The sequence below is a fragment of the Cupressus sempervirens genome, chromosome 7 (genome assembly GCF_028749045.1).
Source record: "Cupressus sempervirens isolate cs-2001-9-10 chromosome 7, ASM2874904v1, whole genome shotgun sequence".
Lineage (NCBI taxonomy): Eukaryota > Viridiplantae > Streptophyta > Pinopsida > Cupressales > Cupressaceae > Cupressus > Cupressus sempervirens.
The window spans coordinates 94,875,350-95,019,528 of NC_143124.1; the positions used below are offsets into that span (position 1 = coordinate 94,875,350).

At 35.4% G+C, this 144,179-nt stretch overlaps 1 protein-coding gene, 1 long non-coding RNA gene and 1 pseudogene across 4 annotated transcripts; 1 reads left to right on the plus strand and 2 right to left on the minus strand.

Moving 5' to 3' along the window:
• Positions 1 to 45,477: 45,477 nt before the first annotated feature.
• On the plus strand, positions 45,478 to 116,863 carry LOC149545654 (uncharacterized). 2 transcript variants are annotated; one of them, XR_016353612.1, is made up of 4 exons: positions 45,478 to 45,690; positions 85,002 to 85,106; positions 85,327 to 85,428; positions 85,540 to 88,564. It is a non-coding gene; the product is annotated as an uncharacterized LOC149545654 (long non-coding RNA). The 2 variants fall into 2 exon arrangements; XR_016353611.1 differs by lacking the exons at positions 85,002 to 85,106; positions 85,327 to 85,428; positions 85,540 to 88,564 and adding an exon at positions 112,912 to 116,863.
• On the minus strand, positions 91,706 to 96,302 carry LOC149545655 (disease resistance protein Roq1-like; annotated as a pseudogene). Its single transcript, XR_016353610.1, has 5 exons — positions 95,471 to 96,302; positions 94,716 to 95,321; positions 93,489 to 94,558; positions 92,990 to 93,355; positions 91,706 to 92,900 (listed from the first exon to the last, which is right to left on the minus strand). The product of XR_016353610.1 is annotated as a disease resistance protein Roq1-like (transcript).
• On the minus strand, positions 112,793 to 116,301 carry LOC149545656 (disease resistance protein Roq1-like). The gene is made up of 3 exons (XM_089790762.1): positions 115,739 to 116,301; positions 114,176 to 115,616; positions 112,793 to 114,089 (listed from the first exon to the last, which is right to left on the minus strand). Exons 1-3 carry the CDS (start codon positions 116,299 to 116,301, stop codon positions 112,989 to 112,991), a joined length of 3,105 nt encoding a protein of 1,034 aa, XP_089646888.1. The 3' UTR covers positions 112,793 to 112,988.
• Positions 116,864 to 144,179: the final 27,316 nt, after the last annotated feature.

Sequence of the window (144,179 nt, forward strand, 5' to 3'; positions counted from 1 at the left end):
TGCTTCCCTTGAGATTCATGACAAGGGCTTAACCACCTCTCATGTTAGGGCTATCAGATTTCCACAATCCATCAATGTTGTAATTTGTTTTTTGGATTTGATTATGTGAACAATTTTTTACATCAACATTTTAGATCACACTATGTGATCCATCATCAGAATGCATGCAAAAGAAGAGAAGGAGAAAAAATGATGGATTGTGCATGTACTTTTTTCTCCTCTTCTTTTGCATGCATCCTGATGATGGATCACGGAGTGTGATCCAAAACGTTGATGTAAAAAATCGTTCACACAATCAAATCCAGAAAACAAATTATTGTTGGAAATGCTTTAGAATAACTAGGAGGGGGGGTGAATCAGTTATTCAAGGTCCATATGTCCAAATAAAACTTTTTCACTAAGTATGATAAGCCCATCAAACATCCAAGCTAAACATTCACCATAGCAAATTACTGTAAAATCAACATGCAGGAATAAAACATAACAGATCAACACATGACATAGTGATTTACACGAAAATCCAATATGGGAAAAACCACCAGTAACATGCTACTCCTTTTTCACTCTTCTGAAGTGATGCCCTATTAAAGGCTACAAAACACACTATTAAATGTGACCCAGTTAAAGGATTTCAATCACTCTGTTAGAAGTGAGCTTGGTTAAAGGACTTTAGAACATTCACTTGGAATGTCACCATGTTAAAGGATTTACAACATGGTTGTTAAACCAACCTAAGTCCATAGGATTTATCCCTAACTGATACAATTGCTAGAGAGTAACAATAAGGGCTTTTGATCTGATACAACTCACAACATAAATTGTAGATTTCATATCACTTTTCAGTTCTTCAATATTGTCTGGCATATAATCACTGCAGCTCTTACAGCTTGTCCTCTTTCAAGCTTTGCCCCCCTGAGTCTTCATGCTCGTTATGCCAATGCAATCACTTCATTGGTCATCAATCGAAGCATGGTCTTTGTACTCTCTTCCTCCTCCACAATGTCTTCACCTTGACACCTTATACTCTGACTGACCAACCTTCTACTTCATGACCTATGACTCCTTAAATAGAAGTCTAGAATACTTTCCTGCTCTTGAATTTTAGGGTTCAAAAATGGATTAGGTAGGATACAATGTATCTACCCCTTATCTTGTCTTCATCTAGAAACTTCATGAACAATCCTCCTAAAATTTCCCAAAAATGGTTCACCTAGAATTTTGTGCCACCAACTCACCATCCTTATCTTCTACCTAGTTCACAAAATTTGAGGTAACAAACTTGTCAGCTCATATTTAGTGATCTTTTGACTTTTCAAATAATTTAGCAACTTGGCACTATTGGTTTTTGATGCTCGACACATACTGTGTTACTCGACATTAACTAATTTTTTGATGCTCGGCACATACTGGGTTACTTGGCATTAACTGATTTTTACTGGTGCTCAGCACTTGTTGCTTCTCGGCATCTACTTCTTACTTAGCACATTAACTTTACTCAACTCCTTCTATTTTACTCAGCACACACTAGATTTTTCATTTGCTCAACTCCAATCAAAAAATTTCTTAGCTTGAACTAACTTGCTCAGCACCCACTAATGAATTTAGTCAAGCTTTGCAGACAACATTGTTACAACTTTTCTTTCTAGAGTTTCCTAGTGTAGCCAACCTCTGTATGTATAAGTATAATGTCAATACAACATTTCACCATTGTCTTAACTGATCCTTGCACTTCATTACAAAACCATAACTCAACCTTTCCCTTAGGTTCTTTTGTTACATCTTGTTGATCAAATCCTCTTCATCAATTAACTAAGTGATAGTGCTTGGATCTTATAAGCAATTGTCATTCTAGCAAATAGCAGGTTTGACATCAATGAAAAAATAATAATTGAAAACATACTTTATCAATAAATTCCTTTCATCAATGATCTCTTTTCAATCAGATTTCAACAATCTCCCTCTTTGGCATTGATGGAAAACCAAACTAATCAACCAAGTTACCAAAATGCTAACTAGGTTAAAATAGTAAGTCAAATGCCAAAAAGAAAACTTGTTGACTTTCATATCTTCCTCTATGCTATTTTCTCTAATTTATTCTAATTTTCTCCCTCTTAGATCTATCATCTTGATTTTTTTTATTTCTCCCTCTCTGTTGTAGCTTTCCCTTTGATCAGTTTTACATCATTTCTCCCTCTTTGACAACAATGCCAAAGAGACATTGTTTCAACATCTAATTATGCAAGTGTAGCAATTAAAGGAACTTCAATTTCTCCCTCTATCACCTTGATTGTGATGTGCTTGTGATTACTTCAGGTAGAAACCTAAAGTAACCTCTACATCAATTTGTATCATATTAACAAGCAACTCATTTGATGCAGGGAAGTCTTCCTATTTCTCAAGTAGCCTTAGTTAGTGGTATCACCCCCAACTTACCTCTAAGATATTCAAATGCATCTTTAGGTAATGGTTTTGTGAAGATGTCAGCAATTTGTTCCTTTGAGCTAACATATTTGTCTTCCACTAGTTCTCTCACATAATGATACTTAATTGTAATATGCTTTGTTTTGGCATGCATCATAGGATTCTTTGATATGTTGATGGCACTTGCATTATCACAATAGAGTATCACAGGTTCATTTATCTCTTCCTTCATACGTTTCAACAAATGCTTGATCCATAAAATATTTGTACAGTTGATGGCAACTGCAACATACTCAACTTCAGTTGTGGATTGTGATGTACAACTTTGCTTTTTGCTTGTCCAAGTGACTAATCTTTTTCCTAAAAAGAGTGCACTGCTACTGGTTCTTTTTTTGTCATCTATATTACCTCCCCAATCTACATCAATATAGGCTTTCAAATCAAAATTTTCAAACCTCTTGTAGTATAAGCCTAAATCCTCTATACCTTTGAGATACCTCATTATTCTTTTAACTGCCATAAGATAATTTTCTCTTGGGTTTGCAGAAAATCTTGCCACTATCCCAATAGATAATGCAATATTTGGTCTATTGTGCACCACATATTGCAACTTTCTAATCATGGATTTGTACAATGTTTGATTTACTTTAGCTAAATCATTATTCTTGGATAACTTATGTCATCTGACCATTGGTGTACTGATAGGTTTTGAATCCTCTAAGCCAAATGTCTTTATTATCTCCTTGATATATTTTGATTGGGTCACAAATATGCCATGTTTTAGTTGATATACTTGCAATCCAACAAAGAATTTGATTTCCTCAAACATTGACATCTCAAACTCATGTTTCATCTTATCAACAAAATCTTTGCATAGGGCATCTTTTCCTCCAAATATTATATCATCAACAAATATTTTAGATATCAAAATGTCTTTACCTTTCTCTTTCTTGATATATAGGTTGTTGTTGTCATCTGTTATCTCAAATCCTATCTACACAAGATATTTGTGAAGTCTTTCATACCATGCTCTAAGTGCTTGCTTCAAACCATAGAGTGCTTTATGCAGTTTGCACACCATATCCTTGTTGTTGTCATCAACAAATCCCTTTGCTTGTTCAATGTAGACTTCCTCTTCTAGTATACAATTCAAAAAAGTAGACTTACATCTTAAATCCTTTGTAGGCAACATATGCAAGTAAAGTTCTTACTCCTTCCATTCTTGCAATAGGGGAAAATGTTTCCCCATAGTCCAGTCCTTCTTCTTGTGCATAACCCTTACAAACTAATCTAGCCTTATTTCTTATGATCTTGCCATTCTCATCTAGCTTGTTCCTAAATACCCATTTGGTACCAATCACATTCTTATCAGCTGGTCTTGGAACTAAAGTCCAAGTTTTGTTCTTCTTTATCTGATCAATCTCTTCTCCCATGGCTTTATACTAGTCATCATCTAGTAGTGCATCGTTCACTATTTTGGGTTCAATCTTGCTCAGTAGACATGATTCATTTCTCAGTCTATTTCTTGTGATTAGTCTTGCTTCTTGGTCACCAATTATTTGTCTAGTAGGGTGATGTCTTCTCACATACTTGTATAACCTTGGTTCTTTCCTAGTTTCCATGTTTGATCCTTCAACTTCAGAATCACTATGCACTTCTTTTTTAGGTAGTTCAACATCTCTTTCATGTGTACTAATTTTAGAATCAAAATGAGCATTGTCTTCATTCTATTGCTTGGCTTTTGAATGTAGCTCGACATTCACTAGTTGCGACTCAGCTGATACTAAAATTTGTTGTTGATTTCCATCTTGATTCATAGCTTCTTCAATAGGCATTCCTTCATGGTAGTACACAAAGATTCTATACTCTTCTAGTTTTTTGGATTCATCAGTTTGAACTTTTGTATGCTCATCAAAATTTATATTTGCACTTTCCACAATTTTGTTAGTATTAGTGTTCAAACATATGTATGTTTTGCTTCTAGTGGAGTATCCAAGGAATATGCCTTCATCACTCTTTGCAACAAACTTGTCATTTCTAAAGTCTTTAAGAATAAAACACTTACAACCAAACACTTTGAAATATGTAACATTAGGTGAGTGACCATACCAAAATTCAAAAGGTGTAGCATTAGTACCTTTTTTTGACTTGTACTCAGTTCAAGGTGTAGACAGTTGTACTTACAACTTCTCTCCAGTATTTTAGAGCAACATTCTTTTCCATTGTCAATGTTCTGGCACAGTCAATCATTGATCTGTTCCTTCTTTTTGCAATTCCATTCTATGGGGGAGTTCTAGGTGCTAATGTTTGTCTCTTGATTCCTTTATCATTGCAAAATATCTCAAATTCTTTTGATGTAAATTCTCCTCCTCTGTTTGATTTTAGGCACTTTAGACTCTTCCATGTTTCCTTTTCAACCCTAGCCAAATACCACTTAAAGATTTGAAAAGGATCATACTTTTACTTTAAGAACATAGCAGTCATCATTCTAGAGTAGTCATCAACAAATAGAATTATGTATTTGTCTCCTTTGTAGCTTTGCACTTCTATTGGAGCACATAAATCAGTATGGACTAGTTCAAGAACTTCCTTGGAGGTATAAGTTTTGCTCTTGAAACTTGATTTCCTCATCTTTCCTAATTGACATTGTTTGCACATTGTGTTGTCAGGCTTTTACAATTTAGGTAGACCTCTAACTTTCTTCTTTTTGCTGATGTTTATCAAATTATCAAAGTTAACATGACACAGACTTTTATGCCATAGCCACACATCACCCAATCTTACAACAAGATAGGTAGCATCCTGCATATCTAGGTAAAACAAATTACTCCTAGTTTGGTCTCCTTTTCCTATCAGATTTCCATCAGTATCATAGATTTTGGCAATTTTATTTCCAAACTCTACTTTACATCCCACATTGCCTAACTGTGACACACTCAATAGATTATAATTCAATCCTTCGACATAATATGCATTGTCACATGAAATTTTTTCTATAAGCTTAATGGAACCTTTTCCTTTGATTAGACAAGGGGCAACATTTCCAAATCTAACACTATTTCCATCATAGTGAGTAAAAGTGACAAACTTACTTTTGTCTCCTGTCATGTGATGTGAGCATCCACTATCTATGATCCATCTATCATTCTTGTTCACACAGGTTACCAATGTCGTTGCCTCATCTTTTTCTAACTCATCCTTCATGGCTACATAGACTACCTCATCATCATTCTCATCAGAATTCTCTTCTTCAGCAATGTAGCACTTTTTGCCTTTGTCTTTGTAATCTATATTATCATCTTCTCTTATGCTCTTGTACTTGTTGCCTTCTCTATAGTCCTTTTTCTATGGGCATCTTTCAACAATATGTCCTACTTCATTCCAATTGAAACATATGATAGGGAGCTTACCTTTGAATTTTCCTTTGCCTCGATGAAATCTTCTTGCCAGCAATGCTTCCAATTGTTCTACATTTTCTTCATTTGTGCTGCTGTCACTGGATGCATATTTTTTCTTTCTTCCCTTCCTTCTTGGTTTCACTTCCTCCGTATTTTTCAGCAGTAGCTTGGCCTTGAAAGTAGATTCAATGTTCTTAGGTTTGTAGTTATCAAAATTGGGTAGGTCAAATGCAGTAAGTCTTCCCACTATACCTTCAAAGGTTAGATTGTTTCCTAATACACATCTTAACTCTTGGATGGCTAATACTCTAATAGCATAAATAGGGAGAAAGGTTCTTAAGAATTTTCTATTAATAGTATCATCATCTAGATTACCACCCAAACTTCTTATTGCACTTACCAATTCCTTTATTCTAGAGGCATACTTAGCAGCATTCTCACCTTCTTCCATTCTCATGTCATCAAACTTTCCTCTAAGGCTTTCTCTTTTGGCTCTTTGGACATTTTGATCTCCTCCATAAATATCTAACAAGGCTCTCCACATCTTGAATGCAATGTTACATCCCTTAATGTCATCAAATTTAGCATAGTTCAGAGAAAAGGCAATATCCAGCATTGCCTAATTGTGTACTTGATTTTTCTTCAAATCATCTACAGTAGGAACATCGGTTGGGTCAACATGCTCTATTGTAATTGAGCTTTGTGCATGATCTCCTATGGATCTGAGATACAACTTCATTATACCTTGCCATGCAATGAAGTTCTCTTTTTTGAGCTTGGGAACCTCTCTCTTGGACATCTTGATCTTTCTGCTTTTGGTACCCTTTAAACCAAATCAGCAACTGTGCTCTAATACCAATTGTTGGAAATGCTTTAGAATAACTAAGAGGGTGGTTTGGGGTGAATCAGTTATTCAAGGTCCATATGTCCAAATAGAACTTTCACTGAGTATGATAAGCCCATCAAACTAACCATGCATCCAAGCTAAACATTCATCATAGCAGATTACTATAAAATCAACATGCAGGAATAAAACATAACAAATCAACATATGACATAATGATTTACTTGGAAATCCAATATGGGAAAAACCACCAGTAACATGCTACTCCTCTTTCACTCTTCTGAAGTGATGCCCTATGAAAGGCCTGCCCTGTCTAAGGCTACAAAACACACTATTAAATGTGACCTGGTTAAAGGATTTCAATCACTCTATTAGAAGTGAACCTAGTTAAAGGACTTTAGAACATTCACTTGGAATGTCACCTTGTTAAAGGATTTACAACATGGCTATTAAACCAACCTAAGTCCATAGGATTTATCCCTAACTGATACAATTGCTAGAGAGTAACAATAAGGACTTTTGATCTAATACAACTCACAACATAACTTGTAGATTTCATATCACTTTTCAGTTCTTCAATATTGCTTGGCATACAATCACTGCAACTCTTACATCTTGTCCTCCTTTCAAGCTTTTCCCCGTTGAGTCTTCATGCTCGTTATGCCAATGCAATCACTTCAGTGGTCATCAATTGAAGTAGAGTCTCTATACTCTCTTCCTCCTTCACAATGTCTTGACCTTGACACCTTATACTCTAACTGACCAACCTTCTACTTCATGACCTGTGACTCCTTAAATAGAAGTCTGGAATACTTTCCCACTCTTGAACTTTAGGGTTCAAAAATGGATTAGGTAGGATATAATGTATCTACCCCTTATCTTTTCTTCATCGAGAAACTTCATGAACAATCCTCCTAAAATCACCCAAAAATGGTTCACCTAGAATTCTATGCCACCAACTCACCATCCTTATCTTTTACCTGGTTCACAAAATTCAAGGTAACAAACTTGTCAGCTCAGATCTGGCAATCTTTTGACTTTTCAAATAATTCAGCAACTCAGCACTATTAGTTTCTGATGCTCGGCACATACTGTGTTACTCGACATTAACTAATTTTTTGATGCTCGACACATACTGGGTTACTCGACATTAACTGATTTTTACTGGTGCTCGGCACTTGTTGCTTACTTGGCATCTACTTCTTACTCAACACATTAACTTTACTCGGCTCCTTCTATTTCACTCAGCACACACTAGATTTTTCATTTGCTCAGCTCCAACTAAAAATTTGCTCGACTTGAACTAACTTGCTTGGCACCCACTAATGAATTTAGTCAAGCTTTGCAGACAACATTGTTACAACTTTTCTTTCTAGAGTTTCCTAGTGTAGCCAACCTCTATATGTATAAGTATAATGTCAATACAACATTTCACCATTGTCTTAACTGATCCTTGCACTTCATTACAAAACCATAACTCAACCTTTCCCTTAGGTGCTTTCGTTACATCTTGTTGATCAAATCCTCTTCATCAATCAACTAAGTGATAGTGCTTGGATCTTATAAGCAATTGTCATTCCAGCAAATAGCAGGTTTGACATGAATGACAAAATAATGATTGAAAACATACTTTATCAATAAGTTCCTTTCATCAATGATCTCTTTCCAATCAGATTTCAACAATTACAACACCTCTCATAAACTATTAATTGAGTGGTTGTATTGGGTACTAACAGATCGGTCTTTTGATGCAATGAAAACCCCACTCTAACAAGTGGTACTAGAGCTTGGCCACATGTTCAAATCCTAAAACCCTTGGGTAACACTAAGAGGGATATTGTTGACACAATGTTCAATGCTCCCTTGAGATTCGTGACAAGAGCTTAATTGTGTATTGTGTACTATAAGTTGATTAGTTGTAATGGTTACTGACAAATCGGTCTTTAAGTGCAACATCAACCCCACTCTAACACATCTCTCTCTACCCCTATATCTATTCATCCCTATACTTCTATATATCACTTATCATTCCTATATTTATATTTATATCTCTTCCTCTCGCATTTCATCCTTAAATATTCATTCCAACTCTATCTACCCAACCCCTCTCCTCTCTCACATTCATTAATTAATGGAGCTTAATTATGTTTCTAATTTAGAGGTTTTATTTTAGTCATGTTTTAATCATTATAATTTGACCCATAGTTTTTTTGCAATTATTTACTTCTCCATTGAGACCTTTAATTGTATATAAATCATTATTGGATAATGGTTCGTAAACTATAGTGCCTACCCTTAGTTTTCTTTTATTTTATATTGCTAAATTCTTTTATACTAGTTCTCATGGTAATGTGATTTGATTTAGTGGTACTTGGTTACCTAATTTGGTTGATACTATTTACATGTTTGGATTATATATTTGACGAGCTACTTCATATTCGGATATTTTAGGTGTTCATGGTTATTCATTTGATGACGATGCTTTGTACACTTCATATAGTAATTTCATCTATTTTCATGACGATAGTTATATGTATGATTTATATGTGGTTTTATGGTTACTTAGCCCATGCTTGCATGTGTATGGTGTACATGTATGTTTGTCTTTATGTTTGATGTATATGATGTGGTTGAGGGAGGGACTTGTAGTCACCTGCTAGTTGAGATCTACATGATGTACCATTCTATGTCATTACTTATTTAGTTTAGATATATACATATGTACATATTCAACCTTTATGCATATTGTAGGTACTGGGAATTGACTTCCCTGAATTGTCAAGATGAGTGTGCCTTATCGCAATATCTTAATGGTAAAAGAGGGGAGATAGTTCTCAAGTCAAAATCTTGAACTCAGGTCTAATTGTCCTAAGATAAAGGGAAAGTATATGCTTTCCTTACCTTTCTGAATTCATTAAAGTGATGTAAATTTAGAATCCTGACCTTTGAGTTTGATTTCTTACTTTACCTTTTAGTCAAGTTTATATTTTAGTATGTGGGTCTTTTGTGATTTTTTTTTATGGTAACATTATTGATTTTGTATTGATAATAAAAAGAAATATTACATTGGATAAATCCATTTGCATAAGTTGGCCATAAGAATTACAAACTTTTATCTTCCCTACCCCACAGACTTCTATAGATATAAAACACAAAATGGACATTAACACCCAAACCAAAAAACTACAGCACCCCAACCCACAAAAAAGAGCCATAGTGGATTCCAAAAGCAAAGACATCATCAAACACCACCAACCACCTGTGCTTAATCCTTAAACCATTGTGTCACCTCCTCCCTCATGAAGTTTGGAATGGCCCGATTGTCCTAAACTAACCTTGGCATGCAGAGAGGACTGGTTCCTTGGCAATGTATACTACCCATACCACTTATGCCTGCCTCTTTGGTTAATGAGATGTCCAGCCACATTCCTTACACCATGGAATCTCCATCATCCTTCTAAACTTTCCTCTCAAGTTGGTGTTGTAGTGGAAATCCTAGAGTAGTCCTACTCCTACCTGGCATCGCCTTCATAAATCCCCAACTCTACTCGCTCGACACCTAGATATTCCCCTATAAGAATTCCCTAATCTTCTTCCACCCTTACTTTACCTATAATAATGCGCCCCTTGTGGATTTTCCCATGACCAAACGATCAGGGTTGAACCAACGAATCCCCTCCCCTAATCAACCTCCATGGCTCCTGTCCCATCTCCAAAGCCACACCCATAATAGCTTTGCCCATAATATCCTCCAGCCCCTACAACCATTGTGGGTCAATGCATGCTACCACATCCCTATAGAATTCCTCCTTGATCTCTCCAACTAGTAGCACCAATCCCACGAAGACTGAAGCTACATCCAAATTGGAGCATCTCGTCTAGTAGGATTCTAGATATTCCATTCCAAAAAATTGATGGATGCTATCCATTAACTCCTGGTCATCAAACAATAAAATATTCTTTAGACACCTAACTATGATCTTCCCTTCATACGAGTGCATCTAGTTGTCTGATTCAAGGGTAAAGTTAGCCTCCATTTCTGTCACTCTGCTGAAAACCTTGCAAAATGCCCTTCCTTTCCTCCTTAAAATCACACACTTTGAACAATTTGGAAGCTTTCTCTATGTAGGGTGCCATTTAATAATTACAATCTTTGTCACACACATGGAATTGATATTTCATGAATGTCATTGGGAGTATTGATACATGATTTGAGTTGTACTCCCTTCATAATGTTGAGTTGTCATTTTGCACGATGCTTAACGACAAGAATCCTTTCGAACTCCTCTCTTGAAAAGATAATCCAAGGATCAACTTTAAGGTTTTAGGCAATCTTGCAACCTATTGGAATCTGCTCAGTTGAAGATAAATGTGAATGTTCATGAGGAGGCCTTTGTTCGTTTGAAAACTTCAGATAAGATGTAGGATCTACTTACTATCAAAAGAATAAAATACACACAAAAAGAACTATATTTTTCTATTTTTAAATGAATGCAATCTAATGATGAAACTATATGAATTCCTAAATTAACCAAGTGTTTGTAAAAGCAAATAATGAAGGTAGGGTAACAAGAAGTTTAAGCAAATAACATGAAAAGTAAATCCTATTGGACATAAACTACAGAAACAATGCGTCTGTGAGTTAAGCTTTCAAAAATATTGGTAGGTAACTAATGAAAGTAGGAGCAACGCTTCCTTAGTTCCACTAATGCAATCGTCAATGGGGAATTCAGTAACCGTAAAATGTTTCACTTTTTATTAGATCGCAAGGCCACGAAAAGTGTGCTCATGCAAGATGAAAAGCTATGCAAGAACAATATGATGATCTCTTCTCAAACTAAGTACATTAGCAGAATTTGTGAACCCGTAGCAAACACCAAAATTAAAATATCGCATAACCAAAAATAATGTAATGAACTTTTGGTTCAATTACATCCCATGAACATACATTCACAAAATATAACACACTTAGGTAAGAATCACTACACTCCAAATACAAGCACCAAAAGCATTTATTATTGCAAAATAATGGCAACCCTAATTACATATTACAAGAAATCTTCTCCTCAATTTTTGCTGAGAGTGAGAGATATCTTTATGCAATCATATGCTTCTAAACTAATAAAACAAATCTGTTTATGTACAAACTATCTATCTAATTGGTGCTAAGTAGGAATCCATGCATTTTATATCATTAATTAGATGCATGAGCCTTTATATGTTATAAAACAAAGAAAGCATGAAATAATAAGAAAGAGAAATCCTTCAATTGGTGTAGGAGTGACTGGAAGTGGCAAAAATAGAAGCTCCATCTTCACTAGGTGTCTATAGGAGTTAAACTATCGTCAGAATACATTTTTGATGCATGGAAAGCTATAATTTTGGAATTGGTAGTTAACTATCGGTGCACCTCTAAGTTCTTCAAAATCTTCTAGAACACTACTAAAAAAGCACACCAACGCACCTGGCACAACAGAGCACCTCAGAAGTAGGCTCCAAAAATTGCAAAATTTCACTAAGTGTCAAAATTGAAATTCAGGCATCTAGGTTTTGTTCCCCTTTATATCAGAGCTATGTCTGGATATTTGCCTTTGAATTTCTCAATTATCTCAGTGATTTGAGTGACATCTAGAAAATGTAAGGCATTATATTTATCTTTACTTTCTGCTTGTAGTTACCCACTTCTATATGAGTTTCTGCAAAATCTTTGTGTTTTACATCAAGCTCTAATAAAGCTTCTTCTATTCTAAATGTCTGTCTGATATCTTTGTCATTAGAGGCTTCTTCAAAAGTCTTTCAAAATTCCTCAACTACTACCTCTATAGGTTCTAGCTTCTCTCATGTATCATCCTCAAAAATGTCCAGACGTGCATCACTATAATGTTTCTAAGCTTCCAAAATTTTCTCTTGGGCTTGGTCCTTGAGCCTATGAATCTCCGCATGTAAGGTCTCCATTACTTTATTTCCATCCACAATCTTCTCTATCTAATCATCTATTTTATCTAATTCCTCAGCTATATATACATCCATCAGCATCTAATACCTTTGTCCGTTAATAGATTGCAATGCTTGCAAGTCTTTTCCCTAGGTATGTACCTCATCCATCAGACCAAAATCTTGATTCAAAATGGCTCCTAGCCTATCTGTATTATCTTTCATGATGTGTAACAACTTCAAATTTGCTTGTATAATCATTACACCTTTCTCCTCAAAACTTTCCCTCCACTGTTGACAAGCTCTCAAAAATGGATCCAATTGGACTATACCCATATCTATTCTCTCAATTATTGTATTCAAAGTCTCCTCTGGATGCTCAAGGTCCAAACGACCAACAACTTCACTCAGATATCCCTTTAGGATTTCATTTTGCCTTTGAAGTGTTATTAGTTCTGCCCCATCCTACTCCAAGCTCCTAAATGTAAGGAAACTCAAGTGCGGAAACAGCTTCCTACACTAATCTCATAAGGAAAGTATGATGCAAATCCTATTAAAATCTTCTACACTTACAGATTCAATATCATGTAAACAACAATATTATAGCCAACCATGCATATAGAAAATAGATAGAAAAAGGAACACATAACACAAGGATTTGCTGGTGGGGAAAAACCTTTTGGTAAAACAACCCACCCCTTCAGAACCTACACAATGTATTATCTTCAACACAAGGTTACAATACACTTGCAATGCAAGTTCAACATCAACAACAGAAGACTCCAGTAGCTACTCGTAGTACCAACAATACACCCTTTTCGCATCACATCTCTTCGCAACTCTAAAAATACTTATAACATGTGCTTCACTTTAGGGCTACTCCCAAAAGGTAAACCGTATTAGGGTTTTACCATTCTCTGAGAAAACCCAAACCCCGCTATTGGGGTAGAGTGTACATTACTCAAATATCTTAGTTGCCACATGTCTTCACCTATCATTGAATCTTCCTAACATAGCTCTTACGTGTCATAGGAATCCATCATAACCGTTTTAGTCATGATCTCCTTACACACAATTCAAGATGTCGACATATCAACATTATTTGCAAGAAATACATTTTACAAAACAAATAATAAGAATAGGAATTATACAAGGTTGAGACACCTTATTCCTAACACTAAATACCTCCTTCATTCCTTTTGTAACCATTAGTTTTGTAGTATCCAAGGTAGGCTTTCCAAGCATGACCTCCCTAATCTGATAATCTCGGAGAGTCAATTCTTCAACATTTGAATACGGAGGAGGGATAACCACATTAGCAAACAAGTCCTCATTCTTATCACTCATAATAAAGGCTAATGTTTGTGCATCTTTTGGAGGTGAATCAGGATTCCTCAGGACTTCAATCAATTCCATTCTATCTTCCTCCTCTATGGTGAATTTTTGTTTCTTTATCCTTATCACTTCTTTTCTCAGCCACCTTGGAATGCGTTCTAATGGAGATTTTCTTTTTGAGGACAAAGGAGTCTATTCTGCATTGCCCTTTCCCTTATCTCCCCTTTTTGAAGTCCTCTCCTTTTGCAAGAGATCTGCACCGAGAGTCTATGTATCTGTGGAGCCCATAGTTGTGTCTTGGGAAGTTTGCTGAGGTTGTTCACTTATCTTCCCTTCTTCTGACACTTCTTTGGTGGATACTTGTTGTGTCTCTTCCTCCTATTCTACTCGAACTTTTTCTTCTTCATTGTCTGTAGGAAGGGCAGTAGTCGATCCCTTATCAACATGAAATGTGACTTGCACTTGGGATGATGGTGCTACCTCGGGCCCTTGTGATTCAGGTGGCATCTGACTCCAATCCTCCTATTGAGGCTGATTGGTTGGACTATCCTTGATCTTATCTCCCACCAACTCGGTACCCACCGACATGAAATTAAAATCTAATATCTTGAAGACATCAGTGCCTTCCACATCCTACTCATCTATCCATTGTTGTATCTCATCTTCTGATGTGGTAGTTTGAATGGGTTGCTTAGGAATAGATGGAGGTGTTATGGTAGAGCTTCTTCTCCTTTCCGACTCTGTAGCTCTTGCTAGACAAGTCCTCCAGTTCAAAGGCATGTTATCCTCTTTATCCTCATCATCCTCTTCTTTTGTTTCTTTAGGGATTGGTTCGGGTACTAATGGGAAAGGAATCACTTTCTTGATCACCTTTTGCCTTCTCTTTATCAAAGTCTTGATCTTTCTTCTTTTGGGCATGGAGGGGGAGGCTTGCTCTACTTGTTGAGGTACAGAAACCTCTTATACTTCAGTTTCTACTTCCCCTTGGCCTTGTTCGGGTGGTGGCACTTGGGGATCTCCTTGAGCTTGTGAAGCTTCTACATTTTCTAATCCTTGCACATTTTCTTCTCTAGTCTATATGGGTGCCTAAATTTCTTCCTCTTCTGGTTCAGCTTGTTGAGGAGAATTCCTCTTCCTTTTTCCCTTACCTTTACCCTTTTGAGCCTAATAATATCTAACTAGTCTATCAAGCTGGTACATTGTTTCTGATCTTACTGGTGACTGGGCTGTGAATGTAGGCACTATGACCTTTGCTCCTCTACCTTTAGCTAGGCAATCTTGAGCATGGAAGATCATTCTCTTAGGAATTGGATCAAGTTTTAAAGGTCTCTTGAGCCAATCATTTATCAACGTGATGATGTGCCTTGCCCTATGATTAATGTATGAGTTCTCTTCTTTGTCAATCTCGACATTCATGATAGGTCATTCACCAATCTTATCCCTGTTGAACAATGGATCAAGCAACTCCTCAGTTTCTTGTTGCACTATCTTTAATGGAACATTTATCTTCAAGGCCTTCTCTACCAGATATAAAGTCATCCTACAATAATCCCTTATGCAAACATCGTAGTCATTTGTCACATTCATCCAGTGATCTTCAATGGCATCTTCATGCTGAAATGTTTTACCGGCTAAATGTTGTACTCTCCCAATGTTGTCAAAATATGGTCGAGGAGAATTATACTCATCCAAGAGATACTGATCCCATTCACATTCAAAAGAAGGAATATCTTGCCTTTGATTCACCTAAAAAGGTCCTATAGTCATAGGCCACATCCAACATGTTTTGTGTTGCTTTCTAACTCTGTCATATGCAGACAAGAGTTGTCGGGAGATCTCCAGGAGAATAAGTCTGTCACTGGGATACCTCGGGAGCTTCTTTGGGTTAATAGTTGCACCCGCTACCCTCAAATATGTAAATGTTCAAAACTGGATATAATAAGCTCCGACTAGTGATATTTGTGCAGCTGCCTCCTCTGATATTCTCTTTGCACAATCCCCTTCTATGAACTGGATTATTGCAAATATGAAACCAACATTTTCAATCCTATATTCTTTGCTTTTATCTTAAAGCATTTTCTTTACTAGCTGAGGATATACAATATATGGCCATGTGTTTGCATCCTGCATGCTACCCCTCTTATAAAGCACTGGATAATCCGTCGCCCTCATGGTTAACAAGTACACCAAGTATGATGTCATGTAAAATTTCTTGTTGTTCTTCACTGCCACCAGCTACTCACCCAAATTCTTACTGAGAGTAGATGCCCAATCCAATGGCATCTCTGCTTTCTTTATTGTCTCAATAAAATGCACCATAAAGATATTCAAGTGTTTGGCTACCAGCAAACCCATAACTCTACTCAAGAGTATGATTGAATATCTAATGCCTTCCTTCATGTATCCTCTTGTCATGTTTGCTTTGCCCATTTTCTTTCCTAAAGGAGTCTTCTCTATAAGGTATGAAGACTAGATGATCTCAGAAGCCTCATCAATATGTTCCCTATACCATCTCTCTACTTGCTCATAGGTTAGTCTAATAAATTGATCCACCCTTGGGAGATGGAACACTTTTTCAATGTTCTTGGGTCAAATATCGAGAATGATCTCTCTCATAATGCTCTTGACTACCCTTTCTTCAAGAAAAAAATGCTCTATGAGTGTCATGATTAGTTCTAAGGACTGTACTGACACCGGGTGTGATGCTGCACTAACAAGCCCTAATCGAATCAATGTGAAGATCATCTAAGACCTCTCAGTCAATTTGTTGCATAGTTTTAAGAACTCACCCAAATCTGTGTCTCGAATCTTTGAATACTCATCTTGAAACTGTGATTTTGTAGGAACGCCCTAAAACTTGAATACTACGAGCTTTGTTGCCATCTTTTCAACAAGGGAGGATGATGAAGACACCATTGTATTTGTACAAAAGCACATCCATTAGCGATATTGATTAATTAAGACCCTATACTGACTTGCACAAAAACCCTAAAGACTAAACTGCTCGAAAAACATCTAAAACCTAGTTTATGCCCTGAAATGCAAAAATTGGCACACCTGGTGCACCTAATAGGTGCACCTGGTGTGCCCATTTTCAAAGCAAATATCAAATTATGGGGTGCGCATCAGCGCATCTCATTTTTTTTTACTTAAGCATTCTTTTTTTTTCTTTTCTAAGGTGAGCAGTAGTGCACCTCATGAAGTGTACTACTACACACCTTAAAAAGGTTTTGTAACTCAGTTTTATTAAAGGTTTTTATATTTTGAGAAGCAAAAGAGGTGCACATTAGTGCACCCAGCTAGGTGCGCTGATGCACACCTCTTTCTTGGTGTTAAAAATGTTTGTTTTTTCAAGTTTTAAGAGGCTTTTGAAGTTTTTTAGTTTTTTCAAAGAGAATAAGGTGTGCACCAGTGCACCTTATATTGTGCATTTTAACTTTGTTTGTGTTTATGCTTTTCAGGAGGGAGGGTGGAGACAAGGCACCTAGATAGGTGTGGTGCTATGGCTAGGAGCTGGAGAGATGAGCAAATGAAGAGGTGTGAAAGTAGTGTGGAAGAGAAGGGGGTGGAAGGGGTTATATAGACCTAGGCCTCTTGGGTGTTGCACAGTTGCGCAACTACATAGCTATACTACTATGCATCTGTGCATCACAAATGTTTTTTTCTCATTGACTTTTGGCACACTAGCACACTAGTTCAGGTGCGCTAGTGTGCCTTTTGATTTTGTAAAAGACTTGTCTCTTCTTAGAATTCTAATTTTTGACAACTAATTTTTCTAGTTGGGACCCGTACTTCACCAAAAAACCCTAAAAAGGACTCAAACCCCAGACCATGGATCTGAGAACCCAAAAATAAAGTAGGGGGTCCCCATTTATGGATGAAATGGGGTGTGCATTATGAAACCACAACACATAATAAGCTTAAAAACTTTTTTGGCCCCTTCATGTTAATCTAATATTGGTTTTGATGAGGCAGTGATAAAAAACTTAGTCATTATTTAGTAGAATTACAGTGCAAGTCGAGTGATCAGAGCAAGCCGAGCAATCAATGCAAGCCGAGTGATCAAGGTATGTTGAGAATCAATTGCTAGACAATACATGTCGAGTAATATACATAATCAATGTCAAGCACTAGTATGTGTCAAGTAAATAGTTAGTTTTGAGTCACTTAGGAGTCTAGTAAACAAAGTATGCTGAGTCATTCAGAAGATGAATTATAACATTGAAGATACAATGAATGTCAAGCATTAGAGACTTCAATTGTTGAGTGAATAGTTTTGGACATAGTTGTTTGCAATGGCACAAAATTCTATGTAAACCATTTTTGGGCCGACTTAACAATTATTTTACAATTATAGAAGATGTATATAGGTATATATTATGAATCCCTATGGAGTGCATGCAACCAATCAAATTGAGGGATGTTATAAGAGGCAAAATGGATCAACCTAAGTTATTAAACTTGATTCTAACCTAACCCTAGCCAACTTGTGTTTACTTAAGGAGACAAACCCTAAACAATTTGTAAGATTGTGTAAAGGAAGAGAAGGAGATGTAAGAGAGACAAATGTTAAGTACAGAAAGCATTCATGATGGCTATGGAGGTTGTGAAAATGTTATGAATTGCAGAATCAGTTAAAGAGAACATAAAAAAGAAGAGAGAGGGTAGAAGAGACATATTTGATCAAAAGGATCAAGTACACATCAGGAAAGAGAAGATCTGACATCTAGCAATAGAGTGTTAACCAAAGGATCATGGTGTTGAACAATTCTAACAAGTGATGCAAAGAAAATATCCCAAAAAAGTAGTCTTAACAGGCTTGTGTAAATATCTTAACCGAGTGCTTGTTTTATTGCAAGTTTAAGTCCTCTAACAAGACACACTTTTAGTAGGGTGTTTAAATCCTTTAATAGGGTGAGACCTAATAGTCTTTGTAAGCCTCTGACAAGGAAGACCTTTCATAAGGTAGATCATAGTTTATGGTCAAACTTCTTGTAACCTTAATTGGCTACACTTTATAGTTGCAACAATGAAGATTTGTGGTTGTCATCCCCACCCTAATTTTACCTTCTCATTAGAGGGTTTCTGGGTGACAAACTTATTGTGTTATGTGTTATTTTTTTCATGTTATGGATGAACATGTGTAGTTAGCTATTTCAATTTACATGTTAAATTGTGAGATTGTTTTATGGTTAAAGTTTTGAAGCACTGATTCACCCCCCGCTTCGCAGAGTTTACTTTCCCATTATTATTTCCAACAATTGGTATCAAAGCCTTGTTCTCTAGAAAGGAAAGCTTTACACCTTTGAGGAAAGATCTTGAAGAGGGAAGTCTACAAGTTTGGAAAGACTATTGAGAACCAAAAGATTGAAATCCAACTTTCCCTACACCAACTCATGGAAGTAAGAGATGAACTGAAGCATTCATTGAGGAGAAGGAAAGAGATTGCTATTGAGAAAAATGAAACTCATGACCAAGAGGAAGACACTAATTAATTGTTTGCAAATGGAAACTCAAGTGAGTTTGATGCAGTTATTGCAGATCTAATGGAAAAGAATGGTGCCCTAACTGAAGAGGTCAAAAATCTTAAGATAGAACAAGAAGTCCAATCAATATTGTTATGTGAGGTGACTGAGTAGAAAAAGAAAGTTGAGGAAGACAAAGTCATGATTGAAGATGACAAAATAACACTGACCAACAGACTAGAGGAGAAGACATTAGATGTGCAAAAGATTGCTAACATGCAATCGGATACAATGAATCAATTAATGATTGCTAGTCATGAATTGAATGGAAAGGACATTGAGATCACAACCCTAAAGTTACATAATGAAAAACTAAGGAATGAACTAAGAAAAGAAAAGGAATTTGCTGAAAGTTTCAAAAAACCTAGTGAAGCCATCAAATACTTTGAGAGAATGATGAGATCTCCTAGATCTAACAATGATACTACTGGATAGGGATACACCAGTACTGAGGAAGGAGAATCATCTAAAAGTGGTGAATAAAGAAACAAAAAGGGTAAGAACTACAAACCCACTTGTCATAATTGTGGAAAGTTAGGTCATACAACAAATATTTGCAGGAGAAACAATGCAAATCATAACCCTAAGTATAAATTCAAGGGTTATTGTCATAAGTGCAACAAGCAAGGACATCAGGCACATGAATATGAGGCCAAGAACTTAAGCACACAAATATTTGAAGGATATTGCCACAATTGTCAAAAGTATGAACATAAAGCATATGAATGCAAATCTAATTCCAATTGGACATCAAACAAGCAGACAAAGGTACAACAAAATATAAAATCCTACAATTGGGATTAAAATACAAGGTACAGTTGTCATTATTGTCAAGAGTGTGGAGATATTCCTAAGAATTGCATTAGAATACATTTTAGAGGCAACTACAATAGATGGTTGAGTGAGACTACATGCTTTAGTTTTTTGAAGACTGGTCATATCAGTAGAAACTATCCAACTTGATCACCAGCGCCGAGTAATGATAACAATAAAGGCAAAGAAAAGGTCAATGTTGAGAAGGTCAAAATGTAGATGAACAAGACATGGAAGAAGAAGGAAGATTGTAGCACATCAAGTTCAGATGAGGTCACTTCATCCAATAGATCAGGTGATCACATCACCCCCAACTAGACAATCAAAAGGTATGTGTGGAAGTAATATTTGAATAATATAGTTTACATTAGTTCCAAGAATCTAAGTTTTGAAAAGATAATATATGCATGAATTAAGATTCAATGTATTGGTTAGAACTTGGAATAATTCTATAGTTTTGTTAGTTTTCATGTTGTTGTCGAGCATGAAAGGTTTTATAGTTACTACCGAGCATGAATAGAATTATAGTTGTTGTTGAGTGATGAAGATATGGTAGTACTGGTTGAGTTTGCTATGTGAACCAAGCATAGTGGAAATCATATGTAAGTCGAGTGAGTTGGAAACCCTATATTGATTGACCATACAACTGTGTAAGAATGAAGCATTTATTGCAGGATTTTAAGGGTTATATAGTTATTTCTTGACTCATTTACATTCACCAGTGATTGAAGAGAGCATGAAGAGCACAAAGGCAGATTGCAACAAGAGATTCTTGCATTTGCAAACCAAATTCAACTACAACTTGACATATTCATCAGATTGGAAAGGTATTTTACTGGTGCTAAGTTTTGTTGTTTGAATTTTTGTGAACCCTAAGTATCAAATATGGAAGCTAGCTCTTCTGCAAGTGTTAGGAAGGAAGGAAAGGAAGTGTTTAATGTGAAATTAACTAGTAATGATGTAAGACAACAACCTTTCCAAGAAATACATGAAATAGCTTATAAAGGAGACCCATTTGGTGCATTATCGATGATACCACTGAAAGCCTTAACGATTCAAGATGTCAGGTGTTGTTATACATGCAAAGTTGGAAGTATAGGAGACATGAAGATAAGGGATTTGTTCAGTCAACTTTGTGATGATGGAGTCTTAAGGGAAGAGAACAAAATTGTAGAAAGGAAAGGGTTGACCCATGCCCTAGATTTCCCTAATGTATCCAAGACTAAATGGATAAAGATTATGCTCAGTAGAATACATGATGACTTCATATGTTTAGAAAATGGACCAATTAAGATCACTAAAAGGATCATCAACTGAGTGACAGGGTATGCTACCTTAAACAAACCTAAGAGCATGCAAAGTGATTCAAAAGAGATTATTGAGAAGAACATAGGTGTAGTATGGAATAAGAAGGGAATTTCTATAGATTTTATCTTGAACCCCCTAATTGTCTTTGTTGTGAGAGTGATAGCTCACAAGTTCTTTCAATCTAGCAGATAGAATAGTGTATCTTGCATGGCAGTAGATTTGGATACAAAATAGTGAAGAGAGACCACACCTATGACCTTGTCAAATTGCAACTTCAACAACTATCTGAAAACTTGGAGGCCATAAGGAAAACCAAGAGTGCATCTTGCAAATTTGGCTCTTTACTAGTTTGTATATTCTTTTATGTGCAGAACATATTTCCTACATTTGGAAAAGTTGCTTGGAAACCAATAGGTCTATTACACTTTAGATTGCAAAATTTATAGAGCAACTTGGAGATAACTTTGATTCAGTGATGACTAGTTATTTTGAGGATTTTAAGAAATCCATGAAACAAAGATTAAGGATTCTTGTGTTACTAGTGGAGAAACATTACAATGATGTTTGCTTCTTAGTTGACGTAGATTATACATATGTGCAGGCAACTATTCCTAGGGTCAGATGGCTTAAGCCCTTGCCATATGAGATAAATGTTGATGAGGCATCTGCAACTATCACAACTCTACTAGCAGAAGAAATAGATAAAAGTGTCACCTCATTTGGAAACTATGAGGAATCCAAGTCCAGAATTACAATTGACTCAAAGAAAACTTCTATGGTAAGCAAGAAGAATAAACTTGTGAAGAAGTTGAAGGAGAGATTTGGTGAAGGGTGAGAAGATGAAGAAGATGAAGATGACGAAGAGGAAGAACAAGTCCAAGCCCTTTGACACTCACTCTAGGACAAGGAGAAGATGAGGGAGTAAATGAAGAAGGTGTTGAGGGAGAAGAAGTCGAGGAAGCACCCAAGCTTGCTGAGAAGAAGAAGAGAAAGGATAAAGAGCCTGAAGTGGAGAAATGCAAGAAGAAGCTTGTGAAAATTTCACAATAGAAGCCAACAAACCTGCTACCAAGTCTAGCACAAGGGCAACCACCAAACAAGTCAAGGTTGCTAAGAAGCCTAAAGGAAAGAGGACTATTGCCTTAGCAGAGCTAAGCCAACCAACCAAGAAGACATATGTGAGGAGGAAATACACTATAGTGGCCAAGTTAGAGGAGGAGAAGACTAAATCTAATGACATGAGTCAATTCAAGGTGGTAAGCCATAGTCCCTCCTCTAACTTAGATAATTTGTGTGACAATATAAAATCAAATACAAATTTATCTAGTTTTGCAGATGTAGATTTTGCTAAGTTAGGAAATCTTGATCAAAATATTGTTGAGGAATCCATATATGTGATGATGGCTACATTAAAATCAAATCCTATTGAGATTTCCAACTCCCCACCTAAAAGTCTCTATGACCGAGTTGAGAAAAAATGATAATACAGTTTAAAAACAAAGAGATAGATCAGAGAATCCACTCTAGCCCAAGTAATGCCAGAATTGGATAAGAGGAAGATTACAAAGGCTATGGAAAAGAACAAGTCAAAATTTGCCCCAAAATATAGAGCTTTCCATATATTGAACAAGATTATTGAGGATGTGGTGACCAAGGGTACACAAATCTAGAAAATAATCTATGGGTCATCCACTCCTGCAATAAAAGACAAAGGTGAGCAAGAATTGCAAGAACCTAAGCAAGTTGAGCAAATGACAATAGAAATAGCACAAGAGGTATCAGTAAAGGATGATAGTGTGAAGGCACTGAGGAAGCAACAACAATAGAAGAGGCCATAGCTGAAGAGGAGTAGCAAGATGAACATAATGTACAAGATCTACAAGTGTCGAATGATAGTCCTCCACATGTAGACCAAGTGAGTCCACATGATTCAATAAAAATCAAGGATGTTCCTAACAATTCTACTCAAAACATCAATCCTTTGATTGACAATGAATTCAAGAAGATAGTGAAGGATTCCACCATGGCAGCACAATTATGCACAAATCATGTATTGGTGAGAACCAATGAAATTTAAAAGGCAACAGTGACAGCAATAGGGGAGAAATAAAATGACACATCCAATGTGCCCCCTACATCTAAAAAGACATAAGATCAAAGTGCAAGCACTAAACAACTAAGTGTTATTACTAAAACACCAGTAGCATTGTCTCTAGTGCCACTCATTTCAACTACGCAAGCCTTAGCCATGGTTGAGAAAGATGGAACTAAAGTCAAATTAGGTCAGGAATCCAATCCTGCACCTACTCCACAAAATGAAGGTGAAGCTCAATAGAAAGTGAGACAAGATGATAAATCTAAAGAAATAAAGGTGACTACTGCTCTAGATGAACAAATTGTCATCTAGACTCTAGTTACCTTACCAATTTCTATGACTCCTACTAGTAGTAAAGTTTTTCAGAGGTCGAGCACTCATGCCACACCATTATAGATATCAAGGCCTAGTGCATAAACATCAAGGAGCTCAAAAGAAATATCTTATGGAGATGTTAGCCTAGATGAGGTGATTGAACTACCCAAGTTTGACCTTAGCACAACCACCATTGAGCAGATGAGCATTCTACAAGAAGCTCTACATAGGAAGAAACCACAATAGTTGCTAAGAAGGGAGCATAAGCAGAAGCAAGTGCTTCGTGACATCAAAGACACATTTCTTGATTCTTTCAGTCTTCCAGCTACAAATGAAGATAAACCAATCATTGAGCAACTAGTACATATTGTTGATAAGATTAGTGATGAAGACCTAGATGCAAATAATAAAATATTAGAATGGTCTGAAAGAAAATTTCACACTAAGGTACTTGAAAAGATATCTAGTGTCCTTGCACTAATAAATATTGATTCAGTTACCAAGATGGAGAGTGTGAAGAAGGTGTTGGAGAACATTTTCTCTCTTTACACCAAGTTGTGTGATTTGAATCTTTTCACACGTGAGATTCAAAGGTATGTTGACCAATAGGAGAGAGATGTAAAGACTCCATGTAATACCTTAAAACTATCTCCCAGTCAAAATCAATCACATTTTCAAAGACTCTTATCCATTCAAGGTAGGCTTGTTGAGCTGAAAGCACAAGATGCTAACACTTGAGCTACTTTGATCAACATCTAATCCATGTTGACCCCACACATGGAAGTATTGCACAAGGAACTAACTTATGCTAAAACATTGATGAAGAAATATTCTAATCTTTCCACTCATGATGGCTTAGTTAACCTTGCTATCGAGCTAGACATCCAATATCAATCTCTAGAGGTAGTGTACAACAATTGGGATGTAGCATTGAAAATCATAATGGAGATCCATAAATCATTTTTGGATAAACACACTATCAGTGTACCACCCATGACATAAGTGTCAAAAAAGGGGGATAATGAATATAATGGGGATATAGTGCAAAAATAGGGTACAAAAAATATACTCACAAGGAGTATTAGATTCAGCTATAGAAAGGAAACATATCCTCAAGGGGAGTAATAGAGTAATGGAGGAATGAGGTATGACAGTTAGTCATCCATTTTGCAAAATTTTAAAGTTTTATAATTTTGTATAAGAAACGAGTCATAGATATATATTGTCTAAGTTATGCTCATAAAAAGGATTGTATATGCATGACAACGTGTTTTTGCCACTCATGTCAAATGGGGAGATTGTTAATCTTGGATTTCTTTTGACAAGGTAGTGACAAAACACTTAGTCATTATTCAACAGAATTATAATGTAAGACAAGTGATCAAAGCAAGCTGAGGAATCAGTGTGAGCCGAATGATCAAGGCATGTTGAGCATCAGTTTCCAGACAATACATGTCGAGTAATATACATAGTCAATGTTGAGCACTAGTATGTGCCGAGCAAATAGCTAGTGTCGAGTCACTTAGGAGATGAGTAAACAGAGTATGTCGATTCATTCAAGAGATGAGTTACAACATTAAAGATATAGTGAATGTCAAGCATCAGAGACTTCAATTGTTGAGTGAACAATTTTTGACATAGTTGTTTGTAATGGCACAAACTTCTATGTAAACCATTTTTGGGCCGACTTAACAATTGTTTTACAATTCTAGAAGATGTACATGGGTGCATATTATGAATCCCTATGTAATACATGCAACCAACCAAATTGAGGGATGTTCTGAGCAAAACAATGGATCAACCTAAGCTATTGATTCTAACCTAACCCTAGCCAACTTGTGTTTACTTAAGGAGACAAACCCTAAACAGTTTGTAAGATTTTGTTAAGGAAGAGAAAGAGATGCAAGAGAGATGAATGCTAAGTATAGAGAGAATTCATGATGGCTATAGAGGTTATGACAATGTTATGAATTGCAGAATCAGTTAGAGAGAACATAGAAAAGAAGAGAGAGGGCATAAGAGACATATCTGATTAGAAGGATCAAGTACACACCAAAAAAGAGAAGATCTGACATCTACCAATAGAGTGTTAACCAAAGGATCATGGTGTTGAATCATTCTAACAAGTGATGCAGAGAAAATCTCCTAACCGAGTAGTCTTAGTGGGCTTGTGTAAATCTCTTCACCGAGTGCTTGTTTTATTGCAAGTTTAAGTCCTCTAACAAGGCACACATTTAGCAAGGTGTTTAAATCCTTTAACAGGGTGAGACCTAACAGTCTTTGTAAGCCTTTAACAAGGTAGACCTTTCATAGGGTAGAACATAGTTTATGGTCAAACTTTTGTAACCTAAATTAGCTACACTTTACAGTTACAATAGTGAAGATTTGTTGGTGTCATCCCCACCCCAATTTTACCTTCTCATTGGAGGGTTTATGGGTAACAAACTTATTGTGTTATGTGTTATTTGTTTCATGCTATGGATGAACATGTGTAGCTAGCTATTTTTATTTACATGTTAAATTGTGACATGGATGTGATGCAAGAACATCCTAGGCTTTCTTGCAATCCTGCATGTTGGAGCCGTGTGCCAGTGGTTTCCAATTTTTTCTATTGTTGTTGAGCTATTTAGTGGAGGCTGAGTTACTATAGCTCTAGTGGATGTCAAGTTACTATAGCTCTAGTAGATGTCAATTTATTGTAGCTCTAGTGGATGTCGAGTTACTGTATCTCTAGTGGATGTTGAGTTACTATAGCTCTAGTGGATGTTGAGTTACTGTAGCTCCTAGTGGATGCTGAGTTACTATAGCTCCTAGTGGATGTCGAGTTACTGTAGTTCCTAGTAGATGTTGAGTTACTATAGAAATCTTGTGTTAACTGAGTGTTCCTTCATGTGCCAAGTGAACCTATTGGTGTCGAGTTTTCTAGTGGATGTCGAGTATTCCTGTATGTACTGAATGCCAGTATTGGTTTTGGTTCTGTTCATGTCGAGTTGTCTATGAGCTGACTTTTGGCATTTAATTTTGTATGGGTATTTAATTTGTGTTGTGGTCGACTTGTGGCTCAACATATATTTAATGTTAGGGATTTAATTTTGTTTGTAATGAACTAGGTCGACTTATGGCTTAGTTGGGTATAAGTAAAGGGTTTTCTAGAGTCTTTAGATAGCAAGAAGAATTCATTCATTCAAAGGAGTGAAGGGGATTGTGTAGATGCAAATTTTGAAGAGATAGGGCTACGACTTGAGAACCAAAGGAATTTCTTGGTGGACCTAAGGGTACAAGTGTGGATTTTCTTGGTGTTCTTATCTAGTTGTGGATCTAAACAACTTGAATTCGAGTTTGTAAGTGGATCTTGCAAAACTGTCATTGCAATTATTGTTTGTTTGTGATTTGGTATCAAATCTTGCATTGTTGTTGTTGTTGTTGTTGTAGTATTTCTATTGTGTGGTTATTTTTTGGGGGTTAGACATCTCCTATGGGGATTCTCCTACCTTGTACTACATTAGATGGTATCAGAGCCTAGTTGTTCCTAAGTGTGTTGACAGATCACTAAAGATGAGGTAGTTTACACCAGGATTTGCAGAGAAGGTTGATCTTATGGCTAATTAATCTTCTAGAATGGTGGATTTGTTGCTTAGGGTTTGCTAAAATTTTGGAAGATGCCTCCAAGAAGATTGGACCTTAGGGAGATTGATGATCTTAGTGATGTTGTGGAAGAAAGGATCTTAGAAAAGATAAAAGCAGAGTTTAGATCTGGGATTGCATTGATGAAGAGTAACATGATTGCTGAAATTGTGAGTGCTTCAGGTGGTATACCTAGGCATGTGGGTACTGAAAGTAGTTATGAGGAAGTTGTTGAAGAATTTGAAGTTGGTGGATCTAGTGGTGAGAATAGAACTAATTGTGTGGAGAGACCTATTGGAACTAGGGCTAGTCAGTTTGCTAGAACTGGATCTTAGTTGAAGCTAAAATGTAAGATGGAGGTTTCTAATATCTCAGGTACTTTGACTCCTAAAGACCTAATTGATTAGATTGGTGAGTTGAAAGACTACTTTGACCTTAAGGATATTGAGGATCCACTTAGAGTGAGGTTGGTACAAACTAAGTTGAAAGGACATGCTGCTCTTTGGTGGAAAGAATTGCAAAGAGACAGAGAAGAGGAAGGTGAAATGAAGATCACTAGATGGAGATTGATGGTAACTAAGTTGAAGGCTAAGCTCATTCCTGCTGATTATAAACTTGAGTTGTTTAAGAGCTTGTAGAATCTAAAACAGAAAGATATAACTATGAAAGATTATATCGAGGAGTTCTACAAGTTGACTATTCGATCTGGTCATAGAGAATTATCAAAGAAAAAGGTAGATCGATACATTAATGGTTTGAGATTCAATATTCAGGATGAGGTTGGTATGTTGAATATTTCTTTAGTTGAGGATGCTTATCAGTATGGCTTGAAGGTAGAGGAAAAGTTGAAAAGGAAAAGTCAAGGTAATGCTAGAGGGAAGGAGGAGTAGAACAACTTAGCACACGCTAAATCGAGTGTTGAAGGTGAACCAAAACCTGCTGATCAGAAAAGGAGGACAAGTAGAGGTTAGTTCAAAGGTAATTGTTTCAAATGCGGTAAAGAAGGGCATAGATCTTTAGAATGTCCGATTGGTAGGACAAATGTTGTTGTGAATGAGGTTGTAGTTCAAGACAGCCAGCCTGAGCAAGGAGAAATTTTGTTGGCTCAGCGAGTACTAGTTGATGAGAAGACATTGGATTATTGTCAGAGGACTAGTTTGTTTAGAACTTGTTGTAAGTCTGGTGGTAAAGTCTACAAGGTGATTGTGGATGGTGGTAGTATTGATAACGTTGTTACTGAGGAGATGGTTCATAAGCTTGATTTGAAGATAGTGTGACACCCTTATCCTTATAGAATTGGCTAGTTGCAACGTCAACATGCTTTGGAAGTGAGGGAGCAATGCCTTATTGATTTCCAGATTGGGTAGTATAAGGATCAAGTGTTGTGTGATATTGTGGACATGAACATTTGTCATGTGTTGCTTGGTAGACCTTGGCAGTATGATTACAAGGTTGTGCATGATTGTGTCAAGAATGTGTTTATTATTGTGAAAGGTGGCAAGAAATTTTCCATGATTCCTTTATAAAATGAAGAGCTCAGTAGGAGGAACCTAAGTATTGATAGCTAAGTTGAGTTGGCAGATTCTAAGAAGGTTGGAGATCAGTGTGGAAAGCAGACTTGCAGTACACCTAAGATGGATGTGAAGAAGTAGAAGAAGAACAAGGGAAAGAGGGTACAAGTTGAAGATTTGGAGGATATGTATGTGAAGAACTAGTTTGGGATTTGTGTTGAATCTCCGAAGATGTTCTTCCAGTTACTAGAACATCTTTTCGAACCTGGGGTGTCTGATGCAGGAGCATCCTAGGATTTCTTGCAATCCTGCATGTTGGAGCTGTGTGGCAGTGGTTTCCAATTTTTTCTGTTGTTGTCAAGTTTTTTAGTGGAGGCCAAGTTATTGTAGCTCTAGAGGATGTCAAGTTACTATAGCTCTAGTGGATGCCAAGTTATTGTAGCTCTAGTAGATGTCGAGTTACTATAGCTCTGGTGGATGTCAAGTTACTATAGCTCTAGTGAATGTCAAGTTACTATAGCTCCTAGTGGATGCCAAGTTACTGTAGCAATCTTGTGTTGACCAAGTGTTCCTTCATGTGCCGAGTGAACCTGTTGGTGTTGAGTTTTCTAGTGGATGTCGAGTGTTCCTGTATGTGTCGAGTGGTAGAATTAGTTTTGGTTCTATTCATGCCGAGTTGCTTATGAGCTGACTTTTGGCATTTAATTTTGTATGGGTATTTAATTTATGTTGTGGCTGAGTTGTGGTTCAACATATATTTAATGTGCCAAGTGAACCTGTTCATGTGTTGAGTGAACCTGTTGGTGCTGAGTTTTCTAGTGGATGTCAAGTGTTCCTGTATGTGTCGAGTGGTAGAATTAGTTTTGGTTCTATTCATGCCGAGTTGCTTATGAGTTGACTTTTGGCATTTAATTTTGTATGGGTATTTAATTTATGTTGTAGCCGACATGTGGTTCAACATATATTTAATGTGAGAGATTTAATTTAATTTGTAATGAACTAGGTCAACTTATGGCTTAGTTGGGTATAAGTAAAGGGTTTTCTAGATTCTTTAGCTAGCATGGAGAATTCATTCATTCGGAGGAGTGAAGGGGATTGTGTAGATGCAAATTTTGAAGAGTTGAGGCTACAACTTGAGAACTAGAGGAATTTCTTGGTGGACCTGAGGGTACAAGTGTGGATTTTCTTGGCGTTCTTATCCAGTTGTGGATCTGGACTAGCTAGGATCAAGTTTGTAAGTGGATCTTGCAGAACTGTTATTGTAATTGATATTTGTATTTGGCCCTAACCCTGAAGGCATCACAGTCAAACATATTGCATGTAATCAGTTGTATCTATGAATAAAGAGTTGTGATTTGGTATCAGATCTTGCATTGTTGTTTTTTTTTGTTGTATTTTCGTTGTGTGGTTGTTTGCTGGGGGTTGGACATCTCCTTTGGGGATTCTTCTACCTTGTACTACGTCAAGATGTGTGGTGAATGTTTTATGGTTAAAGTTTTGAAGCACTAATTCACCCCCCCCTCTAAGAGTTTACTTTCTCATTATTATTTCCAACACTTCATTGTGTTTTCCAATCTTTATTCCAAGTCGAGAAGCCTAAGGTCTTCAAAAAATTCATTCTAAATCCCCAAAGTTGCATTTGCACCCATGTTGGCCAACTGGTCTGCCACCTTATTTGCTTCTCTATAAACATGGGAAACCTTAAAATCCTCAAACTCCATCAATAAGCATCTAATCTACTTAATGTGCTTGTCAATATGACATGCTTCCAACTTCCCTTTCTTAATTTTGTTAGTGATTATCTATGAATCTCCTTCCAGATGCACTCTACGGATGCCCAATTTAATACCTAAGACTAAAGCCTCTTTAGTCGGTTCACATTCTGCCACATTATTCATTCCATCCCTTAATCGTTTGGCCACAAAAGCAAGGGTGTTCCCCTGATGATCTCTTGCTAGACATCCACAACCAAAGACCCCCGAATTTCCTCGAGCTACCCCATCAAAGTTGATTTTTACCAATCCTTCCTCTGGTGGTAGCCAACACACATTTTCTCTTTTCTGTTTAGGATTAACCCTTAAAAGCCCATTAACGAGCCAAGGTCTTTTGTGATTTTAAATTAATTAAATTTAAAACATATTAAAAATTGAAACCCTTGTTCAGAAAAATGATTATTCTTTGCTATTAAATTATCTGAGAGAAAAAGAGATTGGAAAACCCTCATTACAAAAACTTGAATTTAGAAAATGAATTCATGGGTAGGGTTTCAAAAATAAAATCTAATTCAATTGGTTGACCATAATTCCTTTATCAAATTTTATTGGAAAAGTTTTGTTTGGATATATATATATATATATATATATATATATATATATATATATATATATATATATATATAAAATTATCATAGTAATAAATATTACTATGGTAATTTATGTTTAGTTTATCCTACAAAATGGGGGCTTATTTGCTAAAAAAAAAATTAAAAAATATATATTTGATGGGTTGGGGGCCACCACTCCCCATCCCCCCTTCTTCCCTTCTCCCAAGCGTAGGCCTTGGGCAGCGCATGTATATCAAAGGCAGTCTGCATTCTGCCTAAGGCAGGCAAAACTACCAAAGGCAACACCCTGCCCTACAACATAGATTTCCTTAAAGAGAATTTTTTATAGTTTTTAAATTTTACTTTTCTTTAAAAAAAAATAGTTTTTATACAATTTTTTTAATATAATTTAAAAAGCGTTGGATTTAGTTCTTTTTAAATTTAGATTTAGTTAATTAAACTATAACTATAATTTAGTAATTTTAAATTTAGTTTTTATTAAATTGAATTTAATATGTTTTAAAATATAATTTTTTATTTAATATTCATTTAAATAGGTTTTCTTCAATATTCTAAAGATGAGTTTTATGTAATGGTTGAATCAAGAATTATCTTATGTAGGAAAATATTAATATTTGAGAGTAAATTGATAAATTATTACTACGCTCCATTATATACATTGGAAACATGGATTCCTAGACTTCGATAACAAGAACTTGCTTTATGTTCAAATTGGACTTGCAATTATATTCGCTAGGAAACTTTTACAAACAAAAAAACTCGAATTTTATTTTCAAATTGATCTTTATGGATTTTATCGACAACTAAATTGGCTAGATAACTATACTTGATTCAAATGTTTGATGAGATGTTATGTTTTACTTTATGATGGGTTTTTGGGAAAACCTAGTAGTTCAACCAAATAGGAATGTTTACTAGAGGCTTGGGAAATGGTTGTTTTATGATGCCTTTACGTGATATTGTTAGTCATGATTGTTTTTTGTTCTCAACCAATTTTCTATACTCACATATTTATGTGATGAGATCTAGTTCTTCTTTGTAAGCTCATGTGTTGTGATTTTCTTGATATAACCTATGAGGTTTTGATCAATTATCTTTTGGTGTTTTCCATTCGTTCATATAAGACTAATGTGATTATTGTGATTTTATGAGATATAATTTTATGGGCTTAGGGTAGGTTATCTACATGTATGTTGGGAAGTTCTTGCAATGGAGGTCAAAGCCCTAAAGAGGCTGCCTAGGTAACCCATTGTAAGTTGTGTTAATAAGTGATAACAATTTCATTAATGAGGTTTAAATGAATTAGCTAGAGTCAGTGTATTACCTCTCCCATGCCTTGAGGATAGTATAGGCTAGGATGGTAGTAGACAGGATACTTGGTTGCAACCTTGCCTTGCTAGTATGCCTTGTCTCTAAGAAAGGATACTAATGTCACATAGAGTCACTAGGGGTATGGGGTCCTGAGAGAGTACTAGGGTAACCTTACAGTTGACTCGTGTGATGACACTTACATGCATGCATGTTAGGTCTCTTACATGTCTTCTTGCCTCTGGGATTAGATGTTACTTGTGTACATGGTACCTTTGAGATAGATTGCTATCAAACTTCCTTTACCTAGATCCTTGTTATGATTTTTGGATTGTTATCCATTCGAGATTTGAGATTATTTCCTCAGCACAGTGGGAATGGACCATTTAGGTTCAACGAGGTTGGGAGGTAGTGTTTCTTATACCATTGAGATCTGACACCTAGATGTTGATGCTAGATGTACCTTGTACATTTGTTCTATTCTTCTTATCCTGTGATTATGCTCTATGGTCATATTTTGATGTTTTGTAATTTAGCTATTTGAGATCCTTCGAGATGTTGTATCTTATCATGATGTATATTCTTTTAGAATTTCATACCTTGTGACATGTGTAGAGGATGAGTATGCATTTTGGTTATGCCATGTGGTATCTTATGTACTTGCAAATTTTTTCATGTGATTTTGCACATGTGGTTATTCTATGACATGAGCTTTGTTTAATTACAAAACTTAAACTTAATGAAACACATATATGTGATTCAACGTTAAGGAACCCTTGAGAGATGTGTTTGCTACTATATTTCTTATGTATGCATGTGAGTTATTGCTTACGCTTTGTTATCTCTTGATTATTTTAATCTTTCAAAAAAAATGTTTAACAAACTTAGTAACATTATATGTTAATTTCTCTTGGGTTCCCTGGCGGGCCATTACACAAACTACACAAATACATTCAAAATTTGACTAGACTTTTTCCCAATTCAATTTGCACACCAATATGTGAATGGTAGTAGTTATTTATATTTAAATAAACTATAAATTATTAAATAGCATCTATCTATCAACTATGCAACAAATACTATAATATCAATGCTCTCCACTATGCAACACTTGTAATACTTAGGGCATGTTCTTATGGAGTTGCTAGACTTATTTTCACTAGCTGCTGCTCAACATTTCTAGGAGTAATTTGTAGAGTTGATGGCCCCATGGAATTAAATTTGTTGCTTATTTTTTAGTATTACTCTTAGTTATATTTTTAAAATAAAATTTTAATATTATTTGTTGTAAATGAAATGGAGATGCAAAATTGTAGGCCAATGAAAAATCATATAATTTTTTTGACGAAGACGTGTAGTTTTTTTAAAATAGGAAGTTGTCTTATTTTAAGCCCCTCCTTTTATCCCAATTGCTTATGTTCAATTCCTAAACAATAGTTGCTCCACTAATATAGGGAAAGATTCTAAATTTTCTATTTCTTGGAATTAAAAATTTGCATGAGAATGCTTAAGCCGCTTAAATTTAAGAGAAATTATACTTAAGAAAACCCATGGAAACATAAGTTAATGCTTTGAAAATGAGTAGATTTGCAACTAAAAGAGTAATATCATATTAAATTGCTACTTATAAAAAAAATGATTGATTTAATTTTATTTTTATTATTCAAGTTTGCCATAGTATTGAGTGGCTCAAAACAAGCATCCACACCTATACCCCCAATCCCCATTTACATTTGACAGTCTACAATTGACAAAAATGGAATTAACACCCAACCAAAAACCAACACCCTTACAAAATTTTATTAACATATTGCATAAAGGAGAGAAAACATAGCAAGATCAAAAAGCAAGATCAGAAGCCAAAAGGCTTTGATAACTATCACTTGAACCACTTATCTACATCTTCTTTGGTAAAGTTTGGGATTCCATGGTCATCCCCCATAGCCCACATCATGCCCTTTTTTCCAGGTCCCCGAGGGTGCTTCTTTCCTGTTGAAGTTGTGTAATTCTCAGCCTCCAACGACACTTCCATCCATACACTCGATACTATGTCCTCCCCTAAAGTAGCTAGTGCCAACCAATATCTCAAAGGCTCCCCTGGCATACTCACACTCTTGCGAGGAGTCGATTCCATAAAACCCCTTCAAGCCTCATCCTTATACTATACTATTTCCTCCAGGTATGTGACCACCTTCCTCCAACCTCACTCTACTTTCGGAACATGCACTCCCTGTGGCGATGTAGATGACCATATGATGAGAGGTTGGACCTTAGTATTGCCCCCACCAATCATCCACCACAGGCCTTGTCCCATGTCCAAGCTAACACTAAGCACTTCTCTATCAATTACATCATCAATCCCTAATAGCCATTGTGGATCCATACAAGCAACCATAACTTGACATACTTCCTCCTTGGATTCACCAACCATCAAAGCCAGCACCACAAAGAGGGATGCTATATCCAGATTAGACCTTCACCTCCAGTAAGTGTCAAGGTATTCTAGACAAAAAATAATAGTAATACCAATCATGAATTCCATGTCCTCAAATAGAAAAATGTTCTTCATCCTTCTCACTGAGATCTTCCCTTCATATGACTCTGTTTGATTGTCTAATTCCAAAGAAAAATTGGCCTCCATCTTAGATTTCTGAACAGAGCCCTCTGTAGATATCAAAACCATGTCTGCCTTTAATCATGCCCTGAAAATATCTGGAAGCTCAAACTTTGAATGGTGCTTCTTTATGATTACAAAGCCTCTGTCACATGTAAGGAGTTACTCCTTAATGAATGCTCCTTCATCTTGAGAGCAATATCTCGTAATTGAAAGAAATGCTCACTCAATGGGTGTAAAAATTTATTAATAAATCCAAAGCCCATAGCCCTCAATACAAATTATGATGCCTTAGGTCTTCAAATATTTCATATCCATTACCCAAGGAACTATCCACTCCCAAATTTTCCAACTTATTTGCCAATTTGTTGGCCTCCCAATAAATGTGGGTAATCTCAAAATCTTCAAACTCCTGCAATAGACACTTGATCTAGCCTATGTGCTTGTCAAGGTACCATGACTCCAATTTCCCTTTCTTAATTCCTTTAATGATAATCTCATAATCTCCTTCCAAATGCACTTTGCTTATACCAAGCTCAATTCCTAAAACTAGAGCATCTTTGGCTACTTGGCATTCGGCCACATTATTGGTGTCATCCCTTAGACATTTTGTCGCAAAAGCTAAAATGTTTCCCTTGTGGTCCTATGCTATGCAACCACATCTCGATGAGCCCAGGTTGCCTCATGTAGCCCCATCAAAATTGATCTTAATCCATCTCTCCTTTGGTGGAAGTCAAATGCACTTATCTCCTTTTCGAGGAGGATCAATGATGTAACCCTCAACTCTTCAAAGAATAAATCAAAAAATCATAGCACAAAAGTTTCAGAATGCCATAATCTTTCATTAAACTTTTTCCAACTCTACTCTGCTTCTACCATAAAATAAAACACCTACTTACTACAATTCTGAAAATTACCATATTTGGCAATTTTTTGGGAAAAACAAATTTTTCTACTTTTGATAATTTTTAAAACCCATGCTACGAATCCCATTTTTCCCAAGAAAAGCCCCCAAGTAAGGCAAGATGAATTGCCAACCAATCGAGGAAATCAAAAAACTGATTTTGGATTTATTACAAAAATAACTTTTTAAAAAAACTAGGAAAAATACGAAAAGCCAATTTCGAAGGTTAAGATGATATTTCAGGCTCCTGAGAAAATGTCAAAATGGCCACTTATCAAGGTGAGCTCAATCAACAATCCAAATAACTCCTCACGCAACTGCTGTAAAATTTTAGCCAAAACCCACATTTGAGTCAAAAGTTATGAACCCCTGAAGTAAATTTTGACCAAAACCCATATCTTAGTCAATAGCCTTGACCCTCGGATGCCCCTGCATCAATCAACCCTTAAGAGCCCATTAATGGGCCGATTGATTTAAATATTATAAATACTAAATATATTTAATTTAATATATTAATAATAAAAATCTAAGTATTAAACATTAAATTTTAATACTAAAAAATAAAAAATAATGAAAACATTTTTATTACTTCCTGCACAACATGAAAACATTGCTTTCATTCAGTTCACAATTTTTTAATTGACTTAGTCAATTAACCAATAGAAACAAAGAATTAAATTCCTTTCATTGGGCATGTAATAGTTCATTATTAATATTTATTTTTAATAATTAAAAAATATAAATTTTCTTAATTTTAATTGGTTGAAGCAATCAGAAAAATAATTTCTTATAACAAAATATAGACAATTTGTAAGTTCAAGGAAGTGTATGAGTGGGTTGAAACTTTGAAGCAACAAAACTTCATTGATCTAGGGACGTAAAGGATAAAGTTTATGAGGGAGATGGAGAAATGCATCTTCGTTCGGAAGCGGCTAGAGCTCGTAAAGATAAAACATGGAAAACAAGAAAATACAACCAGAGGCCCTTTGGATTTTTCACTATATTGAATTCCTCTCAATTTTGCCCTATTTTCTCCATTTTGCCCATATTTTTGTTGAACTTTTGGTAATGATCTTAAAGAGGTTGAATTTAAACACAAGTTGCCCTAATTTTTAAATTTAATGACACAATAGTTGTTATCCCTCCATTGCTTTTAGCAGTGCCTTTGGATGAATGTTGTGTTCTGACTATCCTCGTGCTTTAGGGTTTCTGTTTGAATATTATATTTTGAGTGCTGAAAATAAAAACGTGCAATGATGACTCAATATCAATGATATATAGAGGTTTGAAGATTCAATAGAGGCAATCATTCCAAATGAATTTGTTATTATTATTATTATTATTTTATCTTTCATCTTCAAACCTTGCCCTCAACTGAATCTTCCCTAGCTATTCACATTTTTTATTGTCAAACATTAAATGTTAAATTTTGGAGTTAAAGGAGAATTGGAAATCTTTATTAGATTAGTTAGGTTTTTTAGTTAAGTTAATATAGATAAATTAATTTTTTTTTGTCTAATACAAAATAAATTAAATTAATAGCAAACAATTACTTTTTACAATTTTCATATTTTTTTTTTCAGAATTAATTTAATTTATTTATTTTTTTAATTTTTAAATAGTTTTGAATTAATCATATCATTGATATAGAAATACAAAAATAAAATTAATTAATTAATTATTTTACTTTTCTCTCTCCCTCTCTCCCTCTTTCTCTCTCTGCCTTTTAGTTGGAGCTAAGTTTCATTACATAACTACTTTGTAGCTTTAAACGTGCTTGCAACTTCTATTTTGTTTTCTAAATTTTGGGAGTAAAGATTTAAAGAAGTAGATTGTGGTAGGTGCAAATATTACAGTTCAACCACCATTATTGCAACTCCTCCACCCAAAGCCCCCCAACAAATGCCCCTGTTGTAGCACTAGTAGTAGTACTAACAAATGCTCCTCCATCTCAATCGCCTGCAATTGCCCCAAGTCTAGTTGCTTTGGACCCTTGTGCCTCCATTGGCTCCATCGAATTCTTCCATAAGTGAAATTTTTTAATGTCATTGCATCATCATTTCCATGACATGTTATGTTTCCCCACTTTTATCTTCTATTCTTTCAGCAAAAGTGAGGTTTGTGTGTTTTAGTCAAAGTCAATTTTGCTCTCGTGAATGTTTGGGTCTAAGTCTAGATTCCTAAAGGCTAGGCGATCTTTATTGGATTTTCCCAAAATGCCCTCTCTATTTTCAAAGTCAGGTGGATTACATTACTTTTGTCTAATAATTTTTTGGGTAAGTATAGCACCCAATCTGATAGAGATCAATTTTCACTCATTACAGACAAATCATACTCACTATTTTCTTCCCATACTCTTGAAAGTTCTCTAAAATTCACATGTCTTTACACCACTAGCAATGTGGCAATCTATCGCTATGATTTCAGTAAGAATTGACGGTTGGGTGAAGCCACTTCGTCTCATATCAGTGATTGATAAAATAAGCATTAGCGAAAAATCTCAGTTTGCCTTCTCCATGATGGGTTTTCAACCCATGAAGGTGACTTTCCACACGAGCTCAATTGAAGATGTATTTGGCTTAAATATATTCAAAGGGCACATATTCTTAGGAAAATTGATGTTTGAAAATGCGATTAGACTCCCAAGCATAATCTAGATTCATTGACACTCAAGTACAAAGCCTTGGCAGAAAACCTCAATTCGTCTTCTCTTCGGCGAGTTTTCAACCCATGAAGGCAATTTTCTGCAAAACAAATACAAGTGAAATACAAGATGCTAAGTGACATCCAAGTGGATCCATGCACCTTAACTAAACATCTTTAACAATAAAAAATGCAGTTATCAGGGATTCAACCAATAAGGAAGCGTTGGCAGAAAAATGGAAATTGCCTTCTCCTCGGTGAGTTTCCAACCCATGAAGGCAACTTTCCGACTATGCAGAGAAATCAAGTTAATAAGTAAAATTTGGTTCTAATGTTGAATCTAGTATATGTTAGGATGATATTGGAATGAAATGAACTATCACAGAAAGAAGATATGATTAGGATCTCACTTAGCGAATTTTCATCAATGGAGTACTCCAGAGGCAATTTTTTGAAACTAAAAGGAAAACAGAAAAGTAAATAACGGGTTAATATAAAGTTACTATTACAACCAATTGAATAGTGAAAAGACTTTTAAATATCCGTTGAACCTTTGCATTTACTTTTAATGAGTATTTCCTTAAATTATCACTTGTGTGGCACAAATTATGAAGTTTAACGGATGAATCAAGGTCCTTATATAAAAACACACAGACAGTTAAATGAGTTACTTTGTTTCCTTGATTCCTCATTTTATCAGTGCGCATAACTTTTGAAAGCCAGTGATTGTAGAAATTTGTTGTCTTATTCATTTTTTGATTCAAAATCCTATTTATAAGCTATGGCTACTAAGTTCGCAGGTTTTGCTAGCTTGACTGGGATCAAGTCTCAACTACAAGATTTTACAGACATGTCCCTTCGTTTCTATGATATAGTAGATTTTCAAAAGAGGGTGAAGGTCAAACACATCCATCTTATCACTGAGAAGCTACGAGGATGTGGTCTAGTTGAAGTAGTTGGTTTCCTAGTTACAGTTCAAGCCCTAGAGCTCATTTATGAATGTGTCCACATGACAATCCAGAAACCAAGCAGATAGTTCTACCTGATGACACTGTATTAATTTTAATCGACATACAAACAATGGTGAGTTTCCTTCATGTGCCAGAATGGGATGCATTTTCTAACCTAAATGTTAGTGGGACCATTTCAGAATTCTCAATGAAGAAGATGATATGGAGGAAGGAGATCATGTAGACATGGTTCCAGAAGCCCCAGAGTGACAAGAGCAAAGTTCCCAAAACCTTGTTCAGATCCAACCTTAAACTAGATATAATTGACATCTTGGTTCTTCTACACAGATTGAGAGGTGAAACTAAAGCCTTAATTTTGTTGGACAATACTTCTTTTTGGTTCAAGTTATATGTTCGAATACATAGTATATCGATTGGGCACAGGAGGTAAGCAAGAATTTGTCACATGCTCTCCAAAATGCCAAGTTTTACAATTCTTTCTATATGTCCTCTTTCCTCATATATATGCTAGCTTCTTTACAATTGTGGCCCGACCTCCCATGTCTGGACAATTTCCTAGATGATGTTAAGTCGTATGAATTCTATCCTTGTCTTCAGATGCAGAATAGCTATGCATAATATGTAAAAGTGAATGACGTGTTTACTATGAGAATTTGTAGGGAATTACAAGGATGCCCAGAAAGGAAATTCTCCCCTAAAGCCATGGCCGCCATCAGGCAATTTGGTTATTATTTTGTCTAGTTTTCATCTTTTTCTTACCTAAATCTTGCAACCTTTGATGATTTTTGTCTGAAGCTACCAAGATATCCAAATGACACGATAGTGTTGGTTGAGATCATCCAACAAACTCTACAGGTGAATGTCCTGAGCAAAAGTCTGAAGAAGAAAGGGTATGAATTCCCTATGAAGGTTGGAGCATTCAATTGTGACACCCGATCTGATGCTAAGAATATGATGGAGGTTTTTGAGAAGAAGTACAAGGTGGATATGTACGAGGTTTTGAGACATATGTTTGACCCTAACAGATATGCTAAAGATGTCCTGCAGATTAGGAGTGTAATAAAGCATGTCAACACAATTGAAGACTATTGGGCCGATTGCAAAGATGAATTTAAAAGTTGTGATTGTGCTTTTGTAAGATTGACAGTAGATCAAATTAAGCTATACAAAGTAAATATAGATGTGGATGACGTTAAGGATGATGGTTAGAATATATACAACACAAAGTACTTGACAAAATTAAGGAATACCTCTATAAGCTTTGCCCCAGTCGGGGAGGTTATAGAGGACCTGGACATGATGATGACAATAATCTATAAGAGGACCAGGAAGTGGGTCGAATGGACTATGGCACAAAAGAAAAGAAGTAAAGTTGTGTCTACTTAGTCCACCCTAGACATAGCTATAACATCATCTTCCCCTGGCAGTACTTAAAAACACAACTCCATCACTCACTCAAGGCCCAACCTAACCAGCTGACAAAGGTGATCAACCTCCTGACAAGAATATCCCATTAAACAAAACTTGTCAAGATGGTTTGGTGCCTATGATTGGGATAGAGACAAAAGCTGAAAAGAAGAAGGTAGAAGAACCAAAAGACACTATAGTTCTAGTAGCTTTGCAATCCCAAAGCAACCCAATTCCATCTATAAGCACAACAATACTCTTACCAAGTAGTCCTCAAATACAAGTAGTTGACCTTGGAGATAGTGGGAGCAGGGAAAGTGAATCCATGGAGTTGGATGAAGTGGTGAAGAAAACATCAGAAGTAGAGAAGATTAGTGAAGCTTCGAAATTCATTTCCCTTGCTCTAGGAAATCCTTTCTCCTCATCTTCGAAGGCCTTGACTCCCGTTAGAAGAAAGATGTTCGATGTGGATACATTAGGGATTGCATCCAAAGTAATCGACATCGAGTCATGGCTCTAAAATACATTGAACAAGAAGAGGAAGAGGATAGAAGATGGAGCTTCGAATAAGGAAACTCTATCTCTGACCATCCACTCTAGATCAACATTAAGAAAAGTGAAGAAGCCAAAGACTTTGTCTATCCTTGACCGAGATCCAAACATGAGACACCTAACTATGGAGATTGCCAAGCCCACCAAAGAAGGGAGGATCAAGGACCTAACCATAGCTGACTTCAAATTACAGTCTCTGGATCTAGGAGAGGTTAGGCATGACACCAAAGTAGGCTTATGGAGAGAAACTAACAAAGTGATAGAAGAAGAACTTGAAGACCTCAAGCTTGCCAAGGTCAGGTTGAAGGTGGAGATCCATGAGCTCAACTACTTCATTAGGCAATTAGTTGCCCCATTAGCAAGCATTTCAGGAATACCACCTACCAATAATCCCACAACTATAAACATTCATGCCATCATCTCTCAGTTGCAAGAGGACAAAATTTTTGGGCAAATTGGTAGAAGTTGAAATGAAACACTCAAGTCTGAAGGACTTGTAGTTATAGAACAACTTGGCAATGCAGTGTTGAGGCTCGAGATAGAAAAGGATAACATCCTAGCTAATTGGGCAACTCTACCAGCAGAAAAGGCAAAATGCAAAGATTGTATCTCTCTCCTGCATATGATCATCCAAATGAAGGCCAAAGAAGCAGTTGAAGCCAAGAGTTTATAGAAAGGAGATGAGCCTTTGATTGAATGGCAACAAAGCTTGCAATTCAAAGCTGACATGATCTCTTCAGCAAAAGAAGGATTGCAGAAGACAGAAAGAAAAGTTAAAGAGGGGCAAGACAAGGATTATGAGTTACTGAAAGGCTTACACACTGAATCCCAAACAAATGGACAAGGGAAAGGAGTAGTGGGAGTCACAGTTATGCGAAAGGCTTTCTCGAACTATTTGGATAAATTAATAGAGAGATCTTCTAGCCCTCAAGACAAAGTCTAGATCTCCAACGACTTAGCAGGGGCATACACATAGCAACAAAGGAAGTGCAGAAGTGGTTGGGTGCAATCAAAGACTTGGCCAAAGAACACTCCAAGTGGCTTATCAGATACACCAATGTCCATGTCAACAAACACGAGGAGCTCATTCCAATCATCGTTGCTGCCAGAGCCTATAAGGCAAAATTGGGAAAGGGAAAGAAAGTGAAATGATATTTTGCTCTCGCTCTTTTTGTATTTTGATATATCTTTGTAACTGACAGTTGGCATCTTGTCATTTGTCATTTTTGAGAAGATGAACTAATTGAGTTACTTTTTGTAACGGTTCATCTCGAAATCCTATATGTACTCAATGGAAAGATTAATAGAGGTCGGCTAAATTTTGATGTGAAATGCTTCAGATTGCATAGACAACTTGAATGTGTTTTGTATCAATTATTTACTATTCCATTGTATGTCTTAGTTAGAAACGTCCCTTTGAGTTGAATTAAGCTAATGAACAAACATAGCTTTGTTCCCCTATTTTAATAAAACAAACTGAAGATAATCGTAGTATTGTTGGAAGTTAAAAGAGAGCTTTTCTAGTATTATTTCCTAAGTTAGTTTCTTCCATTGTAGAGTTAAAATCATTTTAGTTTCTTCCGTTGTAGAGTTAAAATCATTTTGCATAAGCATTTTATTCATATAAATAGAACTCACTATTGCATCACCAGATTTTGTGGGTTCATAAGATGTCTAGATTCACAAATTTGGTTAGTATTAAGACCCAGATTCTAGCCTAGGTTAGTTCCTGTCTAGGCCTAACTTGGTTTTCCTCTCCTGTTCTTTGGTCAATAACAAATCCCATCTTAGATTTAGAAACAAACAAATTCATTGCAAATCACAAACTCAAGGGAGCTATACCTATAAATTCAGAGGGAAATTAATCATTCAGTTACGGTTTCCCAACTGTTGTAATCAATTATTGTCATAGATATTGGGCATTTAAAGAGTTAATTAAAAAGGAACAATCTATTTACCAACATACTACTCAAAATTTGCAGGTCCTTTTCCTACATAGTTGTCATGCCAACTAGAAGATATGGGTGCATTTCTACAAAAAACCATGTTGCATAGAATTTCAATATAGGCATACAAGTTTATAGAATAAGTCTTCTACATTGTCAACCCTTACTTTCAATATCACATTAATTTGGATGCTATGACTGGTCGCTTCGAAAAAATCACTCAACTAGTGAATAATTTTCTCTTCTTCTCTATAAGTCTTTTCACCTATCAATTTTTTTGCCCTTTAAATAGTATTTAGCAGTATGCTTATTCTTATTTCTATCAATTATGTTTTGTACGTGTATGTGGTACAAGAGTGTTGATACAAATAGTTTGACACATCTTTAAAATTTGAATGCTTCATGTCTTTCAACTTTCCTTATTTGGGGATAATTTCGAAATAGGCTCAAGAGAAAGTGTCAGTCATGGAATCAGACCAATGTGAAGAACGAGCAACACTATAGTAAGCACACAAAGCTAAAACTCATGCTTCTTGGAGTCCATTTTAGCTTTGAACTCCGATGCTTAATAGACAAATTTTATAAGTATCTAGAGAATTATGATTCCGAAAGATTTCATTTTAAATTCATTTGTTGCAGCTTTTATACTTGGAAATAGAAAATGTACAATGAACAATTATGTTGGACATGCTGCACATAGTTGGAGAAGCTAAAACTACTTGATCTAGATGCATTTTTAGGAGACCAAAGCTTCTGATATTTTGCCCTAAAATTTTCAAACGCTGTGTCCTCCTCCTTCTACCAATTGTACAAGTTTAAACTCACATAGTATCCTTCATTGTTTTAATCCAAAAGCTTGTGTGGCTTTTACTTTTTAGAAATTTTTCACATTATGTCCCTTCACTCAAGTATGATTGGTTGTTTTTCTCCCTAAAGAATTCTTTGGTTTGAGCTTTCTCGCAGTTTATAAGGTAGTTGAGGATCCTATTCAAGGAAATGCACTCAAAAGAACATGTGACTTCCAACCAATGATTTACATCGCCAACAACACCTTTCAATAAGTTAATAGATCCCAAATCAAGAAAACATCTAAGTTCATAAGTAAATGTGATGCGATTGTGCTTAATTTTATTTACGTAATTAACTCAACTCTTACTCCAAAAACCAACACACTAAGGGTCCGTTTGGTTGCTCGAAGATGACAGGAATTGGCTTTTCCAAAATTTGGATTTGAATTTTTTTGCGTTTGTTTCAAAATTGGCAAAATGGAATTAACATATCGAACTTCCAATTTTGCCTCAAAACCAGGTTTTCCAACTTCCTACTAGCAAGTAGGAATTGAAAATCAAAACCTGGTTATGTTTTTTAAGGAGTGTAAAAACAATAGATTCGACTACTTTTTGAAATTTGCCTTCAACTCAAGCTTACGTATAAAAATGTGTCTTCACACACGTCTTCCGAGTGAAACAAATGGTTCAAATAAAATCTCAAAAATTGGAATGAAGATTTTCAAAACCTTGATTTGGCTAAACCAAGGTTTGTGGAAATCCCAATTTTTAAAATTCCACTAACCAAACTGACCCTAAAATTAAGAACTTTGGGAATTGCGCCCCTTGTTGTATTGAAATTTAGAAAAAGCAAAAACTAAAATTTTAATTGGAAACAAATGGCAGGAAAGTCTGAACAAAGATACGATCTGCCTCTCTCCCGTGGTAGGCAGGGCAACCCAACCTCAACGGGAAAGGTGTAAATTCAATGCAATGTTGCCTGTTAGAGAGGAAAGTGACTAATTGAGATGGACGACGGCTGCTACGAGATTCTGCAACACTTTCCGAAGGGAGAAAATCGCCAGTTTAAGGCTTCTGCCTCTTGAACTAGGTAAGACCCGCAAATTCAAACAATTTGTAGGTTTTTGTTTTTTCGAAGTTCGCCTAATTTCAAATTTCATGGATCATATATGGTAAACCTTTTCAGATAGATTTTATTTGCTTCAAGAATCGTATAAACTAAGAAAAATGATCAATGCATTGTAATAAATTATAGCAAGGCAAGCTGTTTAATTATTCTTCCTTCTGATAAGTTTTCTAGGGTTGTGAATCATAGGCAGGCTTTTGTATTAAAAAAATCACCATTTATAGATTTAGCTAGCAACCTGTCACTTCCTGTTATGTTTTTCATCGTAAGCTGGTTAGCAAGAGAAGTCAAATCTTAATGAAAGAATTTGACGAATCTTGATTAGGATTTGCATTCTTTTTCTATTATTCGTGCGAGAAACTTGAAACACAATAACATTATCTAACATTCTGTGCCGGGTTGAGAGTGAATGCTCTTCGTGGGATTGATATGGAGTTGGGTATGTGTTCTAGCAGATCCTTGTTGGGTGAGTAGATCTTGCAATATGTTCTAGGAGAAGTCACTTACATGTGTATCTTGCAATATTAAGACACCATGGATGCCAAACAGCTAAGACCACAATAACTTGATTCTTTATGCCTTACACTATCAGGCTTCACGTTGGAGATCAAATAAGGTAGCATTTACTTCTATTCATATATTTCTCTTGGGTTATAGGGCAACACAATATCCATGCAAATCCTATAATATATTAATAAGGTCTTTGGTCTTTTACAATGAACATCGCATGTCACTTTGTGGTCGGCTCATAGTGAAACTCATGGTTAGGAAGAGTACTAAATTACTAGATATATCTATAAAATGGGCAGGTCTACTGTAGGAAATGTAAATGCTTGCATATGATTTGAAAGAGGAGCAGTCCCTACAGATCCAATGGGACAACAATGCTAAATCACTACCATTCAGTAGGGCATACTTTTAGAGTCCATTCCTAAATGTAGCCACATGGGAAATGTCAATATATCCTCAACACCCAATACAGTACAACATTAATCTCTCCATATGATCTTGGAGAAACTCTGTTAATTCAGCTTTATTTCACCTAACACACATAGCCATGTAGACCTTGTCCGATAAACTTGTCCCTTGTGCTATGGGCTTGTTTCAAGGACCCAACAAACCCCAGCTGCCATTTCCTTGTTCTCCTCCACATGAGTTTTTTTCCATTTGCAATGGAGCCTTATCCATTCCCATTGGTATTACACTAGGAAAAGACCCTCCCTCAAGCCCTAATTGCTAATCGATTTCATTGCTCTCATCCTGACCAAGTGCACTATCCTAAAAGAGTAAGAACTCTCTTTGCTTCATATAAGCTCGGTAAATACTAAAGAAATTCTCCCAGGACTATTGACTGCTTCAATGGAAAACACACAATGTTTCTTTCAGTTCTGGTGATGGGGGATGCGGATAGGTTTTTGGGGACAACAAACTGTTTTTCAGCTTCTGAGCTTCAAGGTGGATGTCTAAAATATAATGCTTGACAAATTCATTACTAAGTTTATTAAAATAAGCTGCAAACTTGTCATCTTTGAAAATTATGACTAAATGAATGTCACGCCCCTCATATCCACAACATCTAATTCAGCAAAAAACATCGTCTCATCTGCCATTTAATCTGTTTTATTTTTCTTTTACGTTAGCGAATAATAACATATTGAAATATAATTAAATTTAAATAAATGATTTTTTTTTCCTGTCAGCGCCAAGATGCTTAGAACACCATGTCAGGTCGGTTACATGACAGTTTATGAGCTGGTGGATATTTAAGAAAGAGTAATGGCACACTCTGACCACGAAAAAGGAATAATTCTCTTAGTTTAATTGTCGTCAAGGTTGAGCATACCCTCTGAAAGAAAATCCTCAATTAGAGTGCCCAGTTAGTAATAAAATTCTTCAGGTAACTAATTTCATTTTCAGATTGTGACAACAGAGAAATAACTATTATTGTTCTATTCCAGATCACGAGCATATTGGCAGACATTGTGGAAGAGTTGCTAGAAAGGGAGATTAAAAAATTAGAGGCAACGTCATAGCAGGAAGTAATCAGAGCCAGAGGTAAGAAAATAATGTTTTGTTGAGGTGAGACTTGGGATGCTATCATGGGAATCAAGCAGAAAATTGCACAAATGCAAGAGCAAATTGCAAGCAGTAAGAGAAAATAATACAGATGCTGCAAAACATGAAAAATGCCAATATCCTACCAGATTTGCTCAAAACAATGACAAGGAAACAGTTTAAATCAGAATAGGTCCGAAAATCAGAATATATAGTTCCCAGACCTACACAACATTCATTCTTTCCTAGAGTTGCGTCAGCATGTGAAGAGGAAGGGTTGCATACTTAATGGAATATCTCAATGCAACTATAAAGGCCTATGTACAACTTGATCGGGAGTTGAGGTGTCAAACCCTATTAATATCATTTTGTAACGTGACAAGTGGATTAAGAGGGAAACAATCTATGTGCCAATTTTACCAGGATCTTTAGTATAGGGTTAAAAATTTGATTCAATGGCTCATGAAAGTTCACACTTGGTTTGGGTTCAAAAACTACACATACCTTTCACTTAGGCCTATGAAAAAAGAGGAAGTTGTTAACTTAGCTATCCTTCATTTGGATGGTACAACAGCAATGGTGGTAGCATGGCCTAATCACACAAGGACACTTCAATGTTGTGACATATGTTGATTTCACATAGTGGCCCATAGAAAGGTTTAATAGCTAGGATCTTGAGATTCATTTTAAGGACTTGACACACTTGAAATAACATGCTTCAGTGGAGTACTGCATGGCAGAAGTCTACCGAGCTTTATTCACGGTGCTAAACATTATGAAAAGGATGCCAATGTTCCTATTCATTGAGGCTCTTCGTCACTTTGAGGCTTGGTTGAAGATTTTGAGCCTACTTCCATGTAGGATGCTATTTGGAGGCCTTGAGTTTAGAAGATTCGACAACTAAGAGCAAGCCTTACCCTAAGAGTGTAGCATTAGGATTACATGGGAAACCTATCCACCTAAGTTACCAATTCGGATGCGGAATCAGAAGCAGATGCGGGAAGCGGATACAAGATGCATTTTTTTTGGGTATGGATGCGTTTGGAAAATTCTATATATATTTTAAATATAAATAGATAGATAGACAGATAGATAGATGGATGGATGGATGGATAGATAGATAGATGGATGGATGCATGGATGGATGGACGGATCGATAGATAGATAGATGGATGGATAAATGGATGGATAGATTGATAGATAGATGGATATTTGGATGGATGGATGGATAAATAGATAGATGGATGGATGGATTGATAGATGGATGGTTAGATGGATAGATAGATGGATGGATAGATGGATAGATAGATATATAGATAGATAGACAAATAGATTGATGGATGGATAGATAGATGGATGGATAGATATATGGATGGATGAATGGATGGATGGACGGATGGACGTATGGATGGATAGATAGATAGATAGATAGATAGATAGATGAATGGATGGTTAGATGGATGGATGGATGGATAGATGGATAGATAGATGGATGGATAGATGGATAAATATGTGGATATATATATATATATAGAGAGAGAGAGAGAGAGAGAGAGAGAGAGAGAGAGAGAGATACTTCATCATTGATCAAGATTCAAGATTCAAGATATTTCATATGTCAATTAAATAGTTCAAGCTTCAAATTAAAATTTCGTAGGCACAAATATTCATGTTCTAGACTCCATGTCCAAATCACAAAATAAAAAACATAGTTCATGATTCAATGTTCACTAATCGGAATCATAAGGATTCACTTCACAGGCACAAATATTCATGTTCTAGACTCCATGTCCAAACCACAAAATAAAAAACATAGTTTATGATTCAATGTTCACTAATCAGAATCATAAGGATTCTCAAAAAAAATCTGGATCCTTCTTATCTTCAACCACAACAAGGTCCATATTATTTGCGATGTAGTGCAAGGTAGGAGAATCCCCAATGGAGATGTCCTAGCCCCCAACAAATAACCACACAAAGGAAATTCATCAACAAACAACAATAATGCAAGATTTGATACCAAACCACAACTCTTTATTCATAAAATAATTGATTACATGTAATATGCCCAGCTGTAAGGCCTTCTGGGTTAGGGCCAAATATAAACAACAATTACAATATCAGTTCTGCAAGATCCCACAAGATCCAACTTACAATCTCAATCTTAACTAGTCCAGATCCACAACTGGATAAGAATACCAAGAAGAATCCACACTTGTACCCTTAGGTCCACCAAGCAATCCTTTGGTTCTCAAGCCGCAACTACTAGCTCTTCAAAATTCGCATCTAGCCTTCATCCTCTTCTCCAAGCTGGATGATAATAATGCTTAAAATCCCCACAAAACCCCTTACTTATACCCAACTAAGCCACAAGTCAGCCCAGTTCATTACAAATTAAATTAAATCCCTTACATTAAATATATGATGAGCCACAAGTCGGCTACAACACAAATTAAATACCCATACATAAATTAAATGCCAAAAGTTGGCTCACAGACAACTCGGCACCAATAGGAACCAAGACCAAGTCGAGTGCCAGAGAAAACCAAGCTGAGCATTAGCCAAACCATAAGCAATGCTGAGCTCCCAAAGTATGCGGAGCTCCCAGTGTATGCGGAGCTCCCAGTGTATGCCGAGCTCTAAAGAGTATGCCCAGCTCCCATGTCAAAACTATGCCCAATAACGACCGAGCGCCGCTCCTTTGGTGACTGAGTCCACATCTTCAAGCCAAAATCCCTCCAACATGCAGGTTACAAGACAATCAAGGATGCTCCTGCATCAATTTGAACCAAGAATGGTTCCACTTGCGCTAGATGCACCATGTGTCATGGACCTATCATCACCACCATCCATCATCGTAGTAAGATAATGAAAAGTAAATGACAACAATATGACAATGTTAAACATTGGATTGTAGAATACAAGTTGTATTCTAAAAACAAAAATCAAAACTTACTTGTGAGAGGATTTTGATTGCAAGAGGTTGTAGATGCTTGTATGGCTGACCATACGTGTATCACCATGTGATTGCTCCCATTTTATTTTGGTCCTTAATTGCAAATGGAGTAAGCCTTGCTCTGGAAAGAAATAAGCCAAACTCTGGCCTCACCTTTTCATACATCTCATCATCTTGGAAGATTTTTGCAAAAGCTTTGGAGCACCCATTAGCAACCTCTTCATCAACATATGGTGCAATTCTATCTGGCATAGAAAGTAACTCCTCGCTATAATACCTCGGCAATAAAGCATATGTAAGGAGGTGCAATGGGGTAGTCATCTTCTCCCAACTGTGAATATTTATTGCTTCCACTTTGCTGCATAAGGCTTGACATTTTGTAGGGAAACTCTCATGTGCTTGTATAGAATGTTTTACCTTCTCAACCATGGTGTCCATGCCATCATACACATCCCAAGAAAGGTGTATCTGTATTGGCAAAGCGAAGCATAGTCATGATGGGATTGGTGATATCCAATACATATCGCACACAAGCCCACCAACGGTCGTCCAAGATCATACCCCTAATCTTTAGGGCTCTTTTTGTATTTGAAGCCTTCCACGCACCCCATTGAGGACAAATGACCATTTTGCTCAAACCATCTTTCACCTTGAAAAGTCATCTCATAACAATAGTGTGAGATGCAAAACGGGTCTCAACAAGTTAACAATATGTCAATTGACAATAAAATTATAAATATTCACTAAATTACAAATCCATGAAATTTAATAATTGCAAAAAATTAATTTACCTTAAGCAACTCCAATTGTGATTATGTTCTAAAAATGGATTGTGACATGTTTTGGTTAGTCACAAACATTTGAATATCCTCTCCCTCTTTGTATATTTGCTTCACCCAATCTATTTGAGTGCCAATTTGTTGCATAATCAAGTTGAGGGGATGTATAGTGCATGGTGTCCAAAAAATATGGTCCTATCGATCCCCAACCAAAGCACCGACTCCCTTGCAATTTTTGGCATTGTTTGTAACAACCTAGACCACATTCTCACTACCTACCATATCTATGTCCACAATAGGAATATTAGAGATGAATTGTGAATCCTTCACCTCCCTTTGACATTCATTTTCCTTTAGAAATGTTATCCCTTTGGGGGGACATTGCAATTACATTAATTAATGGCCCATTTCTTGTATCTTTCCAATCATTAGACACAATGGTCACGCCCTAAGTTTTCCAAGAATTTCAAATGGGTTGAAGTGCTTTCTCTATAGAAACTCTCTCCTTTTGCAAGATTGTGGTACATAACTTTTCATACCTAGGACTTGTGTAATCATCTAGTGCTTCTTTGATGGCTCTTACCATTTCCTTCCAATACGGTGATCTTACTAGGTTGAAAGGAAGGCCATTAGCTTAGAGGCAACATGCAATGGCTTCATCATCATGGTCTCTTGCCTCCATTTTAAATGCAGAGTGCAATGGGCCTCTTTTTTGGGCTGCTGCAAAACCTTCTACTTCATACTCCTCTCTCAGTGCAGGTACTTGCATGAATGGATGTTTGGAAGATACAATTCGTTCCATTTCAACTGGTGGTTGCATTTTGTTCTTTTTTGAGGAAGGAGGTTGATAATAACTCTTTTTTGATCTTTTAACCAAATGATCAACAACCTCTTGTTCTTTTGCAAACAAATCTATCTGTGCATTAGACAACCCCTTCCCATTTGCACCTTTGCACACTTCAAAACCTTTACTAGCATGGCCCATAAAATGAAGTTTTACCTGAGAATAAGAGCTATTGAAATGCTTTCCTTTGTTACTTTGACAATAATTACAACTCCAATAATAGGAGCCGCCACCTGCAACTTGTGATATTCTTGTTGTATGTCTCCATAGAGGAGACCCTAAATCATTTTTGAAATTATCCCCTCCTTTCCCTGCCACTGAACTTTGACCATGTCCTCCCACTGAACTTTGACTACTGGTGGAAGCCATTCTTGCACAATACGATATAGTTTCTTTCTATGATAAGAATTTAAATAAATTTAAATCAATAAAAATACTATGAATGTCAAGCATACAAGTGAAAAACAATGATACAAAACCATTCAAATAGATACCTAAACTTGTTTCTCAATTTCTTTAAATTTTTTTTGAAAATAACTTGAAAATTTTCTTAATTCATCAAAATCTCCAAAAAATTCATTCAAACACTCAAGAATGGGATAAAATGCTTACCTCTTACTGTTTTAATGAACTTGTGGAAGCCAACTCTCACCCTACGATTGTTCCTCTTCGAAAATAGTTAAGTTGCCTTCAAATTGTCAAAATAGAAGCCAAATGAGAAGAGTAAATGTGATTGCAAACAAAATGATGGTTGAACGGCCTCTGTTAGAGTCATTTTAGGGTTTGGCAAAAAAATGGTATTATAAGCCTAAAAGGCACATGTTTTAATTGAACTTTAAGTCACAAAATTGTTTTTTTTTGGTTTTCTTATCTTAGATGTCTACGAAGGTGTTCGGATGCCTTGTAGATGCCGCTTGGATGCCATCTATAGGAATCCGAGTGTATCTAGAAGCCTATGATGCCTGTGGATGGCATTTGGACAGCATTCGCAGGGCATCGCCTCACCTCTGCGTGCGCGTCCGCCTCTACCTCCACCCCTCGGACTCGTGAATTGGTATCCTAGCTGTCTATAAGGATGTTTTGCAGCTAAGGGCTCTACATCCAAAGCCAGGAAAGTTGGAAGTGTCTTAAAATGAGCTTGATTTGAAAAGGTTGTATTTTATATGTAGAGAGCCATGGGAGGTAATGCATAGATGCTTGGGCAAGAAACAAATAAATTTCATTAAAGTAGCACTTGAGGGGGATTTTAAAGTTGAGGAGACTACGCCTGACATTGAGGCAGAGGATTTGGAGTATGAGAAGGAGATGTTCCAGTAGGCATACTTGCCACTCGTTTTAAGAGCACCTAGAGATATTACTTCTTTTGTACTACATGAGTCTTAACTACTCATTACTTAACTTCTCTTGTGTCCCCGTGGTGCTTAATGGCTAATGCAAAGAAAGGTTGTGGGATCCAAGGAGGAGTAACTAAATATTAAAAAGAGATGCTATCCCATAGTCTTAGAATGTTAGAAGACAATTGAGGAAACCCTTGCAAGCTTTTAGGGGAATGTTATAAAGTAATGAGTAGCTAAAGTTTGAAGGGAACTATTAATGTGAGTTCTAACTACAACATGTAAGATGAAACACCAAATATTGAATCCTCTTTCGAATAAAGATATCAAGCATGCTAACAATTGCAGAGAAAGATCATGAAGGCAGCTCCAAGGTTCCTTTCAAAACATGGATGCTCACTCGGTAGTAATAATGTGATATTCTAGTATGGTAAGGGGACTTAGACTTGCTCACTAAGATGGATCAATTAACTTGCAAATGACATGGCTTCACAATGTGCAATGAAATATATTGACACTCAACTTGCAAAACAAAATGCAAATGGATTTAATCTTGTGACTCTAAATTACTTCTACACTTGGATGCAAGAAACTTGTGAATATCCTTGTAACTCCACTAGATATGGTTTTGTCATCAACTCTACCAACCCAATACAATTTTCTAAGATATGCTTGAAAGATGTTCAAACAACTACTATTACATCAATATCTTCAATGAATGTATGTCAATATGCAAGTAAGAATTGAAATTGAGTTCATAATAATGCCATTCAACATTGCAAGGCAAGATTTATAATCAATAAGCAACTAGTGGTTTGGTCTATAAGCATGTTCAACAAGGATGCATTAACAACTACTTTTACTCCAATAGAACTATTAAAAGCAATTTCTAAAACTTAATTACTTGAAACAAATCTAATCTAAATGTGGAATGTAGATCACCACTCAAACAAAACAATGAATTTAGATCAATTTTGGCAACACACTACTAACAATTCTCCAATAATATCCCTCTTTACAAATGAGAGAAGTAGGGTTGTATAGGAGCCCCAGATACAATGAACGATCAAGATTAAATTAGAATCAATGACCCAAATTTTCTCAAAAGAATCTAATTAGGGTTGCTACAATCATTAAATGCACATGCAATGAGAATGAAGCATCACAAAATGAGCCAATGGGAAAATTCAAATGCATGAGGACCAATGAGAAAAAAGAGAGAGCTGCCTATTCATCATATGACACCATCTAGAAGATATACTCCTTTTTCATTTTTTCCTTCGTAGCTAATGCCATGAACTTGAACATAATTGCATCAAGCTAATTTATGATAATGTTAGGCAAGTTATTAGTTGTAGTTTAATCACCTCTAACCTCTCCATGCAGGGATCTAGTATTGTTGGCATAACTGATGATGTGATGATGATAAGAAGAGTGATGATTTGATTGCATGATGACCAATTATTGTGTTGTCATTGATGTCAACTATTGACCTAGTGTTCTTAGTATGTTGCCAAACATATTCATGGAGAATTGAGTGTTGTAGTAATAATTAGGTGTATATGACTGTCAAGAGATCATTGGGGCTATCTCTTGAGATGCGTATGGTAGTCGGATCTGTGCGGAATATTTGAATTTCCCAATAGTAATACACTTGGGGTTTGGCCAAGTTGGTGGAAGCGACAAAAACCGCTATAAACAGGTAAATGAAGGACAAGTTTGATGTTATTGATCATGGTTAAGTTTTGTGTGTGTTGAAGTGGAAGGTGTTGTCCAACTAGGAAGCAGAGAAGTGTGTTGAGAAGAATAAGAGAGCTTAAGAGGATCTGATTAGGCAGAGGTAGTACCATTTTACAAATCAATATTTCTGTTGTTCTAACAACTGCAATAGGTAAAATCCCTTAACCGGGTGGATCCTAATAGGTCCTTGTTATAAATCCTTTAACAGGGCGACTTTAACTAGTGTTCAAAGTCCTCTAACAAGGATACCCCTAACAAAGTAAAGCTCCTAATAGGGCTAGAGGTAAATCGCCTAATAAGGTGACACCTGACAGTGTCTTTCTAAACTCCTATAGGGTTAAGCTCCTAACAGGGCATACTTTAGAAGAGTACAAAATGGATCCAAGTTGGATTTTCATGTCACTAAAATATCTATGTCAAATGTGTAAATGATCTCATGTGATGGATGCTTTTATTTGATGCTTTAAGCTGATTACCGGTTAGAGGTTTTAAAGGTGAAAAAATTGTTTGCTTGGCTGATTATTGATTCACCCATCTTAGTTATTTAATCACTTAGGACAAACAAGTATGTTGTCCCAATCTAAAGTATGGAATAGATCACCGATGGAATCCATTAGAGAGAGAAGACAACTGAATTGTCTCTTCTTGATGGATCTCATATCTCTAAAGTAAGCTGACTCCATTTCTTCCTTCAACTTCTCTTATTGCAGCTCATTGGAAACATCAAAATCAAGTTAAAGTAATTCTTTGATTGCAACAAGAACCTTCAAATGTACTTCAAGTATAGGGCCCTCAGTATCAAGACACTGAGCTTGTGCATGTTCAAATGTAGATCTCCTTATAGACAAAGAATAATACCAATGACCAAATTTATATGTTGTTCCTCTCTCAAGTACTCCTTGAATGAAAGTTGATATAGGAACACTCTTCAATGCCTTAAGATGAGGAATCATCCTATCTTCAATTGGCCGATTTTTTTATGTCTCCTCAAAACGTTGGACCTTATTCATAAAAAATTTAGTCCTTCCATAGGCTTGAACCATCCTAGTGAGGTATTAGTCTTATTGTTTCCTAATATCATTAATCCATTCCTTTACCTCCTGATAGGTGTTCTTTATTGCCTCACAAGTATCATATGGTTCTTGAGATGTGGGGACATATGGAACAAGCACCACATTCTCTTTGAAGAGTATGTGATTATACTGAGAGGGGGGGGGGGAGGGGGTGAGTCAGTATGGAATAGATCACCGATGGAATCCATTAGAGAGAGAAGACAACTGAATTGTCTCTTCTTGATGGATCTCATATCTCTAAAGTAAGCTGACTCCATTTCTTCCTTCAACTTCTCTTATTGCAGCTCATTGGAAACATCAAAATCAAGTTAAAGTAATTCTTTGATTGCAACAAGAACCTTCAAATGTACTTCAAGTATAGGGCCCTCAGTATCAAGACACTGAGCTTGTGCATGTTCAAATGTAGATCTCCTTATAGACAAAGAATAATACCAATGACCAAATTTATATGTTGTTCCTCTCTCAAGTACTCCTTGAATGAAAGTTGATATAGGAACACTCTTCAATGCCTTAAGATGAGGAATCATCCTATCTTCAATTGGCCGATTTTTTTATGTCTCCTCAAAACGTTGGACCTTATTCATAAAAAATTTAGTCCTTCCATAGGCTTGAACCATCCTAGTGAGGTATTAGTCTTATTGTTTCCTAATATCATTAATCCATTCCTTTACCTCCTGATAGGTGTTCTTTATTGCCTCACAAGTATCATATGGTTCTTGAGATGTGGGGACATATGGAACAAGCACCACATTCTCTTTGAAGAGTATGTGATTATACTGAGAGGGGGGGGGGGAGGGGGTGAGTCAGTATAATAGCAAATTTTACAATTTAAATTTTTTATCCAAACAATTGCCACAATAACTGAATTAGACATTATGTACTTGAACACAATAACACAAGATTTATGTGGAAACCCAATGCGGGAAAAACCACCGCAAAATATTTCTTTTTATATATCTCTCTAATCTTTTACAAAAATTGTAGGCTACAACTTACAAGAGGCTTCAACCTTGATTTTACGAGCACCAACTCGCTAGAAGCTACAACTCCCACAGTTCACAGACTTCAACCCGTTGAAAGCACCTACTCCCATTTCTGAAGTTGAATCTGAAACCCAACCTCTGTCTTTGTTGCTTTTACAATTGATGATGGAAACTAGATAATTTGGCACTCCTCACATTCCTTTAAAAATCCTGTCTATATATATATATATATTTCTGCTGTTCTCTCATCCAAGCTGCTCAAACTGCTGACTTGTCATTTAAAAATAATTTATTCCTCTTATATGTCTTGAACATGTTAGGATGTGACTTTTCAAATTTTAAAAGTCATGTCACTTGGTCGCATCAGTTTGTTAATAGCATATTCCTTTGTTAATAATAAACTTGATAAGTAGGAGATAATTTCCACAGCAAGTCAAATTGTGATATTGCTATCAAGATTCAACTGTGTGATTTTGAGTCAAACTCATTGACCCATGTTTCATGAGTAGTGATTCAACATGAATCCATCTCTCATGAGAATAAATGGAACACTTAGCACTCATTGGATCTAGGTGATGCTCACTGGGGTGAAGGTTTTGCAAATGGGTTTGCAAACTTTGGGTTTAACCATGGAGGAAACTCTGTAGTTAAGTGCGCTTAGGCTGGAGTAGTACTGGGATGGGTGACCTCCCGGGAAGTCCTGGTGCAATCAGCCCTATGAGCATCACCTAGATCCAATGAGTGCTAAGTGTTCCATTTATTCTCATGAGAGATGGATTCATGTTGAATCACTACTCATGAAACATGGGTCAATGAGTTTGAGTCAAAATCACACAGTTAAATCTTGATAGCAATATCACAATAATAAACTTGTCAAAATATACTTTTGGCAAGCACAACATCCACCTTCGATACATATGTAATTTAAAAGATTTGCATTTGTTTTCAATACCAGTCATAATGTTTATAATCACAGAGTGATTTGTATGGCCAAGCATAATCATATCTCCTTTCATTTCCTAAGTATTTAAAATTTAAACTTTAGAAGATTATCGAGGTGTTTTCCCGTGCATATCTAGAGATATATTTGCCGCAGTGCCTTAATCCTTTTTATCATGGCTGAATTATTGGCCAATCTGGAAAACCTGACGGCACAAAATGAAGTCTCTGTTTTATATACTTGCATGTCTTCAATTTGTGCTACCAACACGTTACCACTGTAGATATATTCTATTTATTCGCAACATCATTCTGGTCTTCATTGCTTTCAACGGAATTGAGTTGTCACCGAATAATTCCATCTCTGCCATGAACGGCTTCATTTGTCTTTTGTGTGACATGGCTCAAATTCTGCCGTTGGGAACTCTGCTTTGGTCTCACCATATATAATTATGTATCAAGCTATGCATATGTGAGTCTTGGTATGCTCTGAACCTTCCTCATCGTTGTCTATGTGTGCACAGGAATCTGCCCAATCCAAAGTTGAATAGCGTATGTTCATTGTTTCTGCTTCATCTATATGTTCGCTGGTGTGCATGGTTCCACTTGTAGCTTCTGTAAATGGCGAAGTTAAATTCAGAAGTCTTTATAGATATCTATGGGTGTAACATTGCCTTTGTTATGCATGATTATTTCATGCGGATGTTGCTGTCATTCGACAGATTGTCATTTATTGGGCTCCATCTTTCTGAATGCTTAATCATTATTCAAGTGATGGCTGAATATATCTATTCACTCTATTGATTGCTTCTTCAGGAATGATGGCAATACCACATCTTCTGTAATTGTTTGGCAGTATTTTCAATGCCCTTTTTGTGTCATTTTTATCAGAATTTAATATGTCTTGTAACACTTCTTACATCTTTAATGCTGCAGGTGTTTTGATGCCCCCTTGACGTTATTTGTGTCAAGTCTTCTATTCAACATGTTGTTAAGTCTTTGAGCCAATATGTTTAATCATTATTGCAAACACCAGTATTATTTCAGATGTATTCATGTCTACACAATATGGTGACTTTTATCTGAGTTCATTGTTACAAACTTCTTCAAGCTTATTTGTTGTCTTCCCAATGAAACTAATCTGACATCAATGAAAATGCATTCATCAATCTCCCCCTCTATCATTGATGGCAACCTCACAAGTATGTGATTTTGATAGTGTAAAACTCCCCCTTAGTTTGCTGCTCCCCCTTTCTCTATCTCTTCCCCTTTGTCATCAATGGAAAAGGGTCTCTCCAGGGCTAGAGACTCGCTCCCCCTGAACACATGCATCTTATGAAAGTTTTAGTGGATGGATGAGAGTGAAACTACTCCCAATTTCTCCCTTAGGTACTCAAAAGTTTCCTTTCTAAGGGGTTTTGTAAAGATATAAGCAATTTGCTCCTTTGTGTTGATTTATTCCAACTTGACTTGCTTCTCAAGTACTTGTTCCCTTAGAAAGTGGTATTTGATTGAAATATGCTTCATTTTGGAGTGCATGACTGGATTCTTTGATATGCTGATCGCACTTGTGTTGTCACAACAGATAGGAATAGGATGCTCAAATTCAACCTTTACATCTCTCCAAGTTTTCTTCATCCAAAGCACTTGTGTACAACTTGCTACTGCTGCAATGTATTCAGCTTCTGCGGTAGATGTAGATGAAGTTACTGATCCTTGCTTCTTGCTTAACCATGATACTAAACTGTTACCAAGAAAGAATGTACCTCTGCTTGTACTTCTCCTGTCATCAATATTGCCTCCCAAAATTTCCTCCCAAATCTGCATCTGTTTAGGCTGTGAGTGAAAAATATTTTCCTCTTGGATATCATAAATCAAGATCCACAGTACCTTTTAGGTACTTAAATATTCTTTTAATTGCTAGAACATGAGTTTCTTTAGGCATTGCTTGAAATCGGGCCACAACTTTAATGATATGCAAGTTTTCAGGTTTTGTAGCTGTTAGATATAACAAACTTCCAATCATGGATCTATATTGGGATTGATTTACACTTGGCAATTCATCTTCTTTACTAAGCTTGCACCCAGTAATTATAGGGGCACTAATAGGAGTACAATCTTCCTTTCCGAATTTCTTCAACATTTCTTTGATATATTTACCTTGAGAAACGAATATTCCTTTACTTGTTTGTTCTATTTGCTATCCAAGAAAGAAAGATTATTCTTCGAGCACGGACATCTCAAATTCTTGTTGCATGTTCATGGAAAATTCTTTAACACATTTTGTCACTTCCTCCTCCAAATATTATGTCACCCACATATACAACTACTATCAAGAGTTTGTCATTTTCAGTTTTGAGGTATAGATTACTATCTGCCATTACTCTTTTGAAACCTTGATTCTGAAGATAATTATCTAATCTAGAATACCAAGCTCTTGGAGCTTGTTTTAGTCTGTAAAGTGCTTTTCTCAATTTGCAAACTTGATCCTCTTTTTAAGAAAATGTAGATCCTTCAAGAAATTCAACATATACTTCCTCTTCTAAGTCACCATTTAGGAAAGCTGATTTTACATCCATTTGGTAAACTTTGAATGATTTATGCTTTGCAAATGCTAGAAACATCCGGACTGCTTCCAATCTTGCAACTGGAGCAAAAGTCTCTTCAAAATAAACTCCTTCAACTTGAGCACAACCTTTACAGACGAGCTTGTTTGTTGTACAGGGTAAACAGATAGTAACACAGAACAAGACAATGCTTTATTCATATAAGTAGAGTATACAATCACGAGTACAATCATGCTTCATAGTTCAATTCGAACAATATACATATATCTCTCGAAGAGGTGACTCAATTGTTACGCAGCCTTTTAGACACTAACTAATCTCGTCGGCTGTAGTATAGTTTCTACCAACAACATCATCCCCCTCAAAAGAAAAGTCGTCTCCGGACAACAAAATAGAGACAACTAAACAACTAAGTACATCAAGACAAGACTAAGAAGAAGAAGGGTGGGTCCCTGGTGGATCGGGTGTAGTAGCTTTCCTTTGTGCCCGTAACTTGTTTAGTTGTGCCCGCAACTTGTGCTTAGTTGTGTTTGGGTGTTCAGATCCGCCTTATCCTGCATCTGAATCTCTAAGGCTCTCTTCATCATCTCAGCTATGTTTCGGAGCTCCACCTCTTTTGCATCCGACTCTGTAGCCTGCTGTTGGCTTGCTTCACTTCCTCTATTTGAGACAAAAATGTGGCCTTCTTAGATTCCCTTTCCTGCTTCACGGTCTCCAACTAGGCCATGAGTGCTGCCCATTGTGACTCCCAAGCTGACTGCTGCGTAGCCAAGTTGTTTTCCACTACCACTAATTTGGTAGCTGTCTCCTCTGGAGCCCTCTCTGTTGCTACTTGATCAACCTGACTCCTCTGTAGAGCGTAGTACGCATCCCGATACACCTGTACTATTTCTCGGGTTAGGTTCTCAACTATGCTCTCTACTACAGGCTCCTTAGTAGTCCACTCCTGCCGCATCTCCTCAAGCAAGTCCTCGACACTCCTCGGTCTGCTAGGTGAATGCACTCCGTCGGTCCGTGCTCCTTCACCACTTCGGTGCTCGTCGATGAGCTGTTGAAATTTTTTCCTTCGTTCTGCCTGTTGTGTGAGAATTAACGCTTTTTGTGTTGTGCGTACATCATCCTTTTATTTTATTTTATTTTGATCTATATTGAGCAAATTGACATTAATCTTCAAAACACATCTTTTGTACCAAGTTCGACAGGCAACAACACCAAATGTTTACCATATAGGGCAAACAGATAGTCATTGCATTAAGAGACTAGAATGTAACGCAAAACAAGTACTTTATTCCTATAAGTAGAGTATACAATTATGAGTACAATCATGCTTCATAGTTCAATTCAGACGATGTACATATATCTCCCGAAGGGGTGACTCAATTGTTATGCAACCTTTTAGACACTAACTAATCCCGTCGGCTGTAGTATAGTTTTCACTGACAGCAGAGCCTTGCTTTGTTCCTAGTGACTTCTCCATTTTCATCCATTTTATTTTGGAATATCCACTTGGTTCCTATGACATTTTTGTCTTTTGGCCTTGGAACAATTTCCCAAGTGTTGTTCTTTTAATATTGGTTGAATTCTTCCTCCATAGGTTTTACCCAATGCTGGTCTTCATTGGCTTCTTTGAAGTTCTTTGGTTCTATTTTTGATAAAAGACAAAGGTATGCATGCTCATCATTGTTTGCTGATATTCTTCGGTTTTGAACTTCCTTTTCTAGATCTCCTATTACCAAGTCTTCTGGATGACTTCTTTGGACAAATTTTGATGGTGTTTTTGCTGGTGTCTTTAAAGTAGTTTTTGTTGGTGTCTTTGAAGGAGTTTTTGCTGGTGTCTTAAAAGGTGTTTGTTCAATTTCTTCTTCATCTTCTTTATCATTTGGATCTTCTTCTTCTTGACATGCACTTGATATTTTTGTATTTTCTTTTATCTTTTCAAATCCTTCATCAAGGTTTACATTTGCGCTTTCAACAATCTTGTGGAGTATTTTATTGTAACATCTATATGCTTTAGATGAATATCCAAGAAAGATTCCTTCATCTGCTCTAGCTTCAAATTTACCCAAGTCATCTTCATGATTCAGCCCTTCTTATATAGCATGTACTTCCGAAGATTCTGAAGTATTTGACTGATGCTGGTCTTCCTTTTGATTATTCATAAGGTGTCTTGTCATGACTCACTCTTATTTTTGCACGGTTCAAAATGTAGACTGCTGTATGTACTGCTTCTTTCCAAAAGGTGTCGGCCATATTAGATTCATTATGCATTTCCCTTGACATTTCTTGAACCGTCCTATTCTTTCTTTCAATAACCCCATTTGTCAAGGAGTTCTAGGTGCTGAAAGCTGTCTTTTAATTCCATTCTTTTCACAATATACATCAAATTCATGTGATGTGAATTTTCCTCCTCTATCCGTTCTAAGACATTTTATTTTTGTATCCATTTCATCTTCAACTAGTTCTTTGAAGGCTTTGAATTTGTCAAGTGCTTCTGATTTTTCTTTCAAAAAGGCTACCCAAGTCATTCTAGAGTAGTCATCAATAAATAACATGAAATATCTTTCTCCTTGAAGACCTTTTGTCCTGTATCGTCCACATAAATCTGAATGCACAAGTTCAAGTGGCTTTGATGTAGAGTACTTCTTTGTTTTGAATGTGCTTCTTGTTTGCTTTCCTTGTTGACATTGTTTGCAAATGGTTTTTGAAGGTTTTGATAATTTTGGTATGTCTCTTACAGCTGTTTTTTTACTACTGATTTTAACCAAGTTGTCAAAGTTTAAATGTCCCAATATTTTGTGCCACAACCAATTTTCATCTTGTTGAGCCAAGAAACAAGTCTCATTTTTCATCTCTTGTAGAATCTATAAGTTATTTGCTGTTCTTTTTGCATTAGCTATCAAATTTCCATCCTGAATTTCACAACCTTTAGGATGAAATATTACATTATGACCTCGATCACAAAGCTTACACTTAGTAAGTTTTCTTTTAATCTTTTTACATATAGGACATCCTTTGTTTTGGATTTTCTATGATCCAGACTAAGAGTTCCTTTTCCTTTTATTTTTTGGTTTTGTGCTATCACCAAATTTTACAGATCCATCACTAATTGGTTCAAATGAAATGAATTATCTCGTCTCCTGTCATGTGTCTTGAATACCCACTGTTAACGTACCATCTATCTTTCTTATTTTGCAAATGTAAGACTATTTGAACAAATAGATACTTTTATCTTTTTCCAAACCTTCTTGTTAGCATGATTTTCTTTCTTTGCAGGATTTGTAGGAAAAGTTTTTCTACATTGATGGGCATCATGTGCAAAGTTATTACAATTTGAACATGGGATATCAAGATCAACCAATGGAACAAAAGAATTGTGATTCCTGAAATTTGGAGTATTCTTTTGTTGCTCCTACAATTTAGTGCTTTATGACCACACTTGTTGCAAGAGTAACAATATCCATTGAAGGTGTAGAAGAAATATTGTCTATTATATGGCCTTTTCCAATCATTCATAGAATAACAATAACCATGAAATGTATAATGAGGTTTGTGCCCATCCTTGAGTTTGTCTTCTTCTTTTGATGTACTGTCTTCAGCAAGTTTATCATCTTCTTTGATGAATCTTTTGAAAGACTTGTTACTATTTGAATTTATTTTGAAACCAACTCCTGTTTTGCTGGAAGAGGGTTTTTGACTGTCTATGATTTCAGTTAGGATTTCTGAACTTTCCCAAACTTAATACTGTCCTTCAGTTTGATGGTGCTTTCCTCTAATTCCTTTTTCAAATTTTCAATTTCTAATTCCAATTTGACACATTCTTTTGTTTTGGATTTCAGCTTATCTTCAACCTATTTCATTTCTTAATTGAGAGCTTCTTGTTAAGGTTGTAGTTACAGTCAGATTGAAAGGATCATAAGTTTCATTATTGATGGTAATCATCATTAGATAAATAATCTTTTATGTATATATATATATATATATATATATATACTAATAATAATTCATATATTATATTTATAGTTATTTATATTATTAATATGCTAACTAATGAGAATTAATTATAGAGACACGTCTCTTCATCAAACATGTCTCCTCTCATATTTACGGGTCCTCAAATCTGCATTTGGAAAATATCTATAACAATGGCAATATAATTACATTTGCAGAAACAATCCATGTTACTTAACATGGTATCAGAGGCAAGGTGCCAATGAAATAGAAAAGGCAGCAATGATTTCTATTTTTTAAGAATGTTTCTTTGACATTATGGAGAATATAATGAAGTAACATCATAATATTTGATATTTTATATATATACAATCACCGTGATTTTAGAGTAGTGAAAAGGAAGGGTAGCAATGGATAAACATGTAAGAATTTTAATTGCTGATCAGAAGGAAATTTAGATTTGAAGACATATTTATTGACAAAGATAAAAGGGGATTGGAATAGTCACTTTGTAATATGCTACCTGCACAACGAGGGACACGGTTTATGGGCATTCGAGGACAAAGTGCATGTGCAATCAAAGACCCCACAAAGGGTGTGGTGATTAGGATCCCCGTTGCAGAGGAAAGTACGGGTAGATCAAATTGGAAGGCTCAGGTCAGTGGTAAACAACGAGTATCAACGATAGTAGACATGCACTGTCAGTATACAAGAAGCGTAAAGGAGAGGAGAATTAAAAGGAAACTGACTTCTAGGTGGCCTACATGGAGAAGATCTGCATGAGTAGGCACGAGAGAAAAGGAAAAGCGTATGATGAGTATATAATGTGTGATCTAATTGAGACAAAGGAGGACAATCCACTACTAATCAATCATTGTGGAAATCGAAGAGGAAGATAATGAAAATTCTAAGATTGGTCTCATATCTTTAATGGGCAAGTTAATGGCCTTGTAGCCCCATCAGAATATTCAGAAGAAAATTGATTTTGTATCAAAATATATAATATATAATCTCATTAATTTATAGAGCGAGTACTTCACTTGCAGCAGCAACATAAAGGAATGAATAATACATTGCTGGGAGTGGATTTCATTACCAAGATGATAACAGAAGGAAATTTAAGATAGAATATGGGAAGTCTAGATCAAAGAAAGGAGAAGAGGAAATAATATTAAAATAACCATTTTCTTGATTGAGGAAAGATAGAAAAGAGCGATGAATCTATGCAAACATAGTGGATAAGAAATAACACGAGATGATACATTAATACATTGAGAATACTAATTGACATGAGATCTATTTTATACAGATAAGAGCTTCTCATATCACATAAACCGTTAAAGGAATTATGCATATGGGAATCAAGGCAATAGAAAGCAAGTCCATCTCATGTAAGAATTTGCATCAAGCAAGAATTGATATCTCGCTCACATGATTATGCCCTACCTGATTGTACATAAACTTATGATACAAATATGGATTATTGAAAAAGATGGTGTGTCACATACGTATATTATGATCTTACATTTGCTGTTACACCTTACACATTTCATGAAGGGTAATAGGCATTGTATTAAGGCACACGCTGGATGTATATTATCAAAGAGGAAAGCTATGGAATCAATTTGTTGATTGTGTGTCTAATTCATGAAGAAGTTGAAGTTGTGAAGAAGAACAAAAATAACAAAATAAATATATGTACAAGTGTGAATATGAAATTATATAAGAGATATTATGAATGAGATCAATATCAAGTTGGAGAAGGAAGAAGCATCTACATTTATTCTTCATTGAATAACGTGTGAATATATTCACAAGAGCCTATATCATTTAGCATAACACGTTCACAAAATCATTGTTTGATAATAAAATTATGTAGATTGATGAAGCAATACTGCCAATTGATATGGAAACTACATTAGTATTGAGCAAATTCGTGAGGAGCTCCCACGATATTCATACCTTTTGAGTGAGAAGAGAACTATCAAAATCATTCTTGTAGACCTGTAGAAGTTCATATAACCACCAAATAATGAAGATTCCAAACTATCATTCTAATGAGTGGTTGCAGAAGTTGTCTTCAAAAAAACATGAATTTTGGTGAATATGGAGGGAAGACACATCAACATTAACCTTGTACATGGAAGGAAGAGAAACAAGTGAAACTTTAAGACGCGAGAAAGAGGCTGAAACAGGGAAAATATGTGGCTGAAATTAAGAAAAAGATCGCACATATTATTGGGGTCGTGCTTCAGTGCCTGCTTCTTGTTGCATCTCTAGCTTATAGCATCGTCCCCTTGTACCTACAAGACCCTAACGCAACATCTTTAAATTTTCCAAACTTGAAGTTCAACTTGGAGGTGGCAAATGTAGAGAGAAATCCATCATCAAAGATTGTTCGAACAACTACCATTAGGCTTAGCTTTGACTACGACACCGTCCCTTGATTGAAAATTCTATAAAATGGAATGAGTGAGAATCTTACATTGTGGGGGGAATGATAAAAATGTTTCATTCTCACTTGAACCATCTTTAGAAAGGAGATGTTCCATTCTCAAATATCTATGGACCCTCATGTGCAGATAAGTATTCTTAATTTTTTACATTTATCTACTCATTGTAGTTTCCTACTTATAATTCTCTGCATACTATAAGAGTTATTTTCTTTGATCTTTTTCCTTTATGTTTGAGGATATTCTTGAAGGAGGTTTTGTACTTTGCACATGCTACTAAATATTGTGCAGACTTCCTGCAGTCTTAAAAAAAAAAAATTGTGCAGACTCAATCTTATGATAGTAGCTCTAAAGAAATTGTGATCGAGAAGTCATTATGTAGGTAGGATAAAGTGAGATCCATAAAGCAAATATCTTTGATGATTGAAATTATGAGTAACCTTCTACATTAAGAGGGAGTATGACACTTCTTCGAAGGCAATGCACGAGCCTAGAAGATTGATACTCAGAGGGAGTCTATAAATATGTGTGTGACTGCATGATTTTGATGGGCCTATTTTTGAGTGCATCATGAGGAAGTATTAACTTATCACCAGAAAGTCGGAAGATTGATATCAAATTCAAAGAGAGTTTGAGAGGCATCCTTGGGTGAAGAGAGTCTCAAAGGGAGTAACTACAAGACCTGACTTCCTAAGATCATTGTTAAAAGGGAGAAATTTTGAGATGTAATCCTTTGTGGATGATATCTTCTCTATGTGGAGAAGTTCTAAGTGAAATTCTTTGTAATGTGCTCTCCTCTATGAGAGAGAAGTTTGATGTAAAAGCCCTTGTTCCACCCTCTAGTAGCAGCTATGGTGGGTCCACCCTCTAACTTGGTTCATGGTGGATATCATGTGACTGCATGATTTTGATGGGCCTATTTTTTAGTGCATCATGAGGAAGTATTAACTTATCACTAGAAAATCGGAAGATTGATATCAAATTCAGAGAGAGTTTGAGAGGCATCCTTGGGTGAAGAGAGTCTCAAAGGGAGTAACTACAAGACCTGACTTCCCAAGATCATTGTTAAGAGGGAGAAATTTTGAGATGCAATCCTTTGTGGATGATATCTTCTCTATGAGGAGAACTTCTAAGTGAAATTCTTTGTAATGTGCTCTCCTCTATGAGAGAGAAGTTTGATGTAAAAACCCTTGTTCCACCCTCTAGTAGCAGCTATGGTGGGTCCGCCCTCTAACTTGGTTCATGGTGGATATCATTTGAGTTCCTACATGATGTTGTTTTGATTATGTCATGAAAGGTGATGATCTTTCATTGATATATATATTTAGAGGGGAGCTATTGAAAGGTGACGGTTTTGATTATGTCATGAAAGGTGATGATCTTTTATTGATATATATATTTAGAGGGGAGCTATTGAAAGGTGACGATCTTAGCAATAGCTGGACCTGTTATCATAACAAATAACATTAAGTTGTTGTCTCGAAGTACCGAAAGTTATGATAATGAATAGAAGGTAACTATTGAAAGGTGATGATCTTATTAATAGTAGACCTATCTCCTAACACCAAAATGTGTTGGAGCAAGTGTTATCATGGTTCTTTGGGCTGGATTTTGCTAGACACCTTGATAACCAACTCATCATGGTTCTTTGGGCTGGATTTTGTTGGACACCGTGAAATTAAATTGTTCTGGTTCTTCGGGCCGGATTTTGCTGGACACCATGAAATTAAATTTTTATGGTTCTTTGGGCCGGATCTTGCTGGACACCATAACATAAATTTATTACAGACCACACTTAAGGTGGTGTTTAAAGTTATAGAATTTACTTCAATTCCCTCTTTCCTAAAGAATTGTTGAGAAATTAGTCTCATTGTGAATCAAAGCCAATTCCATGTGTAATAAATGTTAATATATATGTGTGTGTTGATGGATTTATGTTGATATCCTTAAATATGTCATTTTAGGAATATCATACTGAGATGATATTTCTTCATATACTCAAGAACATAAAATGCTTTATATCAATCCTTCCTAACTAAGATTGAGTGTTAAGTTTGTAGTTACAGTCAGATTGATATGTTTACGAGTTTTATTATTGATGGTAAATCATCATTAGATAAATATTCTTTTATATATATATATTATATTATATAATAATTTATATATTATACGTATGGTTATTTATATTATTAATATGCTAACTAATCATGATTAACTATAGAGACATGTCTCTTCCTCTCTATGAGTCCTCAAATCTGCATTTGGAAAATATCTATAATAATGGCAATATAATTACATTTTCAAAAACGATCCATGTTACTTAACGCTTCTAGTTTTTCTTTTGATCTAGCTTTACATTTGACAATTTTCTTCTTTAGTTTTTTATTTTCCCTATATGTATAATGGAGTTCTTCAAGATCAACCTCATCATTCTCATCACATGATTCGTCTTCTTCATCCTCATGATTATCACTCAAATCTGATGTAGAGTCTCACCTTGGAAAACTCTGGAGGAAATTAATCACTCAACTGAATTGCTTCAAGGGGCACATACACCTTCAGGAACGATTATAAACTCCTCCAGCTTGCTAACCAACTGATTTTCTCAATACCCACTGATAAACTGACATGCGACAGGAACATTTTTGACCTCCTGTCGCCATATTTCGATTTCCTACATCAACTTAATAGAGACTGACCCGACTCTTCTGCAATGTATTTGAAATACCTTTTCGGGAAAAGAAAACTTAACATTAATTCGACTATAAACTGACTATCAAATAGCATTTTTCATATTCAAATCTACACCACCTTTTCTATTTACGTGGATTTAAAACTTGAGCACAACTTGACCATCGATCATGAAATATTCAGGCACTTACAACTTTGGCATATTCCATATATAAAACAACTTTTCCCCTTATCACATATCAACTACGTGATTTCAACAATTCGGTGAATACATGAATATATTTACCGTGAACATGAAATTCCTTTCCACGCGGGCATAGATTGAATCAACCAAAACATAAAAAAACAAATGCAAAATAAAAATATAAAATACATGACTCTCCTACAATCCCAGAAAAATAGATCGCAGAGAGTCTAATAGGCTACCAGTCACTAATGCGACCCTCAAAACAACAACAATTTACATTCACAATTCAGAAATCTGGTTTTCCTAAACAAATTCCAAAACAACAAATTTAACTTAGATTCGAAACCCGATCAATGTGCTGCTATTCTAAAACAAAGACATCGATATGTTCTTAGGATTCAAATGTTGATTTTGGAAAGAAACAAAGAAACAATCACACATTGAAATTGCAGATAATAAAAACTCAGAAACTTTCTTTTTCTCTCCCTAAACCCAATCCCTTCGGTTACAAAAATATGCCTTTTTAAATACTTTCTCATCTCTGTGAAGAGATGGGAATGTGAAACGCCAACCCTAAAAACAAGAAAGAAAACTGTTTTTGAATCAACTCAATCCGTCGCCAACTTTCCAACTGTTGGAAGTTTTCTGTTGCTATCGATTTCATAGTTGATCTTTTAATTATGTAACACACATGAAGACACTTCAAGAAAACTGACAAAAACATCCAAATGAAACACACTTTGTCCTAAGTGGCTATATTTGGAGAGTTTATCGAATTACTCCTCCCTTTATGCCACTGCAACATAGGATTTTATTACAAACATCAAAATTTAAACACACTTTAAAACATGGCATTAACTTTCTGCATAACTTCCTGTAGCATTTTTAATCTTGTTAGTTCCTATAGCAGAAACTATCTGGTTTGCCATTGTAGCATACTCCCCTGTAGAATGAATCTCAAGTCCTCTTGAGATGAGATGTTGTAGTGATCAACCATGCTTGTTGATTTGTTTCTCATCCATCCGAATATCTTCTGTTGCAGGTTTGTTCTTCCATTTAACTAAATACTGACTATATTGTCTCATTTGAATCTTCTTAGAAACACCCGCAAAAATAAATATTAGAAAAGAAAAACATTTCTTCATCTTTATTTTAGGCTTATACTCATCTTCCAATTGCAATCTTGCATTTTCTTGGCCTTGACTCCCTTGGATTTGTCTTTCCTTCTTCATCTTAATCTTTGGTTTGTCTCTGTTTCATAACATGAAAACTATTTGTTCCTGATCATTAATTTCCAATAACAACTTTATCACATGTAAGACCTCTAAAACTGCATACATTTGAAACTCCATCAAATACGCTTGCCAACCTCTTTCTTGTCCTCACAAACATGTCATATCTCCATACATAGATAATACACAAATACTTGATCCCTTTCATAACCCATAACCAACTTTTCTATAGTCTCTTCTCTTGGAACCAAATTAGATTTCTCAATCTGAATTTCCTCAGCCTTGTCATAAACATAAACAGAATTTGTTACCTTCTCATAAACATATTCAAAATTTGTTACCTTCTCATAAACATATTCAGAACTTGTTACCTTGTCATAAACATATTCAGCCTCATCTTCTTTTTTCATAACAACATCAGATATCTCTTATTTGGAAACTTCTTCATGTTGAGTCTCCATACTACCACCATTGCTTTGCCATTCTCCCATGATGGATGCAATCTCTTCTCATAAATCAGGTTCTTCTTCATGACTTGCTACTACACATTATTTATCTTCATCCTCATGTCATTCCTCTTGGCGTTTTGCTTCACCATGCATATTTAAGGCTTCATCATTTGCCTCCAAACTCTCTTTCATAGGAGTACCTTCCAGCTTTGTACTCATCTCTATTTTCAAAGGAGACATTACTGTTCCACCACAAATTGTTCACACTCAAATCCCATAGGACTTGTCTCGTTACTCCTCTCATCAATAGTTACTTGCTGCACTTCTTCTTGCTGCACTTTATCGTCTTTCAACTTAGCTTCATTCTCTTCAAGTTTCCTTCTCAAACTTTTTATCTCCTCTTGTATCGTGCTTGCCTCTTCTCTTTGTTTTATCTTTTCTTCTTCACGTTTATTCTTTTCCTCTATCTTCAACTGTGAATCCTTTCTCGGTTGATACCTTCTAAAAAGGTACAATCTCGCTATTAAAGCTACATCCCCTTGCTCCAGTGTGCCTCACCTAGGATCTTTTCTTTTTGCCTAGTCTCTTGGACTTCTCAGGTTCTTCTCTCAACTTTGTTATGACCGCACAAACACATACAACCATTTTTTCCCAAACCTTTCGTTGAGCTTTGATACCAAAAATGATGCAGAGCCTCACCTTGGAAAACTTAGGAGGAAATTAATCACTCAACTGAGTTGCTTCAAGGGGCACATACACCTTCAGGAAAGATTATAAACTCCTTCAGCTTGCTAACCAACTGATTTTCTCAATACCCATTGATAAATTGACATGTGACAGTAACTTTTTTGACCTCCTGTCGCCACATTTCAATTTCCTGCATCAACTTAATAGAGACTGACCCGACTCTTCTGCGACGTATTTGAAATACCTTTTCGGGAAAAGAAAACTTAACATTAATCCGACTACAAACTGACTATCAAATAGCATTTTTCATAGTCAAATCTACACCACCTTTTCTGCTTGCGTGGATTTAAAACTTGAGCACAACCTGACCATCGATCATGAAATATTCAGGCACTTACAACTTCTGCATATTCCATATATAAAACAACTTTTCCCCCTATCACATATCAACTATGTGATTTCAACAGTTCAGTGAATACATGAATATATTTACCGTGAACATGAAATTCCTTTCCACGCGGGCATAGATTGAATCAACCGAAACATAAAAAAACAAATGCAAAATAAAAATATAAAATACACGACTCTCCTATGATCCCAGAAAAATAGATCGCAGAGAGTCTAATAGGCTACCATCCACTAATGCGACCCTCAAAACAACAACAATTTACATTCACAATTCAGAAATCTGGTTTTCCTAAACAAATTCCAAAACAACAAATTTAACTTAGATTCAAAACCTGATCAATGTGCTGCTATTCCAAAACAAAGACATTGATATGTTTGTAGGATTCAGAATGTTGATTTTGGAAAGAAACAAAGAAAAAATCACACATTCAAATTGCAGATCATAAAAACTCGAAGACTTTCTATTTCTCTCCTTAAACCCAATCCCTTCGGTTACAAAAATACGCCTTTTTGAATACTTTACCATCTTTGTGATTGGGAATGTGAAACGCCAACCCTAAAAACAAGAAAGAAAATCGTTTTTGAATCAACTCAATCTGTCTCCAACTTTCCAGCTGTTGGAAGTTTTCTGTTGCTATCGATTTCATAGTTGGTCTTTTAATTATATAACACACATGAAGACACTTAAAGAAAACTGACAAAAACATCCAAATGAAACACACTTTGCCCTAAGTGGTTATATTTGGAGAGTTTATTGAATCACTCCTCCCTTTATGCCACCACAACATACGACTTTATTACAAACATCAAAATTTAAACCCACTTTAAAACATGACATTAACTTTCTGCATAACTTCCTGTAGCATTTTTAATCCTGTTAGTTCCTGTAGCAGAAACTGTCTGGTCTGCCACTGTAGCAAAATCAGCTTCAGCCAAGAAGAGAACTTCATCCTCCTCATCACTTGGCCAATCCTCACTAACTTCATCCAAAGAGCTGCTTTTCTTATTGGAGTAAATTTTTTTTTTAATCTTCTTTTGAAATTGTTTCTATTTATTAAATTTGTTCTTTTTTCGTTTCTTCTTTTTGAATGCTTCATTTTCATCTTCGTTGGAGTCACTATTGTTAAAAGGATATTTAGATGCATAGTGGCCTAGTTTTCTGCAGTTAAAGCATTTAAAATTTCCTTTGTTTTTTCCATTCTTTCCTTTTTGCCTTCTCATGAAGTAAGCTTCTTCTTTGTCTGATTCACTATCCGAGCTCTCACCTGACATTTTTTTTTTGCTTTTATTTTTCTTGGATGCTTTAAATGCTATTTCTTTTTTTGATTCATTGCTTCTGATTGTCATTTCATAAGCAATAAGAATTGCATGCAATTCATCTTTTGTCAATTTTTCTAAACTTTTTTTTCTTTAATTGCAAATATTTTAGAATTGAACTTCATAGGTAGCGATCTTAAAATATTTTCAACTACAAGACTTTCTTTTACTTCCTCACCAAGTGCTTGCATAGAATTAACAACATCATTTACATGATCAAGAAAAGTGGCTATATTCTCATCTTCCTTTATGTTGAGACTTTCAAATACTTTCCAATGAGTTTGAAGTTTGGATTTCTTTACATTCTCGATTCCTTCATAAACATTTTTCAGTTTGTCCCAAATGTCCTTGGCCGATCTATAGTGCATAACTTTTGAGAATATTGATTCGGCAAGACTGCACAAAATTACATGTTTTGCTTTGGCATTGTTTTCACATTTTCTCTTTTCAGCTGCATCTATTGGTGGGTTTTGCGGCAATGTATAACCATTGACAACTTATTGCCAGACATCAAAATCAATAATCGTCAGATAAGTATCCATTTTAATACTCCAGTAGGCACAATTCGTCCCATCAAGCATTGGCATTTTGTTTTGAAAGAGTTCGCCTATTGTGCTCTTTTAGATCTACCTTAAAGCGGTTAGGCTTTAGAGAAGGTATTGACTCTGATACCAATTGAAGAGCACACAATTATACTGAGGGGGGGGGGGGGGGGGTGAATTAGTATAATAACAGTTTTTACAATTTAAAACTTTTATTCTAACAATTGCCACAATAATAACTGATTTAGACAATTATGCACTTGAACACATGTTTGTAAACATATTTGTCACTTAGAAAATACGCAATTTGGCCCAATGGAGTGTGTGGCAAATCGATTTCTCCAACAATTGGATTGGCCCTTGATATCCGGCCTCCCTCTGTGTTTAGAGGGGTAGCTCCCTCATAAAATAAAATTTTGATTTTTCAATAAAGATGATTAGAACTTAGAATATAAAAAGGAAACCTTTAATAGCGAATGCACCACATGACTTCAATCTTTCCATAAAATCAATGTAAACTGCTAATGAAAACAATCAAGAACTACGCTTGAGAGCTATCACTGACACAATGCTAATTTAGCGATTCATGAATACTTACACCATACCATGAAAATACTCATACTGATGAATCAACACTTCAACAATTCAGATTCATTAGAAAAGAGAACGCCAAATGTACTTTCTTTTATTTCTTAGCACCACGAGCATAAGAAATGACTGGTTACAAGAACAACAATTGTACACACTTTCCAAAAATTGCCTTGTTATCAACACATAAGTGTTCCTTGTCTCTAAGTCCAAAAAGTCCCTTATTACATTGAGGTTTATAAATTTATAGCTATTCTAGAATAACTAACCTTTTGGGTTCGTAGCTACTAAAAAAGTTAGAGTTTGGACTACTCCGAAGGTAGTTTGTAACCAACTCTAACTTCCAATGCTTTACAGTTAGAAAATTTAAGACATTGACCAAAACCAAAATTGATTCTAAAGTTGACCTCTTTACAAAATGTATAAACAAAAATCTGAGACAACTTTAGACATATCCACTTCTAACTTTCAACTATGATCACTGATATTTCTTGAGCTTGCTCTTTGATTTGTAGGTGCTGTGAGTAGCTGAGTCAAGTTTGCCTTGTATGCTCTAAATGATTTGATGAATTGTGCCAAACCCTTGTTTTTAATAATGATTAAACTTTGCATTTTCAGCTTGCATAGATCGTGTCTCTTTCTAACTTCATCCAACTCTAGGACATAACTTGGTAAGTTTTGAATACAGGAACATCGCTGAGAGACTGCTCAATCTCGTCATAATGCTAGCTTATGAACTTTGTTTACGGCCAAGTTCGGTGCTGATCTTTACCTTTATGCATTCCAAAATGGAAGATATGTCTGGATCTTAGGTGTGTTCGCTAATAGGGATACCTTCTACAATCATCGGTATATTCCCCAAGGTCTTCTTTTTCAGTAACTTGCAGGAGTTTAAGAATTGCTCTCCATTTAATTGTTGATTCATGCTATCATTCTTCCATCTGATGTTTTCCAACCATATGTCAATTTGCTCTTCTTCTCTACTGGTGATCAACTTCAGCGATTTGACTATATCGCTGCCCATTCCTTTAAGGTCTACTAAATTAGCATCAATTTCTCTCCAGAATGTTTGTTGTTCCTTGAGAGTTGTTAACTCTTTTTGAATGTTTTGTTGTATATGATCCGCTTTAGCATATGTAACCTTAACCTCCTGAAATAAGCTTGATGCTCGTTCTTTCATGCATTTTATCCATGCTTTCACCATCTTACCATAAGTTTAGCATTCTCCTATGTCTCAAATGGTTTCTTCATCAAACATTTTCTTGGGATCTCCTGTGATTTCCGTAGATTAGCTAGGATTTGGAAAAGAATCACCGACCATCAATTGGATGCATGAAGAAAGGGCTTGAACTTGACACTTGAGTTGATTCTTAGCTTGTTTATCTCTCCTTCACTATTCCATCAGGATAGTAGCTGACACTTAAAAATTGTGCTCTCTTCCCTCATGGGTGGTCCGGCCTAGATCCACTTTAGTTATGCTGAAATCAGCTTCGCTTGCCTCATTTGTCTTTCTCTACGACTGGTTGTACAATTTCAACAAATAAGTTTCCTATGGTAGGATTCACTGCTAGTCTAGAACCTATTCTAGTCTTCTTTATCTTTGCACCTTTATGCACTAAATCAGCTACGGTATCCAGATTTGGTGCTTCCAATTGAATCATCCTTTTCTTCTTTCTCTCCAAACTTTGTTGTAACCAAGATGTTGAGGTATTGGTAGATGGGCTGATTACTGAAGGAACTTGTAGGACTGTAGATGATAAATCCAAGTTATGTACATTTTCTACAACTGGCACCTCTTGAGTTGCTTCCGCACTTTCAGGAGACAATGAGCATGCAGGAGATGTTATGTATTGAATCATTTCATCTACGAATGATGATGGTAAAGCGTTCATCGCTTCATCTATCATCTTTTGAATTGGTTTTAAAGTCTTCTCCTTGGGTTTTGATCTCCTCTTCCTGGTGACTGCGTTGAGTTCACATGTTGAAACTAGATCAACTCCTTTATCTGGATCTTCACCATCATCTCCACCTTGTGTGCTATGTAAAGAACCAAAAGAAGTAGGGATAGAAGATGGAATGGCTGAAACTGATGTACCTTCCTTGGAATTATTAATTTTCTTTGCACTACCTCTTCCTGTTGACCTAGTAGTCATGGCTTTTTTAACTTTATTCTTTAACCAATTTTCAATTTGTTGAATAAAAAAGAAGGTCCTTTCCTTGAGGTCTTTCAATTTTGACAGAGACCAATTAATATACAACAATTCTAACAACTGTATCTGCTCGAAGAAGAAAGGATCAATTAAGTCTGACCTGTCCTCTTTTATGCCTGTCACATACCATCCCATTTTGTAATCAATGATTTGTTGTATTGTGAATCTCATTTAGTCCCTTCTCCTCACTTCGAAGTCATTTTCACAGTTCGCCCAATAATCTTCCATTGTAGGGAAATGGAGATAGCTGGGTCCAAGTGCCAAGTTATTTTTAACATACCTGCTGCCATCAAATGGGAAGCAACTGTGGAAAGAGTGCAAAGTTATGTTCACCATGGATCTCTCGATATTTTGAGCATCCGAAGAAGAAAGACAATTGTAGTGCCCAATGCCAATTGGGAAAGGAATTGATCTTTTGTTCTTGCACTTTTTGTTTACCTGACCAATTTGCCTGCAAACTTCTGAAAGCACCAACCTGTCATCTACGAAGCGAGGCAACATGAGAGGACAATCTTGAAAACCTCCAATGCGGATGTAAGTGAATTGGGGGTACTATATGAAGAAGCTACCATAAGTACTGATGAGACTGGCTGCTTCAAGAGAAATTCAGAGTCCTATATCTCCTTGTAGCTCTCTGGCTGTGAGCATAGAAAAAGCATTGTTCACCCTGGGGAAGTGTGCATTGCTTTGTTTTAATTGCAACTGGGGATAATAATTATAAATTTACGTGGTTAAGTTATACTCCCCATAAGGATTAAGACCAGGCCATGACTTCATACTAGCAATTGCGTACCTTAGGTACGAGGATATGTAAAATCCCTGACTTGTATTGAATCCGGTTAACTGGTGATGAAGGGCATCACTAATCATTTCTCCCCAGTCTATAAATTGTTTTCCAGTAGTGATGGTTCTAATGTACAAAAACATCCAATCTTGAAAATCTTCAGTAGTTTGATTTCCCACTACCTTGTTGAAAAGAATTATCATATCAAAAATGTCTTCATTAAAGATATTTCTATGTAGCACTCTTGGTAACTGGGACTGTCCTCTTCTAGGTTGATCCAGCCAACTCCTAGCAATGACATTTAGACATGTTTTCTTATTTTGATGGAAGTATCCTTGGGCACCTTCTTTAGATGTCTCTGAATTCTTCTTTACTGGTAGTATGAATGTGATGGAGATAGACACTGGATCTAGCCTTGCCATGATATTACCTCCAGAGGTCTTGATGTCCCTGGAATTCTGATCATATGCCTTGATACATTCCAAAACTAGTTCCGCACATTGAACTATAAGTAGGTGTCTTCCTGCATGGGCTAGACCATTTTCCAATGTTTGTTGCGCCAGGGGTGATTTATCTTCACTGATCATCATTTTCCAAAAGTCTGCAATTTTCATATGCCCCATCTTTGTATCTGATACCTCAGGAAGCATGCTTGTTAGTATCACGGGAGGCTCCTTACCTTGGAATTTGTACCTCATAGTATTGCTTACAACTCCTTGTCCTGGTGCGATGTCAAATATGAAGTCAATGTTCCCTTTTTCTCGTATCAAACTCTGTGTTCCATTTCCTTGAGGCAATTGTAAAACTTTATCAAAATCTCCATTTCACTTGTAGGTTCCATCATTTATCTGGAGCATTCAAATAATTGAAATGATAAGCTTTGTAAATAGGAAGTTGAGAATTGAGCTCTCCTTTCACAACAGTGTCTCAACGACATTGTTTCTTTATTTTAAGTCCATCATTTTATGATAGAACAACGTCTTTAACATATTGAAAACCATATAGGCGCAACTCTATGCATGGTTCTTATTTTACTTTGTGTATCCACGTCTTCAAATAAGCTATATATTGCATTCACAAGATATTTTTAAACCTTTATCAATACCATTTTGGTCCATTTACTTCTTCTAAATAGTGAACACATTTCATATACAATAGAGACATTATGTCAAACAGTTTTCATGCATTTCGATGTTTTCATTGAACTGTTGCAGGCTAGGAAGATGAGGGTTACTTCACATTCTCTTTTTAAGATCATGGACTCCCCAATGGTTTCTCTAAATATTTTATTCTGCATGGGTACTTGTCAACTATGGAGTGTGTTAAAATAGCATCTTGGTGATGTATTCAATCAAATACATGGCATGTTCCCCCTTGATTTCATGCTTCGATATTTTAGATGTAGTGAGAATCGCTTAAAAGCTACACTCTTCTCGAATCCAGCATTTGGTATTGCATCAAACACTTGAATGCTTCAGTATACTGCCATGTATTGCACCTTTTGTTTTTGAGTCTCAAAGGTACTGATTTCCTTTTTTTTGACTTCAGATAGAGCATGAGCATCTCGTAAAACAGTTCACATGCCTGGTCTAAGCTTGTTCAACGTAGATTTTAGTGCCTTATTCGCATACTTCACTTCATTTCGATGCTTTCAATGCATTGTGTCAAACAACCGCAACTCATTTCAAATTCCCATCAAGGCAGTGGGTTGGAGAAATGATGGACAATTTTGCCAAGAGGTTCACATGTCTTGTCTACACGAAATAGGTTGAAATTTCAGTCTAGCAATCAAACCGCTATTGGCTGGGGAATTATACATTCATTCAAATAGTTTACATGCTTTACACCTGCGGCTGCATTGGGTTGAGGACATAAAGCCAAACAGTTCACTGCCTTTTCTATCTCCTCTCTGGCATCCTCGGTTCTATATTTGATAATTTGTCAAACGGGTTTAATGCCGAATCCTTTGACATGCTCAATTTTTGGTTTTTGTGGAAACTATTGAACAAAGGTGTGTCTTGCCTCTACTTCGAACTTTCCTTGCTTGCGGTTGGAATTAAACAACTCATGTGCATGGTGATGTCTTAATAAAACTTGGCTCTTTTACCTTCTACCTGTGTTCCATGGTTCAAGTGCTTACAACCACCGTTGAGTAGCTCACGGAAGTGATAGCAATGACATTCAGTCAAACATATCATGTGCTACGTCTGTGCTTCCATTGAATATTTTTCTTCTGCTTGAAACTTTCCTTGCTCACGGCTTGGCAACGCAATTTCAGAGAATTTACTTGGACTCACACCATGAATATAATATGACTCCAATGATCATTCTGTCAAATACTTCGCATGCCTTTTTTATATGTATCAAGGTAACATGAAGACATCAGAGTGACAAGAGCTATAATACTGTCAAAGACTATTGCTCTAATCTGCTTCCAACATATGTAATTTTGGTTGCATCTTCTCAAGATCAATGTAATTATGCTGCAGATCGGAAGATGATGCTTAGATCTTGGTGCAACCTGCAAAGTGTTGGTTGATGCGACGTGCTCCCCTACCCACAGGTGGTTAATTATGTGGTGTTCCATGTTCACTAATAGTCATGGCTTTTGGTGCAACGGTAAATGGGCCCAACAATTGGTATCAGAGCCTAGTTTTGGCCTGGTCATGGCTTCAAATCTCCCCGGTGCCTTCCCGACCCGCGTAAGCACCTGGTATGCGCGTCGAGGGGGAGATTGTTGGGTGATGCGACGCGCTCCCCTACCCACAGGTGGTTAATTATGTGGTGTTCCATGTTCACTAATAGTCATGGCTTTTGGTGCAATGGTAAATGGGCCCAACACAAAGACTCTGAATTCTATCTTGACTAGTTTTAAATGTGTCGTGAGCTAGGAACTAAAACATTCTATTAGATAGCTATATAATTGTAAGGATGGCTTTCCCTATCGATAAAACTAGTTTTCCAGATTATATCTGTGCACTTTATTTCCAGCCGGTGGTTGTTTTAAAGTTAGAGTTTGGTTGGAAAGTTCGGGTTAGGATTAGGTTAAAAAGTTTGAGTATGTAGAGAGAGTATATTTAGTACGTGGAGAGAGAAAGTTTTGTGTGAGAGAAAGCAATCCAAACCTGAACCTCTTTCAAGAAGTTTTAGTATGTGGAGAGAGGTAGTACGAGGAGAGAGAATATGTTTTGAAAAGAAGGAAAATAATCTCTCTCTCTCTCTCTCTCTCTCTATCTCTCTGTCACAAAAATTATCGGGGCAACAACACTAACACAAGATTTACGTGGAAACCCAATGCAAGAAAAACCAAACCCAATGCAAGAAAAACCACGGCTGCCTTTATATATATCTTTGATCTTTTACAAAACGTTGTAGTCTCCAACGTACAAGAGGCTTCAACCTCAATTTTATGAGCAACAACCCATTGGAAGCTACAATTCCTGCTATTTGCAAGCTTCAAACCATTGGAAGCATCTACTCCCACTTCTAATGTTGAATCGAAAACTCCACCTTTGTCTTTGTTGCTTTTACAACTGATGATGGAAACTATGTGATTTCTTTTGCCTCTACGTCAGGTAATCTTTTATATATATATATATATATATTTGGCACTCCTCACACTCCTTTAAAAATTCTGACTAAATAAATAAACAAGAGCTCTGGTTGAGCTGGAGTCCTTGCCTTATTTTCAGTTATCTAACTTTAGCATGTAATCAAACAATTAAACTAGTCATAAAAAAGAGAGACACATAGTATCATAACCTTTTTTATTTCAAACTTTTTTCCTTTAATCATTTTTATAGTTATTTCAATCTTGTATTCTATGTTATAGCTAATTATGATTCATCCCATAATTGAAGTTTTCTTTTAAAAAATCTTGTTAATATTTTTCAATTGTTTTTAAAAGAAGTTAAATTTTAACATTTTTTTTAATTGGTCTGGAAATTTTTTAAGATATTTAATAAATATACCTTTGTATTTGTTTATATGCTTGTATATATGTATATTTAAGGTGAAATTTGTTATTTGATATTTATAAATGTAAAAATTAACTATCTCAACTATGAAATAGATAGAAGAAGTAATTAATTTGATCAGTGACTGTGACTTGAAGATAAATATTTCAATGTAAAAATTTAAATAATATAATATTATTTAGGAAAATTTATTCAAAAAATAATTATATTAATTAATTGGTACTAAAAAATGTCAATTCAATCTATTTATATACTACTATTAATAATGATATTAAAAACAAGAATTATCAAAAAAATTACAAATATATTATTTAATTTTTTTTAAACAATATTTTTTCTAAACCTCAAACTAAGCTTGCAACACATTAATTAAAATTACTAAATTATATAACAAAGAATAGCTTTAAAATAAATAAATAAATGGAACTTTATTAATCTATTAATTTTTTATTTTGTTAAATTCGAAAATTAGTTTTTAAAATTATAAAGAGAAAATGAGATTAGATTTCTTCTCCAAGAATATTTTGTTTCAAAATACCTTATGGATATCTACTGATTTAATACTATAATCCGTGCAAAAAAAATGCCTCTTTGGTTTTGTCAGCAATATTATTATTACCTGCAACAGTAAAATCAAATCAATAATGACACAGTAATCAATGAAGAAGAGAGTGCAAAGTGCCAGCTCAGACATTGACATCATTCGACCTGGTGCGGGACTGCAAAGGGCCTGGAGACTGCAAAATCCCTAGAATGGTAGGATGCTCAGATAAACAAATTTGTCTCACAAATGCTTAATACATTTGTCTCATTCCTGGAAATATGTTCGCTTCTGGGAATTGTGGAGATTGTCTATAGCTCTAAAACTGTCATCTCCAGGTTGCAATTCATTTTCGTCTAGAAAGCTGAAAACCATTGATTAGGTAGAAATAGTTGGATAGGATGTTAAAGGCGACCGAAGTGCCAAGCAGAGATTTTAGTGGAAAATATGCTTCTGCAGGAAAATCGTTTGTCCATTTAACAGTCTCTGCCCACCAAATCATGTGAAAACTGTGCACAATTGCATGTGATTCTTGTACTCTTTTAAAAAGAAATGCTTTCAGGTTAAGAAATTTGTGTTGTCAAGACCAAAATAGGCAAAAAGAAGCAGAAACTAAAAAATCCCAAGCCTGTTGAAGACAAAGGAGAGAACAAATTCAAGCTGTTGTGTTTTTAATCAATCAAAATCAGAAGCTCCAACCGTACCTGCAAAACCCATGTTGGATATTCAAAATCATGACCCCGCAGGGCTTCACTGTTAGACAAAATAGAAAACCATGTCCTCATTCTTAATGTAAAACTCATTAGACTCTATTATGTCCCTTTTTATAACAACAAATATTGACCTCGTTCTGGCTCTGGTAGAGGATGTGCAATAGGCGAGGATGGTTGCATCATGAACAAGGTTAAGAGAAGCTTAGCTATGGAAGAAGAACGTTCTCGAATTTCTTATCTGTTAAGAAGAGACAAATAGAGAACTTTCTGGAAGCTTATATATTGTATTTTTGGTCTGAAAAATAAATTAAACCCCAAGAAAATAAACATCAGCCAATAAGAAAAAAGGAATTAGTATACAGAAATTGATTTAAAAAATAAAAGTTTCTAAACTTTAGAATCTTGAATTATTTTTACTTAGCAAATTAATTGACAGGTGCTACTGAAAATATTAAGTTTCTAAACTTTAGAATCTTGAATTATTTTTACTTAGCAAATTAATTGACAGGTGCTACTGAAAATATTAGTTCCCTGCCTATAATAGGCAGGGACTAATATATATATATATATATTTCAGCTCTTCTCTCATCCAAGCTGCTCAAACTGCTGATTTGTCATTTAAAAATAATTTATTTCTCTTATATATCTTGAACATGTTAGGATGTGACTTTTCAAATTTAAAAGTCATGTCACTTGGTCGCATAAGTTTGTTAATAACATATTCCTTTGTTAATATTAAACTTGTCAAAATATACTTTTGGCAAACACAATATCCACCTTCGATACATATGTATTTTAAAAGATTTGCATTTGTTTTCAATACCAATCATAACTTTTATAATCAGAGAGTGATTAGTATGGCCAAGCAGAATTGTATCTCCTATTTCATAAGTATTTAATATTTATACTTTAGAAGATTATCGAGGTGTTTTCCCGTGCATAACTAGAAATGTATTTGCCGCAGTGTCTTAATCCTTTTTATCGTGGCTGTATTATTGGCCAATCTGGGAAACCCGATGGCACAAAATGAAGTCTCTGTTTTATATAATCGCATGTCTTCACTTGAATTAATATTTCTGTCAAAGGTCAATAAGGAAATCATTTATATAATTGTCGTCTTTATATATTAATGCTCTTTGTCTTTGCGTGGACGGCTTACTCTGGTCAGTGCTATCAACATGTTACCACTGTAGATATATTCTATTTATTCGCAACATCATTCTGGTCTTCATTGCTTTCAGAGTTGTCACCAAATAATTCCATCTCTGCCATGAACAGCTTCATTTGTCCTTTGTGTGACATGGCTCAAATTCTGCCATCTGGAACTCTGCTTTGGTCTCAACATAAATAATTATGTATCGGGCTATGCATATGTGTGTCTGGGTATGCTCTGAACCTTCCTCATCGTTGTCTATGTGCGCACAGGAATCTGCCCAATCCAAAGTTGAATAGCATATGTTTATTGTTTCTGCTTCCTCTATATGTTCGCTTGTGTGCTTGTTTCTACTTGTAGCTTCTATAAATGGTGAAGTTAAATTCAGAAGTCTTTGTAGATATCTTTGGGTGTAACATTGCCTTTGTTATGCATGATTGTTTTATGCAGATGTTGCTGTCATTCCACAAGTTGTTATTTATTGGGCACCATCTTTCTGAATGCTTGATCATATTTCAAGTGATGGCTGAATATAATTATTGACTCTATAAGGCAATACTCACATCTTTGTAATTGTTTGCAGCATTTCCATTGCCCTTTTTGTGTCATTTTTATCACAGCTTAATATGTCTTGTAACACTTCTTACATCTTTAATGCTGCAGGTGTTTTGATGTCCCCTTCACGTTATTATTGCAAACACCAGTATTATTTCAGATATATTCATGTCTACACAATATGGTGACTTTTATCCAGGTTCATTGTTACGAACTTCCTCATATCCAAGTCCTCCATATTGGTGTCATTGACCTTCCACTTGCAAGATATCAGGGACTAAAAATAGAATCCTTTCATCAACCTCTTTATTTGGGCCTTCTTTGCTGCTTCTACCTTGTTCTCAGCCATAGTCCTGTTAGGAAGTTAGAAGTGAGATAGTTTAGACCTCTCTAACCTTTGGTTTTGTCATTAAATTCGATTCCAACACTTAGAAAAATGTGTTTGATGGCTGCAAATGAGACTTAGAACCGAATGAGAGAGATTTCAAGTCTGAGGACTGTCGCATTAAGAGCACAAAATTAATCCCTTTACTGCCACAAAATTGGTAAAATCAGAATCTTGAAGCTATGAAATTGAAGATTTTTTTTGAGGACTAAGTCTGCAAATGGGTGCAATCAGACTCATAAGCTACTAAAACAATGGCTTAGATGACCTGTTTAGACTTCAAACGCAAACATAAGATTTTACCAATAATACACTAATCTGATTTCTTGGGACAGCCCTGCAACAAGTTTAGAAAGTTCTTTAATTGAATCTAATTTCAATGCAATTACATCATTAACTACGTGACTTGACAAGAGTACGGAGATATCTAAAGGTTCAAATGCGAAAACAAAAACCCTCTGTCATAAGCCGCGTATCTGATTTTCTGAGGACATGGTCTGAAACATACCTTGATGATTTTCCCTTTTAAGACCCAGTGAAAATGATCCTTACAAATTCAGCAAATCCCTTGATATGAATGAGCAACCTAATAATTTTTTCTGTTTTTCTGAAGAAATTGTCCGTCTTGGAGAAACTACAGACATAATAAATGTATTTCAGCCTTTTTGTCACTTGAATTTGGTCCTTGAACCTTGCCCTTTCAAGACCCTGCAATAGATGCTGATGTAGATTGATGACTTGGAAATTAGTTATAATTTTCTACAAAAACTCCAACCTTTATGGGATTTTTCAGACTTAAATCTGAAAATGACTACTTACAGTTCCTTTTAAGCACTTGGATTGTCTCAGATTTTATTGCAATTCAGATCTGGTTCTCCACACACCCTTGTCACTTGTCCTTTATAATCTCTGATTTTTTTCTTGCAAACTCATAGCTGCTGGAATCTCCAGATTTTGATCATATAAACTTCTTCTCTCACTTGCCTTTGCCCTTTCTTGGTGGTATTTAAACTTTGTTCTTGCTCATGGGCATTGCTATGGGCACTCTTTGGTTTCAGATCTCTATCCAGAATAGTGGCTGAGTTTACGATGGCTGTAGCTACACTTCTATCAGAAATTTAACTCTTCTTTTGACTCAAGCCTTGGTTGAATTCTTTATTGTATTTCATTTACTGCTGTTGGAAGTCTTTTAAAGATGTTTTTGCTTTGAATCCTATCCACACAGCCAATGTGGGATAATTGTTTTGCTTCTTGGGATTCATGTATATTGAATTTTAATTCATTTCACCTGCATTTTATCTCATGCCTTCAACCCCGCCTTCCTAGGGAAAATCAATCACTTCAAGGACACATCAGACCCTTATGAATTTGTTCTCATTTCCCTCTACTCATCCCTCAAAGGGAGATTCAACTCATATAAGATCAAATTGCCACCTCACCATTTCATTTGATCTATTACATGATTGCAAAATAGGGAAATTCGAACCTCATATGGACTGGTACTTGATTATCGTTAATCAAAATTCAAAGGGAAACCAGTTTGTTCATGGACTACCTCCATTTTCATGCTTTACTTCTTGATTAATCCACATTAGCCCTCAAGGGGAAAATCAACTTGCACAGGGACAACCAAAATCTTTCAAATTTGTCTTATTTCTTTTTGCATCTCCTAAGGGGAAATTCAATCTTTACAAGGACTTCCACTTTACTTGCTTTGTTGTCCATTAAGGGGCAAAATAGTCCTTCATAGGGACAAATCTAATCCTAATGCCTCATGTTTTCATTTATTCTAAATGGCCCTCAAGAAGAAAAACAATCCTCTTAGGGAATTGGGGAAAATCACAAGGACTTTCCCTATTTCACGCTAAAAAATATTCTAAGTAAAGAATCTAGTGGAAATTGACACGCTCAAGGACATTGTTTCTGTGCTCACAAGGGGAAATTCAACCCTTATAGGGACATTGACACAACATTTTTTATTGCAAATATCTTCGATCAATGGAAAAGTGACCCCCACCCCGTAAGGGATTTTTATAATTTCTCAAGTGGAATTTCATCTTTCATAGGGATTTTGATTATTTTTGGAGTGGAAAGTAATACTTCATTAGGATTTATGCCATTTTGGGGTGGGACATTTATTTTTATAGGGCTAGTGCAATTTCAGAGTGGAAATTCTATTTTCACAAGGACAAAGTGCATTCTTTAAGTGGAGATTTGATTTTTAGAAGGATTTTGCATATTTTAAGAGTGGAGAATTGATTTCCATAGGGATTTTGAAGTCCTCTTGCCATTAACAAGTATGACATATTTTAGACAAATTGAGTGACATAATGTCCCAAGACTAAAAAAATCTTGCTTAAATTTTTATAACTTGACCTCTATGAGCTCTAACCTTGATCGCCCTATTTACATCTGACACTTTAATTACTTGACCATTTAATCACTACTTAACTCTTCGAGCTTTGAGAGAACACCTCCACTGCTAAAACCCTACAACTACTGAGCGAAAGAGGGGGTTCCCATTTGCATCAGTTGTGATTGTTGCAAAGGGAAGACAAGATGAAGAGGTTTGACTTTCCCTCATCGAAAGCTATAAAGGGGAGAATTTTTCATTTGACGATGACATCCAAGGGAGATCAATATGGGGAATGATATATCATTCTCAACAACAACAACAAAAAGTCGAAACTCAATTCTTATGAAAGGTGGTAACATTTTCATCAATTAAGTTTAAAGGACATTGTTAAATATGTTGTCATTGATGTCAAAGTTTGATGATTAAGGTCTTATAAATTTAGAAGGATTACTCAAAGTAATAGAGAATTAGAATGAGCTACTTGGTTTTCTACTTAAGCTACTTGGTTGTATGGTTGAGCTACTTGGTTACTTTCTTAAGATATTTGGTTCTCTGGTTGAGTTGTTTGTGCTGCTTGGATTGCTTGAGCTACTTGGTTGCGTGCTTGAGTTGCTTGATTGTCTAGTTGAGTTTCTTGGATGCATGTTTGAGCTGCTTGGGTGTCTGCTTGAGATAGTTGGTTCTTTACTTTTTAGGCTGGTTGACAACTTCATTCTTCTTATCGCCAAGAAAGATTAACATGTTATCAAGTGTGTTAAATAGTTGGCTTCTATGAAAGCTCCATGGAATATACATTCTACACATATAAATGTTTGGCATTTCTCTTTAGGAATACAATTTTTAATTCATTCTCTCTTTTTGGGATGCAAGGACATAGGAGAGGTGACTAAGGTTGCATCTACAACTCTGTAATGCATTGAACAAAAAATAGTGAATTGTCTTTATTATGCTGATTCAGTAAATTAGTTAAAATAGTGGTTATAAATGATAATGTTATTGTGCTTAGCTTCTGGATTAGATTGTGTTGAGATTTTTATCATCAATGTTTCGAATCACACTACATGAACTTACATTATTTTACATCTCTTGCTCTCTCATCCTGATGATGGATCACAGTGTGATTCGAAACATTGATGGTAAACATCTCAACACAATCTAATCCAGAAGCTAAGCACCATAGCTTTCATGGATTGTGGAAATTTGATCTCCTTAATCATAATGTTATTCTCTTAAAAATGACGCGGATATATTTATTCATGCTGGGCAATGTTGTACGAGTGTCACATAATGTTTTTGATAGTGCAGTGAATAAGACAAAGAGGAGGAATCATGTACTACATGAATAGGAGTTTGAAATAGTGGAGGATTCATTTTTGCTTGGATGTAGTTTATGTTCATGATCTCATTTTCTGGTTAGAGTTTTTGATTTTGTCCAGCGATTTTGGTATGGAGTGTGCAACGCTTCTTCTGGGAGTGTTAGGAGTTGAGTAAATATATGTGCAGAGCATGTTATTGAATGGGCTATGTGCTTAGTAGTTCACATTGTGCGTGTGATTTCTTGTGTGGTAGTAGATTGGAAGATTTGGACATTGCTTTTCTTTATAGTAGAGAGCAATGTGATTAGAGTCGAGTTGCATTGATTATACTTTGAGTGATTGGGCAGAAAGAAAGATTGGTGGAAAACATGTGTTGGTAGGATTATGTTTCTCAACACTTATAAAACAAAATTAATGGATAATATATTGAATGGAGTTAGTAAGGCAAGAGACTAAGGTGTAGGTGTATTAGCACATAATGTGATTTTTTAGTTGTTGAGAAAGTCATGAATCAGATATAAATTTGAAGAGGGAAGGAGATGTTGAGTAAAAGTGCTTCCAGAGCACTCCATTGGTGTGTGTCTCTATATATACATATATAGTTCTTGCTTCAAGGAGATTTGTTTCTCACTTATGTAATCTTGTTTGGTGTCCATTTTGTTAATGAAAAATATTGTGTGCTATGTTTTGTTTTACGTGAAAGGGTTTTGCGCAAGAAATTTGGCATTTGCATCTTGATGATTGTCCTCTTGATGTGTTATGTGGCTTAAGATTTTAAAAACATTCCTAGCTTTTGATACTTGTGCTCATTGTTCATACGTCTAAAGGCCATTCATTTCATTTTTGAACATATATGCCTTAATATTCATGACATAAGCTATGCAAGTGCCTCATATATCTTGAATTTTAGGATAGTTTTAGATTGTTGTGCTCTTTTTCAAAGTTTTCAAAGGCTTCAAATAATACTTCCCCTATGCCTAAGGGATTATTCAATTAATCAGATCATATTAGCTAAAGATTGATTACAGTGTGTGAGAGAATAAAATTAAAAAATGACTATTTGACCATTGAATTGGATGATATTCAATAAATTGATCATATAACCTCTTTCAGTGGGATCTTACATATACCACACAACACATTCCGAAGGTCATGTGTTTATTCTTGTAAGACATGCTATGTTTATATTGACTATGTCAACCTATAAACTATTATGCAAATCATCAACAATCTACCATCAAGAAACATTCTTCTCTAGATGATTTTGGGTTTTAGTCTAGGTTGTGGCTTCATATAATTGTACTACAACTCTATCTTGAAGTTGGAAAGGTCTATACAAATTGCAAGATGGGCTACTTTTTCCCTTTGAATCCCTTCAACCACAACAATAAGCAATTCAATTTTTATGTTAGTGTGGAAAATTGTCTAACATGTAATGCCACAGATACACAAATCAACTCAAAATATGATGATTTTTTAACTATATAAATTAGTACATTAAATTTATTTAAATAAAAGGACAAAGAAATATGTCACAAACTTGTGCTTAGTTAGCTCTTGGAAGGAGTAGAATTCATGAGTCGGCTAAAATTTAAATTATATTTAAATTTTGAAGAGTCAAGGGGATAGGTTTTGATCCTAGGACTATGGACTCAACCAAAAACATTAAATGATGTGCATTAAGGTGCATAATGAATACATGAATGTACACATAAGAGTATAATAAGCATATGGATATGGCAAATTACATGTTTTGACAACATTGAGGCATTCCCTTTAAACCATGGTAAAAATAAATGAGAATTAACTTTGCTAGACAAATTTCAACATTGAACAGAGATATCTTGCAAATGACCTTTCCCTAATTTAAATAGATGAAATATAATCTTTTGCAGTGTCAAGTACTATCATCAAGAAGCACTTATTTTTTTTTTCTAGTGTATCAAATTCTTATAGTTAAATCAAGATACAATTGCATGATTTTTAGTCAAATTCACTAACTCGTATTACACGAATAGTGGTTCATATGAACCCATCTTTCAGGAATGGATGGCCTAATTACCACTCATTGTGTCCGGATAATGCTCAAGAGCTGAATCATTTAGACTTTTTGATGCATCCCCCATCCCAATATTACTTTAACTGAAATGCACATAACCATAAAATTCCTTACTACGATTAATTCTAGTGAACAAATTTACTTAAGCAAAACAAAGCTATAAAATATCTGCGGACTGACAGACTTTATTATCCATGAAAGTATAAAAGATGATACAAAAGCTGCTACTAAACTATTTCATTGGTTGCCCATTGGGGAGCAAATCTACAGCTTTCATATGCTATCATCAAACTTCAGGCATCCACTTATTCGTTGATACTTAAGATTAGGGAGGTTATCTATACAACTAATGTCCTCCAACCTTTCACACTCCCACAATTCTATCTCCTCCAGGGATGTCGGCAGGGCTACGATGTCCACTAAGACTTCATTTTGCACAAGTTGGAGAGTTTTAAGCACTGGACAACAGTAGCCAGAAATGGAAACTCTGGACACCTGCGTGTCTGCTATGTGCAGCAACTTGAGCGAGCGCAAGTAGGATGATGAAGTTGACTTCTCCCCAAAATTCAGTTGCTTAATTGGGCAACCAGAAATCTGCAAAGTTTGAAGACTAGCTAATTGACTGAAAGTTTCTGGTAAACATTTCACTCCTGAAGACTCTATAGATAAATACTCCAATTGAAATAGAAACCCCACAGACTCTGGCAAGTATTTTAGGTTGGGGCAATCAAAAATTGTAAGATGGGTCAGAGAGGACAAATATCCGATAGAAGGTGGCAGGCTTCTCAAGAGTGGACTGCCAATTTGTAAAGTTAATAGTTTACCCAGTTTATCCATTTCGCTAGCCATATTTCTTAGCCTGGTATCTTGCATATCAAGATGTCTCAAGTATCTCTTACTTGCGATTCCACAAGGAAACTCTTGCAATCTCCGGCATCCTGACAGGTCCAACTTCTCCAGCTTTGAAATGTTTTCGAGAAAGTTTGAACTGAAAGTTAGCTTCCTACAACCAGATAAATCAAGATGTTCCAGGCGTGTCAGCTGCTTAAAAGAATCAGGTAACTTCCTCAACTCCACGCAAGAGAATAAATCTAGATAGCGAAGTATTGTTAGTTGGCCGAAACGGGAAGGTAGTGATGACAACAGTCTACATTGTCGCAACTCCAGGTGCTCCAGTTTTTTGAGGTCGCAAAACTCTTCTGGCAATGTCTTAATAAGAAACTCTTCTCCTAGATAACCAATTAAGGCTATCTTTTTCAAATGATTTAGATCTGAAATTGAACTAGGAAATCTTTGCAATCCACTGCCCCAACCACAAGTAATATTCAACTCCGTCAATTGCTTAAAAGGAGGCTGCATTCATTTTTCAATTGATTTAGTTATAAAGTAGATAAACATCCATCAATTTAAGAACCATTTGGTATTGAAATCATTATACTTACATGCATACCATCTTCCCATAATTCTTTTAATGCTGTAGCTCCATAAATCTCTAAAATTCTTAAATTCTTCAGTGACTTCCATGATGGGAGCTTTGCATGCTTGAAGTCAAACCAGCGAAGCCAGACCAACTCTTCTGATAATTTGGTGAATTTGCTGCTGAAGTCATCTCCTGTTACAACAAGAAGTTTTAATCCAAGGGAGGGAGGCTTGGAGGGAAGAGACTGTAAGATTGGGTTCTGCATAATCTTCAACCATTTGTCAAAGGGCGGCTTGTATGGAGAAGAATAGCCAGGGAACTCGCGATGGGCAGAACATGCAGAAAATTGAGTTATAGTAGCCATTATCCCATGAATCTGCAAAATCTGCTGAATGGAAAAGTGAAAAGGAAACAAAGCAAAAGTGTGAATTCAAGTGATTGAATGTGGCCTGAAAGGTCTGGTAATTGTGATTTGCATGCTACGAATAGAGGGGATCTATAAAATTGAATTCTAACATTACCTCTGCATTTTCATTAATCAGGTTGAGTTGCGCTGATGACCAAAGGCGATAGGGAGGTTGTTCATTTGCAATTTCTCTTCCCAGATCCCTTAAGGGACCATTTGTTCACGAGAGCGTCCAATCCCTGCAGGCCATGCAATCTGCATCCATCCCATATTGAAGTGGCCAAACTTTTCTTTTCTCCAATGAAAAAACATGCAATATCCAAGAACATCTGTTTCTCTTCTTCATGTAAAGAGTCATAGCTTATTCTCAGCCTGCTTTTGATGTCCTTCGGAGCTATTTTTGAAATATCATACAATTGAGTTTTCCAATAGTCCTTGCTAGATCTGCCATATAGCTGACCCCCAAAGACCTCCAGTGACAAAGGCAGTCCACTGCAAACAATTACAAACAAATCCACAAGATCTTCAAACCCAGATAATGGAGAGGGTTGTAAGAATGCATGCCAACAAAATAACTGCTTTGCATGAGTTGCATTCAGAGCTCTCATTTGATAATTTATGGAGGTGCCACATGCTTTTAGAAAATCTAAGTTGCGTGTGGTAACAATAATCAAACTTCCGACCCCAAGGCTCTGTGGTGTTGGCAGTAGAGCGTCCAGTTGATCTTTATGATCCACATCATCTAAGATAATAAGAACAGAAACAAATTTCAAAAGGCTTTGTAAAATTTGTTTTCCTTTTTCTACATTATCAAAGGACACGCCTGTGACACCGAGATCTTCCAGAAGTTTCTTCTGTTTTTCAACCAACAGTCCCTTCACTCCAGCATCTGCAACGTCAGAAAGGAAAGAGGACCTTCTCATTGTCTGGTATTTCCTGTTATATATTTCTTTTGCAAGTGTAGTCTTACCAGAACCAACCACGCCCCAGATTCCTGAAATTCGGACCTTGGAATGACATTTTGCAGATTCAGTTTCAATCATTTCATCAAATTCTGACGCAGCTTCATTGAGTCCCACAGGATGCTTTGCTACTATTAATGGTACTTTTCTCTTTTTATTCAACACAACGTTCACAATATTCTTCAAAACCCTTTGCTCTTCACTCAACAACCTTTGCACATCACTGGATATGTGTGAAACATGATTAAAACTAAAGGGAAAAAGGCTAAACATTACTAAACTTATGATTCTTTGTCCTGAATTTGTAGATAAGATATATATTTGATTAGAAGGGATGGCATTGTAAAAGATGTACACGAGACAGATTAGAAGTAACTTACTCATCACTATTAATGATGTAGCCACTGAAGAATGAGACCTCGTGGAGTGCTGTCTCCCATTCTTTAATCTGTTCCAAGCTGAATCTACCCATTTCTTGATGTTGAAGAAAATCATTTGCATACATTCCTCTTGTCACCCATCGTAGATCATCAGGTTGGACAAGATAGAAAACAGGAATGATAGGTGTGCCAATTTTTCGCATAAAGGATACCTCGGCAAGACACCAGGGCGATTCTACAAAGCGGGGAGAGAAAATCGAAATACAGAGAGAAGCACTGCGCATTGCCTGTAGAATTACTTCAGGCAATATGTCCCCAAATTGAAGCTCCTCGGAATCAAGAAAAACTCTCAATCCCATGCCACCGAGGACATTGTAAATAGATCCGACCAGCGTGGGTCTGCTATCGGGTCCGCGATGATTGAAAAAAACATCGTACGGCAGCTTTTTAATTCGCATCTTTTCTAATGGTGTCGGGCATATAATCTTTTCAAAGTCTGCTACGGCTTCTTGAAGATCCACGGGATGCTTTGCTACCTCTAAAGGCACTATTTGCATTACTTCAAAAACATGATTTGCAATAGTCTTCAACATCATTCTTTCGTCGCTGGAGAAACATGGCTTTAAAAAGTTAGAAGAATCTTCACTAACCAGTGACGATTATAACGAAATTAAATATCTATAGGAAAACGAAAAATTCGCATGATAGAGAGGATACAGAGAAAGATGTGACAGAAATAATTATGAATTTCCTACTAATCATTATTGATGATTTCGCCATAGTACAGTGAGACGTTCCAGAGTGCCGTCTTCCATTCCTGGAGCTTTTCTGGGCTGTATCTACACTTTCTCTCATGCTCCAAGAAAGCATCCGCATATATTCCTTTCCTGTGACCCACCCATCGCAGGTCAGCCGGTTGAATATGATAGAAAATAGGAATAATGGGTGTGCCGCATTTGAGCATAAAAGAAAGCTCGGAAAGGCACCAAGAGGATTGTGCATATTTGGGAGAGAATATGGCGATACAGACGGAAGCAGTACGCATTGTTTCTTGTAGTACTGCCATAGGAAGGACGTTCCCAGATCGAAGCTCTTCGGAATCATGAAAAACCTTCAGTCCAATGCCACAGAGGACTTTGCAGATAGCTATGGACACTGTGTGTTTGACATCAAATCCGTGACAATTAATATATACATCGTATGCCGTCTTGTCTAACGGTGTTGAGGATGTAGCAGAAGCATCATCGAAAGAATTTATAGTCTCAGCCTCTGACTGATGATAATTTGTGGAGGTGGATGTCATGGAATTTATAGTCTCAGTCTCCGATTCATGAGAACTTATAGTCTCAGACATCGAAAGAATTATATTCTTAGTCTCTGTTTTGTGTACTTACACAAAAACAGAAAACCAGTGAAAGCGGGCAATTTGGCCTCTGGCGTTGAAGCGAATAGGCTCAAATTGGGAAGGGGAAGAGGAAGTGGAGTGACTAAGATAAAAAATGTGAGCGAGATGTAGAATGACGGAATACGGGTGGTTGGAAACCTCCTAGAAGAAACACAGAAGCACATTAAAATGGAAAAAACCAGTCGAACTTTTGGGATTATATTTAATTTTAGTTGAACCCATCTATAATCTGAACTTTTTTTGGGTTTAGATTTTTCTAAATTTTGTTGTGATGTGTGGGTGTTGAAGCTAACATGGTTTTGGATTCGGGTGGGTTAATCTGAAGTCTAATTTGACCATATTTAAGGCTCTCAAATATTTGTATGTTTATTATTTAAGGAAATATAAATATTCGAAATATATTACAAAAAAAATAATATTTATTTAAATAAATAATTTATTAATATTTAAATATATAGTTTATGTCTGTAATATTAGTGTATTTAAATTATAAATTTATCGATCATATTTGAAGAATAAATTTTACTTTGATTAATGAGGAAGATTATTATTGTAAAGAATTTAGATAAGATTTTTTTCATTTTAAAATAAAAAAGTGAATTAGTCTTATTTTCTTTAGTGAACTTACGGTTGTAGATTTCACAGTTTGACATAAGTGATTTGTTTCTAAGACCTATTCAAATTCCAAAAACTTCTTTCATTTTTTCTAATAATTATTATATTTTAAGTAATACTATATTTGACATTTTTAATTAGAATTTTTCTTGTCCTCCATATTGATATGGAAAATAAACATATTTAGTTTTGTGCAACCCTACAATTAAGCAAGGAATTAATATGAACTCATATATTAAATTAAAGCTATACTCCAGATTTAACTTCTCAATTGACACCTCAAACTGTAATTTTGAATGACATTCAATCCAAGGTGAAATAATACAGAATCAATCACAGGAAACAATACTGAATCAATCACAGGAAACAATACTGAATCAATCACATTGATTAATATTCCAATCAAATGGTTTGAAACTTTGAAAACCAGGTGATAGCAAGTGAACTGATATGATGCAACATCGTAGGCTATAATGCCCGTTCAATAGGGAAAATTTCTCCAACTCAAATAATACTTTAAAAAGAGGCGACCAAGAGTAACAATCCACCTGCTTTTTATTTTGAGGTTACAGGAAGGTTGATAGAGGAAAGATAACTTGGAAATAAAGGTGCCCCCAAAACGGACAATAAACGCTTAGAACAACCATTGTATATTTTAATCTTCAGATCCACTTCAATATACCATGTCACTTAAAAACAATTGGTTGCACATTGCCGGTAGTCTCTCAGAAACTATCACAAAGACGTTTGGAGGAGTCGATCGGATAGTTTCTTTTAATTTCGTGTTTCATGTGCTTAGGAGAACTTAACGAGCACACAAATTAAGGGCACCAATGAATGCTCGGAACGAGTCAATGGCATTATATTTTTGTTGTACTTCAGACTAATTCTAATATCCCAAATTTGTACGTTAATCAGCTTACCAATTCTGTATGAATATAAATACGCATATTATTATCTTTCCCATTTTTAAAGTCAAATCTCTCTGTGTGGCATTTTCTTAACCCCTAAAATAAATTGAAAACGTAAAATCTTATGTCATGGAGTTTGTCACTGGACATCGACAGATTCGACAGACAAACCCCTTTAATATCATGAAATCTTCGACAAAATCAAAGTCCAATCAACCCTCTTCCACCTTCCACGAAGCAGACTAAAACCACCAAATCCCCGTGTTGCATGTTTGTGATGGTACTCTGTTTTATTATTTTTCGATGGAGAATGGAGATGGATTCTTTGAAATCCTTCTTGCTGCTGCAACATGCACCATGCTTCCTTGAAAATACGATTTCGTTTAGAAGTTTTTATGGAGGCAAGGGCAATTCATACAGAAGAAATAATTTTTATTTTAGTTTTAAATTTTTAATGTATTTTACTTGTATAGATTGTTTTTAGTTGCCTCGATAGCTGGCAATACCCTGTCAATAATTATAAAAAACAGTTTGCATCTTAATATTTAATTAATTAGTAAATATCATAAAGTTGCATTCTAATCATTATGATCTTTCACTTGAGGAGAGGGTTACTACATTGTACTAATTTTAAGATTTTATTATTTTTATATAAAATTTATATAATCTTAATTTTCTTGAGATTTACTAGAGACTATTTATCTATTTAAGAATTAAGGTTTGAAGATGATAATATTCATTGCACAATTTATTTAATCAATGTCTAATGAAAATTATTCTAAGATACATTCATAAAGATTTATTCTAAACTTTACTATGATATTTTTAATAGTTAAATAGTTAAAAATAATAATTAATAAAAATATTAGGCAAGAGCCTACAACACAATGGTAAATTGTGAGCCTCTCATTCAAGAGGTCTTGGGTTTGACTCTACAAAAGCTTAATAATTAATGATAATTGATCACATCACATTATAATAATGAATCTTGGCTTTGGCCTCTTACTGATTAAAAAATAATAATAATAATATCACATTTTTCTTTCAAATAGAAATTGTATAATTTTTAATGAGTTTTAGCTATTTTATTTTTTTCTTATATTTATCACTTTGATAAATTTTTTTTTCTTGAAGATACATTCTATAGTTCATCTCTTTGTTCACACATTTAGTAAAGATGTTTCTTCTCAAATTCTCGTCTTGTCTTATTATAATAATCTTTTCTTTTACATCTTCACCACTTGACATCATTTTGTTTTCCCTTTTTCGACGAATTTTATTTTTTTCAAAGCACTTTAGAAGTTGGGAAGCTTAGAATTTTCTTCCCTAGATTTTATTTTCAATATAGCACCAATCCTTCATGGTTTTTGATGAATTGAGAAAAATCTTCTATCACGAGTCTATACAACTAAACCTAGCACTTGGTGAATATTCATCATTCGTCGAACTTGACTATGTTAATTAGTAGTATTTATAGCTTTCATTTGCATATAATAATTTATTCATCTTTTACATGTGATAAAATCAAGTGCTATCACATTGTTAAAGACCTTAACATGTTTGTGATTTGGGTCAGTTGAGAAAAAGTGTTATGTTCGATTTTCTTATTTCTAGTTGTTTGGTTTGTTAGGTATGGGTATGTAGGAAATCTCATAAGATTTTGTGGTGGAGCTTGGAGACGAAGCGACTATGGCAAGTAATGCTGCCCATATTGAACCACCGAGCATTGAGGAAGCTCTTAGAAAGGATAGAGCTGCCTTGACTTACTTGCGTGAAGGTGGTTTGATTCCTTTACTGGAATGCATAGAGGGTCGTGATGAAAGGGTTTCTAGTTATTTTGTTGATTCTTGGAAAGACCAATGGGTTAATGTTAATGGGCTTTTGTTTGAAATCTTTGAGGGGTTCATTGCTAATACCACAAGCCTTGCCCTAGAAGAGAGGAATTGGAGAAAATAGTTGAGGGTTGCAGATGAAAAAAGCTTGAGGATATTCTTTCAATTGGATGAGGGACGTGAATGATTCTGTTGTGGGTTTGTGCTAGAGAAACTTCTAGAGCCATGGGACGTCGTCTACTATGCCATTATGAGGTACATTACGCTTGAAGACATGTTTCAGGTTTTATACTATTATCACTATCCTATTCTCAACCACTTTAGGAATAGAGAGAATATTTCTTTTCCTTACCCGTTATTACACTCCATAGAGAACTCTATATAGAATGTGCATAAGAAGAGGCATGAGGGTAAGAGTTACACCATTTACCACCAAGCCCTAATGTTTCGCTTCTTTAGATTCCATAGGGGCCTTATCCCATAGGTGCAAATCTTGGTCACATCCCCCCTAAAATACATGCTACCCCACATACCCCTTCCCCTTTTGGTCAGTCCATGGAAAACAAGGGTCCCTCTTCCATTGTGAAAAAGAAAAAAATAGAAAAAAATGAGGTTCTTGATGTTGATAGTGTTGGAGCCTTGGGTAGAATGAAAATCCCTAGGACTAGCAAGAGATTGAGAGAGAAGAATCCCTCTAGCCCCCTTAGGTTAGGAAATATTTCTTAGCTTCAACTCTATTGAAAATACTGAGAAGAAAAATTGGCCTATGCCTAAAAGGAAAGTTGGCAGGAGGAATTATGGGGAACAGGATGAGGAGATTGCTAGTGAAGAGAAAGGCGAGGATACCACTATTGGTGGTTAGGAAAGTCCTATGCCATCCTGTGTGTTAGACCTTTAAGATTAAAGCAAACAACCCATGTTCTAAGGCGAGGGATGAGACAAGGGATCAGGGGATGAACACCTCTCCAATTAGGAACCTGACATGGAACCTTAGAATATGAGGACTAGGAATCCTATGGATAATCTTTATAACAATACCATGTAAGGAGAAAAGCATAAGGAAGTGAACCCCATGCCCTGGGGAATTGTTGAAAAGAATCCCCTTGTGAAGGCAGATCATGCCAGACTAGAGGAGACTATCACTATCTTAATTAAGAGGAACACAGACCTAGATGATAAGTTTGATCGGGTGGCAAACTTCTCAATTCGTGTCATGCACTTTGCGGCCACTACCCTCCACCTTCTGTAGGCGAATAAAGAGAATCTCAATGATGTGAAGGACATGGAGGCTGTTGGCTCCCTCTATGGTTTTCTTGCTAATGTCTGGTTGCGGCTCTTGTTGGAGAATCCAGATAAGTACAAGAATAGTTAGCTTCTAGACCTCTGGCTTTTGTTTTTTGTGTTTTGATGTTTACTGTTTACTATTGTGCCCATAGGGCTTCTTTGGTTAAATCTTGTTGATCCTCTTTGATGACCATAAATTTAAATTGGGACATGATTATATGTAATTATGTTAAATTTTGATTGTATTAGTTATAGATATAGAAATTTTTTAGTTTGGGGTCTGTTGGTAATAACTTACGATTGAGGTTCAATTATGTTTTTTGTCTTTGGACCAACCCCCACTTTGGTTGCTTTCCATTCTGGACTACTCACCTATGAGGAGTTCTTAGCTGTTGTTATGCCTTTTTCATGTTTCTTTTGTTTGTTTTGTTTTCATGTTCTTTCTGTGGACACTGTTTGGTGCTCCCTCTGCTAGCATTTGCCCTTTGTATTGTTTCTAGTCCCTTAGACCCTCATTGGTCTTTTGTTGGACATTAATAAATATATCTTATCTTATCTAAAGATTAATAATGGAGATATATATGTTTTGTTGGTATTTTGGAAAAGGTTTTCAAATGATAGATTATGTGAAGATTGAGAAAATCACTTAAATAGAAGATCAAACAATGAACCTATGCGATTTATAACCATTTATAATGTACTTAGAATGGTTACATCATGCGGGCCTTGGTAAAAGGAACAAAATGCTTCAAAATGGTTACCAAAATCATGAATTATCATGCTCAACATTAGTATATCATGCTTGAATTTGAACAATTAGGATGGAATAAATCATCAAAAAGATAGAATTAATGAAGGATTAAAATTTTATAATAAAAGAGTGTTGACAAATTGGCATCTAGATTATCTAAGTCGTTATACAAAAATGAGTGTAGAATACAATGTGAAATTGAAAGCACATGCAATTTTGGCATTTCAATTGCATGTGAGGTCAATTTATCTTGTCATAACTCTCTTATTTTGCATACAATATGTTCCTTCTAACATTTCATTGAGCAAGGACACGTATTCATGAGAGGATATCAAGAGGATAATAAGTTGTATGTAATTAACACTCAGATTGCTTCATATAGTTTTGCCATTTAATATATCAATTGCCTCGTATATGTAACATGGCTAAAATATGCTTAGTAGAAACTAGTTTATGATAGTGTTACCCCAGTAGTGGGGTATGTCGAGATGAGTTTTCAGGACGTGGGGAAAATGGGCCTCATTTTTGGGACGGCTGGGGGATGATGACGAGGGGAGGACAGGGTAGGGAGGGGTATTAGTATACACATAGAACTTGAAATGCTAGTTATGAAATGATGTTTCAGTTGAACATAGCAAATCAAGATAATTTAACATAGAAAAATTGCAACATGAGCTAGAACAATTGAACATTCAACATAGTAAGATATTACATACCTAATAGTAACATTCAAATGTCAAAATTCAAATAGAAATTCAAGTACCCATCCCAAAGTTGACATGGTTGCAGAATGGTGGAGGTGGGGGTACTTGGGTACTCAAGCACTTGGCTGGGGGACAGGTACTTTAGGTTTGGGAGGGGGGTGCGAGTCCTTGTGTTGCACTAGTTAACGACTACTGAATTTTTTAATGTCCTTTCAAAATGATAATTTATTAAGGACAATAAATCAACTTCATGGATAAATCATGTATAAATTTTGAATGTATTAAAAGTTATTATATTATGTAGATTATTGATGGTAGAAATAAATTTAATGAGTTATAGTTTATTTGAATTATTAATTAATTTCTAACATAAAATTTGAGAAGTCTAATTATAGAGTTTATCTTTTGGGTGAATATAAACTTTCTTGAGGTCTAATATAGAGTAATTCAATATGTATAAAGGCAACAATGAAATTAAAGAAATTAATTTAATCGTAAGATCTAAGGGATAATGGGTTTTTAAAATAATAAATGATAAATTTAAAAAATAAACACAATCAATAATAGTAATTAGTTTCATGATGAACAACTTATTGTCTTTTTTAAAGATTAATTTTTTTAATAATATCTCATAGTCAAGACTGGATGGTGGCAATCTATATCCTACCTTACATTCTCCATATTTTCTACTAAATAGTTGGTTGTACAAGTGTGACATGGCTACAAATGATGTGATAGTCTATTTGCATATAACTTTCATTTCATTTTAGTTACTTCTAGTTGAACCCATCTATAATCTGAACTTGTTTTTGGTTTAGATTTTTAAAATTTTTGTTGTGATGTGTGGGTGTTGAAGCTAATGTGGTTTTGGGTTCGGGTGGGTTAATCTGAAGTCTAATTTGACCACATTTAAGGCTCTCAAATACTTGAATGTTTATTATTTAAGGAAATATAAATATTCGAAATATATTACAAAATAAATAATATTTATTTAAATAAATAATTTATTAATATTTAAATATATAGTTTATGTCTGTAATATTAGTGTATTTAAACTATACATTTATCAATCATATTTGGAGAATAAATTTTACTTTGATTAATGAGGAAGATTATTATTGTAAAGAATTTAGATAAGATTTTTTTCATTTTAAAATAAAAAAGTGAATTAGTCTTATTTTCTTTAGTGAACTTACGGTTGTAGATTTCACAGTTTGACATAAGTGATTTGTTTCTAAGACCTATTCAAATTCCAAAAACTTCTTTCATTTTTTCCAATAATTATTATATTTTAAGTAATACTATATTTGACATTTTTAATTAGAATTTTTCTTGTCCTCCATATTGATATGGAAAATAACCATATTTAGTTTTTTGCAACCCTACAATTAAGCAAGGAATTAATATGAACTCATATATTAAATTAAAGCTATACTCCAGATTTAACTTCTCAATTGACACCTCAAACTGTAATTTTGAATGACATTCAATCCAAGGTGAAATAATACATAATCAATCACAGGAAACAATACTGAATCAATCACATTGATTAATATTCCAATCAAATGGTTTGAAACTTTGAAAACCAGGTGATAGCAAGTGAACTGATATGATGCAACATCGTAGGCTATAATGCCCGTTCAATAGGGAAAATTTCTCCAACTCAAATAATACTTTAAAAAGAGGTGACCAAGAGTAACAATCCACCTGTTTTTTATTTTGAGGTTACAGGAAGGTTGATAGAGGAAAGATAACTTGGAAATAAAGGTGCCCACCAAACGGACAATAAATGCTTAGAACAACCATTGTATATTTTAATCTTCAGATCCACTTCAATGTACCATGTCACTTAAAAACAATTGGTTTCACATCGTCGGTAGTCTCTCAGAAACTATCACAAAGATGTTCGGAGGAGTCGATCGGATAGTTTCTTTTAATTTCGTGTTTCATGTGCTTAAGAGAACTTAACGAGCACACAAATTAAGGGCAACAATGAATGCTCGGAACGAGTCAATGGCATTATATTTTTGTTGTACTTCGGACTAATTCTAATATCCCAAATTTGTACGTTAATCAGCTTACCTATTCTGTATGAATAAATACGCATATTATTATCTTTCCCATTTTAAAAGTCAAATCTGTCTGTGGCATTTTCTTGACCCCTAAAATAAAATAAAAAATGTAAAATCTTATGTCATGGAGTTCGCCACTGGACGTCAACATATTCGACAGACAAACCCCTTCAATATCATGAAATCTTCGACAAAATCAAAGTCCAATCGACCCTCGTCCACCTTCTACGAAGCAGACTAAAACCACCAAATCCCCGTGTTACGTGTTTGTGACGGTAGTCTATTTTATTATTTTTCGATGGACAGTGGAGATGGATTCCTTGAAATCCTTCCTGCTGCGGCAACATGCACCATGCTTCCTTGAAAATACGATTTCGTTTAGAAGTTTTTATGTAGGCAAGGGCTATTCATACGGAAGAAATAATTTATTTTTTAATTTTAATTATGTAATGTATCTTACTTATATAGATTGTTATTAGTTGCCTCGATAGCTGGCGATACCCTGTCAATAATTATGAAAAACAGTTTGCATCTTAATATTCAATTAATTAGTAAATATGATAAAGTTGCATTCTAATCATTATGATCTTTCACTCGAGGAGAGGGGTTACTACATTGTACTAATTTTAAGATTTTATTATTCTTATATAAAATTTATATATTCTTAATTTTCTTGAGATGTACTAGAGACTATTTATCTATTTAAGAATTAAGGTTTGAAGATGATAATATTTATTGCACAATTTATTTAATCAATGTCTAATGAAAATTATTCTAAGATACATTCATAAAGATTTATTCTAAACTTTACTATGATATTTTTAATAGTTAAATAGTTAAAAATAATAATTAATAAAAATATCACATTTTTCTTCCAAATAGAACTTGTATAATTTTTAATGAGCTTTAGCTATTTTATTTTTTTCTTATAGTTATCACTTTGATAAGAAAAAAAACATTTCTTGAAGATACATTCTATAGTTCATCTCTTTGTTTACACATTTAGTAAAGATGTTTCTTCTCAAATTCTTGTCTTGTCTCATTATAATCATCTTTTCTTTTACATCTTCACCACTTGACATCATTTTGTTTTCCCTTTTTCGACGAACTTGAATTTTTTCAAAGCACTTTAGAAGTTGGGAAGCCTAGAATTTTCTTCCCTAGATTTTATTTTCAATATAGCACCAATCCTTCACGGTTTTTGATGAATTGAGAAAAATCTTCTATCGCGAGTCTATACAGCTAACCCTGGCACTTGGTGAATAATCATCATTCGTCGAACTTGACTATGTTAATTAGTAGTATTTATAGCTTTCATTTGCATATAATAATTTATTCATCTTTTACATGTGATAAAATCAAGTGCTATCACATTGTTAAAGACCTTAACATGTTTGTGATTTGGGTCAGCTGAGAAAAAGTGTTATGTTCGATTTTCTTCTCTCTAGTTGTTTGGTTTGTTAGGTATGGGTATGTAGGAAATCTCATAAGATTTTGTGGTGGAGCTTGGAGACGAAGCGACTATGGCGAGTAACGCTGCCCATATTGAACCCCCAAGGATTGAGGAAGCTATTAGAAAGGATAGAGCTGCCTTGACTTGCTTGCGTGAAGGTGGTTTGATTCCTTTACTGGAATGCATAGAGGATCGTGACGAAAGGGGTTCTAGTCATTTTGTTGATTCTTGGAAAGACCAATGGGTTAATGTTAATGGGCTTTTGTTTGAAATCATTGAGGGGTTCATTGCTAATGCCACAAGCCTTGCCCTGGAAGAGAGGAATTGGAGAAAATAGTTGAGGGTTGCAGATGAAGAAAGCTTGAGGATATTTTGTCGATTGGATGAGGGTCGTGAATGATTCCGTGGTGGGTTTGTGCCAGAGAAACTTCCAGAGCCATGGGACGTCGTCTACTATGCCATTATGAGGTACATTACGCTTGAAGACATGTTTCAGGTTTTATACTATTATCACTATCCTATTCTCAACCACTTTAGGAATAGAGAGATTATTTCTTTTCCTTACCTGTTATTACACTCCATAGAGGACTCTATATAGAATGTGCGTAAGAAGAGGGATGAGGGTAAGAGTTACACCATTTACCACCAAGCCCTAATGTTTCGCTTCTTTAGATTCCATAAGGGCCTTATCCCATAGGTGCAAATCTTGGTCACATCCCCACTAAAATACATGCTACCCCACATACCCCTTCCCCCTTTGGTCAGTCCATGGAAAACAAAGGTCCCTCTTCCATTGTGAAAAAGAAAAAAATAGAAAAAAATGAGGTTCTTGATGTGGATAGTGTTGGAGCCTTGGGTAGAATGAAAATCTCTAGGACTAGCAAGAGATTGAGAGAGAAGAATCCCTCTAGGCCCCTTAGGTTAGGAAATATTTCTTAGCTTCGACTCTATTGAAAATACTGAGAAGAAAAATTGGCCTATGCCTAAATTTAAAGCTGGCAGGAGGAATTATGGGGAACAGGATGAGGAGATTGCTAGTGAAGAGAAAGGCGAGGATACCACTATTGGTGGTCAGGAAAGTCCTATGCCATCCTATGTGTTAGACCTTTAAGATTAAAGCAAACAACCCATATTTTAAGGTGAGGGATGAGACAAGGGATCAAGGGATGAACACCTGTCCAATTAGGAACCTGACATGGAACCTTAGAATATGAGGACTGGGAATCCTATGGATAATCTTTATATTGATACCATGTAAGGAGAAAAGCATAAGGAAGTGAACCCCATGCCCTGGGGAATTGTTGAAAAGAATCCCCTTGTGAAGGCAGATCATGCCAAACTGGAGGAGACTATCACTAGCTTAATTAAGAAGAACATGGACCTAGAGGATAAGTTTGATCGGGTGGCAAACTTCTCAATTCGTGTCATGCACTTTGCGGCCACTACCCTCCACCTTCTGTAGGCGAATAAGGAGATTCTCAACAATGTGAAGGACATGGAGGCTATTGGCTCCCTCTATGGTTTTCTTGCTAATGTTTGGTTGCGGCTCTTGCTGGAGAATCCAAATACGTACAAGAACAGTAAGCTTTCTAGACCTCTGGCTTTTGTTTTTTGTGTTTTGATGTTTACTGTTTACTATTGTGCCCATAGGGCTTCTTTGGTTAAATCTTGTTGATCCTCTTTGATGACCATAAATTTAAATTGGGCCATGATTATATGTAATTATGTTAATATGTTAAATTTTGATTGTATTAGTTATAGATATAGAAATTTGTTAGTTTGGGGTCGATTGGTAATAACTTACGACTAAGGTTCAATTATGTTTTTTGTCTTTGGGCCAACCCCCATTTTGGTTGCTTTTTAATATAAAAAATAGAGGTAAGAGCTTTGGTTGCTTTCCATTCTGGACTACTTCTCACCTATGAGGAGTTATTAGCTGTTGTTATTCCTTTTTCATGTTTCTTTTGTTTGTTTTGTTTTCATGTTCTTTCTGTGGACACTGTTTGGTGCTCCCTCTGCTAGCATTTGCCCTTTGTAATGTTTCCAGTCCCTTAGACCCTCATTGGTCTCTTGTTGGACATTAATAAATATATCTTATCTTATCTAAAGATTAATAATGGAGATATATATGTTTTGTTGGCATTTTGGAAAAGGTTTTCAAATGATAGATTATGTGAAGATTGAGAAAATCACTTAAATAGAAGATCAAACAATGAACGTATGAGATTTATAACCATTTATAATGTACTTAGAATGGTTACATCATGTGGGCCTTGGTAAAAGGAACAAAATGCTTCAAAATGGTCACCAAAATCATGAATTATCATGCTCAACATTCGTATATCATGCTTGAATTTGAACAACTAGGATGGAATAAATCATCAAAAAGATAGAATTAATGAAGGATTAAAATTTTATGGTAAAAGAGTGTTGACAAATTGGCATCTAGATTATCTAAGCCATTATGCAAAAATGAGTGCAGAATACAATGTGAAATTGAAAGCACATGCAATTTTGACATTTCAATTGCATGTGAGGTCAATTTATCTTGTCATAGCTCTCTTATTTTGCATACAATATGTTCCTTCTAACATTTCATTGAGCAAGGACATGTATTCATGAGAGGATATCAATAGGATAATAAGTTGTATGTAATTAACACTCAAATTGCTTCATATAGTTTTGCCATTTAATATATCAATTGCCTCGTATATGTAACATGGCTAAAATATGCTTAGTAGAAACTGGTTAACGACAGTGTTACCCCAGTAGTGGGGTATGTCGAGATGAGTTTTCAGGACGTGGGGAAAATGGGCCTCATTTTTGGGACGGCTGGGGGATGATGACGAGGGGAGGACAGGGTAGGGAGGGGTATTAGTATACACATAGAACTTGAAATGCTAGTTATGAAATGATGTTTCAGTTGAACATAGCAAATTAAGATAATTTAACATAGAAAAATTGCAACATGAGCTAGAACAATTGAACATTCAACATAGTAAGATATTACATACCTAATAGTAACATTCAAATGTCAAAATTCAAATAGAAATTCAAGTACCCATGCCAGAGTGCAGAATGGTGGAGGTGGGGGTAATTGGGTACTCAAGCACTTGGCTTGGGGACAGGTACTTTAGGTTTGGGAGGGGGGTGCGAGTCCCCATGTTACACTAGTTAACGACTATTGGATTTTTTAATGTCCTTTCAAAATGATAATTTATTAAGGACAATAAATCAACTTTATGGATAAATCATGTATAAATTTTGAATGTATTAAAAGTTATTATATTATGTAGATTATTGATGGTAGAAATAAATTTAACGAGTTATAGTTTATTTGAATTATTAATTAATTTCTAACATAAAATTTGAGAAGTCTAATTATAGAGTTTATCTTTTGGGTGAATATAAACTTTCGTGAGGTCTAATCTAGAGTAATTCAATATGTATAAAGGCAACAATGAAATTAAAAAAATTAATTTAATCGTAAGATCTAAGGGATAATGGGTTTTTAAAATAATAAATGATAAATTTAAAAAATAAACACAATCAATAATAGTAATTAGTTTCATGATGAACAACTTATTGTCTTTTTTAAAGATTTATTTTTTTATAATATCTCATAGTCAAGACTGGATGGTGGCAATCTATATCCTACCTTACATTCTTAATATTTTCTACTAAATAGTTGGTTGTACAAGTGTGACATGGCTACAAATGATGTGATAGTCTATTTGCATATAACTTTCATTTCATTTTATTTACGTTTTTTTTTCCTCTATCCTTTTTTTATTGCAAGAATTAGGTAGCTCGATTTTCAACTATAGTTCACTTGATAAGATTTTTAATGTGACTAGTGACACAGGTATGATACTATCCTCTAAGACCACATGGGCTAGGGAGAGACTAGACTATGTCCTTTACCATAGGAAGCTCTCATCAAATGAGTAGGCCTCAAACCTAAGTTGTACTACTTCTACCTTTTGATACATTAAGACTTGTCATGTTTTAAAATACCTTGAAAGGATTATTGTTATGTTACTAAGATTTTTTTCGAGTTTAACCTATAAAATTGTGTATGAATAGTGAAAGATATCACTCTTTAGTTGTGCATATTCTTTTTAGATAATTGGGCAATTCTAGACTTATTTTAATAAAGCAAAGAAATTATTTTCTTCTCTAAATATAAATGATATTCCTTAACTACTTGAAGGATAGAGTATGATATAAATATATAATATTCTTGGATGATAAATCAATGTTAAATGAATGCTTAAAATCATTATTTCTTGAAAAATATTTTCTTAGTTAGCTTAAAATATAAAAACAAAAGAGAATACTTGGCTGATGTTTGAACTCAATTTTTAAACGGTGATCCTTTTAGTGCAAGGTCAAGAAAAATGCCATGGAAAAAAAATCCTATGTCTGACTTAATATTCAAATTGAGATGGATAATGATAATAGTAGGCAGATTTATACATAGATGCATTGCATGCAATGGTAAATTGAATGTATTGCACTATGTGTTTATATGAGAATGTGGAGATTGAATATGTGGGACTATGTGCATGGAGACAAGATAAGGCTTGGAATATATCTTGATACATGTACATATGAAGAAATGGAAGGCTTATATAATAAATAAATAATAGTTTAAAGGTATAGCAGTACAAATTGGTTCTAAAGTTGAATCATTTATTGAAAAGTTTGATAAGTAGTTTTTATAAATTTTAATTAAGTGAAATTATATCTAAGTAAATCCAACAAGAGGTTTTGCACATATTTTTTCTATTTCTTGAGTTCTTGACCACCCAAAGAACTTGTCTCTCTAGCCTTTTAGTAGATGAATAAGTAGTAATTTTTGTGTTCTATGTCAATAAATAATTTTCAAGAGATTCAAATGATTCAATAGAAAAATAAATTACAACGAAAAGAAAGTAAGCATTAGAAATTAACTTAATGATAGATCTAATCCTTAAATCTTGTAAAAAGTGATCCACAAATAGATGGATTATTTAAATTACTATCTATCTATTTAAAACGACAATTGATATACTATCATCCATGACAAAGCCAAAAATTTAGAACAGTAATCCTACAGTCAAACATCCTTAAGGCTAAAGATATTTAATTATTTCTGTGCAGCAATAGACCAAAGATAATTATCAAGTTCAAATACATCAAACAAAGTAACAATGCTTAGAGGAAAACTATAATAGAAAGGAAGAAAGAAAGAACAGTTTTGAGTCCATATTAATAACATTTAAATCTATAGGTAGTGATGTAGTTTCAATTCTTCGTTTTATTTATTAAGGTTGAGACTCATCAATAATGAATTAGTAATTTATAGGAACATAATATTAGAAAACGAGTAGTGGCTTCATATCTAATAAATTCTGGAGAGTTGTGATGTATTGCAGCATGTTCAACCTTAGCTTAAGCTTGTGGCAATGCGACACGTCAAGATATTCCAACTATTTTAGCTGATTGAATGAAGTAAGCAACAACCTTAGTTCCTTTTAAACATAATGCTTCTCTTATCTATGATATTGGGTTTGGGATTTTAAATATTTTATTTGCAATGCAATTCATGTAGCACATCATTATGTTTGTTCTTGATGAATTTTTTTTTCCCTTACAATTGGCATCAATATTGATTCTTAGAAACTTACGCTTAGAGCCTACAAAATTTTTGTCCTTATTATGCTGGCATTATTAACTTGGAGCTACGACCCATCTTCCATGGTTAAGTGTGCTGAAATAATTCCATTAGAAATAGGACGTGCAAGTACAACAGTGGTAGTGGTTGCAAAATGGTGCCGGGTTGAAGAAATTTTTACAAATGAAATATCATACAATGAACTAAATATGAAGTACCAAATGTTCCAAATCCAACTAACTTTTTGCATAGAGACATGCTTGCCACTTTCCCATCAAACTTGATTTTCTAGGTCTAGGCACTATGTTTTCACAACTAGAACTGTAACAAAACCTAGCGTGTCATAATATTATCTCTTTCAACTCAGATGTTTCATGTCAATTTTCTTTTTGTAATTAAGGTCTTGCTTAGCTATATAGGGTTCACTCAATGTATGAAATTTATGTAAGTTTATTATTACTATCATTTCAAATTATGTTGTGCGTACCATCATCAGGTTTTAAATCTTATTTTTCATTTTTTTTAATAGAAAAAGTGATTAATTTGTTTTTATGCACTTTTAAATTGAATAATTGTTCACTTGTAGCTACTCATTGCAATCACTCCACGGATATAAGCTTGAGAACAAGAAAAGCCAAACATGGAATAGGTTGCATCAAAGATTTTATTCAAGGGCTTCATTGACATGCAATGCTTGGATTGGACAAAGCTTATATAACAAAAATATATAGCTAGTTATGAAACGATAAAGATGTTAAAATTTGAGACCCATAGGACTTTTACAACAAAATTGTCTTGTGTAGTAGGCATGTTTTACTTGCTATGCAAAGTATAATCATTCACTTAATCATCTCTTCAAAATGATTATGTTTCACATTATATTCAACCAGTTCACAGTAGTAATATGTACGTTTCACTTGCTATGTTTTAGAGACATGTATCAAGGATTTTATTCAAGGGCTTCATTAACACGTGATGTTTGGATTGGACAAAGCTTACACAAAAAAAAAAATTATAACTAGTTATGAAACCATGTAGATGTTAAAATTTGAGAAACAAACTTTTACAATAGAATTGTCTTGTGTAGGAAGCATGTTTTACTTGTTATACAAAGTATCATCATTTATTCAGTCATCTCTTCAAAATGATTATGTTTCACATTATATTCAACCAATTTATAATAGTAATATGTACATTTCACTTATTATGCTTTGGATACACATTCAAGTTTAAAAACAATATGCTTTATTCATTATAACTATACTACTTGCACAAATTGAATGCGACATAATTTGTTCATTCTCTCTTACTCACATTATCATTTCATTTCACCATATTTTATTAGACAATAGGTAGGAAATTTGATGCTTGCAAAACAGAGATAAAAGAGCTCAGCGAAATCCACAATAATTGAATAGCAGCTTTGTAAACTTTTTAAGTTTTAACCCCCGTAATTAACAAATAAATAATACCAACTAAAGGAGGATTATTTGTCTCTGTTATTGCACAGACTGGATTTGGACTTTACAGGCATGGACACTTTCGGAGCCATTAATCTTGCACTAAATTTGTGAAGAATGCCACAGCCTACTCCTGACGAACAATGCATTGAATTTCTGGAAGATCTGAAGGTAGCTCTGGACAACCAGATATTTCTAGATTTTGCAGGTTTGACAGATCACAAACACCCCTTATGTTATTGAGCACTTGACAATCTGACAATTCTATCATCTTGATTCTGGACGGCAGAGCTGCAATTTCCCTTAAATAGTCATTTTGCCTAAGTTGAAGAGTTTCAAGTCCAGGACAACTATCTTCAGAAATTGATATCACGGTTAAACTGGTCTCGCTTAGATGTATGACCTTGAGATTTCCCAATGAACACGCAGATCCTGACCCAAAATGCAATTCGCTAATTGGGCATGCAGAAATCTCCAGTGTTTGAAGATTAGCGAGTTTTCCAATTGATTCTGGTAAAGACTTTACTCCTAACAATTCTAGATATAAATTTTCCAACTTATTCAGACTCCCTAAAGATTCAGGTAAAACCTCCATTTCAAGACAATCTATAATTTCAAGCCTAGTCAAGCTGAACATTTTCTCAAGAATGGTCGGCAAGCATGTCAACAATGGGCTCCCTAATTTAAGAACTTCCAATTTGCTGAGTTCGCAGAAGGCATCAGGAAGCTCCCTCAGCCTGGTGTCTTCCACATGGAGCTGTTTTAGGGAGACCTGATTTGTGATATTCTGAGGCAAGACTTGCAATTTCAGGCACCCAGATAAAAACAAATTCTGGAGAGTTGTGATGTATTGCAGCATGTTCAATCTCAGCTTAAGCTTGTGACAGTGCGATACATCAAGATATTCTAACTGTTTCAGCTGATTGAACGAGGCAGGTAAAACCCTCAGTTCCTCACAAGAGCATAGATCTATGTGCCGCAGCCTTGTTAACTTGCCAAAATCAATGGGAAGTGACGATAGCGCTCTACAATGCCGAAGCTCCAGGTGCTCCAGCGATTTGAGTTCGCAAAACTCTTCTGGCAGAGTCTTAATGCGGAACTCATCTCCAAGGTAACCAATCAAGGCTATTTTTTTCAAGTGTTTCAGTTGTGATATGGAACTCGGGAAGCTTTCGAAGCTGCTGCCCCATGTACTGGTTATCATCAGCTCTCTCAACTGTGAAGGCACCTACACGCATTGTTCTTCATGTAAATTATACTGAAAATATGATTGGAAATATAATTTGAAAGGTTCATTTAAGAAAAGTGGCTTACTTGCGTGTCGGCCTCCCACAATTCGTTTAAGCTCAAAGCACCGTGAAGCTCCAGGACTCTTAATCTCTGCAATGAAAGCCACGAAGGAAGATGTGCATGCTTATAATTAAACCAACGAAGCCACAGTAGATCCCGGGACAGTTCAGCGAATGGCTCATTGAACCAATCTCCTTTGATAACGAGAAAATTTAACCCTCTGCTTGAGGTTTTGAGAAGATCCATGCACCGTTCAAAGGGCGGCTGGTAATCAGACGAGCATCTAGGGAACTCGTTATGAGCAGAACATGCAACAAATTGTGTTGTAGCAGTCATTATTCCTCGAGTGCTCAACATTCTTTGCCCGGAAGCTACATGACTATAATAAGCCTTCTCAAAATGGTCTTCAGCGAAGAGACGACAAGGGGAATGCTCAGATGCAATTTGTTTTCCCAAATCCCTAAGGTGATTATGCATTCTTATGCGGTTTTGCCCATCGACTTCAATGAGACACTTGTTCCTCAGCCTTTCCAAACCGTGCAGACCACTCCGCCTGTGTCCATCCCAGACCGCAGTAACCAAACTTATGTTTTCCCTAATAAAAAAACAAGCTGCGTCTAGAAATGTCTCCCTCTCTTCTTTATCTAGTGCATCATAGCTAATTTTCAGCCTCTCTGTGATTTCATCTGGCAGTATTCTTTCGATTTCTTGCAAGATTGACTCCCAATAATCTTTAGGCTTGCTGTAAAGCTGCGCCCCTAAAACCTTAAGAGACAACGGTAATCTACCACTGTTTCCAACGAACTTGTCAACCAACTCCGTGAAATCCTTGGGTGAATTGGGTCCTAAGAAAGCATGCCAGCAGAAAAGATCCGTGGCACAAGGGGCACTCAGCATTTTCATTGGATAAATGGAGGAGATTCCGGAAGATATTAGGACGTCCCTATTTCGAGTTGTTACAATAATCAAACTGCCCGACCCAAGTTGGAGATCTTCTGGAAATAAAGCATCTAGTTGGTCCTTATGATCGACATCATCCAATACAATAAGCACGCGAACAGATCTCAATCGACTCACCAAAATCCTTTTGCCTTCATGCACATCATGGAATGGTTTAGTTTCAAGTGCGCGTGGTAGAAGGCCATCCAACAGCTTTTTCTGCAACCCAGGCAAGGCCCTTTTCCCTCCATCATCTTTTACATCATAAAGAAAGGTGGATGCGGCGAAGGAGGAATGCTTCCTGTTGAACAGCTCTGTTGCCATTGTAGTCTTGCCTGACCCTCCCATTCCCACAATCCCCACAACTTCTACAGCTCGGCCACTTATTGAAGAATCCTCTGCAACTTTTTCAAAGTCTCGTATAGCTTCATCGAGTCCAACTAGATGCTTGGCTACCAGTAGCGGTACCTTTCTCACCTTCTCGAGCACAGAATTCATAGTGCTCTTCAATGCCAATCCTTCGTCCCTGAACAATTGCAATAAATAAAATAAAATTAAGAACATGATCTAATTCAACAGAAATACTCGTGTTTTGAGAAAGTGTTAATGCATATATGAAATTTGATCAAGGAATGATACGAAGCTTACTCATTCTGGTTAACAATGTAACCGTGAATTAGTGAAACTTCCTTCAGCGCCATCTTCCATTCTTGAAGCTTATCTGATGTATATCTGTCCTTCTTTTTATGATCTTCAAATGATTGGGCATAGATCCCCTTTCCTTGATCTGCCCAACGGAGTTCGCTAGGCCGAACATGATAGAACACGGGAATAATTTGGGTACCAGTTTGGAGCATAGACAACAGCTCGGCCAGACACCATGGCGATAGCGCATAATTCTCAGAAAATATAGCAATATGAATCGAAGCACTACTGATCGCTGCTTGTATTTCTTCTGTTACCTGATCGCCTGCTTGAAGCGAGTACTTATCCAAAAATACTTTTAGCCCCGTATCATTCAGTGTATCAAAAATTCTCTTGGCAAACGTTTCTTTGACATCTTGTCCACAATGATTGATAAACACATCGTAGGGAATGTCTTCGGTTACTGATGAAGGCGCTGTACAGGAATTCTGCAGTGCGACTTCTGCAAAGGCGTTTTTCTTCGCATTTTGTATCTGGGTTGCTGCGATAGAGGAAGTGGATGCCATGGGATTGAAGGGAGCTTACACAAAACGAGAGTAAAACAATGGGGGTGCAATTGGCTTAGGGAGGCCAGATCCGAAACTCTCAGAGGCCAAGGCGAGGCGAAGATATATTATTTACAAAAATACAGAATACAGAAATAAACGCGTAGACGCGCAAAATAAGTGGATCCAATGTGAAAAGAGCAATTTTTTGGTCCGAAATCGTGCGGAAAGCAGGTGAAATGAAAATGGAAGTCCTGACGGCGGTGTCCACACAGCAACTTATTTAGTAAAAAAATATTGCCAACACACAATAGCCTGTGTTAGCATATGTTTTCCTTAGTTGTAGGTGTTTTGCAAATTACTAAGAATATGGGACATATTATTATTATATGACTTTTATAACTAGCCCTTATTATTATATGACTTTTATAACTAGCGCTTGCACCAGAGTAAGGTGCAAGTAGATAGCCGATAAGTTTGTTTTGAGGTTCAGATATTTGGAAAAAAATGGGTGTATGCATGAAAGATATAATATCAATATTATTTGTTTGTTTTGAGAAAATAAAGTTTGATTTATACGAGAGGTGTCTGGTGCCTGAATCAATTGAATTTGTTGATTGATTTACACCAGTTGAAAATCATACTACGATATAAGAAGAACCTATTTTTGTTGTAAGCAAGAGTTTTGTTCCGAAATACACATGAGAGTAGATAGTTGTTTCATCAACTCATGGCAACACATTAATTATTCATTCAATTCATGTATGATTTTTCAAGGTTACATATATCAATACACATCGAATATCCTATCATTAATCGTGATTTTTCATCCATGACATATAACCTTCCATCAAGGCTATAAGAATTAAAAAAACCACCTTGGATGCCTTAAACTCTATTGAAAATAAGTAGATAAACATTAATCACAAAACTATATAGAAATTGGTGTATATCAAATACAATCGGAAGAAATAACATACATGTTTAATTCACAATCATATTTGTAAATGTTTGCAAAAGGAGTCATCATACCATCATTATCTTGAAGCAAGCCATTCATCTTCAGTGGCAAACCAATTCAACAATATTCCATGGATAGTTACAGCTAAATGAATAGACAGTCGAAGCTGCCCTGCTTGATATATATCAGAATTGTGGGAGCGTGACAAGAACAGTGAATTGTTTGTGAAAATGTCTCGGAGAACTCGGAGGGATTCTATCAGATATTGTGTCATGTTTATCTATATTTACAAAAAAAAAACGAATATGATGAAAAAAAATTCACTACCAATTGCATCTTATATATGAAGTGTTGATACCTAAAAATTCACTAAAAATTGCATCTTATATATGAATTATCGTTTCAACACTTAGAAAAGAACAAATGCAAATCCTGTGATCCACCTTCTCAATCAAATCTACTTTTTCACTGCTCCGTGTCTCTCACCTACCTTCACCATGCCTTGTAAACCTTGTTAGTTTTGTTAGCTTTGGACCGCTGTTCATCCATTTGCTATTATTTAGCAAGTAATTGTTTTGCTAATTAATTGGTTAGATTAGAAACCAATATTTGTTAATTAATTGACCACTTTTGGAAACAACTAGAAACTGACTTGGTTAGGGTTGTTAAGTTGTTTTAATCTCAACCGTCGATTGTAAATCAATCTCGGCTGTTGGTTTACCAACATGAGTAGTATAAAAGGAGGTCAGGGGGGCATTTGGAGAATATGAAGTTTGGAGAAACATTTGCAGTGCTAGCAAATGAGTTTGTAAGTTTGCAGTGTTAGCAAACAGTCTTGCAGTGTTAGCAAGGGCGCAGTATTAGCGTGGGAATAGTAGTTGGGAATATCAGTGGGATAAATTAGGAGGTTGTTGGAATTCTGCCAGTAAGAGGCAAGGAATTTTTTATCTCTTGATTTGTTGAAGTTTAATATAATTTCTCATCTGTAGAACTGGTTTTCCCTTAAGGGTTTTTCTAGGGACAATTTGTCCAAAAATATTGTGTTCATTGTGTTGTGCATTTCTTTTCGTATTTTATAAGTGAAGTTGCAGTTGTGTTATTTTTCGATATTAGGTGGAAATTTATTTTCAGCAGTTTAATAATCGTTTATGATAGGAGATTAATAATCAGTGATTGCAATAGTTAAATTTTTCATATGGTATTAGAGCATTGTTAAGGGTAGAAGAGTTTTGCCCTAGGAAAGAAATTTTGATCTCTTTAGATTTATTATTGCTTTAAACCCTTGAGATGGCTTCAGCTGGTTTGAGAGATCAGGATAGATTGGATGGTGCCTCAAATTTTGGTGTCTGGAAGGCCAAAATTTTTTTATTGTTGGAAGAGAATGGTATCAAGGATTATGCTACCAGTGTTGTACCTGTACCAATGGATTCAACATATCTTGCAGCATATAGGAAGGATGATGCCAAAGCAAGGAGGATTATCCTTGATGGTGTCAAGGATCATATTGTTCCACATATTGTAGAGCTAGATACGACGAAGAAGATGTGGGATGCCATTCTGAATCTATACCAGAATGCTACCACCAACAGGAAGTTGATTCTCAGAGAGAAGCTAAAGAATACCTGAATGAATCCGGGAGAAGATGTCACAAGTTACCTCACCAGGCTCAAACTTGTCAAGGACAAGTTAGCAACTGTTGGAGATAGCCCTAGTGATGACGAGCTAGTGAGAATCGCCCTAAATGGGTTTACTAAACAATGGAGTGTCTTTGTTTAAGTTGTCAGTGGATGAGATACTTTACTGAGTTGGGATTGACTATGGACTAATTTCACCGAGGAGGAGTTTAGACTAAGTCTTGTCAATGGGGCCAACAAGAGTTAGAAAAATGAGGTAGAACAAGAGAACATTGCCCTAGCGGGTAAAGAGAAAGCAAAGAAGGGATCTAGCAAAGGATCGAATTCACAAAATGAAAAGAAGAAGAAGGACCTTTCTAAGGTCAAGTGCTTTGGATGTCATGAGTTTGGCCACTATGTCAGTGATTGCCTAGAGAGGAAGAAGGGTAAGAAGTAGGTGGTAGCTTCAGCAACTGCGAAAGAACTCTCCAGTAGAATGGAAGATGAGTTTGCACTCATAGCTTGTATGGCTAGCTCAACCTCACAGTGTGTTTGGTATATAGATAGTGGGGCATCATTTCATATGACAGGAGTTAGAGAGTACTTCTCCAGTTACAAGGAGGAGGACACCAACATCCAGATTTCTAGGGAAACTTGTCCAAACTCAACCCTGTTGGGAAAGAGACTATTTAGTATCTGTTCTTCAGGATAGGGGGTATAATGTACTCTTTAGAGGGACAAATATGTTGATTAAGCACAAAGATTGGAAATCACCCATAACTATTGGAGTTAGGAATGGTCGCCTTTATAGATTGCATTTTGATACTCGTAAGGCACTCATGAGCAACAATAATTCTAGAGATCTTGGAGAGCTATGGCATAGGAGGATGGGCCATATTCATCATGGAGCACTTAGATTGTTTCGTGAGATGCTAACAGGTGTTCCAGAGGTGAGCATAGAGCATGACAATGTATGTAAGGGATGTGTGTTGGGGAAGTTTGCGAAAGCATCTTTTCCAAGGAGTGACACCAGATCTAAGGGTGTTCTTGATCTAGTACATTCAGATGTTTGTGAACTGATGTCGACGAAATCTCTCAGAGGATATGAGTACTATGTTACTTTTATTGATGATTTCTCTAGAAAGACTTGGATATACTTCTTGAAGACTAAGGATGAGGTTTTCAGTCGATTCCAAGAGTTCAAGGCTCTTGTGGAGAATTCGATAGGAAAGAAGATAAAGGTTCTTCAGTCAGACAATGGAGGCGAGTACAAAGGAAATGTCTTCTAGGAGTTCTGTACTAGAGAAGGAATAAAGAGAGAATGAACTATTCTTTACAATCCATAGCAGAATGGAGTTGCCGAGAGGAAGAACCGTTCTATATTAGAGGCAGCAAGAGCTATGCTACATGACCAGGACATGCCCCGTTACTTATGGGCAGAGGCATGTAATACAACAATTTACATCCAGAATAGAGTTCCACAAAAGGTGCTAGGGAAGATGACACCAGAGGAGGCTTTCACAGGGAAGAAGCCAGATGTTAGTCACTTCAGGATATTCGAGAGTTTGGCATATTGTAATATTCCTAGAGATACATGTACAAAGTTAGATTAGACTAAAGAGAGGGGGTACTTTGTTGGGTACAGTGAGACCTCAAAGGCATATAGGATTTTCATTCCAGGGACTAAAAGAATAATTGTTAGACGTGATGTCAAGTTCATGGAGGACAAGGCATTTAGGAGATAGAGAGATTTTTCAGTAGATGATCAGAGTGAGTAGCCAATAGAAGCTCCAAGACCAAGTCAAGGGCAACAAAGCTCAAGTACAGTTACCAGTACAAGTGTAGACTCAGTTAATGAAGATTCATAGAGTATGGAGCAACAAGTGCAACAGGAAATGCATCTAGAAGACTTAGAGGTTGACATTTCATCCTCTACAATTGGCACCAGGAACCATGAGGTTCCAGATACACAAAGGGATACTCAAGAGTTTGTGGGAGCTCCTAGGAAGAGTACTAGACAGCGAAGACAACCAGCCAAGTTCAATGACTATGTGGCATTAGTTAGTCAGTTGGTAGATAGTGAGCCTTCTAGCTATCAGGAAGTTGCAGAACATCAGGTATGGCGAGATGTTATGGTTGAGGAATATTCTTCAATAATGTAGAATGATGTGTGGGAGGTAGTACCTAGACCAACAGATAGGGCTGTAGTTGGATCACGCTGGATTTATAAGATAAAGCACGTTGCAGACAGTAGCATCGAGAATTACAAGGTGAGGTTCCTAGGAAAGGGGTTCTCTCAAAAGGAGGGAATAGGCTATGAGGAGACATGTGCTCTAGTTGCTAGGTATACTTCTATACGAGCTGTAATCTCACTTGCAGCACAGATGGGATGGCAAATCCATCAAATGGATGTCAAGACGACATTCCTTAATGGTGAGTTGAAGGAGGAGGTATACATAGAACAACCAGAAGGCTTTGTAGCACACAACAAAGAGACCCACGTGTGCAGATTGAAGAAAGCATTGTATGGACTCAAGCAGGCTCCTAGAGCATGGTATGAGTGTATTGATACATACTTGCAGAAAATGGGCTTTGTGAAGAGTGAAGCAGATGCTAACCTCTACTACTTGGTGGTTGGGGGTGAGATTCTCATTCTTGTTCTTTATGTGGATGACTTGTTTCTTATAGGTTCACTAGGGCTCATAGTGGATTGCAAGAGGAACCTTGCAGAAGAGTTCGAGATGAAGGATTTAGGACTTATGCATTACTTTCTAGGCATGGAAGTGTGGTACACAGATGGGGAGATTTTCCTTGCTCAAGGGAAATATTACATTGAAATCTTGAAAAAATTCGAGATGGAGGATTGCAAAGCCATGTCTACACCCATGATTACAAATTAGAGGAAGGTAGATACATCTAAAGAGAAGGATGTAGATCCCACTTTATATGGACAGTTGATTGGTTCGCTTATGTATTTGGTCAACACTAGGCCAGATATAGCATTTGCAGTTAACTCTCTTAGTCAGTTCATGGTTGAACCAAAGAGAATGCATTGGATAGTGGCTAAGCATGTGCTACTTTACTTGCGTGGTACAGTCGAGTATGGGATCAGATATGTTTGAGGTGAAGGTATCAGTTTGATAGGCTATACTGACGCAGATTGGGCAGGAAGTACAACTGACAAAAGGAGCACTTGAGGTTGTTGTTTCAGCTTGGGATCAAGAGTTGTTTCTTGGTTCAGCAGGAAGCAAAAGCCTGTGGCTCTGAGTTCAGCAAAAGTAGAATACATAGCAGCTAGCATGGTGACATGTGAAGCTATATGGCTTTGGAAGTTGTCAGTAGCTTTGTTTGGTCAGAAGGTTGAGACTACTGTGATACATTGTGATAATCAGAGTTGCATCAAGTTGTCTGAGAATCCAGTGTTTCATGATAGGTCTAAACATATAGATATCAGATATCACTTCATTAGAGATTGTGTACAAAGGGGAGTTGTTCAACTACAATACATAGCTACAGAGGAGTAGGTAGCAGACATTTTGACGAAGGCAATGGGTAAGGCAAAATTTATCTTCTTCAGAGATAAGTTAGGTGTCCTGCAAAACAATTTCCTCGCTAAGAGGGAGTGTTAGTTTTGTTAGCTTTGGACAACTATTCGTACATTTGCTATTATTTAGCAAGTAATTGTTTTGCTAACTAATTGGTTAGATTAGAAATAAATATTTGTTAATTAATTGACCACTTTTGGAAACAACTAGAAATCGACTTGGTTAGGGTTGTTAAGTTGTTTTAATCTCAACCATCGATTGTAAATCAATCTCGGCCGTTGGTTTACCAACATTAGTAGTATAAAAGAAGGTCAGGGGGGCATTTGGAGAATATGAAGTTTGGAGAAACATTTGCAGTGCTAGCAAATGAGTTTGTAAGTTTGCAGTGTTAGCAAACAGTCTTGCAGTGTTAGCAAGGGCGTAGTGTTAGCGTGGGAATAGCAGTGGAGAATATTAGCAGGATAAATTAAGAGGTTGTCGGAATTTTGCTAGTAAAAGGCAAGGAATTTTGTATCTCTTGATTTGGTGAAGTTTAATATAATTTTTCATCTGTAGAACTGGTTTTCCCTTAGGGGTTTTTCCAGGGACAATTTTTTCAAAAATATTGTGTTCATTGTGTTGCGCATTTCTTTCCGTATTTTATAAGTGAAGTTGCAGTTGTGTTATTTTTCGATATTAGCTGAAAATTTATTTTCAGTAGTTTAATAATCGTTTATGATAGAAGATTAATAATCAGTGATTGCAATAATTAAATTTTTCACAAACCCCTCTATAAAGATAAGGTTAAAAAATAAAGACACCCATTTATTTTCCCGACGGGAGCAACAAAGCGGGCCAAAGAGCGGCTTTGATTGGGGAGAGCATGAGGTTTGTGGTGGGGAGTCCAATTTGCACGAGGGCCATATTGGTAGGGTAGTGGATAATGTAGATATATGTGTTTCCACTTAAGAATTGGCTTATGTTCACTGTTGCGGGCAACAATCTTCCTCCTCAGCTTTACACAAGAGCGAAAACATGTTTTTGCTCTATGTTTGTTCAACATCCTTCACAAAGAGTGCAGATATGAACACATGGCCAAAGTTTAGCATCCTTCACAGCGAGCGTAGATATGAAGACACAGCCAAAGATTTAGCACATGACGATAATAGAGACAGGGCACTGAGACTTTTCTACCGTGAATTTCGTCCATATTGATTTCCACCCAAAAAGTATTTTGGGTTTTTTGTGAAGATCAGGTCATTCTATCATATCTATGGAAATGATACTGTTAAAGCCAAAGCCCTACAAATGGCCAAGCACGAGTGTCGTCGTGCCTCTTTGACGAGTAAGCAGATTGATGTCCATATTGTGGACCGCGCAAACGTTGTGTGCCACGAGCATTAAAAGATTGGCGTCAAAGTTCTGGCGATGAAGTTTCCGATTAGAAGCACTAGCGTGAGATTTTTCAGGTGGGCTTTGCCCTGATGTAAAAGCCTATCGGCTAAATATATATAGATAGAATAATTTTTTTAGAAAAATATATTTTTCAAATGATATATTTAACAATTTGAAAGGACATTTCTTTTAATTAATTATTTGTATTAATAGTTATCTTTCATGATAGATAATATTGTTATAATCATAATAATAATATTAAAATTTGACTTAATTTAAAATAATAATAAATATTTTAAATGTATTGAATCTATAATATATTTATTAGTAATTAAGTAACGTAATTAATAAATATTATTATTAAAAAATAATGTTCAATAGACAATATTTTACTCTCTACTACTTTATTATTTCAAACAAAATAAATTATTTGCATAAAAATGATTACTCTTTACAAAACGAAACATAGTAGTGAAAAATTGATCTACGTGATGCTTTGCGATGAGTTGCATGTAGTCGTCTTTTGCAACAGTATCATAGATTTTCCCTCTAATTTGAGGTCGAAGCCATCAACTCTTCATTCGCCTTGTTCATGGAGATTCTTCAGTTGTTGTAGGGTGGCAGATCAGGTGTTGCTTTTAGATCCTGCTGCCGTGGCTCCACCGTTTCTTCGCCTGCTACCGCTTCCTTCCATTGGCATTGTTTCTTCTTTGCTTAGCTATCTATCAAGATCGAGGGCTTCAAGAGTTTATTGTAGAGCAAAAACTAACCACAATCGTTTGTCAGCACAAATTTTTATGTTTTGAAACATAAATTTAATAAAATTACAGACAACGATAGGCCAAATAATTCTGCAGTTTCTGTCTACAGAGATTCGTGTTTATGAGGAGCTAATGCAAAGGAGCACACCTAGTCGAAGAAGTAATCTGTCAAGGCAATTGAGCGAGAAGGCTATTTTCTTCGTAAAATCTGTTATCAATGAAGCGTGAATTATGACTAGTTCATCATACATATTTGTTGACAAAACATAGTAACATAGATGAAGGTGTTTTTTGTTAAGACAATTCGGGTGATAGGGCTTCTTGAAATTCATTCGCCATTCTCTAGGGTATAAAGTTACGAGGAGCGAATATGGCAAGCAGAGCGAAGTGTAATAATATGAATTATGCACTTAATAACAAACATAGTTTCTAAGGCAGGCAGTCGAATCCAAGACATCAAAGGAATGTCAAAAACCTTAGAGCGTATTAGCATCAGAAACAACCAATACATTCTTCTCTGCCAGAGCACTGAATAAATAAGAATGGGAGACAAAAAAATGGAAATAGCCCCTGCATCCGCTCTCCATCTACAAATTTGAGATATGCAGTAAAGACAAATAATGTGTTATTGGACCTAGCGGAACCAAATGCTTTGGACCATACGAATGTATAGGACAAGAATCTCGATCACAAGACCATCAATAATACATCGGGTGTCACTAATCAAAATTGTTTCGAGGAAATATGCAGAGAAGTTAGGGATTTGGTCAGTGATAAATCCAAATGGGTATATCAGCATGGTTTAGGGATTTTCGAACCAAAATGCCCTAGTTGTGAATAAGGAAAGCTGTCCATCTAATATCACTTTTTCTATTGATAGCCTTGACAAGCAATTTCAAATTTTTAACATACAAAATATGCTTCCTGCAAGAGTTTGCCTTTGTATTCCCAGCATATAGGTCTCGTTGATAAACCGTATGCAAATAACCCCAAAACCCTTGAAGCACATCTTTGTAAGCCCGAATCCTCAAAGTTCAAACCCTCACATAACCTTTCAAAAACATATATTTCCCCTCATTTCAAGAATATTTGGCGCAATTCTCCCTCTTAATAGCCTAGTCAAGTTCAAAAGATTGCTCAATCCAATATTAAAGCTAAAGAACATATACTGATCATCAACAATCTAGACAATGAAGAGCAGTGACATGAATGCAAGAATCTCGGTGTTTTTGCACTATGGAATGACCAAAACAAGAGATGATCAATCTAATTAATTGGCTCTAGGATTTTTGTCAAAATTAGGTAAGTATATCTCACCATTCTGAAAGAATTATGTTCATCCAGTGTAGTGATGAAAATGTCAAAAAAGATTTTCTCTTTACTTTTGTTTGCTATTTTAATGGCTGTGCTATTAGATTCTTGGAATGGATACCAGATTTTAATGAAACATTGTTAAACTTTTCCATTCCAACTTGGGTTTCAATTCATTCACTCCCACCAAAACTTTTGCATATAGAGATTCTTAGGAATATAGGTTCATCAATGGGGAACTTGATAGGAATAGAAGCTTCATACAAATACTGTAGTAACATTAAATTTTTCATTAACTGTGAGATTAATACTCCTGAATTCCAACCTATTAAGGTAATAACCAACAAATCTATCTATAACTTAAATCCTTATAGATTTGAAGGCAAAATCTCTGAAATAATCAGATTAAATAATGAAAGAAAGATCACATTTAAAACTATGCAACCAACCTCTGAGCTTAAAGACATCTTCCCTATGATGTGTAATAGAAAAGAATTTCAGGGGAAGTGCAATCATATTACAAGAAGGAAAATAGTTGCAGAGTTGGATGTTTGTAAAACAAGTAAAGAAAAAATAGCATTCATAACTAAAATCACAGATATCAGAGACAAAGATCAGAAAGAATTATAAAAAATCTACAAGAAACGAAAGAAAAGGAAGCACAAAATAAAGGAAAGGGAAAGTCTTCAATATCAAATAATAGTAAAGAAATGATTGATATGTCAGATATAAAACAAAATAAAGGCACTAATCCATAGAGGGGAAATGAACCAACCTATGAAGATCAAAGTAATAAAGGTATCAAGATAAGAGATGGAGTAAAAATAGAACTTAAGACAACCTATATTAGGATACAAAAGACAACAAACAGATATAGAAGGAATAACAAGAAACATACAAAAGCTTAGATAGTGAAGGCCATAGAAGAAATTGGTTGGAAAGAAAAAGCATTAGGGAAAGAACCTAGGTCCCAGGGGAAAAAATATTTTGGATAATTTTACCAACACCCTTGAAGAAATTCAAAACAAAGGTCTCTTCTCTATTGCATCTCCTAAGAGTAGTAAGGATAAACATGCAAAAGAAGTATTAGAGACCCCGTTGCTACAAAAAGTAGAGACTGTAAAGGAAACCATAGAAGCCAACAAAGAGGTAGTCAAGAAGTGTACCAAATTTTGGCAGACACCAAATACAACACAAGAATCTCCAAATAATAATCTCAGTGGGCATAGTGTAAGAAAGAATGATCAAAGTAAGATAAAAGGAATACTAATACAATATTTTCATGACTTCTTGAATAATGAGTTGTCAGAGAATGATAATCTAGAAATGTCAATGTCAGATGAAGCTCAGAAAGAAATCTTGGAACAATTAATAGATGAATTGATACAAGTTTTTAACCATGATAATATTGATAAAGGCAACGATTTACAAAAAGAGGAACTAATTCAGTGAGTTTTGAAACTAGGAGATAAATACACTTTTGAAGATTTAAGAAGAGATTTGTTAATCATTGATAATGAAGATAAGAATAGTAAAGTAGAATAGTCAATCAAAGATAGAATATGCTCAAAACAAGGAGATGTTACAAATGTGGGCATAAAAGGGAATATACTAGATTTAGCAGTTAATATGAGTATAGATGATTAGATAAATCATGTTGATCAGACAATGATAGAATTAGAAAACAAAGAGATAGATATGAAAGAAGGTAAGCAATCAAAAAGTGTAGTAAATGCATAGGAGAAATAGAACATTTAGGTATTCTGATGAATCAAGAAGGGATAAGCACCCCTAAATATGGCAGTCAGAAAGCTAAGAAAGGAAGTCTCTGAAAGAATTAAGAGAAGCAGATGGGCAGACAAAAGAACAACAAAAGATAAATTAGTTACTTAAACCTAGGAAGGGGAAGATCCTTCTCATAGCAGCACAAAGATTACTACCTGGAATGCTAGGGGCTTAAATGCACCTAGAAAGAAACGTTTACTAAAACAAAATTTAAAACAATTTGATTCTAAAATTATAATGTTACAAGAAACAAAACTGAATAAGGAAGAAGGAATTAAGCTAGGAAAGAAATAAGGTAGTTGGAACATCAACTTACATGACTAGAGGAGCATCAGGGGGATAGGAATGACTTGGAATCCTAGGAAAGTAAATATAAATATTATAAATTCAAACAATTCATGGATGAACAGTAGAATTAAAAGCATAAAGACCAACTTATAGTTAATTTTAATAAACATCTATGGTCCGATCCATAACAGAGATAAAAAACTGTTATGGGAAGAAATAAGTCTATTTATAAAAAATCACAACAATAAACTTATTCTAATAGGTGGAGATTTCAATACTATCACGAAAATAAATGAAAAATTTGGAGGTAACTAGCAAATTCCCTAAGTATATTTGGAATTTATAAAATTGATAGACCTTAATAAACTAGTTGATATCCCTATTAATAATGATAAGTACACTTGGAATAATAGAAGGAAAGATTTCTTATATATTGCTGAGAAATTGGATAGCTTCTTCTTCGAACGAGAACTAAGAGGAAGATATTTTGATATTCAAGCCTCAATCCTACCCATAGTAGGATTAGATCACTATCAGGTCAGGATTGAATTTATTGAACACCATAAACCTACCAGTAACCCTTTTAAATGGAAAAAAAAAGTGGTTTTTAGACAATTTTTTTACTGATCTCATTAGAGAATGGTGGAATCAAGACAATTTTAAAGGTTCCAAAATGTATATATTTGTATCTAAGATGAAAATGCTTAAAGAAAACAAATTGAAGTGGAAGAACAAACATTTCAACAATATATTTAAAGAAAAACTAGGCATAGAAGAAAGTTTAAAGAAATTAAACACACAAGTAATTAAAGAAGGTATGAACAATGAAAACTTCTTTCTAGAAAAAGAACTCGTTAAAAAATAAAATATTCTAGCAAAGGAAGAAGTCTTTTGGAAGCAAAAACCAAGAGAAAAATGTCTAGAAGAGGGAGATTGTAACACAAACTTTTTTCATAATAGCATGTTGATCAACATAGTTAAAAGAAAAATTAGTAAAATTAAAAATGCTGCAGGTGCTATCAATGAGAATCTTGATAGTATTTCAAAGATTTTTGTAGATCATTTTAAGAATTTATTTAATAATTTTATGAGTTCGAACATGATAGCTCAAGTGAAAATGTTGGAAACTATACCAAAAGTGATCTCTATAGAAGATAATAAAGCATTAAACTCATCCATATCTTTGGAAGAAGTCAGGTCAGTGTTATTAAACATGAATCCAGATAGCTCTCTAGGACTAGATGGTTTTCAAGCCTTCTTCTATCAAAAGTTTTGGGATATTATCAGTACGGATCTTTGGAAAGCCATTGAGGCATCAAGAAATGGTGGATCATTATTATCAGAAATTAATTATCCCTTTCTTACATTGATACCCAAAAAAGTTGATCTAAAAAATCCAAGGTATTTTAGATCTATAGCTATTTGCAACACCATATATAAAATCCTATCCAAACTTTTAGCTAATTGAATGAAAGCATTTCTTCCTAAGCTTATATTAGAAGAACAAACGAGTTTTATTCTAGGAAGATCAATACTAGACGGGATACTCATTATTTAGGAAACATTACACTCGGCCAATAAAAATAAAAAAGCAAGCATGCTCATGAAACTGGATATTCAGAAAGCATATGATATGGTTGACTGAGGTATTTATGTCAAACCTTAGAAGCTTTTAGATTCTCTCACCAATGGATAAATCTTATCTATCAATGCATATCTTCATCTAAAACATCAATTCTAATTAATGGGAGCCTGAAGGCTTTTTTGACACATCTAGACGTTTAAGACAAGGAGATCCACTATCCCCTTTCCTATACATTATCATGGCAGAAGCCTTTAGTAGATCTATTACTAAAGCATACTATGATGGCAAAATAAGGGGAATTACTGTTACCAAGAATGTTGCTAAGATAATCCATCAACAATATGTAGATGATACCATTTTACTAGGAGAAAGCACAATAAATGAGGCCTTAAACATTAAGATGATTATTCAATAGTATATGGAAGTTTTAGGTCAAAAAGTGAATGCGAAAAAATCAGAAATATTTTTCATTAACACCAAACTTGGAATGGAAAAATAGATTTGTAACATTATGGGATATAAAAGAGGTACATTCCTATCTAAATACTTAGGAATAGAGATAGAAAAAGACAGTAAAACTAACAAAGGCTGGCATAATAGTCTTGATAGAATGGATAAATGGATAGGAGGGTGGAAAGATAAATGGCTCACTAAAGCGAGTAAAGCTACTAAGATCAAAGAAGTTTTATCCGCTCTCCCAACATATCCCCTTTCCTACTTACCCTTATCAAAAAAAACCAACAAGAAGCTTGAGGAAAAACTTAGAAGTTTTCTCAGAAGTTCTTAGCTGTTGTTATTTCCTTTTCTTAGTTCTTTTGTTGTTTTGCTTTCACATTCTTTTTGTAGACACCGTTTGGTGACTCCCTGCTGGCATTTGTCATTTGTACTGTTTCCAGTCCCTTAGACCCTCATTGGTCTCTTGTTGGAGATTAATAAACTTATCTTATCTTATTTGGAATGACATTGACAAACATAAAAAATTAGCGCTTATTAAATGGGGAAATTTATGTAAGCCAAAGGAATTAAGAGGCTTAGGTATCAAAAACTTGAGCTAGCAAAGTGAAGCATTAGGGGCTAAACTTACTTGGCGTCTCTTTGTAGAGAGGGATCATAAATCGGCTAAAATTATGTATACCAAAAACCTTAATGTAGATGATCCCTATTTTGTGTTTAGAATGAGGACCCTCCCTAAAGGATCTAAAAGTTGGAATTTTATAGCAAAAAGCAGAGCTCTTATTAGTAAATGTCTCACATGGGATGTTGGGAATGGTGATGAAGCTCTCTTTTGGGAGGATTCATGGGATGGTTACCGCTTAGTAGATAGCATGGGGATCCCAGCTAGCATCAAAGAGAAACTTTGGGGTAGTAAGGTCAACAATTATAAAACTAAAAATGTTATTAATGGAATTATAAGATGGAAATGGTAATCTGTGGAGAATAGGGATGTGGAACCAACATTAAAAAAGACATACGAAAAAAGCATTCAGAGAAGGAAATAAAATAGTTAGAGAGAAATGACACACTCATTTGGGCAACATGAAAAGATGGTAGGTATAGTGTTAAAAATGGATATAGAGTTATCATGCATTCCCAAAGATGGGAAGAAGTGAACATCCCACTTAAACCATGTTGGGATTCATCTTGTCTACCAAAGGCAAGATTCTATTTGTGGATGGCATCTCAAAATAGGATCCTAATTGCTGATAGACTTAGTAAGATGAGTAATGAAGGTCCATCAAGATGTGTGCTATGTAAGCATGACAATGAAAATACCAATCATATCTTATACAGATGTCCATATACTCAATATTGTTGAGATTGGCTCAGACACATGCTAGGTTGGATCACCCCTATGCTAGGATCCCTAGATGATTTTCTTAAGGGTTGGCCAATAGATAATAGTAAATGTATATATAGAAAATTATGGAATTTGTGTCCATCTATCCTTATGTGGGAAATATGAAAAAAAAGGAACAGAAGAATATTTCGTGACAAGGACATGATGGAAGTTGAGATTATTAAAAAAATTGAGGCACATATAGTTGAAATTTTAAATGCTCACTTGAGGAAAACCTAGAAAGAGGAAGGATCATTTTCATTATGGGATGGATTAATGAAAAAGAATTGGAAAAATCTAATTAATCCTCTAGTTATTTATAAACAGAAGAACAAAGGGAGGGAAGGGACAAATGTGGATGGATTCCGTCACCGACTGGGTGGGCCAAATTAAATTTTGATGGTGCCTCAAGAGGCAACCTTGGTATTGTTGGAATAGGATGCATAATTAATAATGATTCAGGCAGGTGGATCATGAAAAAGGGCTAAATCCATAGGATCAACCACTAACAACCTTGGTAAACTAGAAGCTCTGCAAGAAGGTCTCCAAATTTGCCTAAATCTAGGGGTATCAAAACTTATTATTGAAAAAGATTCACATATTGTACTAAATGCCATTAGGAAAAGGAAGATGCTTAATTGGGTTTGAAACTCTAAACTAGAAGAAGTGCTAAATATTTTGGACTGCTTCAAAGATATTCAGTTTCTTCATGTCTTTTGGGAAGGTAACAAAAAGGCAGATTGACTAGCAAATAAGGGTGCTAGTGGTGAAAATATTTTAATATGTAAGGATTAATAATGTAAACGGGAATCAAATAGCCATACTAATATAAATGGATTAAGGAAAACTACTCTATTAACGAAATAAGATTTGGAGTAGTCAGAGATTAAAGATGCATCCATATTACCTTTAGATATCTATTTCTATAAGGGTACAAAGATTGGCTCAAGAATATACATATGTAAAATCTATATATTTAGTTGAATGTGACTTATAGTCCTTGGAACATTTGACTCGTGTAGTTATCAAAGGGATGGTGGGAGAAAATGTATAACTACTAATCAAGAATTTGAAAGTATCAAAGGCAATCTGAAAATAAAGACATTTAGTTTTTTGGTTTACAAGGCTTCTATTAGGGCATATGCTACTATCTGGTTTTATGTCATGAACAATATTCTTCTCTTTATTGACATCATCAACCCATTATACTTTGGGTTTTTATGGATTTTGTGCTTAGATGTAATATAGAGTTAGGCTTTATAGTTTGGTAATAGTTTTTAGAAGCCCGAGCTCTTCCTTCTTTGAAAAGCTATTTCTATAAATACTATACACTATAAATACATATAATGTTATTATCTCCATCAATGCATTAGGTTTATTTCTTGATTATTCCATCATTAGAATGGTTTTTGATTTATCGACATGGCTAAAACATTCAAGGACAATTTATTTACACTATGAACTGACTAGATAAATAGGCCATGCTTTCTTTGGATTAATTGTTTAGATGCGATAGAGTTCTTGATACCAAAATGAGAGAGATGTTCATGATTTACACTAATCTCAAGTTCAAAATTAAGTAGTGTCTACAGATTTAAACCAATTAAGAAGGGGTCGGTTGATATTCAAAAGCTGGTGTAAGCATAATATGTTAGTATAGGATACTACAGACTCAATTCTAAAGTATACAAATTCATATATGCTAATTGATCTAGCATTAAATTGACATGTAAGGGTAGGATTCTATTTGCCATTAGGAAACTACTAATCATCAGATTGAAGCCACAACCTTAGATCTAAGTATAAGGCTTCTAAATAAAAAATGATTTTAATAGGGATTCAGATTAATTGACAAAATCTTAAACTAATCAACACTATTAGGATCAAGTTTGTAATATAGGTGGATATTATGTTAGAATTTAAGTAAGAGTATTCTTAAAATGTACTGCTAATCAGTAATCTTTGACATAATGTTAAATGAAAAAAACATAGGAATCTCCAGCTAGGAATTTAGGGATATCTAAATCAATCTTTTTAATTAATAGTACTAACATTCATTTGGAGTTGCATTATTGATCAACTGGTAAGCTAGGTGTTAATACTCCATTCAGGATTGCAAAAGAAGAGTCAACTATACAATATATATAGATATGTTCGAAGTGGTCACTCTCATCTCAGACATTGAAGAGTTCAAATGATTGTTATAGAGATCATTGGAGCTTGTATAATTCATAGAAGGAATTGGTCATTTATATTGTACTCAATAAAAATTGGAAATTGGTAACTAGGGTATGCCCCTTTAGTAATGTAATAATAAAGGACTATGGTCTTGAGCAAGACTGGAGGTTTTCTTCTCCGTTCTTTCCTACTAGTGCTCATTTGAACTGAGATACTCTGTTGTATTTTTATTTTTATTAAATTAATATAATCAAAGGCTTCGGTTGTTTAGCAATAAAAAAATATTACTCTTTACTATTTAGGTGAAAAATGTTCAAACAAAAAGCTAGTTTAAAAATTAGTTTTTTTCCAAACTTACACTCCCATCCCAAACAATAGTCAGTTGACATAATACGCCAGTCATGACAGTGAGGTACGATGGTTTATAATCACATACCATGGGCATACCTAGCCATGTTGAACAAAATGGCTAGGTAGTCATTGCCTCCCCATGTGAGTAGCCTTGGATTTACCTGTTGTGTTGTCCTTTTAGCACTACCGATCCTCTGCTTAATATAACAAAAGCTAAATACAAACTAGTGATTAGATTCGGTGTAAGTTTAAGAAAAAATGTACTATTGATCAAGATTCAAAAAATTGAGAATACTAGAGATTTAAAAAAATAAAAATTAGCATTTGTTCTTCATGATTTACATATTTTGTAATTGAAAATAACAAAAAAAAATGAGAAATATCATTATGTTTTTGTGAATTTGAAGAAAAAAATTGATTTTTTTTTTTACTACAGTGCATTTTGTCTAGAGCTTAGCGAACACCCTAATGATTGCTAAGTTCATTACTAGCTTTATTCAAATCCATACTGTACTGCTTCTATCATCTCTAGCAAAACACAACTTATATTAATGGACGAAGCTAAGTTGTCCGCACCAAATTTCTTGAATTTCATCACAAAATTATTTTAACTTAGCTTGTTATTTCCTTTCTTATAGTAACTCTTTCATCCATATTAGCTTGATTTATTTTATTTAGCTTTATTATGCATTCTTGCATATCATCTAGCTAACTTTTCATTAACATTCATGGAAGTCTTTAGATACTTGCACACTCATTGCATGCTATTTCTTTCAATCTTCTTTTTCATAGTGAACCTTGGAGGTGTACACGTGGGAAACATGCATTCATGAGATTTTGGTTTGGGTGTGTGAGTGATAGTGAATCTTAATAACAACAAACAAACAACAATATAGAAAACAACTAAACTACTATCAAACAAACAAATCAAGAATATCTCGTGTCTCCTTAATTACACTTGCTAAAATGGCTCTCATATTAAGCATCTCATACTAATGCAATGACAATATAAAGAAATGATAATGATGTTGAATGATTGGAACAAGCTAGATGGATACTAGATGAATGAATGATTTAACAAAGATGTAAACATGAAATGCTCAAAATGTGATACCAAAATGATGCTTGTGAATGTTGTCCAAAATGGCTATAATAATGATGCAAATGCCTATAGTAATGATGCTTACAATTTGGGATCCTTTAACTATAAAATTCCTTGTATTAATAGATTCTCAAAGGGTTGGGTAAAGTTTAGGTTTTACCATAGTTTCAAGAGAGTAATGTTAAATGAATAACATAACAAATTTCATGGGACCCACTTTTAATAAAATATTCATAATGGAGAATCCCACTTGATTGTTAAATTATTATTTAGAATAAAATAACAATTGCCATGAGACCCACTTTGAATAAAATATTAATAATGGAGAACCCCACTTGATTATTAAATTATTATTTAGGATCCACTTGGATTAAAATATGATTTTCTTGGTCCCACCTTGATTAAAATATGCTTTTGGAGATATTTGAATATAAAATTAATTTATGAGGATAAGGGTAAGTGCACCGTGATGGTGTACAAAAAAAATAAAAAATTCAATAACGTAATTGGGTTATTTGAAAAGTGAAATGTTGGTTGGGCTTGCTATCCAAGCCTGGCCATTATAGTTTACAAAGATCGATCAAGTTTTTTGAATTATATTATTTAATAATTGGATTGGGTTTTACAAAACCCAATCAAGTTTTGTGAACTATATATTTTTATTGTTGTCCACATTTGAGGGCATTTTTTCACCCTCAAACAACATCAACAACATGAATTATAAAGGAGACCAACAAAACTCGATCGAGTTTACCATAAAAAAAAAATTCGAATTGCATCTCCATCCATGGCACCCTGCAAACAAGGTAAGTCTCCATTCTATTCGTCGTTTATGTTTTTTAAAAAAATCAAATTTCATAATTTGGTTTTGTAATTTATAAGCTTTGTAATTATTTTTAATTTTTTAAATATAGATGCATCAAGGAATCCAAGAAAATGAGGGAGAGAAGAAAGATCACCTCCTACACAATCAAACCCTCCACCCCTGATGATATAATCACAAAACACTCCCCCCATTATGACACAACCACAAAACCCTCCACTCAATGTTCCTATTCAATAACCACCACCTCCTATAAACCTTCCATGCATACAATTACATAATTTAACTACTACACAAGAGGACCTCATAAATTGCCTCTCACAAAATAGTGCTGACTTTACCCAAATGGTCAATAGGTTGCGGTACACTTGATCACCACTCAACCCTACTGAATACACTTGAAAAAATGGCCCAAAATGCAAATGATGTGTCCAGGTAGGTTATGAAATGGGGTACATGGAGGGATAGGTGTCATTCATGTTATGCTAATGGGTCATATCAGCAAGTGAAAGATAAAGACATAAAGAAAGGTACCATATATTCTCTTTTCACCGATCCTATATCCGACAACTCCCTATTACACACAACCAAAACTTTTCCTATTCATTGGTGCAATCATGCTAGGATGAGATCATGTTTTTGGGATAGGTGGTATATGGTATTTTGCCTACCACCATGTAATAATTATGAGGTGCCTCTATATTTTTTGAGAAAGCTATATTGTGACTTTATCCTTGGCGAGAAGCCAAATTATTTTGACATCTGTCAGTTCCAAAGTAGAGGAATAGACTCTACGTAGGATAGACTTGGGGCTCATAGGGTGGTACCACAAAATGGGAGGAAACACACAACACAAAAATCATGCCTCATGTTGTGCTCCCATCAATTGTAAAGGAGTCTTTTGATATATAGACTCTTCATGCAACTGCATCATTGACAAATGTTATCATTCAACATGGCTCATAATTAGGTGGTCTTCCTTCACCTATGACACCCTGACCATCATCAGATGCACCTTTAGGGTTATCATAACATGTGATAGCTCCATCATCATCACCTATGGCACCTCGGTCATCACAGCCTACGACAATTCCATCTGCACCACTAGTGTCATCTTCGCTTGTGTCACTTGCACCACTAGTGTCATCTCTTCTTGTGTGACCTGCATCACCAGTGTCATCCTCACTTGTGCAACCTGCATCATAATCCCTTGCATCATTACAATCATCGGGTCCCAATCAACATTTTTTTTTAGCTATCAGCACATGTGTGATGGGATAGGTATAGATGCATCTCAGGATGGAGTATCATCTCATTTATGTGTACATTTTGGGCATACTTCTTATTCATACAGAGGTGGGGATTTCACACTCAGATGATTTGATGGTGATAGTCTTCGGTGGATAGGGGACACGAGTTTGTTTGTTTGGGGTTTAACATGATATTATTTAATCACCTAAATATTGTAAAAGTTAACAAGAAAAAAACATTTTATAGATCACTCTAGATTGATATGGAAAAAATATGCAATGTAGGGTGCAACAAGCAGTATGAGAACACCATAGAGTACTCGTTTTGCTAGAGGTGAGGCTAGGAGCAACAACACCCCAGGTAAAGTTTTTAAAATATTCTAAAAGTACAATGATATATTGGCTTAAAATTTTTGTTTCTTAATTGGTATGACACTAACAACCCTATTATAGATCCTCTTCCATCTCCTACCATCATTGAAACCTTATCATTCATCAAATCCATCCAAGTCCCATCCACATCTCTTGCTCCTAGCATTACCCAAATCCCATCTAATTCACCTCATTAGTTTTGGCATGATATTATTTAATCACCTAGAAATATTGTAAAAGTAATTTTTTAAAATTTTTATAGAGAACTTTAGATTGATATGTTCAAACAATATGCAATGTAGGGTGCAACAAGCGGTATGAGAACACTGCATAATACTCATTCTGCTAGAGGTGGGAGGCTAGGAGCAAGAATACCTAAGGTAATTTTTAAAAAATATTCTTAAAAGTACAATAATACATTGGATTTGAAATATTATTTCTTGATTGGTATTCTCAAAAGTACAATAATACCTTTCCATCTACCATCATTGAAACCCTTTGAAATTCATCAAATCCATCCAATTCCCATCTACATAGCTTGCTCCTAGCATACCTGAATTCCATCTAATGAACCTAATTTGAGTTCATCTTCCATATACCCATCCACATCGAAGAACCTCCATATCACATAGGGTGTCTTGTAGGAGTGTGGAGATTAGGAATCTCCACTTTTATTTCTTGACAAGGTGCCAAAAGTTCACTCGCATCTCTCTTTTCCTTCTCAGTTTCTTTGTTTTCAATTTTTAGGCCTTGTACTATCCTTCCAATATCATCCTTCAATTCCTTTTATCTTCTTGCCCTCTTATGATCTTCTTGTTATTATTGTGTCTTCTTGCCATTTACAACATTATCTCATATTTATAACAATACTCTTTACTATTTTATAGGGCTTGTGAGGGGCTAAAATTTCTCAAATTGATGATGCCACACTTTTGGCCATTAACTTTGGCCTTTAGAGCTATGTAGTATCATAGCTTGCACACCTATTAAGTTTATAATTTGAGTTGAACTCATGATGTGTCTTATTGATTCCTCTTATGTTATATTTGTTTCTTCTTTAGGGTACTCCACATGGCTCAAGGTATGGAGGAAAGGGAAAGAAAGCAACAATAACACCAAAACAAAAAAGGTATTAAATACAAGTCAAGTTTTTTTTTTTGAAATTTAGTAAGAATTAATGTATATACATGTACTCAATGTTGATGAATATGTGTTGACTTGTTTGTTGAATATATGTAGAAACAATTTAGTTTTGTAGATTTGATGGATGCTCCTGAGACTACCGATGTTGAGGCAATGGAAGAGGTAAAATTTCATATTTTCCTTCTCATAAATTTTAGGTTATAGTATGCATTTTTTGTATATACATATTAAATAGTTGCATTTATAAATGAGTAATTTTTTTTTTCAATTTTATAATAATTATGAATAATTTGTCTTATTAACATGTGTTATATATCTTTTACCTATTACAATAGTCTTTCAAACTTCATGCAAAGCCTTTCCTATTTCATTTTGTTAGGAGTCCTAAGCATCAAAGACATGGTCAAACACAATAGAGGCCAGAGATATGTATGTAGAGTCTTTGTTGAAGCCCTTTTGTGATCTCAATTTAGATTGCTTGTCTGTGTTATAGAAATCTCCAACGCTTACTCTACAATTCTAACATTTTAATGCTTAGTGTATAGATTGTTCTTCATAGCAACATTGATTCATCAGTGTTTGTACCTCCTGCTAGCACTAGAGATCTAGCTCAGGTTGCAGTATGTTTTTTTAAAATTTTAAACTCTATTTTTAATCCCTAATGCCACTCTATAATGCTAAAATTTTATCGCTTATCATATAGGTTGTGCCTCATAGTAGCATTAATTCATCAATGCTTGTACCTCCTACTAGCACTAGAGATCTAGTTGAGGCTGCAATACATTTTTTATTTTTTAACTCTATTTTGTAGTCCCTAATGCCACTCTATAATGCTAACATTTTATCACTCATCACACAGGTTATTCCTCTTGTGAGCATTGATTCATTGGTAGCTGTGTCTCCCATTGTCACTCTACCTCACCATTTGTGATGAGTCCCACCCATCAACAAAGGAGCTCAGTACCACTATCATTTAGTCCAACGGTGGGACAAAGGGACAAGGTAATGAACAACTCAACTATCCACAATTTAGAACCCAATTTCTAGTTATTTTCACATTACATATACATAAGATATTTGATAGTGTATTTTAATTTTTCTTTTGTAGACACTTGACGAACCACAAATTGCATCAAAGAGGCTCAATTTTGATGATTTTGCATAGTCATAGATATTGATAGAGATATACATATGTAGTTGTGGTCATCACATGACATTGACATATATTCAAATTTTGTATGGTATATATTCAAGATTTGTGTTGTGCACATTCAACATTTATATTGTACACATTTGACATTTATCGGGTATTCAACTTTTGTATTGTATATATTTGATATTTGTATTGTGCACATTCAACATGTTTATTGTACACATTTGACATTTGTCGGGTATACAACTTTTGTGTTGTATCGATGAGACGTAACATATTTTTGTAACTATATGATTGATATGACATAATATATTGTTCATTTTGATATACATTAAACTTGGATTTCCATCCAACTTGTTCAATGTGTGCATACAAACTTGTATTTCACCTTACTTTCTTGCAATTAATCAAACACATGAATGTTCATTATTTTATACAGGAAATGTAACATATCTATCAAATTCTTTATAACATGTAATCATATGTCACTTATTTTGATGTAATAAGACATGAAAAGTGAAAATATGTCATGATTTTTGTATTCGTGTCAAACATCGTAGCCCAATGGTGCTTAGAGATGTAGTGCCTCTCATGCTTGTAGTATGTACCTTGTCTATTTTTGATTCAAGAGATACTTGATAGTCTTATTATATGTACTTTGAGCTGACCTAAGGGCCGAATGTTATACTTTGATTTGGTACCATAGATGCTATGCTACTATGCTATTCAGTTTATCATATTTGCATGTTGATACTATTTTTGAGATGACAATAAGTCTATGATGATATTTGATTATCTAATATTTGGACACATTTTTTGATTATGTTATGTGATGGATTTTATGCTATGGTGATTTACTTCATTCTCATCTCTTTATGCTTTATGCGAATGTGAGTGCTATAAATGAATTAATTAGGTATTTAATGCATTTTGCTTCGACTATGATATTATATGCTATTGCACTTGATCATGTGTTTTAGTGTGCAGGAATTATATCCATGGTAGTAGCACATGGAGTTAGCTTAATTAATTGTTTAAATTAAACCTTTCGGTGGTTATTAAATCTGAACTCATCTTCATTATGTGATTAGACTAGTAAGCTTGTTTGTGCATTTAGAGGTTTGCATTGTCATGAAAGTTGTTATGTGATTTTTTGTGATTTTGGTTTTTTAGGTTTTAAATCTTATTGAATTTAATTTTTGGTAGCTTTGCCTTAGGTGAATTTCCATTACAAGGAATAACCTATTTTTGTTTGGGTCGATTCAGAGTCTAGCTAGTCTAAGTAGCTATTTTCCTTAATCAATTATTCACTCAAAAAGTGAATAAGTATTGAAAAAGGGTTTTGTATTCTCACTTATCAATTTTATAGTATGGGAATTTGAGCTTTTCTAAGATCCTCTTTCTGAAGGATTGGATTTTTGTTTGTTTTGAGAGTTGTGAGTGGGATTTTTGCGAGATCAGTCTCGTTGGATCTAGCTTGGGAGACCTTACTTTACCATCACTTTTTGTAGTTTTGGTAGATTCTTTATTTAATCAGCTAGATTTCAGTTTCTGCCCCTTTTTCTTTCTAGTATTCTTGTTTCTACTTCGTTTCAACTTATATTTTTTACAGTTGTTTGTCTAGAGGCTAAGAACTAGTGTTTCCCTCGTTTCTATTTGCCAGCTCTGCTTAGTTGGCTAGGTATGAACATTTTCCCTATTTTTGGGATGGGGATTTGGGGTTTCACGTCATTATGCTGGCCATTTTTGTATATGCTGTCCAAACCCAAATATTATTAGATTTTTAGGGTTTTTGTACCCAAAGGCCAAATGAGTTTTAATTTTAAAGTTTTCTAGGTTTTGGGGCTTTTACCTCATTTTTGCATGCCACCCCTATTTTCTCAAGTTTTCTTGGCATGAGTTTGGTCATGGACCTGGATTGTTCATTTGGATGTTAGTCAGACCTTTATTGCACTTTTATATTGCATTGGGATGCATGCCGCATCCATCCTCCCGAGTCTGTTTTTGGTTGAGTGCCTTTCTTTTTTGTGTTCTCATCTAGTCCTTGTGTTATGATCTTCGTGATGGTGGTGCTCCAAACATGAGTACGTGCATGTATATTGTCGAGTGACTTGTGAGGCTCGATCTTCCATGGTACTTCCAAAAGTTATGATCATTGGGCTTGGGTTGGGAATTTGCATGCCTATGGGCACTCATCATTAGATGAGCATGGGTAGGATAGGGTAGCATTTGGAGGGGGCTTCTATTTTGTAGCTTGGTGATCATTGTGTCTAGAGGGTTGGTGATGGAAGTTTTAATTAAGTGATAACTAAATAAAATATTGGGTGGTAATGAAACTTTAGAATAATAAAAAGATGTGGTGTGCTAGAGCCTTTCATCAAAGAGTTGAATCTACACAGTCTAAGCTTAGGCTTTTGGATGCCAAAAAACTCTCCATGATGTCAGCCCCTACTTAGTAGCCCATTGAGTGTCTAACCAAGACCTGTAGTTTATGCATTGTCTATGTCTTGGTTTCGATCATCATATTTTTTGGCATGTGTGTTAGCCATGGACATTGTGCTTTATGTATGTTTGTGGTTGGATCATTATCTCCATCAGTATGGTGGGAGTGGGCCTACGGGTTCCACATGGTTGGGAGGCATAGCTACCTATGCCACTGTTGGGGACTGGTGTATAGAGACAATCTTTCATCTTAGTACAACCATTGCTAGATGTTTTGACTTGGTGCTTCAGGTTCTGGAGTATGCTTTCTTGTGATTTATGCTTTCGTTGGAATACTTGTATATCATGTTTAGATGATGTTAGTTATTGACTCCTTATTATGATGATTAGCATATGACAAATGATGTTATCCGTATTTGTTATGTTATCTTATGCTTTGTTAGATTTCCTTTTGCTCATGGGGGATAACTAGGGCCCATAATGGTCTTATGATGCTATTACGTTTGGGAGGAACCACATACAAGTAGTGGGTTATTCTAGTTCATTGTGATGTTTCTTTTAGTTACTTTTCCTTCACTGTATGTTAGATGGTTAGATTTACCTTCCATCTTTCAATTATTTATTCGAGTGTCTTTTCTTTGATATGTGGATTTGGTACTCCCTGGTGTGGAGGAATTCATTTTCTAGTTTTCTTCCCCTAATGTTTCCTAGCTTGTTGTTCTAGTTTCTAGTGCAAAATTGTAGTTCCTCGTGTAAGAATGCAAGTTCTTGTGTGGTGTGTTAGGTTTCTTCGTATAACCTCTGGCACTTTCTTACTTGAAACTGGACACCAGTTTTGGGTGTCTTGGCTATTGGACCAAGTATCTTCTCATGCTAGTTGGTGCACATCCTCACATGGAATGTACTTCCTTGTGTGCATGCTGCACATCTTCACACACAAATCTATCTAATCCTTGCATGAAAAATAGAATGTATCTCTGTTGGTCTTGGGGGATTGATTTTTGGTGATTCTAGTACCCTTTGGGTTTACTTAATTTTCCATGCCTTGATAGAGCTTAGATTCTTAGTCTTGTTGTTATCTTGGATTTTTGTTCTTGTTGTGAGTGTGTCAGTTTCGGTAGTGGCGTTTGGAGATTCGTTGGTTGCTGGGATGGTAGTTAAGTTTTTTTTTTGCAATCTATGTGATCCGTGTATGATGTTGTCATGTACACTCATGCTTGTAAATTTTTTTTTTTAATCTTGGCTTGTATTTCATCCTTGTTCCAAGTGTCTCTAGGTGGGGCATTACAAGAGACCCTTAGGGATGCTTCTGTTTAGTGTGGTCGATATTGTCAGAGGGACATTGTGGCTGAAACAAGGTTAGTCCTAACCTAAACCTGACCAATTGAATCTAATAGAGAAGACTATTCGATCCTAGGACCAATGGTTTGAAATACACACAACCTTGCTCATTTTAACTGAGCAACATTTCAACTTTTGGCAATAGGTGAGATATGGGTGCCAAATACAAACAAAGAAGAATATCTAAAAATTGAGATAGATTTTTGTGGGCCTAGTTAACACAATCTTGTAGCAATTGACAATTTGTCAATACCTTGCACGAGCTCACAGAAATGCCTAATCAAAGATTGCAACCCAATGGTGCTTAGAGACCCTTAGGGATGCTTCCATTCAGTGTGGTTGATACCATCGAAGGGATTTTGTGGCTGAAATGAGGTTGGTTATAAGCTAAACCTGACCAACTGAAACTAACAGAGTAGATGATTTGATCCTAGGACCAACACTTTGAAATATACACAACCTTGCTCATTTTAATTGAGCAACATTGCAACTTTTGGCAATAGGTGAGATACGTGTGCCAAATCCAAACAAAATCAAATTTCTAAAAACTAAGATAGGTTGTTGTGAGCCTAAATAACATGATCCTGTAGCACCTGATAATTTTTCAATAACTTACATGAGCTTAGAGAAATGCCCGATCAAAGATCATAGCCTGATGGTGCTTAGAGACCCTTAGGGATGCTT

Coding starts and splice junctions, on each gene's coding strand:
- LOC149545656 (XM_089790762.1), bottom strand. CDS start 116,301: ATGGCATCCACTTCCTCTATCGCAGCAACCCAGATACAAAATGCGAAG. Junction 115,617..115,738: donor TACATTGTTAACCAGAATGA/GTAAGCTTCGTA, acceptor GCAATTGTTCAG/GGACGAAGGATTGGCATTGA. Junction 114,090..114,175: donor TGTGGGAGGCCGACACGCAA/GTAAGCCACTTT, acceptor CAATGCGTGTAG/GTGCCTTCACAGTTGAGAGA.